The 144,179-nt window shown below is 40.8% G+C and overlaps 1 protein-coding gene, 1 long non-coding RNA gene, 4 other non-coding genes and 1 pseudogene across 19 annotated transcripts; 2 read left to right on the forward strand and 5 right to left on the reverse strand.

The window, feature by feature from the left end:
- The first annotated feature begins 1,110 nt into the window (after positions 1–1,110).
- LOC100610114 (rab11 family-interacting protein 1-like) lies at positions 1,111–2,688 on the forward strand (annotated as a pseudogene).
- A 13,691-nt stretch (positions 2,689–16,379) lies between these two features.
- MIR421 (microRNA mir-421) lies at positions 16,380–16,463 on the reverse strand. The gene has a single exon (NR_035793.1). It is a non-coding gene; the product is annotated as a microRNA mir-421 (primary transcript).
- Positions 16,464–16,549: 86 nt separating this feature from the next.
- Positions 16,550–16,620, reverse strand: MIR374B (microRNA mir-374b). The gene has a single exon (NR_035776.1). It is a non-coding gene; the product is annotated as a microRNA mir-374b (primary transcript).
- Positions 16,621–30,517: 13,897 nt separating this feature from the next.
- LOC134809341 (uncharacterized) lies at positions 30,518–91,577 on the reverse strand. 14 transcript variants are annotated; one of them, XR_010154824.1, is made up of 6 exons: positions 90,161–90,359; positions 79,690–79,836; positions 78,921–79,075; positions 78,384–78,484; positions 72,345–72,413; positions 30,518–30,533 (listed from the first exon to the last, which is right to left on the reverse strand). It is a non-coding gene; the product is annotated as an uncharacterized LOC134809341 (long non-coding RNA). The 14 variants fall into 14 exon arrangements; XR_010154825.1 differs by lacking the exons at positions 30,518–30,533; positions 90,161–90,359 and adding exons at positions 43,014–45,348; positions 91,344–91,562; XR_010154821.1 differs by lacking the exons at positions 30,518–30,533; positions 90,161–90,359 and adding exons at positions 43,014–45,846; positions 91,344–91,562.
- MIR545 (microRNA mir-545) lies at positions 85,094–85,198 on the reverse strand. The gene has a single exon (NR_035877.1). It is a non-coding gene; the product is annotated as a microRNA mir-545 (primary transcript).
- On the reverse strand, positions 85,276–85,346 carry MIR374A (microRNA mir-374a). Its single transcript, NR_035775.1, has one exon. It is a non-coding gene; the product is annotated as a microRNA mir-374a (primary transcript).
- A 10,597-nt stretch (positions 91,578–102,174) lies between the features above and the next one.
- ZCCHC13 (zinc finger CCHC-type containing 13) lies at positions 102,175–103,037 on the forward strand. The gene has a single exon (XM_529043.8). It carries the CDS (start codon positions 102,273–102,275, stop codon positions 102,783–102,785), a length of 513 nt encoding a protein of 170 aa, XP_529043.4. The 5' UTR covers positions 102,175–102,272; the 3' UTR covers positions 102,786–103,037.
- The last annotated feature ends 41,142 nt before the right edge of the window (positions 103,038–144,179 follow it).

A 144,179-nucleotide genomic window follows, 5' to 3' on the forward strand; every position in this document is an offset into this window, starting at 1 on the left:
AACAGAATTACAATATGATGCAGCAATTCCACTCCTAGATATATACCCAAGAAAAATAAAAACTTGTGTCCACTAAAACCTTGTACACAAATGTTCACAGCAATATTATTGATAATAGCTAAAAAAAAAGTAGAAACAACCAATCAATGGATAAATGGATAAACAAAATGTGGTATACTCATACAATGAAATATTTTTCTCCATGAAAATGAATGAAGGCTGACTATGGTGGCTCACGCCTGTAATCCCAGCACGTTGGGAGGCTGAGGCAGGCGGATCACCTGAGGTCAGGAGTTTGAGACCAGCCTGGCCAACATGGTGAAACCCTGTCTCTACTAAAAATACAAAAAAATTAGCTGGGCATGGTGCCAGGCGCCTGTAATCCTGGCTACTTGGGAAGCCAAGACAGGAGAATCGCTTGAACCTAGAAGGCAGAGGTTGAAGTGAGCCGAGACTGCACCACTGCACTCCAGCCTGGGCAAGAAGAATGAAACTCCATCTCAAAAAAAAAAAAAAAAAAATGAAGTCCTGATACATGCTATATGGATTACCCTACAAAACATCCTAAGTGAAAGAAACCCATGATAAAAGGCATCTATTGTATTATTCCATTTACGTGAATTATCCGGAACAGGGGAATCCATAGAGACAGAACATAAATCAGTGGTTGACAGGGATGGAGGAAAATAGGGGTGACTGCTTAATGAATGCAAGATTTATTTTGGGGGTGATGGCAATGTTCTGGAACTAGGTAGTGGTAACGCCTGCACAACATTATGAATTTTCTGTTGGTAGGACAGCAGTAGAGGCCATGGGTCATGACAATCTTCTCACGTCAGTCAGCCGAGGCATCACCATCCTGTCCTTAATGGCCTTAGCAGGTCCGGGGGCTATGTGGTTCCCAATCCACTTGCAGGTGACAGTGTTGCAGGCATAGGGCCAAGGGCCAAGAACCAAGAGCCTGAGGGTACAAGCAACATGTACTCGGTGATTCAGGTGGGTAAGGAGAAGTATGCCACCTCAGTGTCAGAGGAGGAGGCCACCTTTGAGCTGCTGCTGCTACTGTACTTGGGCTTCGCCGAGGTGTACCTGCAGGACCTGCACCCAGACTAGGGGAGCAGGAAGATGCAGTGGTATACCTTGAAATCCAAACCAGGAGAGAAGGATAAAGAGGAGAAATTGAGGTTGACATCCAGCTTATGAGAAACAACATGACTGCCAGTATGTTTGACCTTTTCATCAAAGACAAGCCTCGGAATCCATTTGGAAAACTTTAAGACAAGATCAAGGGGAAGAATATGGATAGTGCATCAGGTGCTGCCTCCAACATAGTCTCCAGCACTACACCTTCAGTCAAAAGTGATGATTAGTCTTCGTCCAAAGACAAGAAGGATCAAGATCTTGTTTTCCAAGTCTAATTTGCAGAAATTTCCTGATCCATGATTGCCCTGCAGACATCAAAGCTAAAATGCTGTCTCAACTGGGAGACTTTCAGTCCCGGTGGGACAATGACAACAATGAGAGGGACTCCTCTTCAGCTTCAGATGTCATGTCTCACAAGACAACAGCAAGTACATATCTTAAGCAGCTAAACGAAATCAATGTCACCCTTCCCAAAACGGAAGGACTTTCCTTTCTTGGGGGTCTTCGGTCTATGAACGAAGTCCTTTCCCACTCTAATGTCTGTATCAATGGGAACCATGTTTAACTGGAGCAGCCAGAAGCCAAGGGTGAGAACAAGTATAGCAGTCCTTCTTCCTACCTGAAGCCCCAGGGCTTCAGGAAGAAACATTTGTTCTCATCTACCAAAAACCTGGCTGCTCAGTCTTGGAAGTAACCTGGGGAAGGAAGTGGGATGTCTCATGACAGGTGGCTCTTTGAGTCTTCTACCAAGAACTCTCTGAAGTCCATGTCTCTGCCATCCTACCAACCACTGTTCTGTGGGGCCATTAGAGAAAACATGGCTCCAGCAAACTTGGAAGCTGCAAAAGAAACCAAAGAGAGCAAGAAGCAGAATAACGAGAGTCTTCTTTGCTTTCTCGGGTGATGGGGAAGAAGGACATGGCTAAGAACAGTGAAGGTGAAAACCCTCTTACCATCCTGGAGAAGAAGGAAGGCATGCTTATGGAGGTCAAGCTGGGTAGCATGCTTCAGGGCCTGTTAAAGACCTTACGAGAAGATTGGAGAAAGATATTGCAGCTATTGTCTCCAGAAGGGGTAACTCCCTGAACCCCTTTGAAGATGTGCAGATCACAGAACCAAAAACTGACCCAGAATCCAAGTCTGAACAGAATCACCAATTCTCTCTGTGATGGCTCCAAAAACCAGAGCTGTCAAACCTTGACTTCATCCTGTGAAGCCAATGAACACAATGGCCACCAAGATTGCTATCTCTAGCTTGGGAACTGCCACCATCATCAGTGAGAACTTGATCAACAAGACCACGATCAAGAAAACCCCTCAGATTCTGCTTTTGCCTATGCACAGCTAACCCAGAATGAGCTTATCCAGCTGCTCCTCAAACAGAAGAAAACAATAATAATAATAATAATAAGAGGGATTTCCAGGATCCTGAGCTGGAAGACTATACTGACAACCTGCCAATCAGTCATGGAAGAAACCCCCACGCTCCACATTCTGGCTCAGGTTAGCAAAAAATGCGGGAAAGATGTAAATCACCAGAATTAAACACGGGCATGTTTCCGTGAGTTTGTTTCCACCTGTTCTTGAGGTAAAGGACTCGCTATGCCTCATAACCAGCTAGCAGGTTCCGAATCACCATCTCCCTCGCATGTTATCTGGCAAGAGTCAATTCTACCAATTGAAGCCAGGTTAATAATTACAGTGAATCTTTTACCATGGGTCCCCAAGACTTTATTTTTAAATGCCACTGTGCCTTTAACTAGATTGTAAATATTTTATGGCCACCAGAGACGTGATCCTAAGTTCTGATCCTGAGCCAGAGGTTCAGATGTCACAGGAGGTATTAATGTATTTCAACACTGAAGTTTTCTTTCTTTCATATTGAGATTTTTTTCAATATGTATCCTCCAGCTATTAAAACTTACCTGAGAAAGCTTTAAATAAGAAAAGGACCATGCAATAGTTGCGGTGTTACATACATGTACTTTCTCAGCTTTTGAGTAGCACAGGTGTGGCTTTTGGCTGCAGATGCTAAATTTTTGATACCATGTAAATGTACTCAACTTCTCAGACTTGGGTCCTGTTTTTAATTTTTTTTTTTTTTTTTTATGGGAGCCAAAATGTTTAGAGAAAGCTTCTGGGTGTGCCTTTCAGATTTTGAACAAGCTGCCTTGTCTAAACATCAATTTCTACTACTCTCTAGCCTTAAAATGTGCTCTATTTAGATCCACAGGACCCTTCTACTGGTGATATGAAAAACAGAATACAGAAATTAAGAGAATCACTTTTTACTCAATTAGGGGAAGTAAGTCAAAGCCCTCCTCTTGCGACAGCAGATTTCCTGCGGGCCACCTGTTCAGCGCCTTGATAGGGGATAGGGTGATCAAAGCACTCACGAAAACAGTTCATTCAGGTATGGAATGTCAGAATTCCTTTGGCCATTTTCTCCTGACTCTTTGCTAGGTCCCCTGGTTTCCTTGGCAGCACTTCTTGGATGGAGGACAGGGTCCACCAACTTCTCAAGACATTGAGTCTTGAGACACAAGAAACCACAGACTTCAACCCTGAAGGGCCTAACTCTGTCCATATGTCTGTCCTTTGAATACTTCCTGTCCCTGCCTAAAAGGAAACCCAAATTGTTTCTAGGATACTGGTGAAGTTGTAGTGAGGGGCTTAATGCAGTTAATAATCTAAAAGCCAGCAGAAAACCAAAATGCCTCAGCCTTAAATGGTTGTTTCTTTTTTATTTTCCATAATGAATAGACTCACAGGCATTTTACCCCCTTATTATAAAATTGTGAAGAGAAAGAAGATGACACACTTTTGGACGCTGTATTTTATGTATTTATTTTTGAGACAGAGTCTTGCTCTCCTCGCCCAGGCTGGAGTGCAGTGGCACAATCACAGCTCACTGTAGCTTTGGCCTCCTGGGCTCAGGCAATCCTCCTACGTCAGCCCTCCAGGTACCTGGAACCACAGGTATATGCCACCATGCCCAGCTTTTTAAAATTATTTTTGTAGAGATGGGGGTCTCCCTATTTTGTTCAGGCTGGTCTTGAACTCCTGGGTTTAAGCAGTCCTCTCACCTCGGCCTCTCAAAATGCTGAGATTATAGGCATGAGCCACCACATGCAGCCAATTGCTATGTTTTTAAAACTAGATTTATAGACATATTTTTTAAAAGCTAGGGCACTTTTCCCCTTAACTAAAAGCACTAGTTCAGTTCTTCAGGTAATTTCATTGGAACTCACCTAAGACTGGAATTGGAATGTTTCCATGTTGCTCATTTTTTCTACAGGTTATGATAGAATCTCATTAAATCTTGACATCTCTCCCAGGGGAAGAATATCACAGGCCAGTGGTGTGAATGGGGTATGAGACGATAGCATTTACTAAATCAGTAATCTCTTTTATGTATGTTCTTGTTATATTGAGGTTAAGAGGCAAGATGATTGGCAGCAGAATTCTTCAGGATTTTGTTTGCTGTGGTATGGATTATATTGGAGCACCTTAATCTGAAGGATGAAACTGTGACTTGATTTATCTAATTAGCTTTTAATTACCTATAGCTATTTTATTTTATTCTCTCCTATAGTTTTGGGGACCACTGTAAACGTCTCTCAGATGACTTGTATTTTTGTAGTGCTATGAAATTTATTTACACACTTGAAAACTGTATATTCACTTGAACTCTAACAATGTACATGTATATGTATATATTTGCTCCACATTATGTTTTTTACTTTATATAAATGTATTTTTATTGTGATAACCCAAGTGTGCCATGAGGGCATGTGTACTCTTAATGGTTGGAGAGCTGGTGTGGAAAACTGGTGTGGAAACCCGCATTTTTCATTAGGGTGGTTGGCTTCGAGATATCTGCTGCTAGAAACTGGGGTGCGTGACTCAGTGTGAGAGGAATATCTGGGTGGAAGAGTGAATTCCTGTGCTCTGAAATGCCACTTGGGAACTCTGGAGAATGAAGGACAATTGACTTCAAGGTGTCTGGCTTCTGCCACTGCTGGAAAAAAATTCAGTTTATAGCATTTCTGCATTTCCCAAAGTAGATAACCTGGAGGTTATTCAATAAATAACTGTCCCCGAGGACTCAATTTTGGGGGAGGGATTATCTAGGAGAAGCTTTACCCTGCTCTGAGCCATCAGCAGAATTTGGTGAATTGGAGCACAGGAGAATCCTACAAATGGAGTATGTCTCAGGGCATACATCAGCTATACAAGAGAGCTGGGACTTGCCTCTAGCTTCTGCAGGCACTTACCTGATGGGCCCTGGGGGAGGGGGAGGGGTGGCCTAGAGGAGCCAGAACAACTCTTGGCCTCACCTCTCTGCTTCCAGAAAGAGTATTCAGGACTTGAGGGAAGCATCAGATTAAATACCAGTGAACAGTTCGAGGTTAACTTCGAGGTCAGCTTCCTGAAGTGTCAATCCTTTTCCCAATTGTTTCAATAACTCTTATTCCTTGCACTTTGGCAGATGTCCTGCCCTCCTCTTTCATTCCAGTATGTTAACCTCATCAAGGCAGCAAAGTGGAAGAGAAAGCAAGTCTGCCCTTTGCCATACTGAACAGCTATGGACCCTGAGGGGTAGTACACATGCCTGTAAGAATGAGATACAAGTGTGTGCTTTCCAGCTTTGCTAACAGTGGGAGTTCAAAGGCGCAGAGAGGGAGGAAGGTCCATGACACTCAGCCACATAGTGTAGGGAGGCAATTTAATATTAAGTGATGCACCATCCTCCCTCCCTAGGTGCCTTCTCCCAATCAAACTTTTTCCTTTTTTCAAGAATGACTAATTATCCCTCAAGAACAATTAATTATCCCTTAATTGCCTTAGGTGGAGAACTTAACTCCTAGAAGCCACATCAACCAACCTCAACTCTGGTTTGTCCATATCTACTGTGTGAGCTACTTAACTGACTCCTCCTCTCTCCAACTGAAGGATCACCCAGTGTTTTTTGGATTATAGAATTATTATTTCCTGCTTTGTTACTTTGGGAATTTTTTATTTCTTTTGTTTGTTTTTATTTGTATGTGTTTTTTTTTTCATTTTTTCTTTTTGGAGACAGGGTCTCCCTCTGCACCCAGGCTGGAGTGCAGTGGTGCAATCATGGCTCACTACAGCCTCAACCTCCCAGGCTCAAACAATCTACTCACCTCAGCCACCCCAATAGCTGGAGTCTTGCTGTGTTAGCCAGGCTGGTCTTGAACTCCCAAACTCAAGCAATCCTTCTGCCTCAGCCTCCCAAAGTGCTGGGATTATGGGTGTGAGCTGCCGCACCTGGCCATGTTTTAAGAAGTAACCTGGGCTCAGTGCAGTGGCTTGCGCCTGTAGACGCAGCACTTTGGGAGGCCTAGGTGGGTGGATCTCTTGAGCCCAGGAGTTTGACCAGCTTGGGCAACATGGCAAAACCCTGTCTCTACAAAAAGTAAAAAATTAGCCAGGCATGGTAGTGCATGCCTGTTGTCCCAACTACTCAGGAGGCTGAGGCAGGAGGATCACTTGAGCCAAGGAAGTTAAGGCTGCAGTGGGCCATGATCACACCACTGTACTCCACTCCCATCCAGGTTGGGTGACAGAGTGAGAGAAAAAGGAAAGGAAAAAGGAAAAAGGGGGAAAAAAAAAAGGAAAGGAAAAAGGGGAAAGAACCTACAACCTCACAGGTTTTTCTTTTTGTTATTGTTGTTTTTGAGGCAGAGTCTCACTCTATCGCTCAGACGAGAGTGCAGTGGTGCGATCTCGGCTCACTGGTACCTCTGCCACCGAGTTCAAGGGATCCTCCTGCCTCAGCCTCCCAAGTAGCTGGGATTACAGGCATGCACCACCACACCTGGCAAATTGTCATAATTTTTTGTGAAGATGCGGTTTCACCATGTTGGCCAGGCTGCCTAGGTTTTGTTTTTAAGAAGTAACCTGAAATTTCCTACAACACTGAATAAAGTGGTACTACTTCCCCCCACCACCCCTCCCCCAAAAAACAAACAAACAACAACAAAAAAAGCCATGAATTTTCTATGGGAATGAATATACCTTAATAAAGAAAATCAAGCAATACAATGGGCTACAATGACTGACTAAGAAAAACACATGATTATCTTAATGGATACAGAAAAAGTATTTAACAAAATTGAAATATCAACTCATGATCTTAAAACAATTCTGAACAATCTAGTAATCGTAGGAAATTTTCTTAAACTGATAAAGAATATCTACAAAAAACCTATAGCTAACATCATACTTAATGAAATACTAAACGCTTCCCCCCAGCCACACTAAGATCAGAGACTTGGCAAATACGTGTGCTCCAAACACTCCCCTTTAACTTCTTACTGCAAGTCTTAGCCAATGCAGTATTTCAAGAAGACATAAAAGGCAAGCAAATTGGAAAGGAAGAAATTAAACTATCCATATTCACATGTAAATAGTAAACTATACAGACACCACTGTATGTAGAAAATGCCAAGAAATATACATAAAAGTTCATATAATAAATGAGTTTAGCAAAGTTGCAGGATACAAGATCAACATACCAAAAGTGACTTTCAGATGCATATACCCCTATTTGGTGTTCAATCACATCAGTGTGTTCTCTCTATAAAAGATGATGCTATTAATATTCCCACTCTGCCCTTCCTACACACTTCCTCTTCTGTCCCCATATACTTTATATTATCAAGGTAAAAATTGTTACCTTTACCTTTACATTTACATCGTCCCAAATGTCAACATTTTTAATCATTGTGTTGTCTAAATGTGGTTTATTAAATTGAAAAACAATAAACGCCATTACATTTTTAAAAAGTGATTTTATTTCTATATACTAGGAATGAATGTTTGAAAATTTAAAAACCACTACCATTGACAACAGTAGAAAATATATAAAATATTTGGTATAAATATAAAATATGTCCAGGATCTGTATGCTGAAAGTGGAAAAAAAAGCAAGACCAAAATAAATATACAGCTATATCATGTTTGTGGCCTAAAGACAAAATATTGTGAGGATGTAAATTTTCTTCAAATTCATCTATAGTTCTAACTCAACAGATATACTAGCAGAATTTTTTATAGGAAGCAACAATTCTAAAATTTCTGGAAAAGCAAAGTAGTAATCAACACGATTTTTGAGATGGACGAAGTTGTACACACTATCTAATTTTAAGACTTCCTATAATTAGGAAAGTGTGGTATTTGTGAATGGATAACAATGGAACAGAATAGGCAGCCCAGAATTAGACCCAAACAAATATAATCAATTGACTTTTTGACAGAAGTGCAAAAGCAATGCAATAAAAAAGAAACAATCTTTTCAACAAATGGTACTAGAACAATTAGATAGCCATATTTTAAAAACTGAACCTTGACCCATAGCTAAACTTTATACAAACCTTTATTCAAAAAGTATCATAGATATAAATGTAAAACTTAAAACTATAAAATTCCTGGATGAAAATAATATATAATCTTCATGACATTGGGTTAGACAAGTGTTCTTACATTGCACATCAAAAGTAAAAAAATTGATAAAGTGAATTGTATCAAAATTAAAATTTTTGCTCTAAAAAAGTCAGTGTTCAAAGAATGAAAAGACAAGTCACAGACTAGGAAAATCTATTTCCAAATAATGTATCTGACAAAGGATTTGTATCAATATATTAAAAAACATATAAAAACAGTAAGAAAAGGAATAATCCAATAAAAAGGGGAGCAAAAGATCTGAACAGACACTTTGCAAGAATATATCATCTTTAACTGTAAGATCATCATAAGGTTTGAGGTGATATCCTGATTTGATCATTATACAATGTACACATGTACTGAAACATCACAATATATCCCATAAATAATTATGTGTCAATTATAAACAAATAAAAGATAATACCATATATCATTGGGGAATTACAAATTCTAACAATGATTAAAATTTAAATGAATATATATATATTTACATACATATATATGTATAATACAAAATTACTAAATACTGGTAAAGATACAAAGCTACTGGAACTCTCACATATTTGTAATTGGAATGCAAAATGCTAGGGAAACTTTAGAAAACAGTCTGGCACTCATTCCCACTCCAAAGCATTTACCCTATAAAAATGAGCATTTATCACACAAAACTTATACCTGAAAGTTTATAGCAAATTTGTTCATATTTACCAAAACTAGAAACATCTTACAAGTTCATCAGTTAGTGAATGGATGATAAAACTGTGGTACATCCACACAATGAAGTACTACTCAGTGATAAAAAGGAATGAAATAATTATCCACAAAACATGGGAGAATCTTGACTGCGTTTTACTAAGTGAAAGAAGCCAGACCAAAAGGGCTACATATTGCTTGATTCCACTTATATGACCTTCTGGAAAAGGCAAAACCATAGGGATGAAGAATAAATTGATGGTTTCCAGAGATTGAGTATGGGGTAAGGGGTTGAATACAAAAAGAGCCACCAAGAGAAATTATTAAAGTGACAGAACTTCTCTGTATGGTACTAGTGTAGAAGATACATGACTGTGCATTTGTCAAAACCCATAGAACCATATACTAAAAAGAGTGAATTTTACTGTGTGTAAATTAGAAATAAAAATTTTAAAGCAATAAAGGTATATTTTTACCTATTAAATTAGCAGAGATTTACAAAATTAGAAAGGCCATGTTTTGATGAATATATGGAGGGATATTCACATTTATACACTACTGGTGGGAATGTAATTTGCACAACTGTATTGAGGAAAATTCAGCATCACCTGTCAGATGCTCTAATAAATGCTCTCGTCATCCAAACTAAATAATTTTAATTCTGGAACCTTATTCTAAAGAAATAATTATAGATGTGCATAAAGGTTAATGTACAATGATGTTCATTACATTTAAATTTTATATGCAAACTTGATAATAATCAAAATGTCCAATAACATGACATCATCTAAATAAACTTTGTTAAATCCATAAGATATTATGGAGCACTTAATATTGTATTTTTCAAAGAACAATAACATGGAAATATGCTTGTGAATTTTCAAATGAAAAAATTAGATAATAAAATGATATATACAATATGATGTCAATTTTGTTATAAAACTGTGTTATATACATAATTTTTAAAAAGAATGAAAGGACATACACCTGAATATTACAAATTATTGTTTTCTGGCTTATAAAATTATACATATTATTTACTTTTTAATTCATACTTTACACTTTATTTTTTAACAATGATCACCTGTTATTTTTATCATGAAGGAAAACTTTTTTTTTATTTTTAAAAAACAAGCCCAGCCCAATCTAGCCAAGCCCATGACCTTTTCAGTTGCTATCTTCACTCAAAATGCCACACTGTTGTCCACTGGGTGCTTATTGTCCTTTTGCTCCTTTAGGGACTGCACTCACTGGTGATAAACACCCGCCAAAGTGAGAGTGCAGGTGGCAGCATCCCTCCAAGCTCATTAAATCTTTCAGTTAAACTGGCCTAGTAAGCCATAGGCTGATACTGGGATCAATCTTCATGACCCATATAGGGAACCAATGTTTTGAGAAGCTATAATGCCCACCTTATGTAATTGGGAGTTTCCCCTCTTCTAAATCTCTTCTATGAAATAATATTTTGCAATCCTTCTCCAAAGCAACTCTTTTTATTTTAGATATTCCATCATGCCATGGGGAATGACAAATAGTAGGTCCAAGGATAGACTTTCCATTGTACAATTTCCTTATCCCAGATGTGGTGTTTGGGGATGCCTAGAGCCATTCTGTCCACTGTTCCTGTCTCATCTCACCTATCCAATTTTTCAAGCTGGCTATTTAGTACTACTTGTACTATCTCCTGTGTACTTGATCCCTTTAAGGGGGTCACAGACCCCTTGTCACAGAATCAAAGAATTCCTCTAAGTTACAAATCTTGTTTTGGGTTGTTTCTAAATTGGGTCAAGAGAAACCTCCTCAAGGGCAGCTTGACATGAGAATAGTGGCTGGCAATGACTCTCACAGTAGCAACAGAGGTATTACAGCGCAACAACTTCTCTCCAATCCACATTAAAAAGGTATGGATTTATGAAGTAAGACTCACTGCCTGCTTCAAAGGATTACTTCAAATCCATTGAAGTAATAGATTTTATGGCATCTCTCATTTTCTCCCTTCCTTCCCTCCCTCCACTCCTAAGGGCAGTAAGTTCACTCCAATCTTCATTTACAAATATCACAGATCTCAGATTTGCCTCATTCATGTAAGCTTCTAAATCCAATATCCACTAAATTATGTCAAGCATCTGTAACTCCATTATGGAATTTCATAGCCTCCTTCTCTTTCCTCTCTATTTTTTAAAATCTTTAAAAATACTTATTTCAGTAACTTTTGGGGTAAAAGTGGTTTTTGGTTACATGGATGAATTGTATAGTGGTGAAGTCTGAGATTTTAGTGTACCCGTGGTACTGGTATAAAAGTAGACACATAGACCAATGGAACAGAATAGAGAACCCAGAAATACAGCCAACTATTTACAACCAACTGATCATTAACTAAGCACACAAAAATATAAACTGGGGAAACAACATCCTACTTAATAAATGGTGCTGGGAAAAGTAGATAGCCCACATGTAGAAGAATGAAACTGAATCCATCTCTCTTACCTTATACAAAAATCAACTCAAGATAGAACAATGACTTAAATCTAAGACCCGAAACCATGACATTTCTACAGTATAACCAGGAAAAACTTTTCTGGACATTGGCCTAGGCAAAGGATTCACGACTAAGACCCCAAAAGCAAATGCATCTGCCTCTCTTTTTATATCCAAGGGCAACATGAATGTAACTCGCAACACTCTCTAAGGTTTCATTCACTCATTCACAATAAAACTTTCAGATGGGGACTTGTTAGAGACAAATGGCTTAGGATGAGAGAAAGCAAAAAAGACCTACTGAAACTCATCAAGGTGGGGAAAGAAATGGAGGAAGGTCAGTGAGGGCAAGAAATTCCCTAGGATGACTCTAGAAAAGAAAAATGAGGCAAGAGCCAGGATAAGGTGACAGAAGATGTGAGCAAAGGTCTCCTGGGGATTCATTAGGAATGTATTTGACTCAGGCACAGTGGCTAACGCCTGTAATCCCAGCACTTTGGGAGGCCGAAGGCAGGCAGATCACTTGAGGTCAGGAGTTCAAGACCAGCCTGGCCAACATGGTGAAACCCCATCTCTACTAAAAATACAAAAATTAGCTGGGTGTGGTGCCATGTGCTTATAGTCCCAGCTACTCGAGAGACTGAGGCAGTAGAATCGCTTGAACTCAGGAGGCAGAGGCTGCAGTGAGCCAAGATGACAAGATGGCGCCACTACACTCCAGCTTGGGCGACAGAGCAAGACTCCATCTCCCCGCCACAAAGAAGGAATGTATTTGAAACACACAAGAATTTCCACTTCCCTTATAACCTATCCTGCCCATCCTCGAGAGACAAAAACTAACCAGGACTCCTGATATTGTTTCTGTTCATATCTGTATGTCCTAAAACAAGGACATATCTGATGACCAAATCAGAAGGGGGACCTGGGATGGGGAAAGCCCTCCTACCAGTATTTCATGATCAGTTGAGACATCAGGCATAAATCCTGGGGCTGGAGTTCACAGAGTTGCTGGCCTTGACTACATCTCCAATGGCTGATATGAGATCAGGTAAGGCGTGGGCATCAGAGTAATCAATTTGAGTATTTTTCAACTCCAGCCATAACTATGACAAATTCAACCTCAACCTTAGCATTCATGCCTCTCTGGGTCTTAAGTGATGGGATGAAAGTGCAAATGAAAGAAGAGGGTGGCTCCCAAAGGCATATACGTGGGAAAGAAAAGTGCCAGTGGAAGGAGAAAGTTATGGCTTTTGTTTGATCTCATCAGTGATATGTCTTACTTATAAGGCTTAAGGAAAAAGTAAACAAATATGAGCACAAGGATTGGGGTTACTTTCAAATCAGCTGACTACTCTCCTATGAAGCTGGGTCATTTATTGCTGAAATCCAAACCCATCTCTGGTGGCCTATATTCCAGCAGTGGGGATCCACAACATTATTGAAGGCCTAACAGAGCAAATACTCTACCATGTTTTAAGAATTTTTTTTCCCGTAAACATGGGGAGCTGTATGGGAAGTAACTATTCATATACACATATCGGTGAGTATAGTAACTTCTGAAATGCGACAAGAGAAAAGAGAGATCTAAGCATGCATTTGAAAATAGCAACCTGTGATCTGGAGAGGATCTTAATAGTGATCCATTTGTTGAATGATGCTTTGTGAAGCTGAGATGAAGAGAGGTTGTAGTCATCCCCCACTACTTCTTTCCTTTTCTTCTCCCTCACATTAAGTCTTCTACCAGCTCCTCCTGAGGAATAAATATAAAGCAGCCCCTACAAGAGGGGATGCGTTGTCTGAGGGCCTGATCACTTTAACACAGTAGTTCTTAAACTTCTTTTGGAATATTGAGTCATTTGGAGAATATAAAAGACATGGATCCTCTCCCCAGTAAAATGTACTCAAAAGAAAAATGTCTGCATGCCATGTCAGAGGTTTTATAGACTCTCTTCTCCTAAGCTTTACCTTCCTTGTCCTTAAGGCCATCTCTGTGCCTCAATTGCCAGCCCTCTTCCCTAACAGCACAGGGAAATTCTACAATATGGACCACTAAACTGGATGTATTCTGACCCTAGAGTGGCTTTTACAAAGTAGTTGTTACTCACCTATTGATGTGAGCTTTCTTTTGTCTACCCTTTATCCTAAAAAGCTGAATTAATAGGATTGTGTCTTGCTCTGGTTAATCAACATGTGTGTACTATGACTGGTTTTTTGTTTTTGTTGTTGTTTTTTAAGAGCAGCACTAGCTCACTCTTCAACTCAGAGGCTCAGAAGCCAAAGTACATTATGGAACATGGCCAACAAATGCTTGTAACACGTAACTAACTTAGGTCAAGATCAAGGAAAAATTTAGATCCTAAATAAATCTTTTTATGCCACTTCAAGCTGACCAGCCTGCAGCTCTTTGAAAGAGTTAGGAGACGGCCACAGGATTCCAGCAGTGCTAAAGGCCAACAGCTCCCCTAGCTGTTCTCACCAGGAATTCTTGCGCATTCTCCCACTCCTGAAGTGTGACAGACCCAAAAGAGGGAACAGATGGCATATAGCAAGGTGTCAGGCATACAGCAAATACTCAATAAAAGAAGGAATCACCTGGATCCCCCCACTCTTCTAAGGCTCATCTACTATCGCACTACAGCCTTTCTTCTCTAGTATTTGCAGTTAACATGTGCCAACCTCCAAGTCATTCCTCACAGTCACTGAAGCCTTTTGTACCTGGCCCAGTGTTCATTCTAAGCCTAGCTTCTACTATAATCCTGGGTTACTATAATAGTCATGTAAATGATCATCTGACATCCTAGCTTCACAGGTATCTTAACCACTCCAGTTTTGAAATCTAACACTCCAAAGTCTACTCTGATTACAGGTCCTATCACTCCAGTTTTCCAATTACTCAGCACTCACCTTGTTCACATTAAAGCCTCTTTTTGGCCCAGACTGAGGCCACTCCTGACCTTACTTCCTTCCATGTCCAGGTTGGATTTTTTTTTTTTAAATGAAGTCTCACTCTGTTACCCAGGCTGGAGTACAGTGGGTGGGATCTCGGCTCACTGCAACCTCCGCCTCTTGGGTTCAAGTGATTCTCCTGCCTCAGCCTCCTGAGTAGCTGGGATTACAGGCATGTGCCACCACACCTGGCTAATTTTTGCATTTTTAGTAGAGACAGGGTTTCACCATGTTGGTCAGGCTGGTCTCGAACTCCTGACCTCAGGTGACCTGCCCACCTTGGCCTTCCAAAGTGCTGTGATTACAGGTGTGGGCCACCACGCCCGGCCTTAGTTTGGATTCTTAAATCCATTTCTGTGTAACTCCTCTCTTGCTAGCTGTCCACCCCTCAATCAATCAAGGCAACCAAATACTGCTAGTGACAATGCCCCAAAACCACTTCATATTTTCCTGAGCTTCTAACCCAGTTTCAAACTCATTTCTTACTTTGATATACCATAAGCTCTCCTGTTAATGGTCTCACTCCAGCGTTTTGGCCTGAATATTCCTTAGGGACTCTGGTTCATATTTAGCCCTCTAGTATTTCTGTTCCAGCAGCTTTTGTCTCCATATTCCTGTTCCTGGTCAGCTTCCTCCCCATCATCCACCTCTACAATTACAAATCTTCACCACCCTTGCCAAGTCCTCTTCCTTACTCCTATCCCTATCTCTGTGCTCCAGCAAAGAGGTAGTTCCACTTACCTAAGGCTAACCCTCCACCTGCACGTGTTCTAGAGCCATAAATTTCACCCTTCCAGCTTCATCTGCATCATCTTTCAAGATCATCTTCCATCTATTATCATCTCTCTCTTTCTCACATCTACAATGACTCCCTTCTCAATTCCTTCTGCCCCATGGTCTGCAAACACACTCAATTTTTTTCTCATGTTAAATGATTCACTGTAAGGCGCTGGATAAGTGGTTTTAACTTGTATTCTGGTTGTCACATCTACAATCAGAAAAGCTTCTCACAAAATAATGATTAAGTACAATAAATAAGATAAATAAAATATGAACCTGGTGAGAGGTGAACAGGACGGTGGAGGATTACCTGTCAGTGCAGGTAAGGGGATAGCTGGAGTAAAGTTCAAAGGGGAAAACTTTAAATATCAGCCACAGGAGCAAACCTCAGACTGTGAGGATGAGGTTTCTGTTCAGACAATGAGCACTCTGGCCCAACCCGGGGAGCAATTAGCAGCAATTACAGTAGCAGCAACAGCCATGCAACATCAGCAAGTAGCTAAGACTAAAATGCAGGCATAGAAATGAAGTATTTCATAGAAAACAGAGTAGCAAATATGACATATGAGGCACTTGTGCTGCTACTCCCCCTTCTCCGACCCTCAGCAGACATCACTAAATAGTTATAAATGTCTTTCACACTGAGATAAGACCTGGTTTCAGAATCTTGTTATAAAACATAATCAGGGCAGGCATTATCAATCAATTGGAGATGGTACTTGAGATGAAGTGTATTTGCTATCATTGCACTACACAGAAAAGTCCTCAACAAAAGAATTAGAAGACAGGAATAAGCTTCAGGAGTAAGCATTCTGAAGAGAGCTTGGACGTTGTTGGCAACTGGCGGGGACAAGCTGAGCCCATGGAGATCACAGAGCAGGCGCCCAATTAATGTCTGTTGATGATTCATTTTTTCATTCAACAAACATTTAATGAGGCCTACAATGTGCACCGGATTAGGCACTGTGAATACAAAGATGAGTAAGGCACTGTCCTTGCCCTTAAGGAATTTAAAGTCTGGTAGACGAGAGCCATAGACACGGACAATGATAATACAACCTGCTAAGTGCTAGGACACTTAGCAGGTTGTATTATATCCATCCGAGTAGGATTTCTTCAGAGGAGCACCACTCCAGGTTGCTGCTGGATCCATGAAGTCCTCCCAGGCACCAGGGTCTGCTGTTGTTTTTGTCACGTGCTGGGTGTCCCAAGATCTAACAATAATAGCTGTAATTAATGTATAGAGTGCCTATGACAAACACTTTACAAATGTCTTCATGGAAACTCTGAAAATTAATAGTTATATTAGAGGAAGAAACTGAAGTTCAACGAGTTTAAGTCACACAGCCAGCAAGCAGTTGAATTAGTTTTCAAATCCAGTTTTGACAAAGTCTAATGCATTTTTCTGTTTTCAGGATAACCTTTATGCAGGTGTAATACAACAACTTTTCAACAGCTTTCTATTTGGAACTAAAAGCAAAGGCAATAGATTAGTCACTAGATCATGGAGTGATTAATTTGGTTTCCCACTCTACCTGGCAGAGAAATAAAAGGTGAAATGACCTCACACTTACATACCATTGAAAACCTTCAAGTCAGTTACTGTTTTTCTTTCTCAACCCTAACATCGTCACTGATCATTCAAAATATAAGTACCTCTAGTCAAATCTCTTCTTTTAATACTTGTCATAGTCAACACCATTATCAGCAACAATAGTTGACACAGCATTTAGCTGTATATTCCAGGCCTGTTCTAAGCAATTTACATAATTAGTCCCTTTAAGTACTTTTTACCCCCATCATTGAAAATAAATATTATTCCTATTTTACATAAGAGAAAACAGAGTCCTGGGGAAGTGAAGAATCATGCTCAAGACCACATTGGTAAGTGTGAGAGCAGATTTGAGCCCAGGCTACCTGGTCCCAAGACCCAAACTCTCACTTTACATAGCTCTGCTGCACTGCTCAGGGCCTCCTTTCCCAACTCTTGATGGCAAGTTACACAAGGCCCCCTGAAAAACCCAGTCCTACTTACATAAAATCTCCTCACTAACCATTCTGGTCATAGAAAGCCATTCTCTAAATCCCAAATATCAATACTCAGAGCCTTAATTGGAAAATTTCCCGAAGAACATTGAGTTTAGAATATACCTTTGAAAAAAGAGAAAATAAACACTCGATATGTTTAGGTTTTTAATTATTGAATTTTTTTTTACTTGCAGATATAGTCATAAACGTTTTAAGATCCATAAGCAAACTAAAGCAATTATGCCAATAATGACTAAGGCCATTGCTTCCTCAATTGAGTCTTTGATATAAAAGCCTTCACTTTTGGTTAATTACAAAAAAAAAAAAAAAAAAAAAAACCGTGGGAGATATGTGACAGTGAGAGTAGGCCTGCTACTGATGAGAAGGACCAGCAACTTAGCAACACCATAAAATGTCTGCTGCAATTCAGGTGTCTAGGTGTCTCCCTGAGAATCAACATTTCATATACAGCTGTTCCCAGAAAACAATCTTGCACAATCTGTACAGTCAAGTTATGATCTAAAAGGAGTTAATTGCAACATTCATCCAAAGAATATGACAGTATTTTTCATCAAGGTCTTTTTCTATAAGTTTTTCTATAACTTTTCCTATAAGTTCTATTATGTCTATACAGTCATGTGCTGCCTAACAATGTTTAGGTCAATGATGAACCTCATATATGACAGTTGTCCCACAGTTGTCCCACCGCAAAATCATATCATATTTTTACTGTAGCTTTTCTATGTTTATATATGTTTAGGTACACAAATACTTACCATTCTGTTATAATTGCCTACAGTATTCAGTACAGTCATATGCTGTACAGGTTTGTAGCCTAGGTGTGTAATAGGCTATACCATTTAGAGAGGTTTGTGTTAATATACTCTATGAAGTTCACATGACAAAATCGCCTAACAATACACTTCTCAGAACATATCCCCATTGCTAAGCAATGCATGACTAAATTTTTATAACTTCCTAAGAGGTTATCCCCTCTTCGCCACTCCCACTCCTTTCAGCCCTACATCATTTCTCATCTTAGCCACCACAGTATCCTTCTAACTCATCTCCCTGTCCAGATTTGAAAACATTCCTGAACACACCCCACACTACTGCCAGTGATCATCTAAAAGCATCCCTTTCTGAAAACACTTATAATGAAATCCAAATCCCATGGCATACCATATAAAGTTCTATTCCTGGCCTACATTTCCAACCTAATTTAGAGAACTATTTGTAGTTCCCCAAACTCATCATACTACTTCCAATGTCCATGCTTTTGCTTGGAAAGCCTTTCCCTGTTTTTCACCTAGTCAAAAGGTGACTTTACTTCTTTAAAGACTCAACTCATATACAGGTACTCTGAGCTCTGTCATCTCCAGACTCTGTAAAATGATTTCTCTTTGAACTCCAGAGTATCTTGTACATACCTCCATTGTAGAGCATACCATATTGTTGTAATTATATGTGTACATAGATGTTGATCTCTCTCACTAGACTGAGAACTCCTTGAGGATGGGGATGGTATCTAATTCATCTCCATATCCCCACTACCCAGCACAGTGCCTGGCAGCTCAAATGACAGTAGAGAGGAGAGATGCTGAATATGCAGGAGTGAGAATAAAGCAATGTTCTTGAGTAGTGGTACAATACAAATATGCTGAATGAATTGAAGCTATAGAAAAACATTTTGGGGCTCAATGTTGTAAAGAGGTCTCAAAAGAAGGGACAAGCTAACTCAAGGAGGAGTCCCCAGTTACCAAGTAAACTTACTCAGAAGTTAAAAGACCATTTGTTGGGTATGTTATCCAGGGACTTGAACTGGGGTTAGTTTAAAATAATCTATTTGGGATAGGAGACTTTTAAGGTCCTCCCATACTGGAGCTTCTAAATCTATGATCAGTGCCACAGTCAAGAGAGCCATCATTCTGAGAGCCTATGTCACAGAGTGAATGGTGACTCCCACAGTTGTGGACAAAGGCTAAAAACAGATCACAAACTTATAACTCATTTGGTTGGGTGTGGCGGTTGACACCTATAATCCCAGCACTTTGGGTGGCTGAGGTGGGCAGATCACTTGAGCCCAGGAGTTTAAGACCAGCCTGGACAACATGGCAAAACCCCATCTCTACGAAAAATACAAAAATTAGCCAGGCATGGTGACATGTGCCTGTAGTCCCAGCTACCCAGGAGGCAGAGGTGGAAGGATCATCTGAGCTCAGGGAGGCGGAGGCTGCAGTGAGCTGGGATTGTACCACCGCACTCCAGCCTGAGCAACAGAGTGAGACCTTGTCTTAAAATGATACAAAAACAAACAAAAACCCTCATCCTCTGTTGATCCTGTTCCCAATTGACCCTTGAACCTGGTGCAGGAAGTGTTTTTAAGGCCAACAAGAAGGACATCATGACCCTAAATATATCCTCTACAAGCTGCTACCTAATGTTTTAAATTCCCCCTTAAACCTTTGGTGCCTTTCATTCATGTTTGCTAAAATGCCACTTAATCTAATATGTTGAGCTAGTATCAATTAACTTTACACTACACAGTAGATACAAGGAACACACCATCCATTCCCATACCCTGTGAGATCATCTAATCCAACCCTCTTGCATTAACACAAATCTAGGAACATCCACCAAATGTCCAGATTTTTAACTCTGGTACTCAGTTTCTTGAAGTGCAAAATACAGAAGTTGTATTGAATAATTCCCCACATCCCTTCTTCTCATGATATTCTAAAGAGCTTCTGAGCCTGTTTTCCGCCTATAAATTAGACACATTGGTGAATCTGTTCTTATTCCTAACCAAACTGTTATAAGGGTCAAATAAAACCATGTTTGTAAAAAGCTTCTAGAAACAATAAAGTACAAAAATAAATTAATTAACTAAAAATAAAAATAAAAAGGTTGGGCTCGGTGGCTCACCCCTACAATCCCAGGACTTTAGGAGGCTTAGGTGGAATGACTGCTTGAGCCCAGGAGTTCAAGACCAACCTGGCCAACACAGCCAGATGCAGAAAGAAAGTAAGTAAGTAAGGAAGGAAGGAAGGAAGGAAGGAAGGAAGGGCTATACAAATGTAGGAGAATTAAGCTATATGTGTGGGGGAGTGTGCTCTGCCATTAATTAGACATTACTTAGAAAACCTACTCTACCTCTCTAACATGCCTCAGAGGGTTGGTGTGATGATTAAATGGGAACATGTAAAGTAGCACACTCATTTGCCAATCGAGACCTTCACAGAATCTCAGGAATAAAAGTGACCTTCGAGTGCATGTAATCCAACTCATTCCACCCAAGGAGATTCTGAAGTTCAATTCCCAGTGTTCATACAAGCCTCTAGGTGTCACTTCCAAGAATCATCTTTGGAGAGTCCTTAAAACTGCTTCTCTATTAATTAGAACTGCCTTCAAAAGCAGCAAAAGACAACTGTCCCTGACCCAATAAGAGATCTGAAAACAGACAGAAGACAACAAAGCAAAGACAAATTCTTCTTTTTGGAGTTCTCCTACAATATAAACAGCTCTACTTCCTATGATGCTTCTCATAACATCTACATTCAGATCCCTCTCCGTATCATGGATGTTCTCCTCCAGCTTCCTCTCAAAGAGTTGCTCTTAGAATTAAAATAAACTACCAAATGGAACAGAATTCTTATCTTCTTTGGTTCCAAATACTTTTTTCTTTTCTTTTCTTTTTTTACCTTTCTTTTTTTTTTTTTTTTTTTGTGAAATGGAGTCTCACTCAGGCTGGAGTGGCACGATCTTGGCCCACTGCAATCTCCGCCTCCGAGGTTCCAGCCTCCCCAGTAGTTGGGATTACAAGTGGCACTACCACGCCCAGCTAATTCTTGTATTTTTAGTAGTGACAGGGTTTCACCATGTTGGCCAGGCTGGTCTCAAACTCCTGACCTCAAGTGATTCACCCACCTCAGCCTCCAAGTGCTGGGATTACAGGCCAGCTGGCCCCAAATACCTACCTACCTACCTACCTTCCTTCTTTCCTTCTTTTTTTTTTTTTTGACAGAGTCTCTCTCTGTCTCCCAGGCTGGAGTGCAGTGGCGTAATCTCGGCTCACTGCAACCTCCACCTCCCAGGTTCAAGCGATTCTCCTGCCTCAGCCTCCTGAGTAGCTGGGACTACAGGCGCGCACCACCCCGACTGGCTAATTTTTGTACTTTTGGTAGAGACAGTGTTTCACCATGTTAGCCAGGCTGATCTCGAACTCCTGACCTCAAGTGATCCACTTGCCTCGGCCTCCCAAGGTGCTGGGATTGCAGGCATGAGCCACTGCGCCTGGCCCTAAATACTTTTCTAGTAAGAACATAACCAGTTACACTGAAGGCTTTGAAAGTCTTCAACTGGTACGAATCCTAAAAAAAAAAAGAGCACCAAGTCTACAGGAGCTTTCAGGATGGAGAAAGCCCTTCCAAATGGGAAAGGAGGTCAAACGGATGCTGCCATTACTGAAAACAAATGCCTTACTATGTCATTTTCCTAATACCAGCTCTCACCTCTGGACTTACCTAAACCAGGAATACAGAACATTATAAAGAATGCAGGCTGCTAGGAACATTTGAAAGAAATGGTAAGATCAAACACAAAACACATTTTGAATGACATTCCCTACTGATTGGCCCTAGTCTATGCAGATGACATCTACACTTTTCCCACCAGAATTGCAGTTCCAAAGACATCTTTTTTTTCCAGAAAATGGGGGAGATTAAAAGTAATAAGTAGAATATACATACACAGATACCAAAGACCCGAATAAAAGGACAAAAATATTACATTAATGTATGGGAAGATTGTAAAAATGACAGCTCTCCCAAAATTAATCTACAAATTCAGGGCCATTCCAATTTAAATTCCAGTGATATTTGTGAACACTCGACAAGCTGTTTCTATAGTTCACATAAAATAACTACATGATAATGAGATAAAATTTTGGAAAAAAGAAGAATGAGGGATGTGTCCTGCAAGATAAGGTTGTTATTAAAAACTAGGCATGTAGGAAATGACAGCACCCACATTGTCTCATTACAATGAAATAAAAACATGATTTTTTTGAGGAAAAAGAAAGCCAGAAATCCTCAACATGAAGCATCACACTAAATAACTATTGAGTAAAAGAATAAATATAAGTTATAATCAAGCATATTTAGCAAACAACAAAACAAGAACATTACTTAGGAAATTCAGCCAATGCTATCATAAGTTCTCTTATTATAAAATAATGAAAAAGAATTACTCTTAGTAAACATAACAAACGTAATGAGAGGAGAGAAAAGGGGCAGAAAAAATATGTGAATGAATAATGGCTCCCAAATCCCAAATCTGATCAAAAATATTAATCAATATGTGCAAGACCAATAAATGCCAGAAAGGATAAACTGGCAGGCTGAGGTGAGCAGATTACTTGAGCCCAAGAGTTCAAGACCAGCCTGGGCAACATGGCAAAACCCTGTCTATACCAAAAAAAAAAAAAGAACAAAAATTAGCTGGGCGTGGTGGCATACACCTATAGTCCCAGCTACTCGGAAGGCTGATGTGGGAGGATCGCTTGAGCCTGGGAGGTGGAGGACGCAGTGAGCTGCGATTGTGCCACTGCACTCCGGCCTGGGCAACAGAGCCAAACCCTGTCTTAAAAATAAACTCAAAGACATTCAAATTTACACATAGTAGTAACATCATCAAAGCCAGACGTCAGAAAGAAATCTTGAAAACAGCAAGAGAAAAAAAAAAAAATCACATTTAACTGATCTTCAATAAGATAATCAGCTGACTTCTTATCATAAATCAGAGACCAGAAAACAATGGGAAATAATTTTTTTTCTTTTTCCTTTTTCTTTTCTTTTTTTTTTTTTTTTTTTTTTTTCGGGGATGGAGTCTCACTCAGCCGCCCAGGCTGGAGTGCAGCGGCGCTATCTCGGCTCACCACAGCCATCATCTCCCGGGTTCAAGCGATTCTCCCATCTCAGCCTCCTGAGTAGCTGGGATTAGAGGCACCTGCCATCATGCCCAGCTAATTTTTATATTTTAGTAGAAACAGGGTTTCACCATATTGGCCAGGCTGGTCTTGAACTCCTGACCTCAGATGACCCGCCTGCCTCGGCCTCCCAAAGTGCTAGGATTACAGGTGTTGGCCTGTGCCCGGCCAACAATGGGAAATATTTTCAAACTGCTAAAGTAAAAAGAATGCCAACTGCAAATTCTGTATCTAGCAAAACTATCCTTCACAAACAAAAGAGAAATTATGGCATTTGCAGATTCACAAAAATTAAAAGAATTCAATGCTAGCAGACCTGCCCTACAAGCAATACTAAAGGGAGTGATTCAGAGAGAAATGAATGAATACTAGACAGTAACTCAAATGCATGAAAAATAAACAGCATCACCAAAGGTAATTAAATAATTATAAAAAACAGAATAGATCTATTTGTGTAATACTTTTCTTCACAGATCTATATTAAAAGACAACTGGATAAGGAAATAATTACAAAATGTGTTGATATGCCTATATTGTGTAGAGATCTAATTGGTATAGTAATAATAGCACAAAGGACGGGGAGAAAATGGAAATATAGTGAAGCAAATTTCCTATGCTATTGAAACTAAGTTGATATTAATCTGAAGCCAACTATTTCAAGGTAAAATGTTAATTTTAATATCAGGGCAAACAATAAAAACAAAAGTAAACACAAAAAAACATTAAAAAATGAGTGGGAGAGGGAATTAGAATGGTACCCAAGAAAATAGTTGTTTAATAAAAAAGTCAGTAATGAAGACATAAGACATGGGGAAACAAATAGCAAAACAGCAGACATTAGTCCCCCCCTCATCAGTAATTACAAACATAAATGAAAGAATACTCCAATCAAAAGACAGAGCTTGGCAGAATAAATATTTTTAAAATATGATCCAGCTACATATTATCTACGAAACACATACTTTAGATTAACAGGCACAAAAAAGGCTGACAGTTAAAAAATGGAAAAAAGATATACCAGGCAAGCAGAAATCAAGGGAATTCTGGAGTAGCTTTAATTATGTGACAAAATAAAAGGAAAAATAAAATTTGCCAGGCATAGTGGCTCATGCCTGCAATCCCAGCACCTTGGGAGGCAGAGGCCGGGAATCGAGATCACTTGAGTCCAGGAATTTGAGACCAGCTTGGGCAACACGGTGAAACTCTGTCTCTACAGAAAAATACAAAAAAATTGCTGGGCGTAGTGGCGTATGCCTGTAGTCCCAACTGCTCAGGAGGCTAAGGCACTGAGTTGGAGACCTCAGTATGCTTTCAAAAATAAAACTGGGCAGAAAAAGAAGAAAATAGAAGACTTAAACAACACTATAAAACCATATCACCTAAACATACATAGAAAATCCACCCAACAACCACAGTATACATATTATTCTCAAGTGTACATGGAGCCTTCTTCAACACAGACCATATGCTAAGTCATAAAACAAGTCTCAATTTTAAAACATTGAAACCATACAAAGTATGTTCCCCATAACAATGAAATGAAATTAGAAATCAATTTAAAAAAAGCAATTTGGGGAATTCACAAATATGCAAGTCAGGTGCTGTGGTTCATGCCTATATTCCCAACACTTTGGGAGGCCAAAGTAGGAGAATTCCTGGAGCCCAGGAGTTCAAGATCAGTGTGGGAAACATGGAGAGACCCCGTCTCAACCAAAAAAAAAAAAAAAAAAAATTCTAAGTGTGGTGGCACATGCCTGTAGTCCCAGCTACTCAGGAGGCTGAGGCAGGAGGATCACTTGAGCCCAGGAGGTCAAGGCTGCAATGAGCCATGATTGTACCACTGCACTCCAGCCTGGGCAACAGAGTGGTACTCTGTCTCAAAATAAACAAACAAATATGTGTAAATTAAACAACAAACTCCTAAACAACCAATGGATTAAAAATGAAATCCCAAAAATGATTAGAAAATACTTTGAGATGAGTGAAAATGTAACAAAACATAAAATTTATGGAATGCAGCAAAAACAGTGCTTATAGGGAAAAGTAAAACTGTGACCATCTACATTAAAAATGAAGATCTCAAATAAATAAGCTAACTTTCCAATTTGAGATATTAGGAAAAGATCAAACTAAAATTGATTAGGGGCCAGGCACAGTGGCTCACACCTGTAATCCTAGCACTTTGGGAAGCTGAGGCAGGTGAACTGACTGAGCTCAGGAGTTCAAGACCAGCCTGGGCAACACAGCGAAACCCCGTCTCTACTAAAATACAAAACATTAGCCAGGCATGGCAGCATGTGCCTGTAGTCCCAGCTACTCAGTAGGCTGAGGCAGGAGAATTGCTTGAACCCAGGAGGCAGCGGTCGCAGTGAGCCAAGATCACGCCACTGCACTCCAGCCTGGGTGACAGCGTGAGACTTGGTCTCAAAAAAAAAAAAAAAATTGATTAGGACAAAGAAAATAATAAAAAAAAAAGAGTAAAAATAAATTTAAAAAACAGAGAAACAGAAAATTAAGGAAAGCAAATGTGGTTCTCGAAATAATTTTAAAAATGAACAGATCTGTAGCTAGACCAAAGATGAAAAACAGAGAAAACACATATAAAATCAGAATAAAAAAGACATTATCACCAATGTTATAGGAAAATAAAAGAATTAGAAAGGAATACCATCAAAAGCAGTATGCCAATTAGATACCTTATACAAAATGTTTGTTTTTAGGAAGACACAAACAACCAAATCTGACACAAGAAAAAAACCCTGAATACTTACAAAAACAGAATTGAAGGCCGAGCACGGTGCCTCGAGCCTGTAATCCCAGCACTTTGGGAGGCTGAGGCGGGCAGATTACCTGAGGTCAGGAGGTCGAGACCAGCCTGACCAACATGGGGAAACCCCTGTCTCTGCTAAAAAATACAAAATTAGCTGGGAGTGATGGCGCATGCCTGTAATCCCAGCTACTCGGGAGGCAGAAGCAGGAGAATAGCTTGGACCCGGGAAGCGGAGGTTGCAGTGAGCCGAGATCGCGCCATTGCACTCCAGCTTGGGTAACAAGAGTGAAACTCCGTCTCAAAAAAAAAACACAGATTGAATGGTTAATCTACAAAATTCCCATAAAGAAACATTCATGAACAGATGACTTCACTGATGATTCTGCAAACGTTTAAATAATAAACATCAGTTATTTACATAACTTTTCAAAAAATATTACAGGAGGAAACACTTCCCCAATTAATTTAATACATGATATTTACATATGCATGGTATTTATAGAACAAAGATAAAACCTCATGATTGTGTCAATAGACATAAAAAAGCCATTTGACAAAATTCATTTATAATTTTAAAATCCTCAACAAACTAGGAACAAAGGGATCTATCTACATTTGACAAAGGGTATCTACAAATACTGTATAGCTAGCTCTGTGAACCTGGGCAAGAAAAAGAAAAAAAAAACCATACAGCTAACATCATTTAATAGTCAAAATCTAATTGTATTACCCCTAGTCAGAAACAAGTCAAGGATGACTGCTCTTGCTACTTCTGTGCCGGTTTTCGCCATGGTGATTAGGCAGGAAAAAGAAATAAAAAAAATCAATGCAATTGGAAAGAGAGTACAACTATCTATATTTATAGGTGACATAAACATAAAAACCCAGAGGAATCCACAAAAAAATGCTAATAGTGAAACTATTAGAAAAGCTTTTCCAATAAGTTCAGAAACATTGGAGGATACAAGATCAACAGAAAACTAATTGTATTTTAATACACTAGCAATGAACAATCCAAAATTAAAGTTAGGAAAATAATTCCATTTTCAATATTATGAAAAATAAAATGAATAGAAAGGTATCTATTGTTAATGGATTGGGAATATTAATATTTCTAACATGGCAATACTCCACAAATTGATCTACAGATTAAATGCTTTCCTTAGCAAAATTCTGGCATTTTCTAGAAATTTACAAGCTGATCCTAAAATTCATATGGAAATTCAAAGCCTTCAGAATAATCAAGGCCAAAGCAAAGAACAAAGCTGGAGAACTCATACTTCCAGATTTTGAAATTTACTCCAAAGCTACAATAATCAATACTGTGTAGTACAGGCATAAGGATAGATATAGAGATAAATAAAATAAAATTGAGAGTCCAAAATAAACTCTTATATTTAGAATCAACTGATGTTCAACAAGTGTACCAAGACAATTCAATGATGAAGTAGTCTTTTCAACAAATGGTGCTGAGAAAACTGGATATCCATATGCAAAGGGACTAAGTTGGACTTCTTCCTTAAACTATATACAAAAGTAAATTCCAAATGAATCACACACCTAAATGTAAGAGCTACAACTTAGGTCAGGTAATGGTTTCTTTGTTATGACACTAAAATCACAACTAACAAAAAAAAATAGATAAATTAGATTTCATCAATATTAAAAACTTCCGTGCTATAAACAATGTCATCAAAAAGGTGAAAAGGCAATACAAAGAATGGAAGAAAATAATTGTAAATCATGTATCCAATAAGAGTCTATTATCCAGATTATATAAAGAACTCTGATAACAACAAAACCACACATAACCCAATTCTAATGAGCAAAGGATTAGAACAGACATTTCTCCAAAGATACACAAATGACCACTAAGCACATGAAAAGTTGCTCAATGCAGAAATACAAGTCAACAGCACAATAAGATATTTCATATCCACTAGGTGGCCATAATTTTAAAAGGCAGAAAATAACAAGTGAGAATATGAATAAATGTAATTCCTCATATTGCAGATGAAAATGTAAAATGGTGCAGGCACCTTATTAAAATTTGTTAATTACCCACAACATTAAACCTAGACATGCCATGACAAAGCAATTATACTCCTTAATGTATACTCAAGAAAAATGAAAACATGCCCACATAAAATGTTGTACATGAATGTTTTTAGCACCATTACTGACAAAAGACAACATCTGTAAATGCAAACATCCGTCAAATGATGGATAAACAAAATGAAATATATCCATACAGTGAAATATTATTCATCAATAAAGAACAGTAATATATACTATAATCTAGATGAATCTCAAAAAAACATGGTAATTAAAAGAAGCCAGTAACAAGGGTAAGAAATTGCATGATTTATATGACTGCCCAGAATAGACAAATCCATAGGGACAAAAAGCTAAATTAGTAGTTGTCAGGGTTGGCAAAAGGGAAATAGGGAATAAGTGCTAATGAGGTGGTGATGAAAATGTTGTAAACTATAATAGTGGCAATGGTCGCACAACTCTATGAATATACTAAAAGTCACTAAACTTTAAAATGGTGAACTTTATATTATATGAATTATATCACGAGTTCTTTTTTACAAAGGAAGGTAATTACCTTATCCAGAGTATAGTGCTTAGCAGGATTGCTGAGATAGGCATTCCTACTCCAAAGCATTTACTCTTACTACAAATTTCAAATACCATTTGTTAACTGTAAAACCTTTGGCAAGTTGGCCCCAGGTAATGTTTACAGTTGATTGACCATGAGTGAAGGTAGAAGATTTGTACAAGCACCTAACTACTCAATACATGTAGATACACAATAAAAACAAACAAGCAAATGTTAGGGAAAGTAAAGGAATACCACATGGCGATTAGTACTATAAGTGAAACACTTTCATCCAACAGAACATTTAAGTTTTCCAGTGACGCCATGAAGTCAAATGATCCCATAATACTGTTGGGCTAAATAATAATCTAATAGAGGAGTAGCAGATGTAAGACTGCAAAAATGAGTCACTAAAGAAACTCAAAACTAGATAAAGGTACCACCCTACATTCAACCACCGGTGGTGAAAAACCATAGCAGAACCGCATCTACAATACATAGGGCATGCTGACCTAACTAGATATTTTTCAGTGAAAGATTTAAAAGTACAATAATATCTAACTACCAGTATAAAGCAGTGGAAAATAAATTTTCTTGCAGGCAGATAAACCCCAAAGCCTACCAAAATATAGTCTTCTTGGTGACTATGGTGTAAATTAATACTATTTAATAAAGGACAGCAAGATAGAAGCAATGACTGCACACCACGATAAAATTCTGGAATACGTTTCTTGTTAAAGTAGTTAAGTCAATCTTTGCAGTATGACAAATCATGGGCTGTGCTTTCATAATATGGCAAGTTAAAGTACCTCAGGAACCATTCAACCTATGGTTAGCAACTCTTAATAACTAACATTTTACCAACAGACAAAATTCCAGACAGCCAATTGGAGTGGCAATGGGTTAAGTGGTTAATACTATTGGAATGCACCCTTTCTAAATAGCAACGTTGAATTAAAGGTAAACAATGAAGTTACACGTGTAAAGCACTATAACGTGCTGAACCACCAGGTGACAACACTAAAGCACACTACCTAAACAAATTTTGCCATGAAAAAAAATTATTTTTGAAACCAGAAGTGAGATGAGAATGAAAATACTGTGAAGTATATAATAGGGGCTGCTAGAGAACACCAGCAAAACTAAACCATCACTCATTACTGCATCATATTTATGGACCCTAGATGACTGTTTAAAAAAAAAAAAAAAACCTGGGAAGACAGAGGACAACTATAGGAAAAGCACATTGATACATACCATGTTTTTTATTACACAACAGGACTTACCACAGGGCATGTGCTTACTGGGGTACATTTAACAAAAGTCAACTGAACTTACTGCAACAAAACTACAACATGTAGGCCAGGTGTGGTAATTCCAGCACTTTGGGAGGCCAAGGTGGGAGGACCACTTGAGCCCATGACTTTGAGACCACCCTGGGTCACATACCGAGATGCTGTCTCAGATAAAATAATAAGATAAAATAAAATACTTGGGCTGGTAGTGCACACCTGTAGTCCCAGCTACTCAGGAGGCTGAGGCGGGAGGATGGCTTGAGCCCAGGAGTTCAAAGCTGCCATCAGCTATAATTGCTCCACCATGTTCCAGTCTGGGTGACAGAGAGACCTTGTCTTAAAAAAAAAAAAAAAGTACAACAGTACTTTTAAAAGCATGTGAAATACCAATACTTGTAAGTTTTGAAACAGTAGTACATTAAGCCTTTAACACTAAAATATAGTCCACAGATGTGATGAATTCCCATGAGGTCAACTTACTTAGGAGAAACACATGAACACTGGTGCCTGATGAAGATAATCAGTATATATTTAGTTTAATGGCAACGATAAAGCAGAACCATGTAGCTAATAATAGTACTGAATTAAACAAGAAATTGTACATCAACACACTTTACTAGACAATATTAAATACCTATGCAGTCTATAAGCCAGGAATTGTAATTAGAAAAATGCGTAAAATACATCATGCACCCTTGGAAATCCTCAACATAGCACAGTGATTAGGTTACCATATTAGTTTTCACTCTAGAATTTCACACCAAATTAGTTATGCAAGCTATGCAACTATTCAGAAGGACGCACTGTGGACTAAGGTGGTACTACAGTATTTCCACAAATTAGGTAGCGACACTGGGCACACTTCCAACAATGCAAAGGATGTCAAAACCTATAAACCAGAACTTGTAACAAGCCAAAAAAAAAAAAAGACGGAAACATCCATGAACATTTTCAAACATATTTTTGGCTCACTAACACATTGACTAGGGTACTGTATTAATATCCCTATGAGAACCAAATCCATGATAACAAGCATCCAACATAATTTCAGAAGGACATGCTGTGGACTAATGGTAGTACTTTCTTTTCCACCAAAAATTACTTTGTATACACAAGGAGGCCATACTGAACATACTTTCTGACAATAAGGGAAACAAAATAAAACAGAAATGGGGGGAAAGAAGCCTAACGTTACAGTATTCTCCCCTTATCCATGGTTTTCCTTTACAAAGTTTCTATTACCTGGGGTCAAACGTGGTTCAAAAACATTATATGGAAAATTCCAAGAATAAACAATTCATAAATTCCAAATTGTCTGCCGTTGAGAGTAATGTAATGAAATCTCAAACTGTCCAGCAAAAAGAATCACCCCTTTTTCCAGTGTATACCCCACATTATATGCTACCATCCATTAGTCACTTAGCACCCTTCTCAGTTCAGATTGACTGCTGCAGTAACACAGTGCTTAACAATGACCCCAATATAAGAGCTGTGATGCCATCAATACAGACGTGCCAAAGAGAAGCCACAAAGTGCTTCCTTTAGTAGAAAGGCGAACATTTTCAACAGAATAAGGAAAAAAAAATTGTATACTGAGGTTGCCAAGAGCTATAGTAACAAATCTTCTAAGTGCACTTTGGGAGGCCAAGGTGGGAGGACCATTTGAACTCAGGAGTTTGAGAAATTGTGCAGGAAAAAGAAATTCGTGCTAGTTTTGCTGTCACACCTCAAACTTTGCCACAAGTATGTATGTGTAGATAAAAACATATAGGGTTCGGTACTATCCAGTTTAAGGGATCCACCAGGAGAATTAGAACCTATCGCCCATAGATAAGTGGTGGAGGAAATTACTGTACAGGAAATTAGCCACTTTAATATAATTACACTGACCGATTTTAAGATGTCACCTTCGTGTGGAAATAAAATGACATTATATGTAAACAGCTTTTAACTGAATATATTTTTTGCCTCTATAGTAAGGAGATCAGATTATATTGTTATGATCTTCCTATAATCAAATTTCTGATGGGAATGGTGAACTAACATTTCTAAAAGGTCTTTTGGGTGAACTGAGTACTGCAAGGTTTCCATAACAATGCTTCTTTCTAGTCTTTTTATTCCAATAGAGTACGCAAATCTGGACAGCTCCTTGGAGTTTCAAGGTTCAAGGATGAAAAATCTAGTTTATGTGTTGTATACAGCTAATGTCAAGCCTACTACTTCACATACCATGTAACAAAAACTGAGCTATAAACAAGGAAATCATACAAGCAAAACTACATATCAGAACCTACTACAATAGCTAAAAATCACAATGCCCTCAAGAAAGCTACATTAATGTTGGTTTACTAATAGAACAGCAAAGTAGATAGCTACTGGAGTAATAATCTCTGAAGGGCAATATTACCAATGCCACTATCACAAACTATAAATAATCAATTACTAGTGAATTTCCATTATCATTGCTTAGTGCAACAGAAGTCACAAAATTTAGAGGTGCATGATAAACAGAATGGGAAGGCACTACAGGTATCAGTAAATAGCCCTCCTAATACCTCAAACAGTGGAAATACACTATTGGCCCTCAAAATCCTACCAGAGCATTCTTTTAATTTAAATATATGAATAAAGGACACTTAACAATTATACAATACACTAGTGATTATGAGAGGTAGTGTTGGATAGTAATACTAGAAAAAAATTAGGGAACCATTTCAGGTACGTGCAGTTCTGCCAAGGGCACAACCATGTGGACAAAATTCATACTACACATCTATCATATCAAGTTACTTCACAAGACAGCACCAAATCTAATAATTCATATGGAAAATAGAGTTGACCATCACTTCTACAGGGCCCTTAATTTTAGAGGACTTTAAAAGGGCGTAACTGTAATGAGACAACAGGGAACCAAAGAATTACAGTACCAGTGTACAATAAAAAATTACATTTTAAAACTTTGAAGGTCTCTACCAATTTCAATATATTTCTGGGCAAATAGCACTGAGCCATTAAACTGTAGTGCTAATGGAACTGATTTCCTAAACTCACATGAACCTCCAACCATCTATATCAGCAAAATGCAACACTGCATGGTACAAATTATGTACCACAGAACTTGTGATTAGACATCAACTGTCCAGAATTCCACAACAAATCTGGAAAGGCCCAATATATTACAACCTATGAAAACTGAACACTATTATCCTGGAGTTACTGGGATTGAACAAATGGCCATATGAGAACCAAGAGAATCTGGCAAATATTTTTGACTAAATTCACCTATACTGTATATACTTTGTCAAAAGTCCTTATAAAAACTATTTTTGTCTGTAGGACGAGAATGATATTTCTATTAATTAGGAGCAGATACAGATTCTTAACTTTGGACTCTATGCCACCAGCTAAAGAGCACTGCTGTGTAGACAAATTTAGTACAAAACTTCCAGTTGATTCATTACCAAGTCCCTGAAGAAGCATCAAATTAAAAATTTTAAGATTACAAATGTGCTAGATAAATACATGCTACCATTACAGGGGAGGGAGTTCTAAAATTACTTGCAAATGACAATGGTAAGAAATCAAATTTGGTTATGAAACATTCAGGCTAAAGGATCAAAGCATATATACCTCTACACTTAAAGCAAAAATGTTGGTTGCTTCATCAAATGTCTTTATTATTGAATAATTGATTTCCAATGTTGCTGAAGTGCTATATTAAGAGGAATTTTCTTCTTTCATAAATTTATCAGTTTATAAAGGGCAACATTGTGAGGGCAAATAAAGCACTACTTAAGATTCAGAGTAATGAGTTATTTGTGCAAAATACATCACAAAATTTGGCATTTAGACATGCGAAAAATATGGGCAATAAGATACTACTTAACATTGCCAAAAATTCATGACTCCCCTCGCCAACTCCCCACTCCCAAGAAAAAGTACATAGGTACTAAACTTATGGAAATACATTGCATTGAATAGTTCCTTTAAAACCTTTATAATTGGCTGGAAAGAACGGAGGAATTCTAATTGAACTAGAAAATACACAAGAAATGTGCATGTAATGTACTCTCTAAAGGGACAACAGAGTGGACAGTCAAGGAACTTCACATATTCATAGTGTTATTTGCAAGTTTCTAAGCAGTATCCACAAATAAAAAGTAGGTGGCTGAAGTTATAGGCTGATGTTACACATTAGTAACACAATGTGATCACACAAATTTGGCAAAACATAAGTATTCAAGTTTGAGGTGAATCAATTTGACAAAGCATACGTCAAACAGATGTCAGATAGCAAAAGGCTACATTAGGGACTACAGATTTGCACATTAGTTGTTCACCATCTCAAAAACAAGTACCAAACCTTTAATTTTATTGAGTACATTCACTGTACCAAATATCAATTGGCACAGAATGGAAATATCCCTACTAGGTAACATGAGTTGGCAAATGTAATTAGACATTGCACCAAAACCAACCCAAAACAAAACCCTAAACACAATTCACCTATCACTGTGTATATGAGAAAGCATGAATACTATCTCCAAGAAGTCCTTAAGATCCTGTATTTTCCTCAGCTGCAAAATCTTACTAAAATTTTACTGTCTCAACATTAGAAGACAGCACTGTACCTGTTATTTCCAAAAGACAAGGCCATGCAAATACATATGAAAGATTTCCATTGTTTCCCATTTTGTCCAGAGAAGCCAAAATTGGAATTTCAATTATACACAGATCAAAATATCCCATTTGCTGAGTTTAGCTGCTAATTGGATGTTAAATCCAATTTGAAAAACCAGGGCAGGTGCCGTGGCTGACCCCTGTAATGTAGTCTTAGCACTCTGAGGAGCCCAGGTGGTAAGATAGCTTGCGCACAGGAGTTTGAGACCATCCCGGGCAACATAGCAAGAAAACCTTGTCTCCACATAAAATTTAAAAAGTAACCAGTGAAGCTAGAAGATAGAGTAGCACTACTTAAAATGTTTATCCTACTTCAGGACAGCAATAATCTGGGAATGGATGTTGACAATGCAACTGCAAAGCAGCATATATCAACATGTATAACAGGAGCAGATGGACAATTTATTATTTTTTAAGACAGAGTCTCGCTGTGTCGCCCAGGCTGGAGTGCAGTGGCGTGATCTCGGCTCACTGCAACCTCTGCCTCCCGGGTTCAAGCGATTCTCCTGCCTCAGCCTCCCAAGTAACTGGGAGTACAGGCACTCGCCACCGCACCCGGGTAATTTTTTTTTTGTATTTAGTGAAGACGGGGTTTCACTATGCTGGCCAGGCTGGTCTTGAACTGCTGACCCTGTGATCCGCCGACCTCAGCATCCCAAAGTGTTGGGATTACAGGTGTGAGCCACCATGCCCAGCTGCAGATGGACGATTTTAAAAGGGTTATGGCATTAGCTCCTCTTCAAGAAGCCAAAGTACTACTAAGGCATTCATAAAAAGCTCCTGAGAGAACTTAGTTATACTACTAATGTTGGGATTCAGTCTGTTAAACCTTAATTTTATGAAACGATGTCCTAGGCAGAATGCTTGAAAATAATTAAGTGGCTACTAATATCATTAGGTCACTTAACCCAGTAGTGGTTAACTGGGAATATATAACCCAGTCTATCAGGTAAATGGTTCAGAACCATAGCAGAAAAACCTCAGTTGACAAAAAAAAAAAAAAAAAAAAAAAAAATTAACAGCTTCATGCCCACTTGCAAGGTGACTGTCCTTACAGCTATCACCTTGCCAATGGGTGGAGAGTCTATTGTAAAGATATGGTTCCCATCCAGCAGGGATACTATGGTAGTGGACAAAATTTTATCAGCATCTTTCCAGAGAGCAAATAATTTGAAGATACGCACTAATACCATCAAGAACTCCACCTTTTTAGGATTCAGGGACTGTTGTGTGTTTATTGCTTGTGATGGTAAACTCTCATCTAAAATTTTCCTGCTTAGTTCAATCTAGGTGATACTTTATTAATGCCATAATTAAGCAATTCTGATTTCTTATTATCAGTTGATATAGGAGATATTTCACAATATGCTGACAGGTTCTAGAAAGCCCCTTTCTATGCATAGAGATTATGACAAGCTATATAGAGACCTAAGTGTTTCTAGATTAAATGCTTTAGTCCAGTGTAGGGAGGAATCAATGAAGGTGAACTAACCTTAACTTCCAACGTGAAAAATCTTCTGTGCTGCAACATGAGGCTCCTTCACATCACTGAAATGGTGAACCAGAGAAATGTATCCACGAATCCCACCCACACTCCAAGGACACAGAAAAAAGTATTTATTCCCTCCCTTGTGGAAAGTGTGCAGTTTGTAGTTCCCTCATGCATAAAATCCAAAGTATTTAGCTTTAAAATGTTATTTTGTGTGCTGGATCTAAATTTTAAGATGTGTAAGCTAGTTATATATTTATATTATTATATAAATTTTATTGTATATATATTCATAAGCTCTGTCAGTATGTTATGCTTAAAGCTTAAAATAAGCCAAATCATTCTTTTCCTGACTGCTTTTAACATGTAGTTGATGTTGGGATTTGAACCAGTAAGTGCAAAGAAAGCTTTCAGGGCCCTAAAAACTAAGTACAATAAGCACCGTATACAGTCAAAGGACAGATACTTCAATATAGAGTACTGAATACAAGGTGCACTGGCCAATCCAGCTGGCAGTGACCAAAGATTACCTTTCTCAATGTTTGTTGGCATCACAGAGCTCTTTTGGCTACATGTACCACAAGCAAAAGGCACTACTACCATCAGGCTCATTCCTCCTCCCAGTGAAAGCACAGGTATTCTTTGTTGTCTTCACTGAAAACCTTTTGCAGACATTCTTGAGGATGATACCCAAAAGCATCCTTCTGGGTCAAAACCACATCACAACATCCTTTACTACAAGCTCTGGTCCTAATGTAAGTTATGGAATTTCTTAAATCATTTATTTTGGAGTCCCATCCAAGATCTCCTAACTCTGAATAGCACATGTAGTTAAAAAATAGTATGCAGTGAGTCCCTGAGATGAACATGAAGAATTCAGCATAGCAGTATCTGTCTCGGCAGTCTTCTGATCCTGTCAAGCAGAAACTAGTGAAAACCACAGCTAACCCAAAGCTAACCCTTTTAGCTCCCAACCTAAGGGAACCCATGGAATTTCACAAATACATGTATTAGGTGACCAAGGGCTGTGCCTGCATGTTGCAGTATTCCCTTGGAAACAAATGTACAGTGCTGGTCCCTATCATCTTGTCAAGGCATTTTCATCACCTTTGAAGAAGACTGGTTTCCTGTATCAGGTGAATATAGTTTCAGGATCAAAGAAACTTCTCAGTAAGTTAACTTTTCTTAACTGTACCCTCAAGTGTAAAACATGGAATATAGGAAGTGCTTAAAGTCTTGCTGAAGCAGATGACTTCTAATGTCTGTAGTTGTGTTTGTTGCTTAAATGTCTTGTACTTACCAAACACTAAGATTATTTGGAACATGTGAAAACCACAAGAAAACTTTAGGAATATACACAGCCCAATCCCCATTTTAGTCCCTCTGCCCCTCTCCCATCAATCAAAAAATTGAACACAATAATAAGTATTCAGAAAACACTGACAGGACGCAGGCTGGCCCATCAACCCCAACACGGCACTAGAAGCCAAGGAAGGGGCAAAGAGAAAGCCTGCATATAATAATGGAGGCATTACAAGTTGTGACTTTTATATAAAGATAGTCCATAAACTTCATTTTCAACATACTGAGCAGGTTGAAAGTGAAATAGTAAAGTTGCAAAGGAGAAACTTTTAAAAGTCACTGCTAATAACCAAAATGGCTGCTTGTCAGGGCTTGGTAATAGAACTGCAGCCATTCCTGACTTTCAGGGCACATGATAGGTTATGAAACCCTGTCCCCTGATTCTTACAGGATATGCACCCTTCCCTCCATGCTTCCCCAAACACCTTCTCTGATGCTCCCCATCACACAGACACCACAGCCCCATATCACAAGAAACCATCCCTTCCATATAGTTCCCGTGTCCTAAACCCAAGTGGTCCCTCACACAGTGTTTGAACTCACCCAGCGCATGGACAATTGCTGACCCTCAAAATACATGAAACCAGCAAAAGGGGGTAAAAGTAGGGCTATGACTTGCCAGCAAGATAGGGGAACAGGCTTGGGGGTGATGTGAAGATGGCTGCTGGCATCACATTTCTTCTTGGACTGATGCTCAATTTCTTCAAAGCACTATGCAGTTTTTCCTTCTTTGTAACAGATTCCAGATAGATCCTCCATCCCTTCCCTTCCCTCCTGTCCCAAACCCTCAGGGCCCTACCCTTAACTATCTCCCCTTCCCAAAAACTTTCAAATAAAATTCCCAATAACATCAACACTTGTATTACAGGAGATGTTTACCAGCTATACACTATCCCACTCCTACTTTTTATTTCCCTTTTGTTATATAATAAATGAGAAGCCAAGACTCTAAAACTTCTTAAACTCCAAAAACAAAAGTAATAGAAGGGTACATGCAGTTTGTTTGAGTTTTCAATCTAGCCTGGGGAAGCCCACACAAGCCACCCTACACCCAACCCCAGATCTCAATGTTCACACCTAAAAATTGATGGGTATAATCAAGGTAATGAAGTAATCATCTATTAAGCTCTAGTATTGTATAGATTATGGACTTGTATTCCACTTCTCAAACCACATGTCCCTTACCTTGAGGCTCTGGAGAGGTACTGCCAAACTCAAAACAACTCTGACAGTAGCAGTGGCCCCAAAGGACTTGGATCAATATTCTGAAGATGAAGAAGGTCTTCCAAATAAGCACCATGAAAAAGTCTAATGCCAAATGAGTTTTTCTTCTATTGTCCTACCCTCGGGACACAAGGGCACTACCAGATTCTGCCTAAAAGCTACCTTTAAGGTTTGATATAAGGGAACATGAGGCATCCAATGCCCAGGTAAAAGTAAGGGAATATAATCCCTGATATTTGGGAATGCACTGGGACCAGGGTCAAACGAAGTGACTTCTTGGGCAGACTAACTTAATTCTATAGGCAGTATGAAAATAAGAGGTCATTGGTGATGTGGTAAAAGGCTAAAGGTAAATAGGGGAAACCAACAAAGGGCTCCCTCAATCACTCGTGATCACTCTCTTGGTAAGTCATATACTAAGTATATACTTCTGCTAGGCAACTATTGGGAAATTTATCCATACTTCTCTTCCTGTAATATATGTTAGTATATCCTAAATAATTCAAAGCTTTCTTTGAACTATATAAAATGCCATGAATTAAGCCTTCGAATTCAAATTGAACTGGAAGGCATTCTGATCTTGTTAAAATTATTCTCTCCAATTCACACTTATCTGTACAATGTACATTAATAACTAATTTGTTAGATGATTAATACCAATAATTAACTTGCTAGAGGACCCAGGAAACAGAATATCTGCAAGGCCCAGAGTAGATCATAAATAAATAGGAATGCAGACATAAGATGTTCAGTTTTGGAACAGTAAAGCTATAATGAGTTTTCTTTAAAATCAAACAATTGTACAATGCATTATAGTCTATAACTTATTCTGTAGTTCAAATAAATAAAACTTTCCCCTGTTACAGAAAGACAGCCCTCCTCCCAGCAACATTTCAGACTGGATGGATTGATTCCTCACCTGACATAACTCTAAAATCCTCACTGAAGAAGCCAGGAAGTCAAATTGAAGCTGAAGACCTGAAAGTACAGGGGACTAAACCCAGAAAGCAGTATCTGTAGCAAAATAGTTGACCTGATGGCTGGTTGGCTCCCAAGAATCTCTCTGTCCTGGTAGCCAGATAAAGTAATCAAAGGGTAATCCTATACTTGGTAAGCCAGTGGAGTACTTAGGAACAAGTCTCATGTTAAAGGGCTTCTTCCATGGAGTGTGGTTAATGTGCAAAAACATGTCTATAAATAAGGCTGTTAGGACAGACTCACCATAACAGGAAATACCAGAGAGATCAAGGGTATCCAGGAAAGTCCAAAGATGACAATGTAATACAAATAGAGCAATTAAGAGGTTACATTCTTGCATTGTAAGACATGGGGGTTCAAAGAGAAAGTCTAGAATTTACTGGCTAGCCATTCTTGCCAAGTTCTGAACTTTTATTGATTTGATGACCTCTTTGAAATGTAATAAAAACAATAGTAACATTAGTGTTGGTGAGATGAGTATATCAATTAGAACAATCTGTAGGTTTGGTTATCCCTAAAACAAGCCAACCTTAGAAGAAATGTCCTTTAAAAAGAAAAAAAAAAAGGCATTTCTCCCTAAGGTTGGCTCTTAAAAAAAAAAAAAAAAAGAGAGAGAGCGAGATTGATTCTTGCTATGTTGCCCAGGCTGAAGTGTAATGGCTATTCACAGGCATGATCTCACTACTGATCATCATGGGAGTTTTGACCCGCTCCATTCCCGACCTGGGCTGGTTCACCCCTCCTCAGGCAACCTGGTGATCCCCCGTGCCCGGGAGGTCACCATATTGATGCCGAATTTAGTGCAGGAATCCAATCGGCATAGCTCACTACAGCTCAGAATTCCTGGGATCAAGCAATCCTCCCTCCTCACCCTCCTGAGTAGCTAGGGCTACAAGTGCATGCCTGCAAGCCCGCAAAAATAGCCTTTTTAGAAGTCATTTCTGAATGTGGTTATTGTTCCTGCCAGGTTTGAAAAACATGTGGACACAAGAGTCACATCCAGGTGTGTACTAGAGAGGCACTGCACTTAATCCTACCTACCTAAGCTATAAACTTTTCGGACTGTGTATCCTTGGCTGATCTTCCTAGGAGCACAGTCACCACTGCATATTGAAAAGGACCTAATTTTTACCTCCAACTGACACATCATTGATAAAGATAATGAGTCTTCACTATGTGCTATCGGGTTCAATGTTACTGAGAGTAGCTGCCCTCAATTACTCCATCAGAAAAAAATAAGGAATATTATTAGAATTTACTTCCTAAGTTAAAAACTGAGCTATGCATACATAGAACAGTGTGTGACACTTACCATTTAATGTATGCTCAGTTAATGTTAACTCTTGGGAGGTTTTTGTTTGCTTGTTTTTTGTTTTTTTTTTTTGAGACAGACTCTCTTAGTCTGTCACCCAGTCTGGAGTGCAGTGGCGCAATCTTGGCTCACTGCAACCTCCACCTCCTGGGTTCAAGCAATTCTCATGCCTCAGCTTCCAGAGTAGCTGGGATGACATGCATGCACCACTACACCCAGCTAATTTTTTTTTTTTTTAAGTAGAGACGGGGTTTCACCATGTTGGCCCAGGCTGGTCTCGAACTCTCAACCTCAGGTGATCCGCCTGCCTCAGCCTCCCAAAGTGCTGGAATTACAGGCATGAGCCACCATGCCTGGCCTCTTAACTATTGTTATCAAAAGACTGCTATAAAAAAAAAAGAATGCACTGCTTAGAATGGAAAAACAGGTAAAAGATGATTAAGAGATATTTAAATGAGGCCGGGCATAGTGGCTTATGCCTGTAATCCCCCAGCACTTTGGGAGGCTGAGGCAGGCAGATCACTTGAGGTCAGGAGTTGGAGACCAGCCTGGTCAACATGGTGAAACCCCGTCCCTACTGAAAATACAAAAATTAGCCAGGAGTGGTGGTGTCCACCTGTAGTCCCAGCTACTCGGGAAGCTGGGGCAGGAGAATTGCTTGAACCCAGGAGACAGAGGCTGCAGTGAGCCAAGATCACGACACTGCACTCCAGCCTGGGTGACAGCGCGAAACCCTGTCTCAAAAATAAATAAATAAATATTTAAATGAGAAGTAACACAGTTGTTTTTGATGGAAAAGTACTGCAAAAGCAGATTACAAGCGTAGAATAACCTTACAGTCATTAAAATCATCTAGTGAAAGAGAAACGAACACAGCCATGTCCTAGCATAGGGATGAAACTAGAAAACAAAGAATAGAAATGCAAAACACGCGCGCATGCACACACACACACACACACACACACACAAAATCAGGTCACTAACAAGTTTGGTTTGTAATAAGAGAAATTGTCAGAGAAATATGCCCACAAAAATGTATCCGTAAGAATGTTAAATATATTATGTTCAAATTTAATAAAAAACTAAGTCCTAATATTTAAAAGGAAAAAAATTTAATCAAAAAATAAAGGAAATGTTTTAAAACGATCCTGGTCCAAATGAAAGAATTCTATGCATTCACATCTAAAGAGAGGAAAATGTTCTTGTTAAGAGCCACCTAAAAATGTCATCAATATCCGTACACACTAGAAAGAAAGAAATATAGCAATAATCCAAGTTGGTTCTGCATATGCTTTAATTGTGCCATGCCTTTTTTTTTCAAATATTTGAAAATGAATACCTATGGCCTTTTATAATTTTTTTAATACAAAGTATACTGGAGGCAAAGAAAATATTCTTTGTAACCCTAAGTCATAGATACATATTTGAACTTATTATTTCCTTTAAAAAAATTGACTGAAGGCCCTCAGAGAATATGGAGGAAATACCAAGGAATAAAAGAGAAAGCATCACATGTTCAGGTAGTGGACATCAATTTACATAACACACTGACCTACATTAAAAATAACAGCTTAAAAAAAGAATAATTTTTAAATCATAAAACTATTTTAATGTAATTGTTTCACTTTAATCAAGGAGGAAAAGAATGAACAGTGATGCCAAAGATATCACATCTAGAATAGAAAATATTTGTGTTAATTTTTGGAAAACCTGTGGTAATATCGCTATGGCTGCCTCATAATCCCAGTACATTGAAGTTGCATCTTACTACTTCAGAGTCAACATCAAGATTTTTATTGCAAAAGTTAAACGATTCTTGATTTTATATGTTACCATGACCAAGCTCATTAGCTTAATAAAATGTATAAGCAATTAACAAAAGCATCACATGAATGTTCCAGAGCAGCATAATCCATTAGATAGCAGAAAAACAAAATGTGGTATATAAGCAAATTGTATATCTAAACAAATACATACTAATAGATGTATATAAACAAAACATGGTACATAAACAAAATGAATGATAAACAAAATGTGGCATATACACACAATGAAATATTATTCAGCTATAAAAAAGAATAAAGTTCTGACATATGCTATAACATGGATGAACCTTGAAGGCATTGTGCTAAGTGAAATACGCCAGAAGCAAAAGGACAAATATTGTATGATTCCACTTATACAAAATATTTGGAATAGGCAAATTCAGAGACTGAAAGTAGATTAGAGGTTACCAAGGGCAAAAAGGAGAAGGAGACAAATGTACCATACTAATTCAAGATATTAACAATAGGGAAAACTGGTCGGGCTCGGTGGCTCAGGCCTGTAATCCCAGCACTTTGGGAGGCCGAAGCGGGCGGATCACGAGGTCAGGAGATCGAGACCATCCTGGCTAACACAGTGAAACCTCGTCTCTAATAAAAATACAAAAAATTAGCCGGGCACGGTGGCGGGCACCTGTAGTCCCAGCTACTCCAGAGGCTGAGGCAGGAGAATGGCGTGCACCCGGGAGGCGGAGCTTGCAGTGAGCCGAAATTGCGCCACTGCACTCCAGCCTGGGCAACAGAGCGAGACTCCATCTCAAAAAAAAAAAAACAATAGGGAAAACTGGGTGTGGAGCATTTGGGAACTCTCTGTACTATGTTTGTAACTTTTCTGTAAATAAAAAACATTCTGAAACAAAACATTTATTAAAAAAAAAAAACAGGATGGCATCCACCCTCATAAAAATTTACCCTATAAACAGATTAACACATATTTTGAATTTTCTATGTGCTAAAATATACTTACTACAAATTCAGTAAGTCAAACTGAACCAAGTTTATAATATCCTTGTAAAATCCCAGGTGTGCAAGGACAATTTTGGAAAACCTGTTTTGTGCTATAGCGGTAAAATAAGGTTAAATAGCCTGGACTCGTGTGTATTTGAAGAAAATTACTTAAGCAAGTGTAAAATGGTTAACATTGCAGTATAAACTAAAATGTTTTGGAAGAGCAATTTGAGAAGAACTTTAATAAATAAGAACTATTCTTATTTTTACCAACTTTTTCAAGGATGCCATCATATAGAAATCATAGAACTACTCACAAAAAGACACAAGGATTAAGTTTTAACCACACCATTTTTTTGTGAAAGGGACAATCTAAAGTCTTATTAATAAAGAAATGTTAAATTATGTTACATAAATTATGATATCCATGAATTTTCATTTCACACTAACAGTCAAGTATTCTGATGCATAGTCCAGAGACACATGTTAAACACTAAAATTGATGCTATTAAAAACATAAAATTGAATGACTTGTGTATGAAAAGGGGTCCTGTTTAAGCCATGCAAAGACCATGGGGCAAGGCAGACAACTCTCTATGAATATGACAGTCATGACACACCCCATAAAAATTACTTATGACTCAACCAAGAACACAAGCAGTATGAAGCAATGGGCATGCAACAAACTATAGATCATGAAATATTATCAGAACTGTTTCTGATATAGCTCTGCTACTGTTACTATGTTACATGCACTCTTATTAAGAAGCCCCCTACATTAATTCTAGTAAGTAAATTTTCTGTTACAAAAGTCCATATAGGCATTTATACCATGTGACACCTGGCAGAAATATATATAATAGTAGCAAGGAAAAACAAAAAACCTGGGTAGAATTAACACAAAATAGATTAATAAAAACATTCAAGATGGAGACTAGTAAACTGTTGAAGTAGGGAAGTCAAGAGTCATGAAAAGTCATTGACTCAAACATTATTAAAATAGAACCAAAAAATTTAGAGTATACAGAATGGCATCACATAAATGAGTCTAAATATAGACAGGCAGCAAGAGGCACAATAAATAGCAACATTTATAGTACTTCCACAATCAAAATAATTCTATGCTATCACAGGAAAAGACAGTCAATGACACCAACCAGTGAGTCCAGAAGTCAAATAGATGAGAATTTAGTATTTGATGTGTAGAACTTTAAATAAGTGAGCAGGCACAGGGGTACTTGCCTGCAGTCACAGATACTCAGGAGGCTGGGTCGAGAGGATCACTTGAGCCCAGGAGTTCAAATCTAGCCTGGGCAACATGGCAAAACCCTGTCTCTTAAAAAAAAAAAAAAAGAGTGAGCAAAATGTAGATTTTTCAGTAAATAGTATTGGGACAACAGCTAGCCATTTAAAATAAAATGTGAAATCATTATATGGCTATCAACCTCAAAATAAAATCCAAAATGATCAATAACTTAAAAATAACTAAATCATGAAAGTACTTTGAGATACTGATTTCCTCTGACCTACTAAAAGCTATATTCAAAGATTTCCTAAAATTGAACCATTTTTGCATGGTTGGTATGAACACCACTTGCCCAATTGTGTATTGATCATAAATTTGCTCCTGGATTCTTGTTGCCAAATTTTTATTTATGTTGTTTCCTTATATATCACTATTAAAAATAGGCTACAGATTTTTCAGTTTTTATCAAGCTATAAATATGCCGACTTCATAATAAGACCATTGTCTTTCATATACAGAGACCATCTCTGGAAGGTTGAAGGTTGCTTGTATCTTGTAAGGAGGAAGGAAGATTGAGAACTGGGAATCTAAAAGCAGAAAGAAGACTTTTAACTAAAACAACTTTAGTACAAATTGAATTTTGTACTATTTACCATTTGCACATATTACTTTTTTAAAACAACTTATAATCTCATCTCTACAAAAAATTAAAAAATTAGTGGAGAATGGTGTCCTGCGCCTATAGTCCCAGCTACTCAGGAGGCTGTGGTGGGAGGATCACTTGAGGCCAGGAGGTGGAGGTTGCAGCCAGCCAAGATGGTGCCACTTCACTCCAACCTGGGTGACAAAAGGAAACCCTGTCTCAAAAAAATAAAATTAGCCAGGCGTGGTGGCACGGGCTACTCAGGAGGCTGAGGTGGAAGGAGTGGAAGGATTGCTTGAGCCCAGGAGGTCGAGATTACAGTGAGCCATGATCTTGCCACTGCACTCCAGCCTGGGCAACACAGTGAGACTGTCTCAAAAAAAAGAAAAAGGAAAAAAAAGAAATGCCACTGGACTGCAACTTATAAATGATTAAAATGGTAAATTTTATGCTATATATATTTTACCACACACAAAAGGAAAAACAAATCACCTGGATCTTCCAAACATTGTATACAGAAAATTTTTGTTCTCACTCTGGATACACCTGCCCCATTCTCCTAGCACCTAGAGGTAACTGCTTTCATATCTCAGTGCTATATGTTTAAAAAATATAAGTAAACATATGTTTCACCCATTGTCTTCCACAGAAGAAAACTCATTATATGTATTATCTTTATATGCCTTTGTTCACTTAATATAGCCTTCAAATTTTCTATTACTGCATAGACTGCCACCTCATTCATTTCTAAAGCATTCTAGTATTCCATTGTGAGAATCTACCAGTTTATCCAGTCCCTTATTGATGAGCCCCTGGATAGTTTCCAACCTTTTGCTATTATAAAATATTCTTCAATGTTACATATACAACTTGTTTCACTTTTTCAGCTATGTAGGATAATTCTTAGAAGAGGATTCACTAGATCAAATAAAGGCGACTTTAATTTTTTTTTCTCCCTTCCCTCCAGGAAGGCCGCCTCTACTCAGCCAGCAGCAGGAAACAGCCTGCTTTGGAGGTCAAATGGAGGGCTGGGTGGGGCCAGCTCAAACCTTCTATCCCCAGCTCTTTTGAAATTCCAGATCCCTGGCTTTGTCTTAAGCAAAAGTACTGTGGAAGCTGCAGCATTTCCTCCTCCTTTCCAGAAACTGAGCGAGAAAAGCCACCCTGGAAGGTGTACGAATGCTGCCTCATGCCCAACAAGCCACAGGGCCTGGACGCACTAACTGCAGCCCCACAGCCACCATCCACCAGAGCCCAGGGAGATTCCCCAGGGCAACTATTACTTTGATAAATATCTCCAAAGTATCCTTCATAAGTATTATATTATTTTGCATTCCAGCATTCTGTAAGTGCAAGTTTTCCCACAGTCCTGCCAACAAAGTTCTCAAATATTAACTTTCTGTAGTTTTTCACATTTCTCCTATAAATGACTTAAGCATGCTTTTATATATTAAAGTGCCATTGGTTTTCCTGGGAACTATCTGTTCATGACCATTGCTCATTTTTAACTAGGGTCTTTTAATTTTCCTTATTTTTTTAGAAGCTTTTTATATATTAATGGAGATTAGCACTTAATATGTGTTGCAAATATTTTTTCCAGTTTCTTGTTTCTCTTTTGACTTCATTTAGAGCATTTTGACACAAAATATTTTATTTTTAAAAAATTAATATTAATATTTAAATATTTAAAAATATTTTTTATGTAGCTGCATTTATGAATCTTATTTTATGGCTTCTATGTTTGAAGAAAGAAAGATAAAGATGTGTTTACAATGCAGTGAGCAAAGGATAGTTTCATTAACAAATGGAATATGTAATTAACTAGGATAAAGAGTAAACCCTTTTCACTTAAATATCAGGTTAATTAAGAATTAAAAGACTTTGGAAGTATATGAAAAAATATACACAAATATACTGATTTGGTCTCAGAGTTCAGAATTCCTTTCCGAAAATAAATCTGTTAGGGACAAACTGCCCCAAGAAACTTCTTGGTGCTGCCTGCCCCTCCCCACTCTGCAACTCCTCTCCATGCTGCCCCAAGCCTTTTTACATTTCTAAGCCCTTATCTAGGCGCCGCAGTGAAGCCAGCAGACTTTACCTATCAGGCCTCGCTGCTATAAAGCAAACCCTAATTACAAACCATCGGGACCGCACAGAGGGAGGTCGTGGGAAGCATAAACAAACTTTACCTACAATCTCTGGTACCATAAACGTCACAAGGTGATAATGTGGCAGAATTAACCAGCAAACAACCCCGGGATGCGGCCATACCAAAGAACTCCCTCAAACTCCCTCCCCAATATAAACCCCTCATTCTGTAAGCTGGCTGCTGCTGCCTCCTTTGTCTGTGATAAAGCAGGCGGCGGGTTTAATAAAAGCTTGCCTGAACTTGGGTCTTGCTCTCTTGTCCTTTCTCCCGGCTGATCTTACAAAATCAAAAGTCAAATATTTACTTAAATATGTTAAACTCAATTAAATTTCATGTCATGACACTTATCAATCTTTTATCTCAGGAATTCTTCTTTTGGTATTAGGAATAAGAAAAGGATTGACATGCTTAATATCCTTAATATTTTAAGCACTCTTTTCCATTTTTTTTCTTTTTTCTTTTTCTGGTTCAGGTTTGAGCATTGATAAACACTCTTTAAAGAGAAACATTTTAATGTTTTGGAAGTGCTTTCCATAGTAATAAGCCTGTCCTCCCTTGACTCCTCAGCCGAGCTGACTAGCCTAGCTAGGAAAGAGCCAGTCAGGCTGACAGTTAATAAGAACTCAAGCTCATGCCTGTATTCACAGTGCTTTAGGAGGCTGAGGTGGGAGGATCACTTGAGGCCCTTAGGTCAAGACCAACCTGGGCAACATAGCCAGACCCCATTCTCTAACAACAACAACAACAACAAAAATTAGCAGGGGGTGGTGGTAGGCTGAGGCAGGAGGATCACTTGAACCCAGGAGTTCAAGGTTGCAGTGAGCTATGATCACACCACCGCAATACAGCCTGTGCAACAGCCTGTACAACCCTGTCTCCAAAAAAAGAACCCAAGTTTTCAATATGCATAGCCACATATAAACTAGAACTTAAGCTCTAAGGAGTCCTGTGAAAGCAGAAACTCTAAGTAGAAGCCCTAGGGTAGAGAAGGGCATAGAAAGTCAAACAAGAGAGCAAAACAACCTGAGGCAAGAGGATGACAAAGCAAAAATGCAGCGCAAACATGAACACGTTGGCGGGCACACACACATAGTTTCTCCAGATGCCTCGATTTCCTAATAGCTTTCTAGTTCCCCTTACTGAGAGGCACAGCTACATACCAGTTCCTTTGGTGGATTTCCAGTAAAATCCCTATCTCCCTTACTGCTCACAATCCCTTGCAGCCTTGCTAATTACAGCCCCCTCATTTGATCTGTCATTTGTGTTCTTCACAACAAAAACTTTACTAAAACCAGAGGCAAAATATAAAAATGTATCTGTCATATAATGAAGAATAAATCTAGTCTTTGTCTCCTGTTCCTGGTACAGAGCTTAGAGAGGCTTGGAATTTCCTGATTAATGGAAGTGTCTTTGTTATTCATAAGAAGCCCCTTTGGACTATATCTGAGTTTATACTTGGGGGTGACTCAAGGTAGGCCCTCACATAGTTTGAAAGGACGAGCTGGCCATGCCAGACAGACCAAGCATATGGTTAGAGGGTTGGAACTTTTAGCCACACCCCCAGATGTTCAGAGATTAAAGAGGAGCTGGAGAAGGAAGTTAATCATGTGGCCAATAAAACTCTGGAAACTCAAAGCTCAAGGAGCTTCCTGGTGGGTGAACACTTTGTGTGCCTGGTAGTTTGTGTTAACTCTGGGTAGTTAGTGTCAGAATTGAAATGAATTGCAGGATACCCAGTTGGTGTCAGACAATTGGTGTCAGAACAGTCTCTATCACTCATTATTCACCTACCAACTAATGAAATTATTAACTTTTTTCCACCAAAGTAGTACATTTTCATTAAGGAAAAAAAAAGGATAACCAACATGAATGTTTTGGTGGCTATACTTCAACATTTTTAACTCTACTAGGAAAATGCATCAAAGAGGTTATAAAACTTACCTCAATTTTCGATATGGAGGAAAATACTATTATCTATATCAAATTATGCCCAGATACCACAGCCAATCTGTGTTTTTAAATCTCGTCAAATGAAAAGGCCTATTATTTTAAACAAATTTCCTATATTCTAATTACACTGATGTGAAACCACACAATAAAAATCTAATATTCCCTTGTACTTCTTTCTTAAAGAATGGTGCCAGGCCGGGCACGGTGGCTCACGCCTGTAATCCCAGCACTTTGGGAGGCCGAGGCAGGTGGATCACAAGGTCAGGAGATCGAGACCATCCTGGCTAACATGGTGAAACCCCATCTCTACTAAAAATACAAAAAAATTAGCTGAGCATTGTGGCACGTGCCTGTAATACCAGGTACTCGGGAGGCTGAGGCAGGAGAATGGCGTGAACCCAGGAGGCGGAGCCTGCAGTGAGCCTAGATCGCGCCACTGCACTCCAGCCTGGGCGACAGAGTGAGACTCCGTCTCAAAAAAAAAAAAGAATGGCTCCTTCCAAATATTTGAACACCAATTTCCAAGTAAACTGTGGGGAAGGAATGACATCCAAATTTTTAAATTAACACAATTATTTCAGGTAACTCTATGCATAGTATGAGAGCAAAAGGAAGCAAACAAAAACAGCCAATATATCAAAGATTTTGTTTAAAATCCTGTAAGCTTAGGTTATTGTCTTTAACTTAACCTAAAGGACTCCCAATATTTTTTAGCATGCCCCAGATACAACAGGAATCATGTATTTAAACTCATTCTTATTAAACTGGCCCACTTCTGCCCTTAAGCAGTTTGCATGTGATCAGTTACAGAAGGGTCCAGTATTTAACCATTTTACACATTCAGCTTATGTGCACAGACTGAGACTAGTATCCTTAGGAAGACCTGCTGCCAAGGTTGGCCTTTTACTAGATTGTTTGTGCAAATAAAAGTGGGTCATGTTGAATACCTGCTTTCCTTCTGGGAATGTGGAATTTTGGTACATGCTAAGCAGAAAGTGCCTACAGGACCAACCTACAATAGAAACTTCGGGTGCCGAGTCTCTAATGGGCTTCTCGAGCAGAAACATGGCACACGTGTTGCCAAATTTTTATTGCTACAAGAATGCGCTCTGTATGACCACTCATGGGAGGGAGAGAGCATAAGGAGACCTGCAGGCTGGTTCCTCCAGACTCTACCTTCTCTTTTTCCCTTATGCTAACCTTAGAAAGGCTATATATGCTTATTATGTTGCTGTAACAAGTCTTAGCTGTATGACTTTATGTTGAGTCCCATGATCTATGACCCGCAACACACTGTCTACTTTTCGGTATTAAGCTGCCAAACCATAGAGGCAACCTTTCTTTTTTTCCAACTTTCAAAATGCATTTTCACAATTACAGTTAAACAGTACATGTATGTATAATATAACAGTTAGATGTTTCTGGTTATAATTCTCCTGTTGCACTTTCATTACTAGGTTAGAACTGTCAATAAATGAGATTATACATACAGAACACAAAACCGCAGCTCAGTAATTACTTCTGACTTAGAATAAAATGTTACACTGGTTTTTAGGCAAAACGGTGCATTTATCTAGCAAAGCAAGACTTTTTTTTTTTGGACAGGGTACCTTTCTCCACAAAAAAGGAACAATGGTATTTCCCAAATTTGTTTCCTAATCTCATTCCCAGCAAGACACTTTTCTTCTTTAGTGATGCAGAAGATCCTTTTACATATTAAACTAAAATATATAGTTTATGTCCTACTTTCAGTTAATGTCATTACTATCAAGTTCCAGGCTAATAAAAACAGGAACTTGGGGGACCTCCTCTTTCAGCTTTGGTGCCCCCCTCCCTCTGTCTCTGTAAGGGGGAGCTTCTTCCATCTGTCTTCTCTCTTCCTTCTTGCCTATTAAACTCTCCACTCCTTAAAACCACTCCACGTGTGTCCATGTTGTTTTATCTAAACCGGCCTGAGGAACAAGAACCCTGGTGTTCCTCCACTCATCAGAGCCATATCATTTTGGTGCATGGGCGGGAAAAGGAAAATTCAATCATCAGACTGGTGAGTATGGAGCGGATCTCAACTTCAAATCTGTCCTTTAATCTCAAGGCTCTCTTCCAGCTACCCTGTCACCAAACTTTCTATTGGTGGTCTCTTACCCTCTCTCTGGGTGTTTAATGTGCAGGAATCTTTACAGTTCAGGGAAAACAGGTCTGTCAGAAAAGATCGTGAATCACGGCAGGCAGTAACTCAATAAATGTTTCTCTCTCTGTTTTCCCTGGCAAGCACATGGTATTTCTAAGCCGCCTAGTAGAAATCAGGCTCTAGGCCTCTTTTGGGAACGGGAAATTTTTGCTTTTAACAGTTAGGAGTAAGATGTCTTCCCTAGCCGAATTTTAGTCTCGATATTGTCCCCACTGGCAGGAAAACGGCCATTAGGCTCCTACGTTCCTTTAAGGCATTGATTTTGTCTCCCATTAAGACAGTACTGAATTAGTAAGGGGATTTTTGAGTCCGGAAGTTGACCAGAACCATTCTTCCACGAGTAAATGCTTTAGCATGGGCTATAATAGCAGAATACACAGTTCAATCTAGCACTCCCCCTCCCTTAAAGGGGCCTTGCCCAATTACATGGTTTTTCTTGAAATCCGTGTTTTGGAAGGCACACAGGCCACGCAAGTCTAGAAGGTCAAAGGGAAATAAAAGGCAGAGTACTGATTGCTTGGGGACAGCGTGACCAAGGAACTCAGTTCCTCTGGTGCCACGGCTTGGAGGGTCACACCTGCAGTCATGGGTGGCACATTTAAGCAGGTGCCGGGAATCCCGGAGCAACAGAGAGAAAATAGTTGGGGGGACGCCCTCTATTGTTTTCATCTCCACCCTGGATCACATACTGAAAGGAAGGAGACTAAAAGGACGCTTTTATTCTCACTTCTTTTTCTAGATGGGTAACAGATCGTCTTCAATGTGCACTCCCATGGAGTGTATGTTGAAGCACTGGGACTCCTTCGACCTTGAAACTTTGAAGAAAAAGTGGCTTATTTTCTTTTGCACAAGGGTATGGTCTTTTTACTAGACCTTTGCAAATGTTGCAAGATCAACCCAGCTCTTTTAGCAACCATATCGGGCAGGTCCAGGGAAACTAGTTCCCCAAAATTAAAAAAGTAACTTTCAAGGAAATCATCTGATGGTCCCTCTTATTTTGGGCCCCTTTAATGACCTTAGGCAAGTAAAGGCAAACTGAGGCTGATTTTCTGACGACCCTGATACGTATATAGAAGCTTTCCAAAATTTAACTCACGTATTTGACCTCATATGGAGGGATGTTTTGTTGCTGCTAAGTCAAACCCTCACTGCTGCTAAAACAGGCAGCTCTGCAAGCAGAAGAAAATTTTGGAGATGAGCAATATGTCTCCTATAGTGGGCCAGAAGGGAAAAGAGAAAAATAGGGAAGGCAAAGAAATAGGGGAAACACCATTCCCAATAGGAAGAGAGGTATTACTTCTTAACAACCCTAATTGAAACTCCTTTCTAAGGTGTTTTTCCTTCTTTTGTGGTTTAAAATGGCTTCTATCTCTTTTATAATGTTCTTCCAACCTAGGAAAAGTTAATTTGCCAAATCTTAAAATGCTTGGCATAGAGTTGAGCTAGGGGAAAGTGGACCCAGAAGCCTGATGTGCCGGCAAAAGGGTAAACATTTCTTACCAGTTGGGCTTTTGGCTTCTCTCTCCTTGTGCAAACCGGTAAAAGGGATAATAAGGATCACTGTTGATGTTCTCTGTAAATGTATAATTAATGAAAAAGGATTTGTAAGGCTGGCCTTAAGCTGTAGACAATCTTGTGTGCTTTGCATGTCTTTCTGTATGGTTCTGTCAAAGAAAGGGAATCTTAGGTTAGGATGCAGGCCCAGGACCCCATAAGCCTGCTGTTCAAGCCAGTCCAGCAAAGCGGTCAGTGGCAAAGTCGGCTACAGGTCTCCATCTTGTTTCATGTCTTTGGGAATGTCATCTGTAACTGCATGGCAATACTTTGTTTTAGTCTCCACCATTTTACAATGGTGGCTGTCTTTTTGTGCTAAATCAGATAAGCCAGTTTGTCAATCTGGGTGGTGCCAGCTGATCTATCAAGGGCAGGGTTTACAAAATATCTTAAGTACTGATCTTGAGAGCAGTTTAGGGAGGGTCAAAATCTTGTGGCCTCCAGCTCCTGGGCCATGGTTTCTAATCCTGTGGTTAGTTTCTTGGACTGGTCCCCAGGCAAGAGGGAAATATATCTTGGGAAGCCGCTGTTATCGTCTTTGTTTTAGACTATAGACTGTAAACCAGGCTCCTCCCAAAGTTGGTTTAGCCTACACCCAGAGATGGGCAAGGACAGCTTGAGGGCTGGAAACCTGGAAACAAAATGGAGTTGTTTGGGTGGGATCTCTTTGACTGTCTCAGTGACAGTTTTGCAATGACAGTTTCAAAAGCTGTCTATCACTCCTTTAAAAATACCTTGTACACTCGTAATTAAATCATAACCTAATTAAGGCTCGTTGGTTTCACCTATAAGGGTACTTTCTGTAAAGTTCAAAAGCCGAAAATCTTAACTGCTTGGTGTGGCTAAAGTCAAGTAACAAGGGATTTAAAAGGATTTTCTTAAAGAGTGCTCAGCTTAATTAAAAGTAAATATTCAAGTTATAGGTATATTTAAAGGCCTTTATGCTTTTCTCTTCTTGAATCTTGCTTTTCTGGAAAAGGGCTCTTTTCTTCTCAGTTGACTGAATTATTTTCTCTGTTTTTTGTCTTACCCCTCTTAATGTATGCATAAAAAGCCCTAAAATAACTTCTGGTAGTATGGGACTCCTGGGGAAAAACAGAGGAGGCACCGCAAACCCTGTTTTCAGAAAAAGCCTGTTTTCCTCATGAAACCCCGGGAATTAAAAGGAGATAGATCCCTCTCAAAATCAAAGGCTTTATTCTGTTTTGCACTGTGTTATCTGACGGTTTTGAGTTTTGGGGGTTATCAGAAATTACTTTGCATTATGAGAGAGCTTTGGTGTGTAATAACTAGGTAGAAAATACACAGTAAGGGATGGCTAATAGCAGTTACAAAACAGAGAAGCATGCTCTTGGCCACCTGGAAGATAAGGAAACATCCCCATCCCCCACTGGGAGATGAGACGCCCATCAGGGATGGGCTGATTACAAAATAAGCCAACTGGCTTTGGGTTGCCTTGCAATGAAATGCATGGTAGAAGCACTACACCATCTTCTCCCATAGCATCTATACGGTCTTTTCATGAATTAAGCATTAAAATAGAAGCACAGCAAGGAGGTCTTAAGACACTAATCTGCCCTTTAGTAAAAGGGTTACAAAAGGTTTGTAAAGATTTCACCTCATGGTCAAATTGGTTAGGATTAGACGGGATAATCTATAAGGGTTCATGGAAACGAACTGGAATTAACATTAATAAACTAATGCAAGGGGAAAATTTTGCTTTGAACAAAATTTTCATATCATAGTAAAGGCTGATGAAAGGCTTTTGCCCTTTGAGTTATTTTTACAAAATAATTTATGGCAATCTGGAAATTGTCATTACTGCTGCCTGGCTTTCTGGATGGTTCAGAGGGCCCCTGAAATATCCAGAAAAGAGGTAAACAAGATCACTTGACATGTTTAGTCACATGAGATTGCCAAAATGATGTCCAATCTTCTTTATTGCTATAAAGTTATATTGTTGTAAGTTATATTTTGGTGAATAAATACTAATATGTTCCAAAATTGTATGAGATTTCTAAAATTCTAATGTCTAAGTATATGCTATCAATCATAATTAAGGGTAAAGTTATTGTAAACCACGAAGATAAGTAAACTTCTTTCTTAGCCATATATTTAACTGTAACTATCCTGGAAATTTGTCATTCGCAGACAATTGTTGTCTTCCTTTGTTCCTTCTCAAAAGACAGTTTATAATAAAGCTATATTAGGGACTTTAACAGGTGTTGTTAAATGCAGGTTTTTAATAGCCTTAAAGATTGTAACATTGAAATAAAGAATGTACGGGACTCAAAGAATTGACATGTTGACAAATACCAAGCAAAACAAAAGTTAACTAAGTGGACTACACTCAGAAAGTTAAAGCAACCTTTTTGACTGTTGCTTGGAATATTGCTAATCCTTGTTTTGATTTTCAGAGTCAAGGGAAGTTATTTTAAACTATTTATGGCCTTTAATGATTGAGTAAGGTATACCCCTGTGAACAAAATTTGGAGCATGTTTACTTTTCTCTGCCTGGTTCCCCTAGAATTTGGAAACTATCTGTGAGTACTCTTAACTTATGGCAATATAGTTGTTTGCATCAGTGCAATACGAATCCATTTTTCTTTGTCAACAGGACACAATTGGAAAAACTGGTTATTTTACCAAGGCTTTGACTGAAAGGGTGTGTTTCCCTTTAAGGAATCAAGCTTGACGTGCAAAGCCAATAAAAGCCCCTTGTGGAGAACTGGCCTCATACCTTGTCTGCACAGTCCCCACACAGGGTTCCTAACCTGTGGTCAGTAAAGAATGTCACTTTCTAACAGGTATAGAAGCTCAGAGTTTATCTTGGGAACTCAAAAGGAGAGGATCACCCAACTCACAGGTATTAAAGGATACAACCCATGGCTGGGCTCGGCTTTAAGTCTTATCTGAAATTCCTTGTGGAACAGAGTTTCATCAAAGCCAATCCAAAAGGCCTATGTAAAAATAACCATTCTTGCTGCACTTTATGCAAATAATCAGGCCAAGTATAAGACTAAAGTTTATTCATAGTTTTTACCAAAAATGAGGACTGGAGAGAAAAATTTTGCCCCAAAGCTTATCATAATTTGTCATTAAAGCCTACTCTCATTAATTGTTTTTAAGCTTTTTGCCTATGTTTTAGACTAACCCTGCTTATTCCTGTGAATCACGTGGTGATCTTCTGCAGCTTGGAATAAAATAGGGATGGGTAAGGTAAAAATGTGAATCAATATGCTAGTTCTGGGCAATTATCTTGCAAATTCTGCCAGATAATTAAAGTAAGTGCCCATAACCTGGAGGTTTCTGTTTGGGAAAATAAAACCAGGGAACTTCATAGACCCCCAAAGGGGAATTCTAATATCTTGACAAGTAAAATTTTAGATGGAAATTACCTGCCACACCACATTTGTGGGAACTGCTGTCCTCACCCTACTATTTGCAATAGCGTTACACATGGTACCACCTTCTAACTGAAATATTGGACAGAGAGTTTCCATTGCTGTAGTATTTTGCTTAATTATTATCCTTATAGCAGGGATAATAGTTGACAAAAAGGAAGCATGAAAGTTTTACTATCACTGAGTCTGCTAGGACTTTTTATTAGGTTTAGTAATGTAGTTTTAAATGAAACATGCTGCTTTTGGATTAACAACTCTAGTAAAGTAGAGGAAAATCTACGGGTACTTAGAAATCAAATCAAAATTATTGACAGGCTCAGGGAAAATGCCAGCTTCAGCCCGAGTGGCTACAATCCCTCTTTAATAAATTCCAGTCTTCTTTATGGAATTGGTTAACCCCTTTATTACGCACTCTCTTGCTTATATGTCTTGTATTGATATTTGGACCCTGTATACTCAATATTATAACTCAAATTGTTTCTTCTCCCCTAGAAGCAATCAAACGTCAAATGGTGCTGTAAACTGAACCACACGCCATTCTTCCGAGGATCCTTAGATCGACCCCAGAAGGAGCCTTAACTGCTGTTCCCCATTCGATGCCCCTTTTCAGCAGGAAGTAGCCAGAAAGAGTCATCGCCCCAAACCCCCTAACAGCAGTTAGTGTGGCATCTCCACAGGGAGGAATGTTGTAGGAAAAGGGGTCCTTGGGAAGTTTTTGTTTGTTAAAGCACCTCTGGAAAAGTTTCTTGCAAAGCCCTGGCTCTCAGAGCCAGGCCAGCAACCACTGATATGCAAATGCAGGCCATTAGAAACTGGGCCCACCCAAACATGGAGATTCCCCGGGCCTTCTTGCCCTTTCCCCACAGGTTCCTGGCAACATGGCCACCCCCACATATCCCCACGTGTGTAGACCATCGTGACACCCTGCATTTGCATATTAAAAGGCTAGAGTGGGAGGGCCAGCTTTTTCCATGGACCATGTGAATGAAATGCCTAATCAAACCAATCCCCTGAGCCCTATGCAAATCAAACACCGCCTCCTCCAGCCTCTGCATATATACCTGGCTGGTATGGTTAGCAGGTAGGGACCTCCTCTTTCGGCTTTGTATCCCCCCTCCCTCTGCCTCTGTATAGGGGGAGCTTCTTCCTTCTGTCTTCTCCCTTCCTTCTTGCCTATTAAACTCTCAGCTCCTTAAAACCAAAAACAACAACAACAACAACAAAAAAAACAGGAACTCATACTTTTCAATTACAAATAGTGCATGCAATCCACCTACTTGGATGACTACAAGAAGTTTAGAATCTTTCCGTGGCCCATCGTAGCTAACTGCATAGACTTGACCTCCAGCAACCATGCCTCAGGACCAAGATAAAGCATATGCTGCTATCTCTAAAATGACAAAGTTGGCTGGGTGCGGTGGCTCAGACCTCTAACCCCAGCACTTTGGGAGGCTCAGGCGGGTGAACTGTTTTAGCCCAGGAGTTTGAGACCAGCCTAGTTTGAGACCAGCCTGTGATACATGGCGGAAACCCCGTCTCTACAAAAAAAAATCCAAAAAATTAGCCAGGCATGGTGGTACATGTCTGTAGTCCTGGCTACTCAGAAGACTGAGGTGGGAGAATTACTTGAGACTGAAAAGTTGAGGATAGTGAGCCATGATCATGCCACTGCACTCCAGCCTGAGTGATAAGAGAGAGACCCTATCTCAAAAAATTAAGAAATTAAAAAAAAAATAAACTGACAAAGTTCGTTATCTAGGTACAGTTAAAAAATGAGGGAGGTTCTCCTAACAAAACTATAGTAACTGATTATTATCATATTATCTTCTCTAACACCTCCAAATGCATATTCCTCCTCATGCCTGCTTTGGAACCATGCTATCGGTATTTTTGTTAGGCTTTTTTCCATGGGTATGAACCATATTTCAGAGTCCTGAGAGTATTCACTGCACCTTCTATGACTAAAATTACATTTGGTAAGGAAACAATTAGTCAACTGTGCAAAGATAAATTATAAGGACAATCATCACAGCTGACATAAGAAGGTGAATAATCTTCAATGTGCCAGTTTATTAATTTACTACAATATACCCATCAATGTAACCAGAATACTTGTTTCCATATAAAGCATACATTCTTTTCCTATAGCCAAATTATAATCATAAAATTGCTTAATTAAGCACAGAATCAAAACAGGTGTCATAATTAGATAAAATATATGCTCAATAATATCAAAGAAGTCTAGCATTTAAAAATCTATACAAAGGCCAGGTGCGGTGGCTCATGCCTGTAATCCTAGCACTTTGGGAGGCCGGGGCAGGCAGATCATTTGAGGCCAGGCATTTGAGACCAGCCTGGCCAACATGAAGAAACCCCATCTCTACTAAAAAATACAAAAATTAGCTGGGTGTGGTGGCACAAACCTGTTAAGCCCAGCTACTCAGGAGGCTGAGGCATGAGAATAGCTTGAACCTGAGAGGCAGGGTTTGTAGTGAGCCGAGATCTTGCCACTGCACTCCAGCCTGGGTGACAGACTGAGACTGTCTCAAAAAAATAAAAGTAATAAAAGTCTATACACCAAAAGTTTCATAGTTTTAGTTGAGTGACAAGATTATAGCTTATCTTAACTATATTTATTTCTTTATGTGTTATCTGAATTATTTATTAGTATCTCTTTACTTTTTTTTTTTTTTTTGAGACAGGGTCTTGCTCTATCACCCAAGTTGGGGTGCAGTGACGCGATCATAGCTCATTGCAGTCTTCAACTCCTGGGCTCAGCAATACTCCTGCCTCCGCCTCCTGGGCTTGTGAAAGTGGCAGGTAAATTTCTAAAACGGTCTCATGACATTACTTCAGACTATAGCATCTGGCTGACATTCTCTCTAACACTGCTGCTTCAGTAAGAGTTGGAACAGTATAAACAGAAGCATCTTCAGAAATGTATATGTAAGATGAAGGGCACATGTGCTTAGCGGCCAAGATGTAGAAATGCAATATGAACACATCTGAATCAAGTGGTGGCCACACTCACATTCCCATCTAAGGTAAACTGTTCCACCTATAGTTTTGGAGAACATAGTTCTGGGAAGCAGTCCTAGACAGCAATGATTTTTAGAATACGATCTGCCTTGTAGTCCAAAGCAGAAAGTATCAGGTGTGGGGGACACTTTCCAAGTGCCATTATATATCATTAAAAGATTCAAAAAGTGACTCCCAAGCAGGGCAGAGTTATGCCACTGAAATTCTTACACTAAGGAATAAAGTCTATGAAATGCAAAATAAATAGAATCTGTGAAATGCAAGAAAGTTGGAAAACATGAAATAAATACCTTTGGGCACTATCTCATACACTGCGGCAACAAGCAACATTTAATTATGAATAGCTGAAAATTGAAGGGGAAGCAGAATGCAGACTAAGCTAGGAGGTAAAGTAAAGGTTGAGTCAACAATGAGGAAGGCACTGAACAAACACACAGAGGAATTAAAAAATGTTAAAGGTGGTATACTAGGATGGATGACACAAACTCTTGCGCTGACATTCCCAGATCTGTCTTGGAACTAATTTCCAAACTCAGGAAACTGAATTAAAAATTTTCTTTAAATTTTAATTGTCTTTACTCAAATTCCTTACTTGAATTCTTATGAGATCCCTGTCCATCTTAGAGGCTGACCAAGCCCAGCCATGGGTGGTCCAAATTGCTTAGGTGGTCCCAACTGCTTGGCTGGCCCAAGAGATGTCTGGTTCCTAACAATACAAGAGCCTATAGAAATTGCTAAAGGGATTTCAGCCACAACTGAAGCTCACCAAGAATGAGTTTTCTGGAAGTGGTTAAAGTGTCACAGTAAGGAGTAAGGAAATAAGAATCCCCACCAAACATAAGAGAACAGAATGATAATAGTACCTACTAGTCCATGACAAGGCTGCCAATTAGGCATTTAAAGCTGTCAAAGATGATGCTGTGAGGGACCTGGCAACTTTTGTAATAGTCTGACTTTAAATGTTTTATTAATGGCCAAGCAGCAAATATTTTAGGATTTGTAGGCTATATGGTCTCTGTCCCAATTACTCCATTCTGCTACTGTAGCATAAAAGCAGCGATACATGACACACATAAGAATGAGTATGAGGCCGGGTGCGGTGGCTCACGCCTGTAATCCCAGCACTTTGGAAGGCCAAGGCAGGTGGATCACCTGAGGTCAGGAGTTGGAGACCAGCCTGACCGACATGGAGAAACCCTGTCTCTACTAAAAACACAAAATTAGCCGGGCGTGGTGGCGCATGCCTGTAATCCCAGCTACTTGGGAGGCTGAGGCAGGAGAATCACTTGAACCCGGGAGGCGGAGGTTGCGGTGAGCCAAGATCACACCATTGCACTCCAGCATGGCCAAAAAGAGCAAAACTCCGTCTCAAAAAAAAAAAAAAATGAATGAATGTGACTGTGTTCCAATAAAACGTTATTTATGGACACTGACACTTGAATTTCTTGTAATTTTGATGTAATTAAGTTTTATAATTCTGATTTTTTTTCAACAATTAAAAAATGTAAACAACAATCTTTGCTCACAGACTGTATAAAAACAAGCGGTTGGCCAGATTTGGCTCTTGGGCCAGTTTGCTGGACCCTGATATAGAGAACTGGGAGGCTGCATCAAAGATAGTCCTTTAACTTACTTTTGTTTGAAGATGCTGTATTTTAATATTCTCAAGGATATTCTGATGTCCCCAAGGATATTCAGTGTAAACTGCCTACTTAGTGAAATATTGTTGCTCTATTTTTCTTACCATTTTATCCACTTTAAGTATATACAGTTCAGTAGTATTAAGTATATTCACATTTTTATACAACCAATCTCCAGAACTTTTTCATCTTGCAAAACTGAAACTCTATTCCCATTAAACAATGACCCTTTTCCCCCTCCCCCGGCCCCTGGCAACAACCCTGACACCCCCTGGCAACTACTTTCTGTTTCTATTAATTTGGCTCATGCTTCAGGCTACCCCATACCATCATTCTGGGACACAAGAACTAGACAGCAATTTGTGTTACTATCTAGACTGGCAGGGGTGAATACATTAGAGATTCCATACATGAAAATTGTAATATGTTAAGGGGCTCTAGTTTAAAAATATGTAAATAGCCAGGCGTGGTGGCTCACGCCTGTAATCCCAGCACTTTGGGAGGCCAAGGCAGGCGGATCACTTGAGGTCAGGAGTTCAAGACCAGCCTGGCCAACATGGTGAAACCTCCCATCTATACAAAAATACAAAAATTAGCCAGGCATGATGTCGGGTGCCTATAATCCCAGCTACTCAGGAGGCTGAAGCAGGAGAATCGCTTGAACCCAGGAGGCAGAGGTTGTAGTGAGCCGAGATCGTGCCACTGCACTCCAGCTTGGGCGACAGAGCAAGACTCTGTCTCAAAAAAAAAAAAATTATGTAAATAATATTAAATTTAAGTAATATATAAATATGAAGAAATGCCTGTCTGCCTGGCGGCCGCATAATAAAATACACCTGTCACATCAGTCATGGTGTCTGACAACACACCCTCAGCCTTCTAAGAAAAACAGAATTGCACAAAATTCTTAATACATAGCCATAGAAAATAATGTTTTATTTCATATGGCACCAAATCAAAGGACAACCATAGGTTAAGCCATAATCTTATGACAGAATCTGAAGTGAGAAGCTCTAGTCAAAAAACAGTAATCTGAACCAAGGAGACTGTTTGGCTCCCAGAAATTTGAATTGCAGAACAAAGAATCACATAAATATCAGCAAAAACTGAAGCTGAAAGATTTCCCAAAATAAAAAATAAAGGCATGAGGGATGCATAAGCATGTTCAGTTGTCATAATAATTGGATTGGGGTCACCACTGACACTTAGTGGAAAGCAGTCAGGGATATAAGATATTCTGCAATGTAGCAGCTAGTCCCTCAAAGCAAAAAATTGAAATATACCATCAGACTCATTACAAATTCAAATTAGTACTTTGGTACATAAGAATGAAAACTTTAACATGAAGTGATACAAAAGCTCAGTAATTCAGGATGTTGTTAGGAAAATGAAGTTCAAAACAGAATAGGTGGCAAGGCACAGTGGCTCACGCCTGTAATCCCAGCACTTTGGGAGGCTGAGGCAGGCGGATCACTTGAGGTCAGGAGTTGGAGACCAGCCTGGCCAACATGGTGAAACCCCATCTCTACTAAAAATACAAAAATTAGCTGGGCATGGTGGTGTGTGCCTGTAATCCTAGCTATTCGGGAGGCTGAGGCAAGAGAATCGCTTGAACCCGGGAGGCAGAGGTTGCAGTGAGCCAAGATTGTGCCACTCCATTCCAGCTGCATGCAGCTAGACTCCATCTCAAAACAAACAAACAAGAAGCCCAGAATAGGTGCATGGGCTTAAGATTTCATTACTGTGCCAAATTACAAATCTAGTTGAAAAATTGAGTCTAATACCAGTTACTGCTTACTGTTAAGCTGACAAATTTAGTTACAAATAAGAGACACTTGTTCAGGGAAGGTAGAAAACTGATGAGGTTCTTAAAAGCTTCCTTGACTCCCTTACTATGCTGAGGGGATTGGCCACCCAAATTCTCTAATTAGATTCTTGTGAAATACAAGATTGCCAATTGTCTTATGTATAGCTTCACAACCTCTTCCTCGTACGTGATTCTTTTTTTTTTTTTTTTTTTTTTTTTGGAGACAGGGTCTCGCTCTGTTGCTCAGGCTTCAGTGCAGTGGCACTATCATGGTTCACTGCAACCTCCACCTCCCAGGCTCGAGCTATCCTCCTACGTCAGCCTGGGACTACAGGTACCAGCCACCATGCCCAGCTAATGCTTTTTAAACTTTTTAGTACAGGCGGGGTCTTACTAGGTTGCCCAGGCTGGTCTCAAATTCTTGGGCTCAAGTGATCCACCCACCTTGACCTCCTGAAGTGCTGGGATTATAGGTAGGAGCCACCACACCTGGCCTGATTGTTTTCTTTTTTTTTTTTTTTTTTTCATTTTTTTTATAAATAGAGACAGGGTCTCACTATGATGCCCAGGCTGGTCTTGAACTGCTGAGCTCAAACGATCCTCCCGCCTTGGCACCCAAAGTGCTAGGATTACAGGCATGAACCACCGCCATACCCAGCTAATTTTTTTTTTTTTTTAATTTTTAGTAGAGACGAGGTCTTGCTATGTGGCCCTGGCTGGTCTCGAACTCCAGAGCTCAAATGATCCACCCACCTTGGCCTCCCAAAGTGCTGGGATTACAGGCATGAGCCACCACACCTGGCCTGATTGTTTTTAAATGGCAGCAAGAACAGGGTTGGACAGCAAGGGCAAATCACACAGTATGTGGCATATTCAGAATTGGTTGTGAGTTTCCAGTAGAAAGCACTGGGAATATCCACAGGGCAAAATGGAATACTAATAATCCTCATTTGCCTTTGCCTTTGTACTGGAAACCAGACCTTACTTAAGCCCACCAAAGGCAAGGTTTGGGCCTGCCACAGCGGATTTCAAAAAGACAAAGCAATGCAAGCCACGTGTTCAAAATGCCCTAAGTGGCTATTCAGGTAATATATAAAAGTAAGACCAGGCTAATTAGTATACAATGGGGTAAACCAGAGAGCAGAAAGCCCTTCTTTAAAATGAGCCTACCACTGCTTGGCCTCAGTGTGAATTTAGACCCCATCTTCTGATATTTCAGGAGAAAGTAAAAATCTAGATTTTTATCTAAAATCTTTTTAATTTTTAAACAGTCACCTGATTTTAACGAAATACTATGTGTGCACAATGGAACTGTCTACGGGAATGATCTAGTCCAGAGGATACCAGGTTCCTCACAATGTCTTATAAAGTTGTTTAACCCATAGTAAGAAATATTATACAATTATACCGGACCAAAAACATACATACATACAAATATGTAGCTGGGACAAAAATTTCACAGAACAATACAGTCATCCCTCAGTATCCATGGAAGACTGGTTCCAGGAATCCCTACAGATTCTAAAATCCATGGATATACACGTTCCTTATATAAAATGGTATATTTACATATAACCTACATATATCTTCCCGTCCCTTTAAATCATCTCTAGATTACTTATAATAACGAATACAATGTAAACCACATAAATATATTGTATTTTTTAAAATTTGTATTATTTTGCATTGTTGTATTTTTTTCCAAATATTTTTTATCAGTGGTGGTGGAACCCACAGATAGGGAACCTGTGGATACAGAGCACCTCCTGGTGATGCCTGATGATGCCCTTTGCCAGATGAAGGCTGGTATTTTCTTTGCCAGATGAAGGCTGATATTTTCTTATTTTCTTATCTGTATTCTATCTTAATCTATTCTTTCCTAATCTATTTCATTTTAATATCCACAATTGCATTCAAAACTGTGGCCCAGTTTTAAACACTGCACAAGGGAAACTGCCAAGCCACTGGCTGAGTTGAAGAGGTAATGGTACATACCCATGTTTCGTACCACATGAGAAAAAGGAAACATTACAAATAAGCCAAAACTATAAAGAAACAGAAGCTATGAGGTTATAAAAGCATTTATAAGCATATTCTGTTGGCCTGAAACATTTTAAAACAATTGAAGCTGCCCTCCCAACCCCATTGGTTCCAGGATCCACCACAGATATTCATGACCTTTATAGAAAATGTTCTAGTAATTGCATACAACCTATACACATCCTATCATATACGTTAAATCATATCTAAATTAAAAAAAAAAAAACCTGAAGCCAATCAGGCTTTTTGTAGACAACTGGTAATCTTAGGCAGACATTTCCACTAGGCAACAATCAGCAGAAGTACTAAAGTCTTCCCTTTTGGAGGAAATATGTATGTCCCAATTACACACAATGTCAAACACTCCCTACTGTCCTCCTAGTAGCGTCAGTTGCCCTTTACCATCCCATTTGCACCCTTGTTTGTATTTTAAAGAAATCGCTCTTCTAATGTCTCTATCAAAAATGACTGAACAAAAGATCACCCCCCTCACACACACAAGACAGTGTTTCAAGAAAAGAAGAAAACACCAGAACCATCTTATACATTTATGGCATCTGGATCCTACAGGCATTTGCAATTGCAGTCCTTGAAACAAAGAGAGAGAACACCAGAACCATCTTATACATTTATGGCATCTGGATCCTACAGGCATTTGCAATTGCAGTCCTTGAAACAAAGAGAGAGAAGTCCAACAGTCAGTTGTTAATGGATACTTTATAAGCTAAGCTATAAGAAACAAGCAAAGTAAAAGCAGCAAAACAGGGTAATCATCATATTAATGGCAGAAAACAAAAGTGAAGATCCACAAACTGTTGCTGTGGGTATATAAATATCTTAACTAAACTGGGATACAACAGGCCTAGTAAATTTGTCTTCTCAGGAATTGGAATCGAGCTATTAAAAGTAATCACAGTTCGCAAAGGAAACTGAAGCTGAAAGGATACACAGCAAGCCAACACAATGCAGAGGTGAGGTCAAGAGGGTCATAAGCAAGCAAAACTTATGAGGAAGATGAAGCCATAAGTAAGCAGAACCTATAAATAGGCTAAAAATATGAGATGGAGGGCTAGGCGCAATGGCTCATGCTTGTAATCTCAGCATTTTGGGAGGCCGAGGCGGGAGGATGACCTGATGTCAGGAGTTCGAGACCAGGCTGGCCAATTTGGTGAAACCCCATCTCTACTAAAAATATAAAAATTAGCCAGGCATGGTGGCTGGTGCCTGTAATCCCAGGTATTCAAGGTTGAGGCAGGAGAATCACTTGAACCCAGGAGGCAGAGGTTGCAGTGAGCTGAGATCTTACCACTGCACTCTAGCCTGGGTAACAGAGCGAGACTCCGTCTCAAAAAAAAAAAAAAGAGAGATGGAGAAAAAACAAAGTGGATGGGCAAGCCAATATTTAAAAAGCAGAAATTATAAGACACCAAAGATAAGCAGAGAGGCCGGGTACAGTGGCTCACACCTATAATCCCAGTACTTTGGGAGGCTGAGGCAGGCGGATCACCTGAGGTCAGGAGTTCAAGACAGGGAGAAACCCCGTCTCTACTAAAAATACAAAATTAGCCAGGCGTGGTGGCGGGTGCCCGTAATCCCAGCTGCTTGAGAGGCTGAAGCAGGAGAATCGCTTGAACCCAGGAGGCAGAGGTTGTGGTGAGGCGAGATTGTGCCATTGCACTCCAGCCTGGGCAACAAGAGCGAAACTCCATCTCAAAGAAAAAAAAAAGATACGCAGAGAGACAAAGTAGCTCAGTTAAATAAATGGCACAATGCTAATGGAAAGATGTACAAGCTCTGGCTGCTGAGTTTTCTAGAGCTTCTCTGAATCCAGTTCCCATCCCTAACAGGCATAATCACATTAAGGTCCCCCTAAACAGGTGTCCCTTGGTATCCACAGAGGAACTGGTTCCAGAATCCCCCGCAGATATTCAAATCTTTTACATAAAATATTCTAGTAAATGCATACAGCCTATACACATCCTCTCATATACTTTAAATCATCTCTAGATTACTTATAATACCTAATACGATATAAATGCTATGTAAATAGTGGTTATACTCTATTGTTTGGGGAATAACAACTAAAAAAAGTCTGTATATGTTCAGTACAGACACAACCATCCATATTTTTTAGCCAAATATTTTTGATCCACAGATGGCTGAATCCACAGATGTGAAACACACAGATACAAAAGATCACCTGTATGTGAAACTGCATGTGATCCAAGTCACCACTATTTCCCCACAGGTGGCCTGCAAATAACCTGTCATTATGTGAGCTCAATAGAGAATCTGTTTCTAGCAATCTCAAGTGCCTAACCAATAGTAAGAAGCAGAACAGCCCCCTAAGAGGAATGCAGTTTAGGAAGCTGGCTACGAACCTGAAGAGAATCCTCTTTGTTTTGACGATGTTGTGCAAACCAGCTTGTGATATCATGGAACTTTTAGAACTTTTACCCAGGGGAAGGTGAGTCTTTAAGAGACTTGGTAGATGCTGCGATCAAGCAGCTTTAAAGAGCTAAACCAGATAGAGTGAATGTGTCATAGTGTTACCCACACCCAAAATCTTTCTAAAGAAAAACTTTCTTAGCCAGGCAAACAAGCCTGCTAAGAAAGCATTCTTATGACCAACTACCCCTCCTCCAAATCCAAAGTTGATCAGACCAAGGGAAAGTAAGGCTCAGACTCAAAAGCATATGTCTACACGCTGATCAACAGCCTATGACTTGTGACATGAAAGCCCTCCCCAAACAAGGATGACGTGAGAAAATTAGATTAAATTTGCAATTGGGAAAAACAGAAGAACAGAAACTCAGCTGAAGTGAACGGATACATGGTAAAAGAACATACCACAGCTACGTAAGAAGCATGAAAGATTTAAATAAGATCAACTTGTGAGGAATAGGCACAGGAGTCAGAAGCTATAAATAAGCAAAAACTGGCCAGGCATGGTGGCTCATGCCTGTAATCTTAGCACTTTGGGAGGTTAAGGCAGGAAGATCACTTGAGGCCAGGAGTTCAATAATAACCTGGGCAACACAGCGAGACCCTGTCTCTATTAGTTAAAAAATAAATAAATAAATAAATAAGCAGAAACTATCCATTAGCAATGGGATAAAGAATAGAAATGAGGAAGTGAGTATGTAGCAAGAAGGGAGTTCATAGCAGTAATGTAAACTACTACATTCCTAGTAATTTACCAAATTAATTAAATAAAGACATTCCTAATAAACTGAGCTAAGTTGTCAAGTCAGAATACTATATTATGGGCCAGGCATGGTGGCTCATGCCTATAGTCCCAGCACTTTGGGAGGCTGAGGCAGGCAGATCGCTTTGAGCTCAGGAGTTTGAGAACAGCCTGGGTAACATAGTGAAACCCTATCTCTACAAAAAATACAAAAATGAGCTGGGCATGGTAGCACACGCCTGTATTCCCAGCTACTTGGGAGGCTGAGGTGAGAGAATCACTTGAGCCGGGAGGCGGAGGTTGCAGTGAGCCAAGATTGCACCACGGCACTCCAGCCTGGGCAACAGAGCAAGACCCTGTTTCCAAAAAAAAAAAAAAAAAAGAGAGAGAGAATACTATATTATGATCTGGTGTAAGGGAAAAGGGAAAGAATACTGAGTGATGAGAACCAATAATGCCTATAACCAGTAACAAACAAAAAGTATCTGTGACCTCACAAAGGGTTACTTAGAAAATTATAATCTCCAAACTATAGATCAGAATGTAGATCTGATACAACCTAACAGGCATATAAAATAGCATCAGGATATAAGGAGAGTAAGGTTGCAGAGTTAACTGTGAAACTGTCAAGTTCCAAAGATGGTTCAGGTACTTCTGGATGCTACATGACTGGGTTGCATTCTAGTTTTAGAGCTTGATTCTGGATACACTTATAGTAGCTGGATTGTGTTGGGCTAAAGCAATTTTGTATTATAAATAGGGAAAGAGATACATTTGCACATAGTAATCAGTAGGGGGAAATGTCCTAGACCTGCCAAATAGCAACTACTATCCCTGCGGTCTCAGGAAACTTAACCCACAGGGAATCAGATTCTCAGTTTAATGACAACTTGGCAACATGAAGAGTAGCAAGAGCTAAAGTCGATAGTCTGTAGAGAGAAAGATAATGTAGAAGGAAGGTCACACCTATAGTAGTTGCAAAAGCTCAAGTTATGAATGAGAAAAAAAATCTAAGTATTCAGTAACCAGGAGGTTAGAGGAAGACAGAGTATGAGGAAACCAAACTGTAGTAGGACCAACATGATGTGCATAAGGAGAGAAGAGCTTAATTACATTAATGATACCACACTAGAGTTGAATTCCATAAACTTCCTTAAAATGATCCAAATCACCCCATTTCTTGCAAATGAAATCTGGATTGCAAGGAAGAGACCCTCAAAAGGAATGCAGCTATTTGGAATTGGTTATATTGAAGCAACAGGGTAGACAGCCAAGCAAAGTACATAATAGTGGTAACATGCAAAGCATCTTAATTTAGCTATCGCCTGTGCTCTCGGAAACTTAAAATTGTGAAATATGGAAACAGGTAATCAGTAGCAAAGACGAGAGGTGAAAAAGGTATTCTAAGAAGTTACAAGGGAAAATCAGAGGCATAACTATGAGAAAGCCCACTATGACGAAGCAGAAACTAGGTGAGCAGAAGTTGTAAGAGTACAGTATCATAAAGCAGGTATTGGCAAACTACCGCCAATAAACCAAATCCAGCCCACTACCTTTTTCTGTAACTAGTTTTGTTGGAACACAGCCATACTCATTCATTTATGTATTGTCTATGACTGCTTTCATGCTACAAGAGCAGAAACCATATGGCCCATAAAACCTAAAATATTTACCATTGGGCTTTTTATAGAAAAAGTTTGCTAACTCCCCTCATAGAAGATAGCATAAGCCAATGGCAGGAAAACTGAAACAGGCTGAGAGAATATTTAAGTCATGTTAAAAGCAGAGCACAGGAGAAAAGATTTTTAAAGTCCTGCTGTTGAGAGCTCCACAAGTACCCTTACTACAACCCCCCAAACCCTGAATGTGCTGAACATTTAGAAAAATCAGTTACATACCACACACCAAAAAGGTTCCCAATGGGAAAGATTTGTATTTAAAAAAATAATAAAAAGTATAAAGGAATTATGAACTATAAAAAATATATTTATCTTCCTATTATAAAATGCAAGTGGAGAATAAACCATAAAGAAAAAGATATCTGAGCTACATACAAATTAATAATTTATAGGCCAAACTGGGGGAAATATCTGCAACATATGATAGACTAAAACTAAGTGTGAAAAATAAACTCAAAAATAAGACCCAAGATTTTTATCTGTTCTATCTTGTTAGGAATCAAAGAAATACAAATTAAAATATCAAAGGCCATTTTTTACCTTTACAATTGGCAAATTCTTCTGAAACCTTAACATAGTGTACTGGTGAAAAAGTTAAAAAAAAAAAACGGGCATTCTTATACACTAATAGAAGGACCATATATTTTATCCAACCTCAGGAAATAAAACACACATATGTACAAAAATTTATCTATAGAGTTATTCACTGTAGCACTATTTACACACAATTAAAAGAGCAGTAATTAAAACAAGGTTCCAAATATCAGATACAAGTTAAATTTTTACATTCATGCAGTGGTGTATTATGTGCCAATTTTTAAAAGATGTTATTAAAGTATATTTAATGGCATGGGATATATTTGAGATTGGTTCAGTTTAAAACAATAGGCAACAAAAGATTTCATTAACGACCCTAACATCAACAATTGAAAAAGACTGCCATCCCCCGCAAAACAACTCACTTTTGAACACAGAAAAAGGCCGGGCATGGTAGCTCACCCTGTAATCCCAACACTTTGGAAGGCTAAGGTGGGCAAATAGCTTGAGCCCAGGAGTTTGAGACCAGCCTAGGCAACATGGAGAAACCCCGTCTCTACGAAAAATACAAAAATTATCTGGGTGTGGTGGTGCACACCTATGGTCCCAGCTACTCAGGAGGCTGAGAGGTAGGAGGATCCCTTGAGCCTGGGAGGTCAAGGCTGCAGTGAGCCATGATAGCACCACCACACTCCAGCCTGGACAACAGAGTGAGACCCTGTCTCAAAAAAAATAAATAAATAAAGGAAAAAAATAATAAATAAAATAGAAAATAAAATTTGAAATATCAAATTTAGCAAATATAATTCAAAATTCTTGAAAACTATGAATGTGGCCGGGCGTGGTGGCTCATGCCTGTAATCCCAACACTTTGGGAGGCTGAGGTGGGCAGATCACGAGGTCAGGAGTTCGAGACTAGCCTGGCCAGCATGGTGAAACCCCGTCTCTACTAAAAAAAATACAAAAAATTAGCTGGGCATGGTGATGCACACCTGTAATCCCAGCCACTCGGGAGGCTGAGGCTGGAGAATTGCTTGAACCCAGGAGGCAGAGGCTGCAGTGACCTGAGATTGCACCACTACACTCCAGCCTGGGCGACAGAGCGAGACTACATCTCAAAAAAAAAAAAAGAAGACTCCGTCTCAAAAAAGTACGAATCTTCTTCTAGAAATGCAAAGTTGGTTCATTATTAGGAAAGCTATTAAACATAACAAATACAACAAACGATCAAAGAAGAATATTTACTTTCATATTCAACAATTGCTTACCTGAGATACCTGTTCCTTTGTCCAGATCACCTTTTGAGATATCAGTGGAAGAATTAATACTTCATAATCCTGAAAGCCAAATTTAGGGTTTGAAATAGCACAGCCCACTATCTTGCCTGTTAAGATAATGATTATATCCAAAATAACCTCTGTATTAGATTCACTTATGAGGTAAGTAGGGTAGAAGACACGTTGGTGAAAAAGGTAAGCACACCAGAGCTGATAATGTAAAGTTAAGAACAAATAACACAATATAAAGACAACATCACTTCTAAGCCATACAAAGAAAGACCCATGACAAGGAAGAGATTCCTCTAAGGGATGGTAATAACATGGCCTGTGAAGAATATTCATGGTATTTGTATGAATATTCTGCAATTCATGCACGTAAGACACAGATCACAAGAGACTTTTCAGTGCTGACTCAAATACAGCTGTATTATTTTTATTATATTATACACACTGTGAATCAAATAACTCTGAATGGTTGTTTTATTGTATACATCTTTGTTTGAAAGTCTTTGTGTATGTATACTGTAGAGCAGGGGTCAGCATGCTATGGCCCCTGGGCCAAATCCAACCTACTACCTGTTTTTGTAAATCAAGTTTTATCAGAACATAATCATGCTCATTTGTATCCATATTGTCTATGGATGTTTTCATGCTACAACAGCAGAGTTGAATAGAGAGACTACCTAGCCCTTTACAGAAAAAGTTTGTCAACCCGTGCCATAGAGTGTCCCTTAATGGAACAGCTGGCAAAACCTAGGCCTAGCAAAATGAATGAAATGTTCATTCATAGTAATTTACCAAATTAATTAAGGCTATTCATAATAAACTGAGCTAAGTTGCCAAGTCAGAATACTGTATTATGATCTGGTGTAAGGGAAAGAACACTGAGTGATCAGAACCAATGATGAAGCAGTAACAACAAAAAGTATGTGTGACCCCCCACCTCAGCCTCCCAAGTAGCTGGGACTACATGAGACTACAGCCATGCACCACCACACTCAGCTAATTTTTATTTTTTGGCAGAGATGAGGTCTCACTACGTTGCCCAGACTGATCTCAAACTCCTGTGCTCAAGCTCAAGCGATCCTCCCACCTCAGCCTCTCAAAGTGTTGGGATTACAGGCACGAGCCACCACATCCGACCTCCATCTCCACTCTTTGAGTCCATGTGACTTTATTCATTGTATGAGTCAGGCAGCTACTCTGAATGGAAGGAAAAGAATTATTATTTCACAGGAAAGAACAAATATGGTTACCCTTATATACAAAGGATCAGAGCATAGAGGTATTGAGAGCAGATGAAAAAACAAAGACATTTCAGAGCACAAAAGATAATCGACCAAATGACAGGCCATTGCTGTACATACTTACTTAGCTGTGAGCACCAGAGTAGAGTGAATCAGAGGAAAGTAAAGAAGGGGTACCCATTCAGTACTGATTCTTGGGTCTAGCTAGTTTTAATGGTGCTAATGTATACAGTGAATGCTAATAAACTTGGTTCTGAAATCAGAAATTTCTCTAAAGAAAATAATCAAAGAAGTACACTAAAATTAACATTTAAAATGAATATTTAGATAATAATAGATTTTAAAACCTGTAGGGAGGGCACAGTGGCTCATGCTTGTAATCCCACCACTTTGGGAGGCCAAGGTGGGCGAATCATGAGGTCAGGAGTTCGAGACCAGCCCAGTGAACACGGTGAAACCCCGTCTCTACTAAAAATACAAAAAATTAGCTGAGTGTAATGGCGGTCGCCTGCAGTCCCAGCTACTCAGGAGGCTGAGGCAGGAGAATCGCTTGAACCCAGGAGGCGGAGGTTGCAGTGAGCCGAGATCGCACCACTGCACTCCAGCTCAGGCAACAGAGTGAGACTCCATCTCAAAAAAAAAAAAAAAAAAGTTTGTGTAAAGAGAAAAATGGCTGAATAAAATAAGACTAAAAATAGCATATGACTGCGTTCTGGGATTATGAGTAATTTTTATTTCCCTTTTAATACTACCTTTTGGTGGTTTCCAATTTTTAAACTTTTTGTTGTTGTTGATTTTGAAACAGAGTTTCCCTCTGTCACCCAGACTGGAGTGTAATGGCACAATCTCAGCTCCCAGGCTCAAGTGATTCTCCTACTTCAGCCTCCTGAGTAGCTGCAATTACAGGCATGAGCCACCCTGTTCCACTAATTTTTGTATTTTTAGTAGAGACAGGGTTTCATCACGTTGGCCAGGCTGCTCTAGAACTCCTGACCTCCCGCCTCAGCCTCCCAAAGTGCTGGGATTAGAGGCGTGAGCCATCAGGCCTGGCCAACAACAAACTCTTTACATGCATAAACATAATAAATATGTTAAAAAAGAGAGGAGAGAAACCTACTGTGTGTACCCCATGCTCTAGATAAATGCCATACAGCTACAACAAAAAGACTTTAAATTGGGGATAACCCAGCTGCCTGGGTTATCAAAAGATTTTAAGTTGGGGAGTGTAATGCAGTCTCGAAGGCTAACCTACCAAAGAAAAGAGAAAGGGAATTAGAAACAGGACATGCCTATGACAAAGAGGAAGATGGACAAAGTGATCATGGAAGGAGAACAGAAAGAAGAGTAAGAGGAGGGTTCAGATAAAAAAAATCTTCCTTATTCAACAGGATTAAGAAAGGAGACCAGAGCTGGGCATGGTAGCTTACACCTGTAATCCCAGCACTTTGGGAGGCGAAGGCAGGTGGATTGCTTGAGTCCAGAAGTTTGAGACCAGCCTGGGCAACATGGGAAAACCCCGTCTCTACAAAAAAATACAAAAAATTAGCTGGGCATGGTGGCGCTTGCTTGCAGTCCCAAATACTCGGGAAGTTGAGGTGAGAGGATCACCTGAGCACGGGAAGTTGAGGCTGCAATGAGCAGTGACCTAATCACTGTACTCCAGCCTGAGTCACTGTCTCACAAAAAAAAAGAGAGAGAGACCAAAGATTGTTCCATAAAATGAAATGCTTTCTAGGGACTATATAAGGCACTTGGTTTTGGCCTTCCTCATCTTGGTGAATGTCTCTTTCCAGTTACCAAGACTTCCAGTGCCTAGTTTAGGAATGCTTTGCCATGGATCAGGAGAGAAATTAAAACCCCATCATCCTTGGCCTGTCCCGAGAAGAAAACTGACCTTTGTACTCAGAATGGAGGCTCTGGGAGCTTAGGGTGGGGCTGACACACTACGCATAACCATTTTTCACTTTACTTGTGAACCATTTCAATGCTCCACATAGCCCCATAAGAGGCAAGGCTGTTAAAGGGGAGTGCAATCAAGAAGGCCTTCTACTCTTTGAAATTCTCCAAGTGCCATACATTTGGCTGTCTTAAAACAATGAGCCATCCTTGCTTTTACAGGGTCCTTTTATGGCTCATTTCTCTGTGGGAGGCCATTGTGTCTGTCATATTATAAGACCCTGCTATAGAAACAATGGGCACGGTGGTGCATCCTGTAGTCCTAGCTACTTGGGAGGCTGAGGAGGGAGGATTACTTGAGTCTGGGAGGTTGAGGCTGCAGTGAGCTGTGATCGCACCATTGCACTCCAGCCTGGGAGATAGAGCAAGACCCTGTCTCAAAAACAAGAAACAAAAAAACACAAAAAAACCCCAACTCCTTCTTCTCAGCAATTTATCCTTATCTGAGGCCAGCCACATACCCACTTTCTAAGAACTTTCTTGCTGTCTTAATCTTTTCAAGGCAGGTGACAGCTTTACATAGTAAATAGGTCTTCATACTCAAAGAGACTAGGTCAGGAGCCACCTTTTTTTTTTTTTTTTGCTTCTTTTAATAGCTAGTGATTTTGAGATGATGGGGTTTCTGGGAGGCATTGGGAACCTTTAAGAATTCTGTTAACTTTTAGAACTTTAATACCAGATGGGATCAGATAAATAAATAGTTGTAGGTAGAAGAATTCCCAGAGTAGGTGTATTAGTGTCAGGTGCAGGATAAACTATGGTGCCCTTCCAGTAACAGGACATCTGGATGTGATCGTTTCTTTTTTTTTTTTGAGACGGAGTGTCACTCTGTCACCAGGCTGGAGTGCAGTGGCGTGATCTCAGCTCACTGCAACCTCCGTCTCCCAGGTTCATCTGATTCTCCTGCCTCAGCCTCCCATAGCTGGAACTACAGGCGCCTGCTATCACGCCCGGCTAATTTTTGTATTTTTAGTACAGACGGGGTTTCACCATGTTGGCCAGGATGGTCTCGATCTCTTGACCTCGTGATCCACCCGTCTCGGCCTCCCCAAGTGCTGGGATTACAGGCGTGAGCACCACCGTGCCCAGTTAATTTTTTATTTTTTTGTGGAGACAGGGTCTTGCTATGTTACCCAGGCTGGTCTCAAACTCCTGGGCTCACACAATCCTCCCACCTCGGCCTCCCAAGGTGCTGGGATAATGTAGGAGCCACCACACCTGCCCAGAGAAGAAGGGTTTTAAGCCAGAAGAGTATTATCAATCCACTTCTAAACTGTCAGGTGGGATTACAGAAGGGATGATCATTGCTATGTACATCAACCATGATATGCCAGGGCAGAGTGAAGAAGGATATATAGGGATAGGTGATCAGAACTGGTTTCTGATTCCTGATTCCAGTGAGCATTTCACTTTGTACCCACCAATTAAGTCTTTCCTAAAGAATTCAAGGACTTTTTTCCCCAGCTCAGGTATTATACTTTGCTATTCTATGCTTACTAAAGGCCAAATTCCGAGATTTAAAAAGGAAAAAAAAAAACTTCAAGATCACTTAAATAGAAAATGCAAGGGGCAGGCATGAGGGCTCATGCCTATAATCCTAACACTTTGGGAGGCGGAGGTGGAAGAATTGCTTGAGCCCAAGAGTTCAAGACCAGTCTGGGCAACATAGTGAGTGAGATGCTATCTCTTTAAAAAAAAAAAAAAAAGAGAGAGAGAGAGAAAGAAAGAAAAGAAAATGCAGTCATGAATTATGTTCTTAAGTCCCAGTTCTGCCACTGATTACAATGTGACCTAAAGTTACTTAAGCTTTCCAAGACTCATCTTTGAGATGGAGGTAGTAATAACACAAAACTAACTCTTTCAGTTTTTTGTAAAAATTCAATGAGACAGGGTACATAAAGCACACAGTAGGTACTCAATGAATGGCATCAAATTATTAAAAAGCTAAATGTCATGTATTTCCTCAATAGAGAACTACAGAAAATTAATCTTCTAAGGGGGCTTACTCCCCAGAAAGGTCAAGACATCTGCAGAAATATGAAAAAAAGCCAGAGAGGGGAAGTATACTAAAATAAGGATGAAGTCTTAATTAGAAAACATAAGTTGTAACTTTTTGGATACTCATGAATGGCTCAAGTTTAAAAGTTACCCCTGAAAAGAAGGAAAAAATGGGGGAACCATACATATAGGATAAATGAGTTGACTACAGTGAGGCATATAAAACATAGCTCCTTCTGTATATGTAGCCCAATTTGTGAATGTGCTTTCTGAGTGAGCTTAATTTGAGTGGGAAGAAATTCAGAAGCAAGCTGATTACTATGAGATTCCATACATTCTAGGATCAACTGTAAATGCAAGTCCCATTGAAAGGAAAATGGGGAGAGGAGGATTTGTGGATATAGTACATTTATTTAACCTATGCCAGGAATTGGCAAACTTTCTGTGAAGGGCCAGACAGTAATATTTCAAACTCTATGGTCCATATGGTTTCTCTCCCAACTACTCAACTCTGCTGTAGCATGAAAGCTGCCATCGACAATAATGGATGAACACAACTGTGTTTCAACAAAACATTTACAAAAGCAGGAGCTTATGTCACCTATATTTCAGTTCTTCTGATCTTCTGCAGGAGTGATCCCAGACTGGGTGAGCATATAATCTACATGAATTGTTTTAAGAAGGATATATTATAGAATAAGTTGCAGGCTTTGAAAGTGCTGGCCTGTCACTTATGCTCTGGAAATGGCATCTCTAAGAGCCTCCCTGACAAGAATCAGGGCAAAGTAAGCCTCTCTTTCCCTACTTACCTTAATCACTATGTTACCTTAATCACTGAGAGGACCCTCCTTCTTTTGCTGCATGGTCACTCACATGGATGATCTGGTGGACTCTAAAATACTTTTCAAATATCCTTCACAATCCAGCCTAGTGAGAAGTTACAAAAAGAGAAAAGAGTGTTTGCATCATCTATGACCTTCCTGACACTCAGCTTGGTCAGCCTCCATTGCATTGAGCAACTGTGGCAGGTATTAAAAGGGAGAATGGGAAAAAGGGAGAAAAACACAAGATGTTGCTTAGTTTAACCTAACCATTTTTAAGTGCAATTTTTTACATTATAATGGGAAAAAACAATTGATATAACACTTATGATACATTATACATTTACTGGTTACTTATCCCTTTGTCTAACTTCACAAGAATGAAAGTTCCATGGTAAGACTTTGTTAATATCTGCAACAGTCTCTGGCACTTAGTAAGTACTTAATAAGCTAGAAAGCTAGAAAGGGCCAGATCATGACCAGTTTCCCTTCTCTTTTCTACCACCAACTGGGGAACCCCACCAAAGCCACTGACAACTTACCAAGGCTTCCCAACTGCCTCACAAGGACATTCATGGCAACCGTAATTCATCCTCGCCCTCTGATGAACTTGCTGGGCAGGAAGCATCAGTATGAGTAACAGGCAGATCTTAATGTTGCTCTTGACCAATGACAAGTTTTCTGGCCATCCAGGAATCTGCATGTTTAACAAGCACCCCAGGTGATTTTATGCATAACAAAACTTCACACTATGGAAATTTCCAACATCAGAGGAGTAAAATCTCAGGAGCTATTACAGAATCTTTTAGTGTGAAATGAGTCCAAGGTGTGTGGATCACTTGAGCCCAGGTGTTCAAGAACAGCCTGGGCAACATAGTAAGACCCCCATCTCTAATTAAAAAAAAAGAAAAAGAAAAAAAAATCTTTTACTGTGAAATAAAAACATTTCTGTCTCACATGGCTTCCTTGGATTTGATAGAACCTAGATGAAGCACTGAGTAGAAGACACAGTACTGGCTTGGACTCAAATCCATTTTCTATGCCAACTAGCTATAATCTTGGGCAATTTGTGCCATCTACTGTGGTCTCATATAATCTTGGGCAATTTCTAATTCCCCCATCTATAAAAATGGGAGAATAGGGAAAAAAGAGGTTAGACTCTTTATTCTGTAGTACAGCCTGAATATTTTAAGACTTTTTTTTCATATCATAATGTGAAAATATCCAGTAATTGCTTAGTGCCTATTAAGCACTCTTACCCTACCCCATCCCACTAACTGGGCAAGCCCACCAAAGCCACTGGCCACTTACCAAGAATTCACAATGGTTTGATAACTAGGTGCAGGATGCTGATTTGAGCCTCTCCCAATTCTCTAATAACCTCACTGGAGGTTAACCAGGCAGGGCTCAATATACCTCTTCAGCAGTAGCATAGTTTCTGATTGAGTGTGGCATCACCTATAGGACAGGGAGAAGAAAAGAAACAAACGTAAGATGGAACAGTCAAGGTTTGAGATCCAGCTTTAATTTTATTTTTACACCTTAGTCAAGTTATCCAGCCAGCCACACCATGGATCTCAGATTTTACTCTTGCTAAGCATTCACACTTAGCATCACAATTATATTTTCTGGCAAAGGCAGTTGCAAGGTCTACAATTGTTAGTAAGGATTCCTGCCCTTATTTTAAACGAGAGAACCTGGGTACAGAGGTACCAATGACTACACCAAAGTGTTAGTACCCAGATGTGAACTCCAATGCTTATCTTCATAGTTTCCTTCAAGTTCTTCCCCTCTTTAGACTTCAATATCGCTTTGAATAAGTGGGCAAACTTGACCCCTTAGTGGCCCTTCTGTGTCTGGTAGTTAATGAACCTACATTCTTTAGTCCTGATCAAAACAGCCTGCAAAAGGTGAATGAAACCTTCATCTAGTCATCAGATGGCATCTGGTTTTCACACTGATAGGAAAAGGTTACAAAACTCTGGGCTCTTGGACCAAGACCCTATCATTTACAATCTCAACTCCCACCACGACTCACCTTACCTTAAGTGAAAAGGAATTGAACATTATCTGCTCCCTCACCCAGCTGTCTGGGTTATCAATAGGACCACAAAAAGCTAGGCAGACCAGTGGCTATGCCCCTAACTCCAAGAATCAACCACTGGAGTAACAGGCTCGAGTCATGAGACACAAGCCAAAGACCATCAAGGAGTCCTTTCTTTCTTTTTTTGAGACAGTGTCTTGCTCTGTCGCCCAGGCTAGAGTGCAGTGGTGTGAGAGTAGCTGGGATTACAGGCACCTGCCACCGCGCCCGGCTAATTTTTGTATTTTTAGCAGATGGGGTTTCACCATCTTGGCCAGGCTGGTCTCAAACTCCTGACCTCAGGTGATCCACCCACCTCAGCCTCCCAAAGTGCTGGGATTACAGGTGTGAGCCACGCTGCCCGGCCAAAGGGTCCTTTCTTTCTAAGGAAGCAGCCTATTGCCTGTAAGTTTCTCAGTCCCTAGCTGCTTAGCATGAAAAGTAACCCAGAAATCTGGCAATTCAGCAATGGCCCAAAGCCCAGGTTACTGTTATTATTATATGCTGGCAGCACAAGCCAATACTGCTAAGTGTCCTGTTACTCAGTGAGATGCGGGCAACCCTCAACTCAAACCCCTGGAAGTCCCAAGGAGCAGTTACCCAGGACTCATTTTTAACTGTTTTACCTACCACCAGCAAGAAAGTATCTGTCCTCTAATCTACTAGTGACCATGAGACCCAGGCAGAAAGTTCTCCCACCATAGATAGGGAAGATTGGTGCTGCCTAGCTGAGAGGAGAGGGGAAGCAGGAGCCTTGATAGGTTTGAGCCATCTCTTTATTGGAGCAACTAAGGCCACCATTTACTAGAGCAAGACTTGCATATTCATAAGCAGCTGCTGCCACTAGCAATTATTGTAGCTTTAAAGCCCAGAGGGACAAGGGCAGAAAAGGAATGTGTAGAGGGCCTAACTGTGAAATAAATGAGAAGTGTAAACACTGATCCAGAAAATGCTTGCACTAAGGAGCCAGGAATAGAGGGGTAGGTGGTAGTTAGTGCCTTCCTCTGAAGGCAGTGATCTTATTTCCACCATTCCCTTCCCCCCACCCCACCCAGCTCTTTTCCAAACTAAATTTCTCCAGTTTCCAGAACCCCTCACCACCCCCATTTATTCCACTTCTGTTCAGGTCAACAATTTCAAAATGGAAATAGTTTCAATGTGTCTCTAACTTTGATAGTCATAGATGAACACTGCAAAAAAAAAAAACAAAATTCCAGAACTATATTAGGCAAAGAATGTAAAAATCAGCCAGAGGCCAGGCGCAGTGGCTCAGGCCTGTAATTCCAGCACTTTGGGAGGCCGAAGCGGCCGGATCACAAGGTCAGGAGATCGAGACCATCCTGGCCAACATGGTGAAACCCCATCTCTAATAAAAATACAAAAATTAGCTGGGCGTGGTGGCGCATGCCTGTAATCCCACTCGGGCGGCTGAGGCAAGAGAATTGCTTGAACCAGGGAGTCGGAGGTTGCAGTGAGCCGAGATCACGCCACTGCACTCCAGCCTGGCGACAGAGCAAGACTCCGTCTCAAAAAAAAAAATCAGCCAGAATCCCAGAAAAGTTTAACACTTGGGGTATGTTCATCCAACAACTTCCATGTACATACACAAACATGAATTCTTATTTTACAATGATTAGATGAAACTATACTATTGCTCTTTAGCCCTTTTTCAATTAATATACTGTATACATCTTTCCAAGTCAAATATTTATCTTCAAGACTATTTTTATTTTTAATGGCTATGTTGTCCCATTACATGAATACACCAAAATGTATTTAACCAAGTTCCTATTCATGACTAGGTTAAGTTTTTCCATTATTTACTGTTATGAACACCGTGAATATGCCCATATCTAAATCTTTTTTTAAATAATGTTAAACATATATTTGGGGGTATATCCCTATAAATGAATACAAACCTTACAGTGTAAGAGATTTGCAAAGATCAGTAAAACACATCTCTACCCTTGAGTTTAAATCAAAGGAGAGAGACACAAACAGGTAACATTTACCATTATCGTGTCCATGGATAAAGATAAACAAAATTTCATGGTGCTTCCTAATTGAAACTGCAGCTGTTGCTAACAGAAAAGGCTCAAAGAATACTATTAGACAGTAGCCCAAATTAAAATTCCATTTGCTAGAATTCCAAAGTTATTCTAATGCTAAATATTGCCTCATTGGCATTTCAATATGACATTGTTGTTTCTCCTTTAGCAAGCCTTAAAGGAGAGAACCAAGCAGAAGCTGCTCAGAAAACCACCTACCCTAAAGGCAGAGAAGTGAGTAAGGTGCAGGGCAGTATATGACACTGGACCTGGACTTCCATCTTTCCTTCCCCCTACTATTTCCAGTAAACAACAGTGAGCTATAGCCATTTTCTTTCAGAAACAACGTGGATTCTCTCCCTGGGACTCTCATTCCTGCACAGATCTGCTTACACATAGTTGGGCTGTGCTGGTATTCATGCTGACTTAGAAGACACAAATAAGAATGAAAAGAAGCTTTTTCAGCACCATGATGGGTCAGATACAGATGACATTAACACAGAAGACAGACAGATTTTTAAAACCTATTCAACAAAGATGAGTTACTGTGATAACACAAACAGTCCTGAATCTTATAGTAACATTTCAGTCACAGGCGCCTATACAATGGTGGTCCCATAAGATAATAACACCACGTTTTTACTGTACCTTTTCTATGTTAGATATGTTTGGATATACAAATACTTACCACTGTATTCCAAATGCCTACAGTATTCAATACAGCAACATGCTGTACAGGTTTGTAGCCTAGGAGGAATAGGCTATACCATATAGCCTAGGTGTGTAGTAAGCTATACCATCTACGTTTGTATAAGTACACTCCCCTAAGATGTTCACACAACAACAAAATGACTTAATGATCCATTACTCAGAACATATCCTGTCTTTAAGCAACACATGACTGTATAGTTAAATGTTAATTATAAAATCTAGGTGTTGGGTACATGGCTTTTCACCGTACAATTCTTTCAACTTTTCTGTATGTATGTTTGACAACTTTCACAATACAATTTTGGGAAAAATCCAGCAAGCAGCTTTAAAAATATGGCTGTAAGACCTTTCCTTCTATTATATTTTATTCCTAGGATGATCCTATCCAACGAGATGAACCTATTCAGTGTTTCCTCCATTTTGTTTTAGATTTAGCTTTCTCAAATATGACTTTGAGCTCTCCGACTTTTTAATGAAGTGAAATGAATCAACATGTATTCATAGGCAGGTTACCAAGATAGTACATGTAAAGTTAGGGAGGCACAAGGGGAGGGGCTCTAAGCTCTTGGAAGTCTAGGCTCACTATCTGTATACGTCTAAATAAATGAGTATTTCAGACACCCCACTTCTTCATTTAAAAATTAGTGTTAGGGACCCTCTAAACATTTGCCTCAGCTTACCTTTCTGCCTTATCTCACATTAAGTCCTTATTTCCCATATTCTCATTGCAAAGAAGTGTGTAGGAAGGAGGGGGGCAAGGACGAAGGCACCAAAGCATGCTATGTCCACATGCTTCAAGTTTGAATATAATAAAAGGTATTTCTAGAGTAGAGGTTCAAAGCTTGATGTTGAAGGGCAGGGTATAACTGACTGACTGCAGGACCCTGGGGGAGGTCTTATAATCTTCTACTTTAAAACATGTCTTAGCTGGCTTATCTGTAAAAGAGGAAAAAGACTTGTCACAAGCAATGACAAATGAAGTAAATAAATATGAATTTCTGGTCTGGTGAATGGAATGAGAAATGAAACCATCACTGTCGAGTGATGATCCAGAGTAGGCACAGATCTTTTTCTACAAAGGCTTTGTGGGCTACAATGTCTCCAATATATTTAATGGCAAAAACAGCAACTACTTTTGCACCAACCTAATAGCTACTTAATTGTGCCACTGGGCCGCAAAAGCGGCCCCAGGTAAAACATCGATGAATGAACATGGCTGTGTTCCAATATAGAATGGTATTTACAAAAACAGGTAGCCCATGGGCAATAAAGTTTGCCCACCCTTGGTTTAGAATATGGAGTCTGGTTGGGTGCAGTGGCTCACACCTGTAATCCCAGCACTCTGGGAGGCTGAGGGAGGTAGATCGCTTGAGTCCAGGAGTTCAAGAACAGCCTGGGCACCATAACGAGACCCCTTCTCTATGAAAAATACAAACATTAGCCAGGGGTGGTGGCACACACCTATAGTCCTAACTCAGAATGCTGAGGTGGAAGATCACCTGAGCCTAGGAGTTCGAGGCTGCAGTGACTCGTGTTCACACCATTGCACTCCAGCCTGGGCAACAGAGTGAGAACCTGTCCCTTAAAAAAAAAAAAAAAGAAAGAAAGAAAAATGCAAAGTCCTATCTAAGAATACTATTTGGATGATTACCTGGGCCCTGAGGATGAGGCCCCAATCTAACAGTTATCACTCAAGTCCCAACAAGAAAGCAAGTGTCAGCAATAGCAACAGTTGCAACATCTGTAAATATCAAGGACTGAAATCCAAACACAAAAATGGCATTGTCTCATGAGAAACTCTTAGGAAGATATATACAGAAATATCAAGTTTCTGACCACGTGCTTTTTGAAGAAACAGCTGACAATCCAGAGCCTGTGGAGCTCACTTTAGCAGGCACACAATAAATGTTTGCTGATGAGTCATTCATTTATTCATCTAATAAACATTTACTGAGGCCTACTAATGTGCCGGGCTGGGCTCTGGAGATGAAGACACCTTCCTTGCCCTCAAGGAGCTCACAGTCTAACTGATAACAGGAAGAGAGACAGGCATATACACAGACAATTACAATACAATCTGATAAGTGCTATAACACTTATCAGGTTGTATTATAATGGCCGATGTAAAATTTCTTCCCAGGGGGTGCTGCTCCAGGCTGCTGCTGGCTGTAACATCAAGAGAGGGGAGGAACAAATTATAGAAATCAAAGGTTAAATGCTTTTCGGTTATTTCAAATATTCAGGCTTTCCCTAACCCGTGGCCATAGACGGAATTGGGAACTAGACACTGGCATGATGTAAAATGGGACTTCCGTGCACAGACTTCCAATAAAGGAACTTCTCAATCCCCTCCTCTAAAATATGAGCTTTTTTTTTTCCTTTTTGCTTATACTCCTCTTAACCTCCCCACCCTACTACCCACATGAGCCTGGTTTAATATCTACAGCTAGCAAAATGCTGAAAAATGGGAGCTTACAACTAACTGGATTAACCCAGTGTAACTGGATAGCAAAAAGCAGTAAGTAACAGCTCATTTGGCACTTCTAAATCCAATAATCCTCATCCTTCACTGGAAAAAAAAAAGTTAGAATGTTATTAAATACAAAATAGATAATATACAGATCAGAGTAGGAATAAGTTAGAAAAGTTTATTTAATAAACATAATTAAACAGATTCTCTAAACTAGAAACAACATTCAGTTTCAGGAAACCAGAATTAGACCCCTCCAAGACCTTTGAGAATATCTAATTCACCTATGTATTATAAACAAGAAAAATGAAACAGAGAGATAACACACTCTGCCCACTCCCTTTTCAAAATCATGTGAGTGATAGTAACAGACTCCTTGAGGCAAGATTATTACTGTAATAGTTATTTGGTTCAGATGGTTTTATACAAAGATAAGATGGCATTTTTCTGTGCCTCATACCTTTCTTAATAATACCTAGGTTTTTACTGGCTTTTTTGTCTCTGACCAGCAAATAGGGCTGATAACATCAGCAAGTTGTTGACAGTTATACTGAGATCACTGTTTTGGGACCCAATGTCTCTATGAGGCTGTTATTTAATAAGCTTAACATACTATTTTCCCCTAAAGTTATTTCACTGCTCTTGCCTATACACTGTTCCTTTCTGCCAATTAGCCCACTCCTGGTGCCTTCTCACATGCTAGCGTGTTCCTATTAGCATTTCACATCCCCAAACCATTTAACAGTATGTATAAATGTGGACACTTCACTATTGCCCATATCCTCCCTCAGACCACTCAGAAATATTTAAAATAAGACCAGTCCCTGAATGGATGGGGGAGAAGGGACCGCTGTTTTGTTTCTTGTCTAAATTAGTTTCTCATTAGGGACAAAATGTTGCCCTGTCTTCTCCCCATGCCCAGAGCCAGGAAGCACCACTGTTGTACAGTACTCAAAAGTGCTTTCCTTTTAGATAAAAAGAAATGGATTTCTGTTTAAAGGTCAGGCAAGGCCGGGTAAGGTGGCTTATGCCTGTAATCCCAGCACTTTGGGAGGCGGAGGCAGAAGGATTGCTTGAGCCCAGGAGTTCGAGACCAGCCTGGGCAAGACCTCCACTCTAAAAATAAAAACAAAAATAAGATAGAGGTCAGACAAATGTTATCTCAAAATGGCTACCAAGAACCAGACATGTATCCACACAGCAGTTATATTTGGAATTGCAAACATTTCTTCAGACTCAATGGCAACAAATATTACTGGGAGCATATCTGCAACAAACGACATTTGCAACTTACAAATAACATTCAGGCACAAATTGAATAATTCACAAAAGGAAATAAGAGCTAGTAATTAAGATCTAAAAGTCCAGCCTCACTAATAATCAGAGAACTGTATCACAAAACAAAGATATCGGCCAGGTATGGTGGCTCACCCCTGTAATCCCAGCATTTTGGGAAGCCGGGGTGGGAAAATCACTTGAGCCCAGGAGTTCAAGACAAGCCTGAGCAACATGGCAAAACTCCATCTCTACAAAAAAATTTAAAAATTAGCTGGACATGGTGGCACACACCTGTACTCCCGCTACTCAGGAGGCTGAGGTAGGAGGATCTCTGGAGCCCTGGAAGTCGAGGCTTCAGTGAGCCATGATCACGCCACTGTACTCCAGCCTGGGCGACAGGGGGAGAGCCTGTCTCAGAAAAAAACAAAAACAAAAAAACCCCACAGAGATATCATTCATTCATTTACATATGGAGTCAGCAAAAAAAAAAAAAAGCAAAAACATTTTTTATAAGTACCTAAATGACTGGGTACAAAAACTGACATTAATTTTTTGAAAAGTAAATATGCCAATTCTTTATAATGTTCAAATCTTTTGACAAATAACTAATTCTAGAAGTCTCTTTGATAAACAACCCAAAATAAATAATAAAAACCAAATGAAAAGATATTCATTACATAATTTAAAATACTGAAAATCTGTAAAATACTTCCATACAACAGAACATCATGAAACAATGACAATTACAAAGAATGTTTAACATGGACATACGCATGTTATAATGTTAAAAACAAAACACAATATAAAATAGTACACATATATTATCAACTGCATAGAAAAATGCAGAGAATGAAGTGAATAAATGTATTAACAATAGTTATCTCTGGGTGGTAAAATCATGGATGTTTTTTCTCCCATGCTTGATAGTTACCCTCAGGCAAAGTTACAATATTTACCAAATTTCTAGACTGAGGGAGCTATTCAAATTTAAACAATAGAATAAAAATCACAAAATAGAAGATAAATTTGTCAAATAATTTCAAATCTCTACTAACCAAAAATTTAAAGACAAAAATTAAGAGGCAAACAATAACATGGAGTAGGTATTTATAACATTACAAAAGTCTGAGTACTAATCTTTATTTACAGAACACACTCAAACAGATAATAATAAACAGTAAACTAAAACTTCAACGCATAAATCAACATAAGATATGAACTATCATTACATGAAAGAAAACTGCTGAGATATATATGGAGGAAGAAAATCCAAACTAATAGGCAAACGAAAAATTAATACTGGTTTTTATCCATTAAAAATTAAAAAACAACAACATTCAGCGCTTGTATGAGTAAAAATTGATACAACCTTTTTAGGAAGAAATTTGGCAATAGATACTGAGAGTTTAAAATGTTCATACCCTTTGATGTACTAACTCCACTTCCACGAATGTATCCTAAGCAAATAATAAAAATAAAACAAATGTATTTTCAGTCTTTTATTACAAGAAAAAAGACAATAACCTTTCCATCACTATTGTATATTTAGATCAACACGAAATACTAATAATGGGTTTAAAAAAAAACTACTGCAGCAAATGACTGGTTAGATGTCTCAAAGCATTAGATCAGACAGAAAATCAGGCAAAACAAGAAGGGTGTGTCCAGCCTGCCGCAGTCGGCCATTTTAGACCCTCTGCAGAACAAAAAGCACAGAAAACAAGGGTAGTTAAGGATAGCCACCCCACTAGGCACCAAATCAACAATTCTTTATCTTTTGTCTCCTAGGTATGTAACCCTGTAGTCTGCACAGTCAGAAACAGAAAACAGGTCTTCTTTCTCAAATGGTTTTGGTTAGTTACAAACAAATTTTGAAATCATAAAAGAAGGTTCCTTTAAATTCGCCTCCTCTTTTTAGGGAATAAAGCATAATGCTTAAAAGCACATGCTTCTGGAGCCATCCCACCTGGATAAAAACCCAGTCTCAGCCATTCAACTGGCTGTAAAGCCTTGAACAAATTAGTCTCGTGTCCCTCAAATTTCTCATTTGTATAAACTTAATAACAGTACTGTGTTTCGTAAGATTGTCGAGAGTACCAAATGAGTTACGGCCTATGTAAAAGCACGCAGACCAGAACCTCGAACGTAGTAAGTGCTATTGACGTTTAATCATTATTACAGATAGAGAAATAGGCCCAGCAGCCGGGCGTGGTGGCTCACGCTTGTAATCCCAGCACTTTGGGAGGCCAAGGCGGGCGGATCACATGAGGCCGGGAGTTCGAGACCAGCCTGGCCAACATGGCAAAACCCCGTCTCTACTAAAAACACAAAAATTAGCCGGGCGTGCGCGCACCTGTAACCCCAGCTACTACTTGGGAGGCTGAGATATCAGAATCGCTTGAACCCAGGAGGCGGAGGTTGTAGTGAGCTGAGATCGCGCCACCGCACTCCAGCCTGGGCGACGGAGCAAGACTCTGTCTAAAAGTAAGTAAATAAATGAGCGAGAGAGAGAAATAGGCCCAGAGAAGGAAAAGGACCACCATGAAATCATAGCTAGGATTATTGGGAAAAGTTGTTTTTTTTCAGTTTTTAATCCTGTGCTCCTTTCTAACTATGTCTGTATCTAAGTGCTAACTTACTAGTTTTAGCGATCAGCAAGTCTTCAGAGTCATGACAGTACATCTGCCTTTAAAATAGAAACTCTAATCTTCTCCCTTGACAAAACCGTGCTGAAAGTTCTACAGAAGAAAAAATAAAGGAAAGGGTGAAAGCCCAGGTTACCTTCATACCACCACTGCCATTAACTACTTTTCAATCTTTCTCCACGACAGTATGAGTCCCAGGCAGCCATAGGTCCAAATTCCAGGTTTACGGCAAAGAGTAACAAGCATTTGGAAACACATCCAAATCGTCACGCCTATGTTCTCAGGGGAGAAAATCAAGAGCTTTCGGCCAACATTAACATTGGATTCTCACACTACAACCACAGTGTTTTGCTACTCTGATGGGGTGACTGTATTCAGAGCCAAGTACAGCGACCCAAGATCGGAAAGCCAGAGAGCCCTCCGAATGCGTACTGCCCAAATGTGGCCTGTCTCCAAGTGCTCCCTTTTTACGCATTTCCTACGCACCGCCAGCTGCCGCAACCTTTTGCAGAGTCATCATCGCCTCCTCATTTTTGTACCCACTTACCGATAGGCCACTGAGAGGCTAAGATTCTGGGTTAATTTCTAGTGGATCTGGCCACAGCATAGGAGAACTCCAACTCAGGTTGATCCCTTCACTCAGCTAAAAAGGTAGTTCTCTGCAAGGCCTGCTAGCCCAAGATGGCCAAGCAAAGACAGCTTACCTCCCCCCTCGCCATTTTGCAACCTTAATTACCCGAACGCTGAGCGCCTCCCCTCCCCGGCACTCCGTCTGAAATACGCATGCGCGCCGCTTCCTCCTTACCGTTCTCCCCAACCATCCAGATGTTGTCTCAAATATGCATGAGCGCCACCTCTACCTCCCAAACGCTGGTACCAACTCCTAGCAACTTTGCGTTGGTAAATATGCCTGCGAGTCCTTCACTTCCCGACCTTCCAACCCTCCAACCCCGACGCCATTCAAGCCTTGCGCATGCGTGCCTCCCTCTCCCCACCCCCGCCCCACTGGAGCCCGTCCCCTTAACTCAGGTCTTCTCAAATACTGTAAGCTTGAGCGCCGCCCCTCGGCGCCGCGCCTCCTCATCCAGCCTCTCAAATACCCTGCGCACCGCGATAGTCCTCTCTCTTCTTGCTCCCATTTGTATACAGTATGCATGCCTGATGCTATCTGGACGTGTTTCTCGCCACAATTCTGCCCCAGTGCCCAAGGAGAGCCATTACCAGCCTTCCCTAATGCGGGTAGATGCGATAAACTAGGGAAGTTGAATCGGGGAAAGAAGGCGTTGCAGGTGATCAGAGTGAATCCCAGATCTAGATGGAATCGGTCCCAACTCCAAGGGAGGGGGCTAGAGTACCCCAGGATTCACATAAGACCGGTCAACCTGAAGAAAGGCAAGGAAAACTTTCACAAACCATCGGATGAACATAATCCTAAGGCCTCGCCCTTTAAATACATCTGCTACAAATGACGAACCACAAATGTTTTAAACAGGGAACATTATGGAAAACACCGATGCTCAGGTGCCTTGACTCTAGTTAGAGGAAAGGAATCCGCATTCCTTTCACAATGGGAAGCAAATGCTCAACATCCTTTTGGAAAACTGGGGCCTGTAACGTATTCCATTTTTTCCTCCCGTGAACTGGAAAAATGCACAAATTAAGGATCTTCCTGGCCCAAGTTCCCTCCGCCGCCCTCCATGTTCTGTTCTTCCCCTACATCGTTCCTTTACCTCCTGGTTGAATTCAGTGTCGTAGCAGGAATTCTTAGAGCTGGCCGTCCCAAGATGGGGTGGAGAGAGCGGCATGAAAGAGAGAGAGAGAGACACGCCTGAATGGCAGCAGCAGGCCTTAGCGGCAATGGACAGCAGGCACAGGACCAGCTTTGCCTTGAGCCGCAACGCTGATGCCAGAAAAGGACAACCTCTCCAGAATCGCCGCAGTGTGCTTCCAGCGCATGCGCTGCTAACGCCCCTTAACCCCCCCCTCCGCGCCCCCCCTCCCCCACGCGCCGCTCTCCAGCCTCTAGGAGTCTAACCCTTAGCGGTCCACCGACCTCCTTCACTTCTTTCCCAGGACGCTATCCCACTCTGCTTCTTCCACCTTTCCCCTCCCCTCGGTCACACTGGCCTCCACCATCATCCCTCCCTCAGCCCATACTTCTTTCGTCAATCCCTCTGCCATTATTCTTAGCCCACCATCTACCTTTATTTCCTCTGCTATCGTTAGTGGTCTACCCTCCAATTCTTCACTTTCCCTGCCAGTCTGCAGCCCTCTTGGGCCTCTTACTCCTCTCCTCCTATGCCTGATGTTGAAATTTGTAAAAATTACCGCAAAAATTTTTTTTAAAATAATTGTAGCCCGGGCGCGGTGGCTCACACCTGTAATCCCAGCACTTTAGGAGGCCGAGGTGGACGGAACCCTTGAGTTCAGGAGTTCGAGACCAGCTCGGGTGACATGGCGAAACCCCGTCTCTACAAATAAATACAAAAATTAGCTGGGTGTGGTGGTGCGCACCTGTACTCCCAGCTATTCAGAAGGCTGAGGTGGAAGAATCACTCGAGCCCAGGAAGTCGAGGCTACAGTGAGCTATGATTGTGCCAGCTATGATGTTGCCAGCCTGGGCAACAGAGTGAGACCCCATCTCAAAAAAAGAAAAAAAATATTTCCACACATCCTCTCCAAAGCAGCTCTCAGGGTGAGCCCAACCAGCCTGTCTTGGGCAAAGAGAACACCTTTTTGATGATGACCCACAGGGAAGATCCAGAGACAGGGAACCAGAACAAAAACTGCAAAAGTGTTCAATCAATTTGGGGGTAAGAGGCAGTAGACCACCAACATGGGAAGCTCTTTTCTTTCTATTCACAACCCTGGTATTGTCTGGACATTAAAAATGAGATTCAATGTCCTTCACTGCTTACTACAAGGCCTGTTCTTGTCTTCTGTAAGAACTCAAATATTAATTTTGAGGGAAATGGCATTATTTACTTAAGAGGCTCTGAAATAGATCCCTCTTTGGGTGTGAACTAGAAAGAATACAAAATAATATTTTGTTTCTCTTTATTATGTTTTACTTTGGTGTCTGGTTCTTATTGCTTTCTAAAAGAGCCAGTTTGGAAATACCAAAAACTGAGACCCACAAATTCATAAATCCTAAAACCCATAAACTTATACATCACCATCCTCTCAAATTAACTTAAGAATGTTATATCAACATTATTCAGAGAAAAAGGGGTTTGCGTTTGTTATATAATACGCCCAAAAAGATTATACAACAATGTGCATATGAAGAAGAAAAAAGAGAAATAGGCATGCATTAAATAAAAAAGAAATGCCGAAATCTCAGTGGTACAAAGAACCTCTTCTAAATTAAAATAATCATTTATTATTACACAAAAGTTAAAATATAAGAAATTTTACCCCAAATTCTACAACACTATTTTAACAAATGCTTTTATCTCTGTTATTTTTCTGTTTTAATGGTTTTATTAATATATAATTTACATATCATACAGTTAACCAACTTAAAGTGTACAATGCAATGGATTTTAGTATATTCACAGAATTATGCAGCCACCACTACAATCAATTTTAGAATATTTTCATCACCCCAAAAAGAAACTTCATACCCATTAGTATTGTCTTAGTCCATTATGTACCACTGTAACAAAATACTGCAGACTCGGCAATTTATAAAGAACAGAAATTTATTTCCTCACAGTTCTGGAGAATGGGAAGTCCAAGACTGAGGGGCTGGCATCTGACAGTGGCTTTCCTGCTACATCATCCCATGGTGGAAGGGCAAAGAGATAGAGAAAGAGAGAGTGCGCGCAAGAGGGGGCCAGAACTCATCCTTTAATAAGGAACCCACTACTGAAGTAACAAACCCACTCCCTCAATAATAGCATTAAGCTATTCATAAGAGTGGTGCCCCCATGACTCAAACACCTCCCTTTAAGCCTCACCTCCCAACACCACCACATGGGGCATCAAATTTCCAACATATGAACTTTGAGAGACATATTCAAACCATAGCAAGCATCTTTGTGTTCTCTTATGATTTTTGTTCAAATATATAATGTTTTGGCTGGGCATGGTGGCTCATGCCTGTAATCCCAGCACTTTGGGAGGCCAATGCAGGAAGATTGCCTGAGACCACAAGTTCGAAACCAGCCTTGGCAACATAGCAATACCCTGTCTCTATTTAAAAAAAAAAAAAAAAAAAGAGGTGGGGGCCGAGCACAGTGGCTCGCACCTGTAATCCCAGTACTTTGGGAAGCCAAGGCAGGCAGATCAGTTAAGGTCAGGAGTTCAAGACCAGCCTGGCCAACATGGTGAAACCCCGTCTCTACTAAAAAATGCAAAAATTAGCTGGGCGTGGTGGCGGGCACCTGTAATCCCAGCTACTTGGGAGGCTGAGGCAGCTGACTCGCTTGAACCTGGGAGGCAGAGGTTATAGTAAGCCGAGATCATGCCACTGCCCTCCAGCCTGGGTGATAGAGTGAAACTCCATCTCAAAAAAAAAAAAAAAAAAAAAGTAAAGAAAGAAAAAGAAAAAATGTATATATAATGTTTTAACATTAACTTTTTTTTTTTTTGAGACAGTCTTGCTCTGTGGACCAGGCTGGAGTGCAATGGCACGATCTCGGCTCACTGCAATCTCTGCCTCCCAGGTTCAAGCGATTCTCCTGTCTTAGCCTCCTGAGTAGCTGGAATTACAGGCGCCCGCCACCACGCCCGGCTAATTTTTGTATTCTTAGTAGAGATGGGGTTTCACCATGTTCGTCAGGCTGGTCTCGAACTCCTGACCTCGTGATCCGCCCGCCTCGGCCTCCCAAAGTGCTGGGATTACAGGTGGGAGCCCTTGCACCTGGCCTAACATTAACATTTTTTATGACACTATATTTGTGTTTGAGGCTGTGTTTTTACCATGCACAGATGAATATTCATCAGCAAACAGATTTAGTTCTGTTTCTTTCAAGGAACTTCTACTTCTACCTTCAACTCAGGCAAGGAGCTTGGTCCTAGGCTCAGCCATATGGAAATCACTACACATTACCCCAAAGGTTCAATGCATAAGAGACTCAACTTTTCCCCCACCAACACTATTTACCAATGGCACAGACAAACATCAACATTTTATAGATACAATATTGTGATGTTTTCACTGCTTTTCCATGCCCCTAATTATTAATTATCTTCACTATTTTTAATAAATGTACAACATTGCATTTTTTGAAAGTATTATAAAATTGAAATCAGCACATAATTCTTACAGATTGAGTTACTTACTCTTTCCACGTCTCTTTATTTTGAAAAACTTCCATAATGTACCATGGCCCCTTAAGAAGAGAAATTCAGGAAAAAGGCACGGGCTGGGTGCGGTGGCTCACGCCTGTAATCCCAGCACTTTGGGAGGCCGAGACAGGCAGATCACGAGGTCAGGAGTTTGAGACCAGCCTGGCAACACAGTGAAACCTCGTCTCTACTAAAAATACAAAAATTAGCCGGGTATGGTGGCAGGCGCCTGTAATCCCAGCTATGCGGGAGGCTGAGGCAGGAGAATTGCTTGAACTCAGGAGGCAGAGGTTGCAGTGAGCCAAGATCGAGCCACTGCACTCCAGCCTGGGTGACAGAGCAAGACTCCGTCTTGAAGAAAAAAAGAAAAAGAGACACAGCTTGTAAATCTTGAACCCTGTAAAATACTTAGAGTCCTAGGCCTACCTATTTGTCTAAACTTCCCAGTTCACAAGCCGTTCCTAAGGAGTGGTAAGGAAGAAATTTGGGAACCTCTGTTGTATCCACTCATTTTAAGCTAACATCTGAGACTTTATTTTTCTCTTTTCCCCCATCCTATACATTTCTTAGGAGACTGGGCTTCTTCTAGAGGATGTGATGATTAATTTTATATGTCAACTTGGCTGGGCCACGATGCCCAGATATTTGGTGAAACATAATTCTAGATGTTTCTGTGAGGGGTGCTTTTGGATGAAATTAACATTTAAATTAATGGATTTCGAATAAAGCATTGCCCTCCATAATGTGGGTCGGCCTCATCAATCAGTTGAAGACTTGAATAGAACAAAAGACTGACCTATTCCGGGTAAGAAGGAATTCTGCCAACAGATGGCCTTTGAACTGCAACATTGGCTCTTCTCTAGGTTCCCAGACTGATGGCCTTTGGGCTTGAACTACGGTATCAGCTCTTTCCTGGAGCTCCAGGCTGCCAGCCCACCTTGCAGGTTTTGGACTTGCCAACCTCTATAGTCATGTGAACTAATTCTTTAAAATCTCTCTCTCTCTTTCTGTTTACGCACATGCATGCATGTGTGTGTGTGCATGCACACACATGCACACACACACACACACACGGTGTTCTCTTTCTCTGAAGAACCATGACTAATACAGATTTCCTGAAACCTATGAATACCCTCAATTGAGGTTGTGGCACAGGAAGGAAAGGTAGTCAAGAAGACTCTCTCAGTCCCTTGAATTCAGCTTTACCTTGCCAAATTGTATGTTGACTAAATCTGACATGGGACTGGCCTTAACTTTCCAAAAGCTACCATTACAAAAATGTAAAACAACTTGGAAAACAAGAAGTACCTTTTGTCTTCCTAGAGTCCATTAATTTTTCATGATAGTACTAATCTCCTCTGGCACAAGAAGAACTGGTGTGTTCTTTGTGACTTTGAAAAAAAAGGTTACCTGGGCATGGTGGCTCACGCCTATAATCCCAGCACTCTGGGAGGCCAAGGCAGGAGGATCACTTGAGGCCAGGAGTTCAAGACCAGCGTAGCCAACATGGCAAAACCTTATCTCTACAAAAAATACAAAAAGTAGGCTGGGCGAGGTGGTTCATGCCTCTAATCCCAGCACTTTGGGAGGTCCAGGCGGGCAGATCACCTAAGGTTAAGAGTTCAAGACCAGCCTGGCCAACATGGTGAAATCCTATCTCTACTAAAAATACAAAAAATTAGCTGGGTGTGGCGGTGCACATCTTTAATCCCAGCTACTCGGGATGCTGAGGCAGGAGAATCACTTGAACCCGGGAGGCGGAGGTTGCAGTGAGCCAAGATTGAGCCACTGCACTCCAGCCTGGGTGACAGAGCAAGACTCTGTCTAAAAAAAAAAAAAGTAGCCAGGCACGGTGGCACATGCCTGTAGTCTCAGCTACTTGGGAGGCTGAGGTGGGAGGATCACTTGAGCCCGAGAGGTCAAGACTGCAGTGAACCCTGATTGCACCACTGCACTCCAGCCTGGGTGACACAGTGAGACCTTGTCTCAAAAAGCAAAGCAAAACAAAATGAAAAAGAAGGTAACGGGAAGTGAAGAAGCTGGCAAGATGGTACAATAACAAACTTATATTAACAAAGGCCTTGATTTCATTGCTAAAGGTTAATTAGTTTGAATATGTGAATAAGATGGCTAAGAGACCAAGAAAGAGAATTGATCTTGTTACTAACTCCCTGATAAATTCTGCAGAAATTTACCTCTTACAACAAAATTCAGTTGGGAAAAAAAAAAGAGATATACTAGGGCTAAGAATATATCTACTCTTCTGTATAAACAATAAAAATATCTGGTTATAAAATAAACAGTGTTATTTAAGAGAACTGGTATGTTGTTAAGGAAGTTATTATAATTTTGGAGATGTTTGAATTAATCAGGGTTCAGTGCAAGGAGCAAAAAACCCTTCTGGATTTTAGATGAAGGAACTTAATATAAGAAATTGGGTGCTTACAAGTTACTTGTAAGGAAAGGAAGAACACATTCTAGGGAGAGTCTCAAGGAATGACTCCCAGAAGAATATAAAGCTGACCAACCAGAGTTATTAGGACCTTTGAGGCTACAACCAGATTCATGAATTCAGGAACTCAGAGAGCTGTGATCTGGGGAATTGAAAGACAAAAGGAAAAACAAAAAAAAAATGAACAAAAAACACTGCTGCTGCTGCCACTATAACTGATTATTGGCATAGGAAGCTGGAGAATTAATGCTAAAATGCTATTACATTTGAGTGGTAAGTCTGCACAACTCACTTGCCAGCAAAAACAGGCAAAATGTGGCTTGAAGATGGCTTTCACTTCATATATGCCTTTCAAATGCTGAGAAGTTGATTCTAATTGATGTAACCTAGTTTACCTCTAGGCCCATAGCTGCAAGCGTATGTGAAAAGTGAACACTTTGAATTTACAACTTCTTAAACATGAAGGGGAATTAAATAAAGGTTCAGTGGGCTAATCAAGAGTACCCAGCTCCATAGTAGATACGATATAGTAAAGGGAATATTCAACTGGGAGTTGGTAAGCCTGGGATCTAGTCCTTGTTCACAGTCTTAATTTGATCTTGGGAAAGTTTCATCTTCTCTCAGGCCTAACAGAGTTAATCTAGTTATTATTGGGAATACAGATTTTAAACATGAGAGTGGTGTGATCATCTTTACATTTTAGAAGAAACACTTAGCCAAGAGGTGATGGTGTCCTGCTTAGTATAGTGAGATGGAGAGAAATGTGACACCTCTGAGAAATATTTAACAAGTTAAAGCATTTTATGATAATAACAGGATCAATTCATCCAGAAACTATAATGATCATAAATATATATGCACCTAAAAACAAAGTCCCAAAATACATGGGAAAAACTTTCAAAATTGAATAGACAAATGGGTAATTCAACAATAAGAGTTGGGTACTTGAATAATTCACTCTCAATAATGGATACTACAAGTAGATGGAAAATCAGCAATGATTGACCTCTATAGAATGATCCAACCAATAGCAGCATAATAAACATTCTTCTCAAGCACTCATGAAACATTTTCCAGGACAGACTGCATGCTAGCCTCAACAAATGTAAAGTGATTGGAATTATATGTTCTGCAATGCCAACAGAATGAAATTACAAATAAATATGAGAAGAAAATTTTGAAAAGTCACATATATGTGGAAATTAAACATTATATTCCTAAATAACCAAAGGGTCAAAGAAGCAATCATAAAAATAATTAGAAAATACTTTGAGATAAATGAAAAAGAAAATATATCATACCAAAATTTATGGAATGCAGCTACAGCAATGCTTAGAGGGAAATTTATAGTTATAATCAGCTGCATTATAAACAAAGATCTCAAAGTAATAATCTCACCATCCACCTTAAGAAACTGAAAAAAGAAAAGCAAATTAAGCTTAAAGCAAGCAGAAAAAAGAAAGTAATAAAAATTAAAGTGAAAATAAATGAAATATAGAATAGAAATAATAGAGAATAACAAAAAAGTAAAAGTTCGTTTTTCGAAAAACCCTTTAGCTAGACCAACCAAGAAAAAAGAGAGAAGACTCAAATTTCTAAAATCAGGAATGAAAGAGTGTTCATCATTACAAAAATAAAAGCAGTATAAAGGAATACTATGAACAATGCTATGCCAATAAATTAGAAAAAATGATGAAACAGCAAATTCCCAGAAAAATGCAAACTGCCAAAACTGACTCAAGAAGAACTAGAAAATCTGAATAGACTTATAACAAGTAAAGAAACTGACTTAGTGATCTTTAAATTTCCCACAAGAAAAGCCCAGGCGAAGATGGCATCGTTAATGAAATGTTCCAAACATTTAAAGGAGAAATAATACCAATTCTTTGCAAACTATTCCAAAAAAAGAAGAGATGGGAAGACCTCCAAAATTATTCTATGAGGTCAGTATTACCTTGAAACAAAAAACAGACAAAAATGTCACAAGAAAAAAATCCCTATTGGTCAATATTCCTCATCAATATGGACATAAAAATCCTCAACAAAATACTAGCAAATCAAATCCAACAACATATAAAAAGGATTACTTTACATACCTTTACCAAGTGGAATTTATCTCAGAAATGTAAGGTTAGATGAACCTATGAAAAATAATCAATGTAATACACCATATTAACAGAATAGAGGAGAGAAAACTAACATGATCATCTCAGTGGACACACTTTGATAAAATTCAACACACTTTCATGATAAAAACACCTAGTAAACTAGGAATAGGAGGGAGCTTTCTCAATCTGGTAAAGGGCATCTACTAAAAGCCCACAGCTAACATGATACTTAGGTGGTAAGACTGAAAGCTTTCCTCTTTAGATCAGAAAGAAGACAATAATGTTTACTCTCACAATTGCTATTCAACAATGTACTACTGTTGGTTATAGCCAATGCAAAAGGCAAGGCAAACTCAAGGATACAGAAAAATCATTTGATAAATTCAATACCCCTTCATAATAAGAGCACTCAACACATTAGGGATAGAAGAGAGCTTCTTTAACCCAATAAAAAAGTATGTAGTTTTTTTTTAAATTAAAAAACCATGGTTAACATCATACTTAATGGTCAAAGACTGAGAGCTTTCCTCCTGAGATAAAGAACGAGACAGGAATGTCTGCTTTCACCATTTCTATTCAGCATTGTGCTGGAAGTTCTAGCTGGGGCAATTAGGCAAGAGCATGAAATAAAAGGCATCCAGATTAGAAAGGAAGAATATAAACCATCTTTACTTATAGATGACATAATCTTGTCTATAGAAAATCCTAAGGAATCCACTAAAAAACTACTGGAACTATTAAATCAGTTCAGCAAGGTTGCAAGATACAAGATCAACATACAGAAATAATTGTATTTCTATACAATAACAATAAACAATTGAAAAATGATAAGAAGAAAATAATTCTATTTAAGATAGCATCAAAAATGATGAAATACTTTAAAAATTTAACAAAAGATGTGCAAGACTTGTATACTGAAAACTACAAAATATCAGAGAATGAAAATAAAAGCCTAAATAAGTGAAACAATAACTTGTGCTCACGTATTTAATTATTCAATTTTTTTTTTTTTTTTTTTTTGAGACAGAGTCTTTCTCTGTCACCCAGGCTGGAGTGCAGTGGCGCGATCTTGGCTCACTGCAACCTCCACCTCCCAGGTTCAAGCCATTCTCCTGCCTCAGCCTCTTGAGTAGCTGGGATTACAGGCATGCGCCACCATGCCTGGCTAATTTTTGTATTTTTAATAGTGGCAGGGTTTCACCATGTTGGTCAGGCTGGTCTTGAACTCCTGACTTCATGATCCGCCCACCTCGGCCTCCCAAAGTGCTGGGATTACAGGCGTGAGCCACCACGCCCGGCCAGACTCAATATTTTTAAGATAACAATGGTCTCCAAAATGATCTACAGATTCCATAATCCATATCAAACACCCGTTTGCCTTTTTTTGCAGAAATTGACAAGCTGATCCTAAAATTCATATGAAAATGCAAGGAACTCAGAATAGTCACATCAAAAGAGTAAAGTTGGAGGCCTTACTCCTCCCAATTTCAAAGTATAATGCAAAGCTACAGTAATCAAGATTATGTGGTACTGGTATAAAGATAAACACATAGATAGAGCTATTAAATAGTATTTAGGTAAATATATGAGAAACTAAAGAAATAAAGAATGACAATAACTAACTCCAGAGAACATAAAAACCATGCAGGTAATGAAGTGATCAGAGTACTCTCCAAATGGCTCAGGCATGAGTATCATTTACATACTTATAATTATAAAAACATTGAATATTGTCCCAACCAATATTAAGTGAAGGGAGGCATAGTTGGAATGAGGAGTTTGGACTGTGCAAGTGCATAGGGTGGGTGGTAAAAGAAGACTAAATGTTCATCCTCCAAAATGGAAAGACACAGATAATGTCTAAAATCGAAACATCAAAAAGTCATAGTAGCCAGCATATGACTGTGGTTCCCGCTACTCAGGAGGCTGATTGCTCAAGCCCAAGAGTTTGAGACCTGTCTGGGCAAGATAGCAAGACTCCTCCTGTCTAAAATAAATAAATAAATAAATAACTCGTAATATAAAGATATTTTTACACATATGCCTCTAAATAGTATGTTTCAAACTATGAGTTCCAATTATTTAGTGAATTAAGAAACCCAGGGGACAGAGCAAGATCATGGGATAGAAGTCAACACAATTTGTCCCCCTCACCTCCACTGGAACACCAAATTTTTTTTTTTTTTTTTTTTTTTTTTTTTTTGAGACAGAGTTTCCCTCTGTCGCCCAGGCTGGAATGCAATGGCGCGATCTTGGCTCACTGCAACCTCTGCCTCCCTGGTTCAACTGCCTCAGCTGGGATTACAGGAGCCCGCCACCATGCCCGGCTAATTTTTGTATTTTTAGTAAAGACGGGGTTTCAACATGTTGGCCAGGATGGTCTCAATCTCTTGACCTCGTGATCCTCACGCCTTGGCCTTCCCGAAGAGCTGGGATTACAGGCGTGAGCCACCGCACCCGGCCGACTAAGTCTTAAATTATGAAAACTTCTACAAGTCTAATTTTCTAAATAGGAAAGGATTCAAACTCAATGATTCAAGTGTTGAAACAAACAAAAACGGAAAACAACACTACTCAGTTAACAGATTATTTTGCTTTTGGCTTCTTGAGTAGGAGGAAAGTCGGGCGGGAAGGGCGTCAGGAATGTCCGTGACACGTGAATGGGGCCGTGTGCAAACCTTGTATGACATCACTGAGACCCCTAGCGGAAAACAGCTAATTCTTTCTAAGCCGCCCAAAGCGAGGTTGCGCCGGGGCCTCTGGGGCCGAGGTGGGCCTGCTCATTGGAAGATCGCATCGCAGCCATGAGCAGTAAGGATTTCTTCGCGTGTGGACACTCTGGCCATTGGGCTCGGGGATGCCCTAGAGGAGGAGCTGGAGGGCGAAGAGGTGGAGGCCATGGCAGAGGTTCTCAAGGTGGTTCCACCACCCTATCTTACACCTGTTACTGCTGTGGTGAGTCCGGTCGTAATGCTAAGAACCGTGTCCTTCTCGGAAACATCTGCTACAACTGTGGGAGAAGCGGCCACATCGCCAAAGACTGTAAGGAACCTAAACGAGAGAGACGCCAACACTGTTATACCTGCGGCAGACTAGGACATCTGGCTCGTGACTGTGATCGTCAGAAAGAGCAGAAATGCTACTCTTGCGGCAAACTTGGGCACATTCAGAAAGACTGCGCCCAGGTCAAGTGTTACCGATGCGGCGAGATTGGCCACGTGGCCATCAATTGCAGCAAGACGAGGCCAGGTCAATGCTACCGCTGCGGCAAATCTGGACATCTAGCCAAGGAATGTCCCAGTGAGGTTACCGCTTAAATCTTCTCCCCCCCCCCACCCTTTTGCTGATTGATAATTGTATTATTTTCTCCGAAAACTTCACTCACCGAAAGGTCGATAGATTGAGGCTACTCTCAGGCAAGTGAGCTTTAATTACCATGTTAAAGGAGGAAAGAGCTAGAAAAAAAAACCTCAAAAAAGTTAATCATTGGTAGATGCCCCACAATTAACGTGTTGCTTCTGCCCCACGGGCAAATCTAGTTATTAAATAGTCATTCTGAGCACCAATCACTTAAGGGGTTCTTTTGTTGTATTTTGATTTAACACATTTAATTAAGAGGCACTATTGGAAGAGCTGGATCTAAAGGGTGAACAAATTAGAACAAATTTAGAAACACAGGCCTAGAATCTATTAACAAGAAAAATAGTGTGTCAGATGAAGGTAAATTGCCATAGAGAGAAAGAACAGGAGGTAAAAGGATAAAAAGAGAATGTGTATGTGGGGGAAAGAGGGAAAGAATGTGGTTCTGTTTTAGATACACAAGGGCACCCTGAGGAGGTTATATTTCCTCAGAGATCCATAGGGCAAATAAAGCTGATTCTGAAAATCCATGACCTTGCCAAAGTAACTTAAATTTTATCATATTGATGGCTTTGAATTATCTGGCCTCATTAGGTTTTAAACAACATTGAACGAGACATCTCTGTCTGGCCCTGCATAGAGTGTGTAGTTTAATGAAAATAAACCAGAAACAAAATGTATAATGTATATGAGCTGCTTTGAGAGAGAGAGCAATCAGAAAAAAACAGAAACAAAAAATCTTAACAGGCAGAGCGCAGTGGCTTACACCTGTAATCCCAGCACTTTGGGAGGCCAGACCAGAAGGATCACTTGAGCCCAGGAGTTTGAGAGCAGCCTGGGCAACACAGTGAGCTTTTCTCTACAAAAAATACAAAATTAGCCGGGTGTGGTGGCGCATGCCTGTAGTCCCAGCTACTCTAGAGGCTTAGGCGGGATGATTGCTTGAGCGCGAGAGGTCAAGGCTGCAGTGAGCCATGATCAATCACACCATTGCCCTACAGCCTGGGAGACAGAGTGATAGATACCTCGTCTTTAAAAACACAAAACAAAAAACCTTAACAGCAAATCATGGACATATAGATATTGATGGCAAAGTTTGGACGTATATATACATATATAGTTCGTTTGAGATGGAGTCTCACTCTGTTGCCCAGGATAGACTTCAGTGGCACAATCTCAGCTCACTGCAATCTCTACCTCCCAGGTTCAAGTGATTCTCCTGCCTCAGCCTCCTGAGTAGCTGGGATTACAGGTGCCTGCCACCACACTTAGCTAATTTTTCTATTTTTAGTAGAGATAGGGTTTTGCCATATTGGCCTGGTGTCCAACTCTTGGCCTCAAGTGATCTGCCTGCCTTGGCCTCCCAAAGTGCTGGGATTACAGGTGTGAGCCACTGCACCCAGCCTGGACTTACATATTTTTTAAATATATAAGTATATAAGAAAACAAGTATAAACATTAAGATTAAGCAGAGTTTGGGGATTCAGTAATTTGAAAAATACTCTTCACAGAAATGAAAATCATATTTATATTTAGGAGTTTCTGAAAATATATTTTCTTTTTTTTTTTTTTTTTTTTTGAGACAGTCTCACTCTGTCGCCCAGAGTACAGTGGCGCGATCTTGGCTCACTGCAACCTCCGCCTCCCGGATTCAAGCAATTCTCCTGCCTCAGCCTCCTGGGTAGCTGGAATTACAGGCATGTACGACCATGCCCAGCTAATTTTTGTATTGTTAGTAGGGATGGGGTTTCACCATGTTGGCCAGGCTGGTCTCGAACTCCTGATGTCAGGGGATCCGCCTGCCTCAGCCTCCCAAAGTGCTGGGATTACAGGCATGAGCCACCGTGCCCGGCTCAAAATGTATTTTCTCAGATATAAAAATATTGAGTTTCATATGCTGGAATCCATTTTTAAAATTCAGATTTGAAAAACAACCAAACTTTTATAAAATAGAAAAAGCACTTTTAAACTCTAAATAAAACTGAGGGTGGGAGAGGTAACTGTTGTGTCAAGAGAAAATTGAAGTTGTAATGGAAACTGGTTTATAAAATAATAATGTCAAACGTAGGATATGATACCGTTTATAGCAGAAAGTCTAGTACAGGGGTACAGTTTTTGACACATAAACTCAAAGGGTTAAAAAATGTAACTTATTTGTAACTGAAGCCACATTATTTATTTCTTTATTTTTGAGACAGAGTCTCACTCTGTCACCCAGGCTGGAGTGCAATGGTGCAATCTGGGCTCACTGCAGCCTCAACCTCCTGGGCTCAAACAATTCTTCTGCCTCAACCTCCTGAGTAGCTGGGACTACAGGTGAGCACCACCACACTCAGCTAATTTTTGTATTTTTTTTGTAGAAGCAGGGTCTCACTATGTTGCTCAGGCTGCTTTTGAACTCCTGAGCTCAATTGATCCATCAGCCTCGGCTTCCCAGATTGCTGGGATTACAGGCATGAGCCACTGTGCCTGGCCATATTATTTTTTCAAATCTTTTTGTAGATTTGTTTGCTGTCTTTACGTGTCCTTGTATAGTGTCTGTTTACATATTTTGCCCATTTTTCATTAAGTTATCTTATCGTCAAGTTCTAAGAGTTCTTTTTGTTTTCTACATAAGTCTTTTGTTAGACCTAAGTTTTGCATATGCATTCTCTCAGTCTGTGGCTTGCCTTTTCGTTTTCATAATAGTGTTTCTTTTTAAAAAAAAAAATTAGATTCAGGGGGTATATGTGCAGGTTTGTTACATGGATAATGCATAATGCTGGGGTTTGGGCTTCTATTCAACCCATCACCCAAATAGTGAACATAGTACACAATAGGTAGTTTTTCAACACTTCCCTTCCCACCCTCCCCGTTTGTAGTCCCCAGTGTCTACTGTTTCTGTCTTTATGTCCATTGTTTAGTTCCCATTTATAAGTGAGAAAATGCAGTATTTGGTTTTCCATTTCTGTATTAATTCACTTAGGATAATGGCCTCCAGCTGCATCCATGTTGCTGCAAAGGACATGATTTTGTTATCTTATATGGCTGTGTAGTATTCCATGGTGTATATGTAACACTTTTTTTTTTTTTTTTAAGAGACGGAGTCTGGCCGGGCATGGTGGCTCACGCCTGTAATCCCAGCACTTTGGGAGGCCGAGGCGGGTGGATCACGAGGTCAGGAGATCGAGACCATCCTGGCTAACACGGTGAAACCCTGTCTCTACTAAAAATACAAAAAATTAGCCAGGCGTGGTGGCGGGTGCCTGTAGTCCCAGCTACTCGGGAGGCTGAGGCAGGAGAATGGCGTGAACCTGGGAGGCGGAACTTGGAGTGAGCCGAGATCGCGCCACTGCACTCCAGCCTGGGCGACAGAGTGAGACTCCGTCTCAAAAAAAAAAAAAAGAAAAAGAAAAAAAGAGACGGAGTCTCGCTCTGTCACCCAGGCTGGAGTGCAGTGGTGTGATCTCGGCTCACTGCAAGCTCTGCCTCCCGGGTTCACGCCATTCTTCTGCCCCAGCCTCCCGAGTAGCTGGGACTACAGGTGTGCCCACCACCATGCCCGGCTAATTTTTGTATTTTTAGTAGAGACGGGGTTTCACCGTGTTAGCCAGGATGGTCTCGAACTCCTGACCTCGTGATCCACCCGCCTCGGCCTCCCAAAGTGCTGGGATTACAGGCGTGAGCCACCGTGCCCGGCCTTGTAACACATTTTCTTTGACCAGTCCACTGTTGAAGGGAAGTTAGGTTGATTCCATGCCTTTGCTATTGTGAATAGTGCTGTGATAATCATGAGTGCAGGTGTCTTTTTCATAGAATGAGTACTTTTCCTGTGGGTAGATACCCAGTAGTGGGATTGCTGGGTTGAATGGTAGTTCTATTTTTAGTTCTTTGAGAAATCTCCATACTGTTTTCAATAGAGTTTGAACTAATTTACTTGCCCACCAACAGTGTATAAGAGTTCCCTTATCTCCACATCCTCACCAACATCAGTTATTTTTTAACTTTTTAATAATAGCCATTCTGACTACTGTGAGATAGTATCTCATTGAAGCCACACTCTTTTATGAACACCGTAAGTGTAATCTTTCATTCCCAGCTAAAAGATCCCTTCCATTCGGCTGAGTTCCTTTCCACTTCTGTGACCCTCTTGGGCTCCTAGAGATTAATTCTGTCATTCTCTGTGACTCTCAGCCCCTAAGTGGGGCCATCTCAGTCCAATCTGCCAAGACACAACTTGAAACTCCTGCATCACACTGAGCAAACAAAAATTATTGGGTCTCATCACTGTGCTGGACTCTATTTAGGAAAGGAGGAACACAGGATTCTGTGTTTGAATTCCTCCAAATCTGGAGTTTCATTTCCCATACCCTCAGGAGTTTGGCCCACAGTTGGAGGAGGAAGAGTCTGTGTCCTTTTATTAAGGATACACTCAGCCTTTTAAGCCCTCTACATTTCCTGTCTCTAGGAAATCTTTTCTAGTCTCAGGGGAAGGAAAGCCTTATTTTGACTTATCAATATCTTTATGTCAGTAAACATGAAATGGTAGCCCTCTTACTGAATCAGGTTAACAAATGTGTTTAGTTTGACCCACAGATTGTTTAACAGTATTTGTGAATTACATGTCAACATTTAAAAATTGGAACATTTCTCATAAAAATACTTATTTTTGGCTGAGCACAGTGGCTCACACCTGTAATCCCAGCACTTTGGGAGGCCGAGGCGGGTGGATCACCTGAGGTCAGGAGTTGGAGACCAGCCTGACCAACATGGAGAAACCCCGTCTCTACTAAAAATACAAAATCAGCCAGGCATGGTGGCGCATGCCTGTAATCCCAGCTATTCAGGAGGCTGAGGCAGGAGAGTTGCTTGAACCCGGGAGGCGGAGGTTGCAGTGAGCCAAGATTGCGCCATTGCACTCAAGCCTGGGCAACAAGTGCGAAACTCCATCTCAAAAAAAAAAAAAAAAAAAAAACTTATTTTTAGTCTCTCTGGAGCAAAAGCAAGGATCAGGAAGCAAAAAACACACATTCCTGTGGAAGACTTTCAGGTGCACTACTCCCTGTAGTCTTGCAAAAGTCACAGCCAGTATTCTGTACTTGAGTCCATAACCCATGCTGTATGCCTTGGGACATGGGTAGACAACTATATAACATCCACCACACAAGTTTTAGGTAAAACTGCTTATATAAGCCCTGTATCAATAGATACAAACAGGAAAACACACCAATAGAGACTAAAAAAGCATTTTAAAAAATTGAAGCGTCTTCCTGATTTACAAACAAAATATCTGTTAAAAAATAAGATAGGGCTAACAGGGTTTCTGCTTCCAAGAAGATAAAATACATGTACTATTCTTCTGGCTAAATGCAAACAAATACCTCTGAACATTGTATGTAAAATACACATAAGAAAACTGGGCTGGGCACGGTGGCTCACGCCTGTAATCCCAGCACTTTGGGAGGCTGAGGCGGGTGGATCACGAGGTCAGGAGTTCGAGACCAGTCTGACCAACATAGTGAAACCCCATCTCTACTAAAAATACAAAAAAAAAATTAGCCGGGCATGGTGGTGTGCGCCTGTAATCCCAGCTACTTGGGAGGTTGAGGCAGGAGAATCGCGTGAACCCAGGAGGCAGAGGTTACAGTGAGCTGAGATCGCACCACTGCACTCCAGTCTGGGCGACAGAACGAGACTCCGTCTGAAAAAAAAGGAAAACTGAAAGGTGGTGGGAAGAAGTCAAACAGGCTAGGGACCTCTGAACCAAGGAACTACACAGTAGTGAGTTCCTTGGTTTTTTGTTTAACCTCATATATCCAGACTTGAAGCAGAAGAAGCCAGCAACCCAGAAACTTCAATAGGCACAGACATAAAAAGCCCCAAGAAAAGCTTGCTCTTATCAGCCAAAGGGCCAGAAAAGACACAGCCTAGAAAGATAGAAAACTTTTAGACAATAACTGCTCTCCTTCAGGCAAACATCGTGAAAAAAAATTATGGTCTCGGCCGGGCACGGCAGCTCATGCCTGTAATCCCAGCACTTTGGGAGGCCAAGGTGGGTGGATCACGAGGTCAGGAGTTCAAGACCAGCCTGACCAACATGGCGAAACCCCGTATCTACTAAAATTACAAATATTAGCTGGGTGTGGTGGCACGCGCCTGTAATCCCAGCTACTCAGGAGCCTGAGACAGGAAAATTGCTAGAACCTGGGAGGCGGAGGTTGCAGTGAGCCGAGATGACGCCACTGCATTCCAGCTCTGGGCGACAGAGCAAGACTCCGTCTCAAAAAATATATATATATATTATGGTCTCACCACCAGCAAAGGCCTAGTGGGGAGCCCAGACTTATACCCTCATGAATATTCAAAAATCAATAAATGTAAGCCACCAAGTTAATATGCTGAAGAGGAAAATCACATAGTTGTATGAATTGATGCAGCAAAAGCGGTTGACAAAATCCAACTTTCATTCATGATAAAAACTCAGAAAAATAGAATAAAAAGGAACTTCCTCTATGCAATAAATAACATCTACAAAAAACCTGCAGTTAACATTATACCTAATGGTGAAAGACAGAATGCCTTTCACTGGAGATTAGAAAAAAGGCAAGGATGGCTGGGCATGGTGGCTCATGCCTGTAATCCTAGCACTTTGGCAGGCCAAGGCGGGTGGATCACCTGAGGTCGGGAATTCAAGACCAGCCTGACCAACATGGAGGAACCTCGTCTCTACTAAAAATACAAAATTAGCCAGGCATGGTGGTGCATGCCTGTAATCCCAGCTACTCAGGAGGCTGAGGCAGGAGAATCGCTTGAACCCCAGATGCAGAGGTTGCAGTGAGCTGAGATTGCGCCATTGCACTCCAGTCTAGGTGACAGAGCAAGACTCTGTCTCAAAAAAACAAAAAGAAAGAAAAAAGAAAAAAAAGAAAAAAGGCAAGGATGTAGGATTTTACACTCACAATGTTTTTCAACATAGTGACGGAAGTTCAAGTTAGTGTAATAAGGCAGTAACAGAAAATAAAAGGCATATGTATCAGAGGGGAAAGACCAAAACTGTTCCTATTTGCAGATGACATGATTGTCTACATAGAAAATCCCAAGTAATTACTAGGAAAAAACACACACAAAAAAACCTCCTGGAACTGATAATTATAGCAGGGTTGCAAGAAACAAGGAAAACATACAAAAATCAATTGTATTTCTATATATTAGTAATGAATACATGGATGCTAAAATTAAAATATGATATCAGTTAATAGTCACTCAAAAATGAAATAACTAAGTGTAAATTAATGAAACATGTACAGTAACTGTATGCTGAAAAGTAAAAAATACTGATGAAGGAAATCAAAGATCTAAATACATGGAGAATCATATGTTCATGGATTGGCTCAACAAATAAAATATATCTATTCTCCTCAAATTGATATACAGGTTTGACGGAATTTCCGTTACAATCCCAGCAAGATTTTTTGTAGATATAGATTATTCTAAAATTGATAGAGAAAGAATAGCTGAAGCAATTTTGAAAAACAAGGATAAAATGGGAAGAATCAGTCTACTTTATTTTAAAATATATAGTTATAATAAACAAGATAGAATGATATAGGTAGAGATATAGGCATGTAGATCAATGTCGCAGAATAAAAAAAGAAGTAAACACATACAAATATGCCCAACTGAGTGGTGACCATTATGCTTCTGGAATCATACTCCAAGGGCATGACTCTCTCATTCATGCACAAAAAAGGAAAAAGGCTGAGTACTTGGGAAGTCCAAGGGTAGAAGGTGAAAGCAGAGAGCCTTTAAGGACCTTAAAAGCATCATTGGATAGGGAATCCCAGACTACTGGGTCTGGGGAGACTCCCTAGTCATAGAATAGAGGAATGAGGCAATCATGGAGAAATTAGGTGTCCACACCCTACCATTTCCTCTTGGTTGTCATTTTGTTTCAGGGAAAGTAAAATGTTAAATAGTAGAGGCTCAGAGACAGTTTTGCTCATGGCTGAGAAATCATGACCCAGGTATCACACACACAATGATCATCATTGAGTTTTAGCTCTAGCCACCTTATGGCCCTTTCTAAGGCCTTAAGATGGTATTCAGTGTCCAAAAGGGAGTTGTCATAAATGTCAGAACATAGGAGGAGGTCATCTACATATTGGACTAAAGTGGTGTCTCCTAGGAATTTTAAGTCCCTCAACTGGACATTTAATGTATGCAAGAAAGAGGTAGGGGTCTCGGTAAATTTTGGGGGCATAATGGTCTAGGTATATTGTGGGTTTTCGCAGGTGAAGGCAAGCATGTATTGAGATTTCTTATGAAGGGGATTACTGCAAAAAGACAAAACATAAATTGATGTCGATGAAATATTGGGTGTTAGAAAGGGTAGCAAACAGGATAGTGTTAGGATCAGGCACCAAAAGAAATCTGTGTTTGACAATTTTATTGATAGATCTCAGATCTTAAACTAACCAATATCATTTCCTTTTTTTTTTTTTCTTTTTAGAAACAGGGTCTCGCTGTATTTCCCAGGCTGGAGTATGATGGCTATTCACAGGCATGATCATAGTGCACTGCAGCCTCAAACTCCTGGGCTCATTCAATCCTTTTGCTTTAGCGTCCCAAGTAACTGGGACTACAGATGTGCACCTGGCTCCATTTTGTTTTTTAGTGGCCAAGATGGTTGTATTGCATGGATTAGAAGTTGTGACAAGAAGTTTTTTTATCAAATAAACTTTGGATTATTGAGCAGGGTCACTCTTGTTCTTCTTGTTTTAAATGATATTTGGGAATCTTGGGGAGGAGCACAGAAGAATTTATTTCTACCTTAGGGAGCTCTGCATCCCATATGCACCCAATCTCGGTGGAGTTTTTTTGCCCCTAATGAAGGAATTCTGTCTAATACTTTATTTAAATCTTCAGTTAAATAAGTTCTAGGTTGAAGGGGGCAAAGTAACTCAGATCAGAAAAAAAGTTAGGAGACATAATCATGAAGGAGAGGAGTCAGGGACCTGTAGAAGTCCTTCAGGGGTACAATAAATTTTAAAACCCCAATTTATAAGAAGATCCTTTCCTAAGAGTTTTACTGGGGTAATAGAATGAGAAGGAAGTTGTGTTGAGTTTTGATGGGTCTCATAGAAATGTTAAAAGGTTGAGAAAGCAGCAAATTGTGAGGCAAATTATCAAAACCCACCACTGGTAGTTGGGTGAGTCCAAGGAAGGAGGGCAAAAAATGAAGTGGTGCTAAAGGTATAAGGCATTGCCTTGGTATCAGTGAAAACTTTGGTGGTGCCCTTCAACTTGTAGGGTAATTTTCCCTTGTGAATTTAATGGCAGTTGAGAGCATTGGAGGACAGTCAACAATTTTCTGATGAGGTAACCAGAAGGCCCCCTAAGGAGGGGGGCTCCAGTTTTTGTCCTTCCTCTTGAGGTCCAGGAAAACCTGGACACCATGCCCTTCTTCCTTACAATTTTGGTGGGTGTCCCAGTGAATGGGAACCTGTGATTTTGGAGTTTGCCATAGATTAAATTTTTCAGGTTTTTCTAACTATTTTAATGTCAATGCCATAAGCTTGTATTCTGCATTTTCCAATTTTTAAAAAATACTCTTTTCATAATGCTGGGGTAATGTCTGGAGTTCAGACATGTTTGGATTTTGTCAACTAATATAAGTTTTCTGGAAAATGTCATGGAATTCCGGTCTGAGACTATTTTCAAAGTTTGTGGCCAGAGCAGAGGCTGTTTGGCAAGCCAATTTCAGGCCCAAACGCTCTTTTCATGTTGTCTCGATGGCAACAATTGAGGGTGATAATTAGCTACGGTTTCATCCTTTTGTTGTTTACAATTTTGAATATATGACAAATCTAGTCTCTGTGATAGATCTGAGGGATGGATCCTCTCCTAATAATTTTTCTTTTACTTCTTTCATTTTCTGATGAGAATTGGGGGTAGTCTGAGATCCTTGAAAGTCTTCTGGAATGGTGGTCCATTTGGCTTTTTTAAACTAAAGGACCAACCAATAGGTGGATAACTTGATATAAATTGGGGAACCCAGAGAGTATACCCCTAGGACAGTTCTAAATTGTTCAACACACCTTTACCTTTTCTTTTGGGGGTCAGGAAAGTCTTTGTTGATGGCATGTAATTCAGACCAATACCTAGGTTTAAATGTTATCTCTTCTGTTGGACTCACTTGGGATCAGGTACCGGCCATACACTTGGCTTCATCTGCAGGAGGTGGAGGCCTTGTGAACCATACAGCTATAAGATTGATCGGCTGGGGGTGCAACTGGTAGAGGACATTCTGGGAGAGAAGGATACAAAGGTGAGCTGAGAGGGGAATATGGGGATGCTGTTAAGGACTCTAGGGGCTTACTGGACCAGAAAAACTTTTCTGAAGTCATTAAGAGCTTGAATAGTTTGAGTGAGGTATGAATTATTTGGCCATTTTTCAACTTCTTCATACCAGGTGAAACAAGTGGACAATTGTGTTCTTTTTTTTTTTTTTTTGAGACGGAGTTTCACTTTTGTTGCCCAGGCTGGAGTGCAATGGCGCAATCTCGACTCATGGCAACTTCTGCCTCCCAGGTTCAAGAGATTCTCTGGCCTCAGCCTCCCAAGTAGCTAGGATTACCAGCATGTGCCACCACACCTGGCTAATTTTGTATTTTTAGTAGAGACGGGTTTTCTCTATGTTGGTCAGGCTGGTCTCAAACTCCCGACCTCAGGTGATCCATCCGCCTCGACCTCCCAAAGTGCTGGGATTATAGGCGTGAGCCACCGCGCCCGGCCGACAATTGTGTTTTCAAGATTTTTGTTCCTTTTTGTTCTAGGGCTCTTCTTAGATAAACAAACTCAGGGATATTCCAGGAGCTCCAGAGGGGCCATGTAGGTCAAGAGAGTTTTAGTAAAGTTTTCCCAGTAAGAAAGTAAACAATGCTATAGTGGCAAAGCATGTGGTCAGCAGGAGTTTCAGAGGAGGGGATTTCAGCCGGGCACAGTGGCTCACACCTGTAATCCCAGCACTTTGGGAGGCCAAGGTGGGCTCCAGACCACTTAAGCCCAGGAGCTGGGGACCAGCCTGTGCAACATGGTCATACCCTGTCTCTACAAAAAATACAAAAATTACCTGGGTGTGGTGGCATGCGCCTGTAGTCCCAGCTACTCCAGAGGCTGAGGCGGGAGGATCACTTCAGCCCAGGAGGCAGACGTTAAAGTGAGCTATGATCATGCCGCGGCACTCCAGCCTGGGCCATAGAGCGAGATCCTGTCTCAAAAAAAAAAGGGATGGGGGTGGGGATTTCAGTTGATTAAGAAGTGCTCATGTCCTTGACTAATGGTACCCCTACATTTATGAACAGAGAAAACTGGGATTCTAATCCAGCCTGTTTCTTAGAGACACTAAACTCTTACAGAGAACCCCAGGACTCTAACCCAGTGTCTATTTACCTGGAACTCTAATCCAGCTTCTAGAGTATATGCAGAATCTTAAGAATCAAAATCTAGCCCAACATGCTTAAACTGACATTTATCCAAAGCACTAGATTTTGGAGTTGGTCTAAAAACAAGATGCCCAAATGAGCAAGCTGACTGGAGACAAAGTAGCAGTGCTTGCTGGGAGACCTGCTTGTCGTGTCCAAGAGTCTGACAGTGTGGTTTCCATTTAGGTCCCAGTCACAGCACCAAGAAACTGTCAAAACAGAACCAGAGCCAGACACTAGTTAAGCCAGTGTGCTCTGAGAGACCAAAATAAACTCCTCTTTTTCAACTAAGACAGACCCTAAGGTTAAGGAAGCAAAGTTACCTATGGGTCCAGGGTTCAGGGCCTGGCTGGCATGGCAAATTTCCAAATTCCTACAAGAAAAAGCACACTCTTACTTAACAATAGAAATTATCAGGAAAATTATGATAACTGTAATTAACAACTCAGACCACTATAACTCTGATTGGACAGAGGACCAGCCTTAAAAACATTCTTTTCTGACGAGCTGTTGAAGACCTTTTGCCAGTTTCAGCCACTTTATAGAGGATGGGCACAAACTGTCTTGTGTCCTATAATTTAAATTTTGACATAAAAAGCCAAATTCTACCTCATTTTAATGCCGAAACCTCATCCCAAAGTGAACATGGGATGTATGTTACATACATGTTTAGCCAACCTGCATGTGCTTGGCTCCCCTCATAAATAGTATAGCTTTCCCCGCAAAACCTACTGAATATGTGAGATACCAGCCCTGTGAGGTATAAGACCCAATCCGTCCTTCCCTTCTTTGAAGAGAGAGTGCCTTTGGTCTCTCTCTGTGCTAGAGACTTTCTCTTCCCAGCTTGCAGACCAGTATTGCTAATAAAGCTCTCCTTTCTACTATTTAGCCATCCTGGTGGCTTTTTGGATGACATCAGTAAAAAAAGATTTTATTCAGAAACTATTGCAAGAGAAGGTGGGGAGTGGTGGCTCACAACTGTAATCCCAGCACTTTGGGAGGCTAAGGTGGGCAGATCAGTTGAGGCCCAGGGGTCGAGACCAGCCAGGCCAACATGGCAAAACTCCATCTCTACTAAAAGTACAAAAATTAGCCAGGTGTGGTGGCACATGCTTGTAATCCCAGCTACTCAGGTGGCTGAGGTATGATAATTGCTTGAACCTGAAAGGTGGAGATTGCAGTGAACTGAGATCGGGCCACTGCACTCCAGCCTTGGTGACAGAACAAAACTCTATCTCAAAAAAGAAGAAGAAGAAGAAGGGCCATGCACGGTGGCTCATATCTATAATCCCAGCACTTTGGGAGGCCGAGGCAGCGGATCATCTGAGGTCGGGAGTTCGAGATCAGCCTGACCAACATGGAGAAATCCCATCTCTACTAAAAATACAAAATTAGCCGGGCATGGTGGCGCATGCCTGTAATCCCAGCTACTCGGGAGGCTGAGGCAGGAGCATCGCCTGAACCTGGGAGGCAGAGGTTGCGGTGAGCCAAGATCGTGCCATTGCACTCTAGCCTGGGCAACAAGAGCAAAACTCAGTCAAGAAGGAAAGGAAAGGAAAGGAAAGGAGAGGAGAGGGGAGGGGAGGGGAGAGGAGGGGAGCCGGGCGCGGTGGCACACGCCTCTAATCCCAGCACTTTGGGAGGCCGAGGCGGGCAGATCACCTGAGGTCAGGAGTTCAAGACCAGCCTGGCCAACATGGTGAAACCCCATCTCTACTAAAATACAAAAATTAGCCGGGCATGGTAGCGGGCGCCTGTAATCCCAGCTACTCGAGAGGCTGAGGCAGGAGAATTGCTTGAACCCAGGACGCGGAGGTTGCAGTGAGCCGAGATTGCGCCATTGCACTCCAGCCTGGGGGACAAGAACGAGAGTTTGTCTCAAAAAAAAAAAAAAAAAAGAAAGAAAGAAAAGAAAAGAAAGAAGAAACTATTGCAAGAGAGGAAAACCTCAATATGGAACTGGGCTCAATTCTGAATAGTGAGGAGGAGCTGAATACTGAATTCTGAGGGAATGGGAATTTCTAGTCAAGGAGCAGAGTACTGGCAGGTGCAGCCAGGGGGTACAATTGATGGATGGAAAATTACTAAGAGACATCAAGGATAAGGGAGGATTCTTGCTAGATCAACCAAACAGGATTCTTTCTGAGAGCAGACTAGGGTGATCAGATATTAAGAATGAGGGGATTCTTTTTAAACTGACGTTGCCAGACACAGTGGCTCACACCTGTAATCCCAGCACTTTGGGAGGCCAAGGTGGGTGGATCACTTGAGGTCAGCAGTTCCAGACCAGACTGGCCAACATGGTAAAACCCCACCTCTATGTTTTTTTTTTTTTTTTTTTTTTTGAGACGGAGTCTTGCTCTGTCACCAGCCTGGAGTGCAGTGGCGCAATCTTGGCTCACTGCAACCTTCACCTCCCAGGCTCAAGCAATTCTCCTGCCTCAGCCTCCCGAGTAGCTGGGACTACAGGCGCGCACCACCATGCCCAGTTAATTTTTGTTTTTTGTTTTTTTTCAGTAGAGACACGGTTTCACCATGTTGGCCAGTATGGTCTCGATCTCTTGACCTTGTGATCTGCCCGCCTCAGCCTCCCAGAGTGCTGGGGTTATAGGCATGAGCCACTGTGCCCAACCTCTGGCTCTAATAAAATACAAAAATTTTGGCCAGCTGCAGTGATTCACGCCTGTAATCCCAGCACTTTGAGAAGCCAAGATAGGCAGATCACGAGGTCAGGAGTTGGAGACCAGCCTGGCCAACATAGTGAAATCCTTGTCTCCACTAAAAATACAAAAATTAGCCAGGCACAGTGACACACGCCTGTAGTCCCAGTTACTCAGGAGGCTGAGGCAGGAGAATTGCTTGAACCTGGGAGGTGGAGGTTGTGATGAGCCAAGATCACGCCATTGCACTCCAGCCTGGGAAACAGAGCAAGACTCTGTCTCAAAAAAAAAAAAACCCACAAAAATTAGCTGGGTGGGGTGGCACGCACCTGTAGTCGCAGCTACTTGGGAGGCTGAGGAAGGAGAATTGCTTCAACCTGGAAGGTGGAGGTTGCAGTGAGCCGAGATCACGCCACTGCACTCCAGCCTGGGCAACAGAGCAAGACTCCGTCTCAAAAAAAAAAAATTAGCTGGGTGTAGTGGCATGCACCTGTCGTCTGAGCTACTGGGGAGACTGAGGCAGGAGAATCACTTGAACCCAGGAGGTGGAAGTTGCAGTGAGCCGAGATCATGTCACTGCACTCCAGCCTGGGCTATAAGAGTGAAACTCTATCTCAAATAAATAAATAAATAAACTGACTTAACAAGATTATTGCAAATCGGGGCTATGCAGGTCTGGCAAGGATGAGGCCAAGGTCCAGGTGCAGTCAGGAAGAGGACTTAGAAGAGCCTGACTAAAATTTGATGCAAGACAGATTCGTTGCCAATGCTACCATGCCTGTGCCTTCTCCCTCATCCAAAGTCTGATGGGGTGGGGCTTGGCCGGGGAAAGAGAAGGGAGGTGGAACCCTCACCCCCAAAGGACTGGAGACCCACTGTTTTCCATGGGCACTGGCCTCTTGCCTGGGCTAGCAGCCAAGAGCAAAAACCCCCAGGTGGATGAAAAGTCAGTGGGGGAGGGGGTTATGCTGGGGACCAGAGGGCCCATCTACTTTTTTTTTTTTTCTTTTTGAGACGGAGTCTCACACTGATGCCCAGGCTGGAGTGCAGTGGCACGATCTCCACTCACTGCAACCTCTGCCTCCCGGGTTTGAGCGATTCTCCTGCCTCTGCTTCCCGAGTAGCTGGGATTACAGGTGCCCACCACCATGCCTGGCTAATTTTTTGTATTTTTGGTAGAGACAGGGTTTCACTGTGTTGGCCAGGCTGGTCTTGAACTTCTGACCTTGTGATCTCCCCAGCCTCGGCCTCTGAAAGTGCTGAGATTACAGGCATGAGCCACTGCACCTGGCCCCATCTGCTCTTTTGAGAAAACATACAGCTCCTCAATAGCTCAGGATTTACAAACCAGCCTTTAAAACAGGAAGACCCAGAAACCTGAACAATGGAACTGACCAGGCAGCTAAAATAAGGAATTTCCTTAGTATTTCCTTGAAAGTGTACTCAACCAATGGGTTCTTCCTGCCCATTGCACAGACAAAACCAATTCACTGAGATCATGTTATTATAGTAGAGAAAGAAGCTTTATTAATACAAGGTCAGCCATGCAGAAGACAGAGTTATTACTCAAATCAGTCTTCCCAAAGGCTCAGAGGTTAGGGTTTTCAGGGATACTTTGGTGGACAGGGGACTAGGGAATGCATGCTACTGACTGATTTGGAATGCAATCATAGAGGTGTGGAAAACTATGATCATGTGCTGAGACTGCCTCTGGTTGAGGGGTGTGCATGGGATCGGTTGGGTCATGAGTCTTGAGTCCGCCTCTGGGTGGGGTCAGTTGTTGGTTGTCAGAATGCAAAAGTCTGAAAAATATCTCAGAAGACCAATCTTAGGTTCTACAATAGTGATGTTATCCACAGGAGTAATTGAAGAAGTTACAAATCTTGTGACCTCCAGAACAATGGCTGGTTATTGTCTAACTATACCCTACATCTTAGCAGAATTCAGGCTCCTCTCATAATCCTAACCTGTGACCTTTCATTAGTCTTACAAAGGCTGCTTAGTTTTGGAAAAGGCTATTATCATCCTTGCTTTAAGGTTAAACCATAAACTAAATTCCTCCCAAAGTTAGCTTGGCCTATGCCCAGAAGTGACCATGGACTACTTGGAGGTTAGAAGCAAGATGGACTCAACTATGTCAGATTTCTCTTACTGTCATCATTTTTGCAAAGGTGGTTTCAAAAAGTCCACTTAAACTTCTCTGCATGTCACTGAACACATTAAATGTAGAATCTACAGGACATTTTCTCATTCGTTCCCCCTTCCATCCAGTGTCATCCCCCACCACCACCCCCATACATAGGAGAAGACCAGCAAGGATGTACAAAAGGGGCAGCCTTGCTCAGGGACCTTTATGTTCATTGTCAAGGTCAATGGAAGCTAAATCACAGACACTGGTTTGAAGAAGGTAACATTTTGGCCCTCTGCATCAGCAAGGAAGAGAAGAAAACTTTTTGCAGAACAATTGATTAAAATTGTGCCATTATCTGAGGCCCAACAGCCCACACTTTACATCCCCACAGACAGCAAGAGAAGGGGCACCCAGTTTCAATATGCAATTTCTGCTTGGAAAAAACACCAAAGCATCAACCATGACCTTTGGGGTACCAACTCCAAAACCTTGAGAACCAAAAATAAAAATCTTTGAGAACCCCTAGCCTAAAGGATAGCCTCAGCTCTCCACCAAGCCCCAGAAGCTGCCCAATTCTCGCTGAGATGACAAAAAGTGCCTGAAGGTCATCCACATCCTCAACCTTCCTTGTCTGTCCTGAAGAGGGAGACCAATTTCTCCCTAAGGCTACCTTCTCCAAGAAACCAGAACTGACCCCTCCAGAAATGGACACAGCCAGTGATACGGAAGGTAAGTGCTGGAAAGGGAAGATCGTAGTCCCTTTAAATGATACAGAAGAGGGTAAGGGCAGGGTCTCTGGCTAGGACTCCATCCCCGGGCCTGTGCCCACAGATCTATGTGAGGACAGGCATTTTTGTTTTCCTGCCCAAAGGTTGAATTTCCCAACACCTCCCCTGGCCTGCTACGCCCCCATCCTGTGCCTTTAAGAACCCCCAGATCCTAGCACACACACATACAAGCTGCTGGACGTCCAGAGAAGCAAATCGCAGAAGACACAGGCGGCTGGACGAGGAGCACATCAGCGGAGGAACACATGGGCGGCTGGACGTCGAGAGGAACACACGGGCAGCTGGACGTCAAGAGGAACACACGGGCGGCTGGACGTCGAGAGGAACGCACCAACAGGCACCGGCGCCGCAAGCCCAGACCAGCAGAGCAACGCGCGGAGTTTGGCCGGGACACTCAGAGGAGAGCCCAGGCCACTGAGCGGCCCGACTCCAGGGGAAAACCCTCCCACTCCATCCCCTTCTGGCTTCCCTCATCTGCTGAGAGCCACCTCCACTCAATAAACTTTGCACTCATTCTCCAAACCCAGGTGTGATTCGATTCTTCCAATACACCAAGGCAAGAACCCAGGATACAGAGAGTCCTCTGTCCTTGTGACAAGGTAGAGGATCTAATTGAGCTTCACCAGGACACAGCCTGCAGCACAGGACCATTCCTGAGCCCATGAGATGGGCTGTTCTGGGTTCCCACAGTCCCCTGGCTTACTTTAGCCTGGGGTAGCTCCCTGGATTGGAATCCTCTCTTGAGCATCTGCCCCCTGCCTAGCTGGGCTGCAAGTTCCTGAGAGACAGGGTTGGGACCATGTCCCTCTTGTTTACTGTTTGATGCCCAGTAACTCAGTCACTATTTGTTGAATACATGAAGCTGCTGGGAGACTCGTGGCCCCTGGGTGGGGTGGTCAAGTTAGAGTCCCATCTCAGGTACCTGGTAGTCAGATATGCTTCTAATCTCTTCTCTTTGGGGTGTGTTCGTGTGTGTGTGTGTTTTTGTGTGTGTTTTCTGTCTTCCCCGAGGAGGACCCAGGAGCTCCCTGAGGATGTCTTTAATAAACTGGTTTTAGTTCATGCCCCAACTCTGCTCCTTAGGTGACTGGCTCTCCTCTTCACCATCCCCACCCCTGCTCAGGAAAGATCCCTCCTGAGGGGTCCCAGTTGTTCCCTTCCCTAGCTCTGTGTTTCCTGGGGAAAGTTCCTGCTTCCTTATCTGGAAGATCGGGGAGTTGGGCTCCTTGAAGAGCAAGGAGCCTGTCGGTTCCATGATCTCTCTTCTACCTGTGGCCTAAACACTGCCCCCTCCTGAACACCTTGGAGATTGGGAGCAGGGACTTGGCGGGGGTCTAGACCCCACTCTCCCACCATGGTGGCTTGAGTTGTGGTGATGAAAATGCCTGTTGCCTGCCCAGGCACTTCTGGGACAATAAACATGCTTATCTAGACAAGGGCCTCGGCCAGAGGAAACAAGGCTCAGAGACAGAAGCAAAAAGGCAGGAACACCTTCCTGACAGTAAAGGTAATTAAGATCAGAAACCATTTACCAAGGAATGTATGGGTCTCCTTTTCCTGGAGATTATAGAAACCTGGAAGCTAATGGGCCCCCAGAGAGCAGCTGGTCCAGCCCCTTCATTGTATAGATAAGAAAACTGAGTCCCACAAAAGAAGGCCCCTGCCCAGGGTCACAGAGCTGCATAATGTAAGAGCAGAGACCAAGACCTGATGCTAGGACTCTCTGGCCAGATCAGTTTCCATTACTCCAAGCTGAGAGGCCTCCTTCAACCACAGGACAGCCTGGCTGATTTTCTCGAGTATCTTTGCTGTACAGATGAGAACTTCTTGTCCCCAGAGGGTAAAAGGCCTATGGGAGGGAGAGGTGAGGCCAAAGCCCCTGTCCTCAGGATGCTCAGGCCCAGGATGTTGCCTGGACACTCCCTTGCCCCTGCTGAGGACAAGAGGGACACTGTCACTCTGGCATTGCTGATGGCTGGCTCCCTGGCTGGGATCTGTGATCTCTCCCCAAAGACTTCCCTGTACTTGCAGTGCACCCTCCCCTGCCACACACGCACACACAGAAGGCCCCTCACTCAGGCAGTCAGCACCTCTTTGGGGAGCTGCTTCCAAAAGTTCTGGATGAGGCTCACCTGGGGTGTGGGGCACAGATATTTAGGAATAAAAGTTTCTTCTGGGTGAGGGGGAGACTGAGGTACATGCACCCAAGGGCAGTCACCTGGGAGGAGAGAAATGGGCCAGGGAGATCACAGAAGGTGGGCTTGCACTGGTTTTGACAGATCCTGGGTAGGACCTGGACTAGTACAAGGGTGGGGGCAGGAGTGGTGGAGGCCTTTACTGCCCCCTTCCTAAAGGCTTCCCTCACCTTTCTGGAGGTAGGGCAGGTAAGGGTGTCAAAGTGTGGTCATCATGGCACACACAGGAGTTTGGACTCCTGATATGAGTTAACAACCTGACCCAGTCCCTCAGTAGCTGGGTGACACTGAGTTCTTCATTTCACTGTCTTGAATCTCAGTCTCATCTCAAAATTTGGGAACTAGCAATACCTTCTGTAACTCTAAGTGGAGCTCACAGGGGTCTCAGGAAGAGTCTGCAGGTCCATGGTTTCCAGGACAATCCTAGTTCCTTGTAATTTCATGATATTCCTGAGGAGGAACTCATAGATTAATGTGTGGACTTTATTTACATCCTGACTACAAAAAGTGGAAAAAACACCATAACATAAACCCTCCATAACATTGATGAGACATGAGACATTTAAAGTTTGGACATTCCCTGGGTATTTGACGATATTATGGAATGATTACTAATTACTTTAAGTGTTATAATAACACTGTAGTTATGCTAAAAGGGGTTCTTATCTTTCAGAGCTCCATATTGAAATACTTATGCATCCAATGATGTGTGACTGGCCAGGTGCTGATAATCGCTGAAGCTGGATGCTATGTACAGGAGGGGTCACTATGCCCTTCCACTTGTGTATAGACTTGAAATTTTCCATAACGACAAGTTTTAAATATGAAATAGTGAAGTGTGGAGCAGTTTACCTAACTGTGGCATATCTGTCCTTTGGAAGACTTTTCAAATAGACATAACGCTGGCAAATGTAAGAAAAGCCTTGTATGCAATGTGTGAGCACCAGTGGTATTGCCGATGGGTGCTTGTGACTGGAGACAGCAACTGCACCCTCTCATTTCAGCCCCTCATTGAACAGCGTCTGTGCTGCTCCTCTCAGCCTATGGCAGCTGGTTTGGTTGCCAGGCAATGGAAGGCAGAGACCAGAAGACCTTTTCTTGGGAGGAAGAAAGGGGAGAGGGAGAGGAGAAGCAAGAAAGAAGCTCACAGCCCGAAGGCTTGCTCCCTCCTGAGAGTCTGGCCCAGGGCTGGGGGAATGGGAATGGGGGTAAAGTCCTCACAACCCCTACTTTCCGTGGTTTACTCCTGGTGGACAGCCCCACTTTCAGAGCTTGAAGCCCCAGAGAGACGGAGAGGGAATGCACGCACCTGCACCTCCTGTGAAGGTCAGAGAAATCTGTGACTAAGGAAGATGCCAATTAGCACCAGTCCACAGAGTTAGAGCTCTGGACAGACCTCTCCTGGGTACTTCTAAACTCTTGTTATTTCAACAATTCTAGGAAAGCAGCTCGTCAAATGGAAAAATCTGCATTGGCGATCACCCTGAGCTCGGGCCATCCCAGAAGGCAAGATGGCTGGGGTCTTCTTAGGCAGTGGAGAAATGTGTTCTTGGTGTCCTTTGCGGAGGGGAAGCAGAAGCCTCTGGCGCTGCACAGTGGGCTGGCAGTCTCATGGATGCTGACTATGTTGGGGAGCCCCACGTTCTGGCATTGCTTCAGAATCAGCTGTCACCGAAGGGCTGTGTGGGCCCGAGCCAGTCCTGACTCTCAGTTTCCTGATCTCTAGGAGGGAATGATATGGTCTCTTGCCTCTCTTCACTCTCAAATGTACTGGATTATGACACACTCCCCCACCTACATCCTGGGCAGGAATCGCTCTCACCCATGGTTATAGGAGCCTGTGTGGCACACCCTACTCTCACCCACCAGGCCAGACTGAAGAAACCAACATAGCTGGTTACCTCTCTCCCTCTTAAGTGGGGGCACTTCCCAGAGCCACCATGTTGTGATCATGAGCTGCCTCCTGGTGGCCTGGGAGGTGGGATTCAGAGGGGCTCCAGGCAGGCAGGTTGGGGGTGAGGTCAGCAGCTGCCCCAGAGATCAGCTTTTCAAGAACAGGCATCTGAGACAGAGTGTCTGTGCTGGATGAGGAAAACATTGGGAAGGCCAGCTGTCTATAGCTGAGCAAGAGCAGGGTCCAGACAGCCCCCTCTTTCTGCAGCATCTTTGTGGCTCCTGGTTGCTAGGAGCAGGTGCTTCTGTTACTAAGCAACAGGAGCCTGTTGGATGAAAACCAATTTCCTGAGCTCTCTAAAAGGGGGAGGGAGAGGAGGTGGAATACAGATGGTCTAGGGAATATCAGGTTTGCCCTCAAGCTTAACTGGAGGTTGGGGGTGGAGGGTGAATATGCACCAGGTACTTAGTATAAAGACTGAGAGACAGACTGGCAATTAAGATGCTGATTAGAGCAGTAATGAATGCTAATGCTGCTCCTTTGCAAAACCCCAGGAAAGGCCTCTGGTCCCTGGGGGTGTTTCTGAACTCTTATTATGTCAAAAATCCTAGGAATCACCTGACTTGGCTAGACAAAACTGGGCAGAGTTCCTTCTCCAAATACAGAGGATCAATGCATTTTAGGGTCAATGGGCCCCCAAGTGTCCTGGAGTTTAACCACTTGCTGAATGACAAAGGACCCTCCGTCTCTGCTTAGATATTCTCTTTGATGACCGGGTGCTTACTTCCTCCTGAGGCAGGCCTTTCTGTATCTCCGCCCCGCACCCCTCCCCCCCCAAACCCCCCCCTACCCCGGCCCCTGAGCAGGCGGAGTCTCGCTCTTGTCACCCAGACTGGAGTGCAGTGGCGTGATCTTGGCTCACTGCAACCTCCGCCTCCCGGGTTCAAGCAATTCTCCTGCCTCAGCCTCCCAAGTAGCTGGGATTACAGGCACGAACCCAGCTAATTTTTGTATTTTTAGTAGAAATGGGGTTTCACCATGTTGGCCAGGCTGGTCTCGAGCTTCTTACCTCGTGATCCGCCCGCCTTGGCCTCCCAAAGTGATGGGTTACAGGCGTGAGCCACTGCGCCCAGCCCCTTTCTGTTTCTTATCAGTAGAAAGTACTTTTTTCTGTGGAATCCAAGTCAGTCTCCTTGTGGCTCCTTCCTGCAAGGGGCATAGGGAGGAAGGAGCGAGTAAGGGGAGGAGGGCAGCTACTCCAATCTGCTTTGCTATAGAGATCTGTAACCTCTACTTTCTGTGACCCCCTAACCCCCATCACTAGCCACCTCTCAGGGGACAGCCCTCACCACAGTTTGCAGGCCTCTGATCCCCTACTTTCCACTTGGTCTTTATGTGCATAGGGATATATTGTAATCTCCTTAAAGGGTGAACTGCTACTTTTGATGAATTTGCAGAGTCCAGGACACAATTCTTGTCTCAGACTTCTTTCACTGCCCTGCTCAGACAGGGACCTCCTGGCTCAAGACCATGTCAGTGGACAGGTGTTTCTCCTTCTAGTGGGGTTTCTGTTTTCAGCAGGACCGGCTGGGTCAGGAGGAGAAGGCAAGGGGTCCTCTCCATGCTAAGTATTGGTCTTTGATCCTGAAGGTCTTCAGGTCTTGGATCCTGATTTCTGAGCAGGACTCTTCCCTGCTCTTGTGCCTGTCTAGGCTTTGGCAAGCTCAGCCCAGGTGGCAGACCACTTTCCCTCTGCAGGTACCCCACAGTGATCAAGGATACATTCAGTTTGGCTGAACAAACATTTTATATTTTTCTATAACACTTTCTATGATTTAACATATGTTTTACCTTTTTGTTTTGGTTCTTTTCCTTCCAACTATGACACAATGTCCATGAGGGATGAGATTTTTCTGTGTTTTGTTAATTGCTGTATTTCAGTGTGTAGAACAAGTGTGGCGCCTAGTAGGCGCTCAAGAAATATATGTTGAATAATGAATATATGCTTACATATGTAAATAAGCTTTTTATATTGTTGGGACTCAGAAAAAAAATACCCCAAATGAAGGCCTCAGATGCTGGGAAAACTGGCTATCTATATGCAAAAGAATGAAACTGAACCTCTATCTCTCGCCATATACAAAAATCAAATCAAAATGGATTAAAGACTTAACTGTAAGACCTCAAACTATGAAACTACTTTAAAAAAAAAGCCACTGGGGCCGGGCATGATGGCTCACGCCTGTAATCCCAGCACTTTGGAGGCCAAGGCGGGTGGATCATCTGAGATCAGGAGTTCAAGACCAGCCTGGCCAATATGGTGCGATCACATCTCTACCAAAAATCCAAAAATTAGCTGGGTGTGTGTGGTGGCAGACACCTGTAATCCCAGCTACTCCGGAGGCTGAGGCAGGAGAATCACCTGAATCTGCGAGACGGAGATCTCAATGAGCAGAGATTGCACCATTGCACTCCAGCCTGGGCGACATGAGCGAGACTCCTTCTCAAAAACAAAACAAAACAAACACAAACAAACCAACAAAAAACCATTGGAGAACTCTCTGGAACATTGGACTGGGTAAAGATTTCTTTTCTGTTTTTGTTTGAAACGGAATCTCGCTCTGTCGCCCAGGCTGGAGTGCAGTGGCAGGATCTCGGCTCACTGCAACCTCCGCCTCCCGGGTTCAAGCGTTTCTCCTGCCTCAGCCTCCTGAGTAGCTGGGAGTTCAGGCGCATGCCACCACATCTGGCTAATTTTTTGTATTTTTAGTAGAGACGGGGTTTCACCTTATTAGCCAGGAAGGTCTAATATTTGATAGCACAACAGGGTGACTGTAGTCAACAATAATTTCATTGTACATTTTAAAACAACTAAAAGAGTATAATTGCATTGTTTCTAACACAAAGGATAATGCTTGACGTGATAGACACCACATTTATCCTGATATGATTATTATATATTGTATGCCTGTATCAAAATATCTCATGTACCTCATAAATATACACACCTACTATGTACCCACAAAAATTAAAAATTAAAAAAAAAAAACAAGCAAACAAAATGAAAGCCTCAGAAAGAGCCTCAGAAACAAAGTTTCTCTCTGACCTTCTCCTGCTTTCTTGTCTCTCACCTCTCATTCTCCCCCCACGGCTAGCCACAGAAACTAAAATCCCTGTTCCCCATGGGGGGTCATAGAAACCAGAACCCCTTTTCCCCAGTGCCAGCCATAAAACCTTTTCATCTATCTTGTTTTGTAAAGACTGGTCATAAAGAAATTATCTGACCTGTCTTTATTTATTTATTTATTTATTTTGAGACTGACTCTCACTCTGTTGCCCAGGCTGGCATGCAGTGGCATGATCTCGGCTCACTGCAACCTCTGCCTCCCAGGTTCAAGCGATTCTCATGCCTCAGTCTCCTGGGTAACTGGGACTACAGGCATAAGCCACCACGCCAAGCTAATTTTTTTTTTTTTTTTGAGACTGACTCTCACTGTGTTGCCCAGGCTGGAATGCAATGGCACGCACGATCTTGGCTCACTGCAACCTCCACCTCCGAGGTTGAAGCGATTCTCCTGCCTCAGCCTCCTGAGTAGCTGGGATTATAGGCAAGAGCCACTACGCCCGGCTAATTTTTTTGTATTTTAGTAGAGACAGGGTTTCACCATGTTGGTCAGGCTTGTCTCAAACTCCTGACCTCAAGTGATCCGACCGCCTCGCCCTTCCAAAGTGCGAGATTGCAGGCGTGAGCCACGTGCCCGGCCGCTAATTTTTTTTGTTTTGTTGTTGTTGGCCAGCTGGTCTTGAACTCCTGACCTCAGGTGATCCACCCACCTCAGCCTCCCAAAGTGTTGGGATTACAGATGTGAGCCACCATCTCTGGCCTGATCTACCTTTTTGAGTGTAGGTGACAAGACCCCCATTCCAGAGAGGGTCCTGTCCTATACCCATAAAGAAGGTATGCTGCATAAAGAGGCCAAGAATAAGCTGAATGGACAGGGCTTGCTTGGTGTCCCCTGCCTCTCCTCAGTCTATTACTATTAGCTCACATCATTTTGGCCAATCATATTTCTACATGGCTGTCCATGCTTCATTATACCTAAGGATAAAAATATACTGTTTACCCTGGGTCTTTGGATCTGCAAGCTGATGGCTCCTGTGTCACATAAAACTGTAATCAAATAAACTTGTTATGCTTTTCTCTTGTTAACCTGTCTTTTGTTATAGAAGTGTCTGCTGTGACCCTTACGATGGGGACTAAAGGTATCACACCCTTTCTGCTCCTGCAGTATACTTATATGGCATGATATCCAGGCCAAATTTCTGACTGAAAGAAACAAGGTACAAAACAGTATGTATTATATGGTACCTTTTGGGTGAGAGGACAAAAGAGAACTATATAAGAGAGAGATTTATTTTTGTAACTGCACAGGATATCATTGGGAAGATAAACCAGAAACTGATAATAATGGTTGACTCAACGAAGGAAAGTTAGATGGCTGAAGGACAGGCATAGAATACATACTTTTCATGATGTACCTTTTGTTGCCTTTTGAATTTTGTACCATTATCATGTATTACTTTTAAAAACATTTTTATTAAAAATGTAAGGCTTAGAAAGAACTGAAAAACTGCAGAAATAAAAGGCAACTCACTGTATCATCTCCAGAAACTCCAGGCACTACTATTTGTGAGTCTGCTTCTCAGACACTAGTCATATGGACCTATGTTATATGCCCCCTCAACTGCCATTCTTCTAGGCAGCCTATATTTAATTATCACTGATAACTTATAACTTGCCACTACTATCAAGTTGTTATGCTAAAACAGACAAGTTCACATTATATGCGAAACATGTCCAGCCACATTAGTTTCAATCAGCAAGACCTCATTCCATCATTCTTTCTTATAAAAAGCTTAATAACCTTTTCCCCGTCTGCAACACGATATGTCTATCTTCGTGTCTATCAACAAGATATGTCTATCTTTGGTGAGATAAGTCCTCTCATTCACTGCTCTCGGGAGTGTAAATTAGTAAAGTTTTTTCAGAAGATGGTGTATCAATATGTACTAAAGCTTAAAAATATTCATCTTCATGAGCATCCACTTCTAGATAGACTAAAGAAAATATTAGAAATGTGCATCATGTTTTGTGCATAAAGATATTTGTCATGGGCCGTGCATGGTGGCTCATGCCTGTAAACCCAGCACTTTGGGAGGCCGAGGCAGGTGGTTCACCTGAGGTCAAGAGTTTGAGACCAGCCTGATCAATATGATGAAACCCTGTCTCTACTAAAAATACAAAAATTAGCCAGGTGTGGTGGTGTGCGACTGTAGCCCCAGCTACTTGGGAGACTGAGACAGGAGAATTGCTTGAACCCAGGAGGCGGAAGTTGCAGTAAGCTGAGATGGCACCACTGCACTCCAGCCTGGGCGACAGAGCGAGATTCCATCTCAAAAAAAAAAAAAAAAGAAAGAAAGATATTTATCATGGTGTTGCTTATAATGGGAAAATATTTGAAATCATGTAAATGTCTAACAAGAGGAAAATAGTTTTAAAATAAATTGTGGCATGATATTCTATCATGGAGCCATTAGAAAAAAAATCAACTTTTGTGGGAAACTGGATTTAAGCTAACCTTACTGAGGAATGTTGAAGGATGTGGTTAACCATATGCACTATTAAAGAAAAGCAGAGCCAAACAGTAAAGTAGTAAAAACAGATTTTATTCAGAAGTTACTGCAGTAGGAAAATAAGACCTTGATATAGAACTGGGCTCAGTTCTGAATAAAGAAAAAGTAGGGTTTATAACCAACATGCAGGGTAGGGGGAGTCACTTGGTATTTGTAAATATTTTTTTTTTTTTTTGAAACGGAGTCTCGCTCTGTTGCCCAGGCTAGAGTGCAGTGGCATGATCTCACCTCACTGCAACCTCCACCTCCCAGGTTCAAGCTATTCTCCTGCCGCAGCCTCCTGAGTAGCTGGGACTACAGGTGCCTGCCACCATGCCCGGCTAACTTTTTGTATTTTTAGTAGAGATAGGGTTTCACCACATTGGCCAGGCTGTTCTCGAACTCCTGACCTTGTGATCCGCCCGCCTTGGCCTCCCAAAGTGCTGGGATTACAGGCGTGAGCCACCACGTTGGGCCTGTAAAATTACTAAGTGGAGACATCAAGGGTAGAGGGAATTCTTGCTAAACTAACCTAACACATTTCTTGTTGAAGGTAGGCCATGGCGATCAGATATCAAGGTGTATGTGTTGGGGGGATTCTCTTTAAATTGAATAAGCAGGATTCTTGCTAAAATTGGGCAATGCAGGCCCAAAAAGGATAGACACTGAAGTCCAAGGTCAAGGACTACTTGACAAGAGGGCTTAGAGGAGACCAACTAAAGTTTGGTCAAGGAGAGTTTCATTGTCATTCCCTCCTCTTGTTTAAATAAATAAGATACATTTTCTTTACTTTGAATAATATAAATCCATTTTGTTCATTCAGGACTAGCTGAACCATCTGCTCAGAACTGGTAGTAGAGGGTATTTGCTGGGTGGTCTAAATCATCATTCAAACAAGGGGGATTTCTCCGGGAAAAAGAAGGAAAACAGGGCAGGAGCAGTGGCTCACGCCTGTCATCCCATCACTTTGGGAGGCTGAGGCAGGCAGATCACCGAGGACAGGAGTTCGAAACCAGCCTTGACCAACGTGGTGAAACCCCGTCTCTACTAAAAATACAAAAATTAGTTGGGCGTCTGGCATCTGCCTGTAATCCCAGCTACTAGGGAGACTGAGGCAGGAGAATCGCTTGAACCCAGGAGGCGGAGGTTGCAGTGAGCTGAGATCTCACCATTGCACTCCAGCCTGGGCAACAACAGGAGAACTCCGTCTCAAAAAAAAAAAAAAAAAAAAAAAGAAGAAGAAGAAGGAAAACAAAGACTAATGGTTGGAACAGATACTAAACCCAGTTTCTGCGTCCAGAGGACAGCAAGTTAAGATTTCTAGATGTTGGTCTCAAAACATCTTTAGATTATGGAGTGAGGATAGCAGTGGCAATTTGATGAATTTCCTGGTTTGCAGTTTGAATGTCTTTGGTGATAGCATACATATCAGTGTCACAGTCATGGTTATTTCCTAGAATAGAGCATGGATGCATCCAGCTTTAGCTTGCAAGGCTTCTTTAAATAGTCTCAATGAAGATCTAGGCATTCAAGTTTTAGTTCTCAGTCATGCCAAATCAGGAGAATAGGGGAAAAAATGGACATGTTAATTTGGAGAATTGTAATCAGATGTTGATGAAAACTGGAATTGATAATTTGGTAACAACTAACAAAATGTGTGATAATGGTAGGATCCAGTCTAATTTATGGAAGATAAAAACGTAGAAAGTAAAATGGAGTTTAACAAGAGGTTAAAAAAAAAAACATAGCTCAAGGACAATGAACAGGACTATAATAACCCACAAGAGTGTGCTATAGTTTTCCATTGAAACATAAAATTTCCCTCTATAGTCACCCCACTTCTGTTTCTTGTTTACAAAATAAGTCTGATCTCATGAGATTTGGCCATATTATTCACATAAATGAAGCAAGAATTGTAACTCACCACATAGGTCTTTTTTGGTTTGTCTTGCTGAAACTTTTAATAAGAAATCTTGGAATGGACTTTTAAAAGCTTCTTAAGGCTATGAAGCCAAGCTAAGATCTTGCCATTAGACTTCACCTGCAATACCTATAGATTTGGGTAAATTCTTCCTTCTTGAGGTCTCCAAAATATCCTGAGGTTCCTAGACATGCCAGAAAGTGACTTTCCTTACTCACCTGAAAGTCTGGGAACCTTGTAAGCCAGGTAGCATGCTGATTTTTCCAAGAGGGCTTTGTAGGCATTGGTTTCATAGTCAACCTTAGTTCCTTAAAACAACTTGACCATAAGTTAATTCTATGCACATCATTCTCAAATATGAGATTCCAATAAAAGTTTTGGTAATATAACCAATGTTTCCAATTGTGTCTTGTTACAAGGAGAACAGATTCTTGCTGAATTTATGCGAATAACTATATTGCCATGAACATAAAAACATTCTCTAAGAGTTTCTGAATTCTGGGGGATCAGGTAGGGGAAGTAATTGTTTCATCTTTGTTCACAAAGGTATACTTTACCAAATTGCTGTAAGTTATAGATAGCTTAAAAGAAAAGACTTTCTTTAAATCTGGAAAACAAAACATTGAACTGGCAATGTTTCAAACAAAAAGTCATTAAAAATGATAATCATCGGCCAGGCGCTGTGGCTCACGCCTGTAATCCCAGCACTTTGGGAGGCCAAGGCGGGCGGATCACAAGGTCAAGAGATCAAGACCATCCTGGCCAACATGGTGAAACCCCGTCTCTACTAAAAATACAAAAATTAGCTGGGCATGGTGGCGCATGCCTGTAGTCTCAGCTACTTGGGAGGCTGAGGCAGGAGAATCGCTTGAAACCAGGAGGCGGAGGTTGCAGTGAGGTGAGATGGCACCACTGCACTCCAGCCTGGTGACAGAGTGAGACTCCATCTCAAAAAAAAAAAAAAAAAAAAGATAATCACCCTCATCAGCTAATTCAGTTTCATGTAATTAATTATTGTTCTGCTTAATCTTGGGTTAGCAGTTTTACAAATCCATCAAGTTCTTCATTCGTTCTGGAAATTCTTACTCAATGGAATGGCATGGTCTCAAATTATCAGAGGTTTATATTTCAGAGTACCTATCTTTCTCATGAGCTTCTTTGAAGATGAAGCATTTGTTCTATAATGCATTCACAGAAGAATCAAATTAAAGTAAAAACTATCTGTGATGACAAAAGACTTAAAATAGTCAAAGTTAAAGATCTGATGAGAGTTCACTTGATAAGCAAATTTAGTTATTTCTGTGGCATACAACATTTTAACATAAAAACTGGAATTGTGACTGATAACATAATTATGCTGGACATATAATAAAGAGCAAGGGTATTGACAAATTTCTATGAACTTCATACAATTTCTGAAACATTTATATTACTAACAGGTACCCATACAAATATAAAGAAGGTTAAACACCATTAAAAATTTTAAAAATATTATTATTTGACAATGCTTTCCATGTAATTTAACATATCAATAGCCTAATTAGTTTAATATTCTTTTTATTTTTATTTTTTGAGAATGACTTTTTATTTTTATTTATTTATTTATTTTTTGAGACCGAGCCTCGCTCTGTCGCCCAGGCTGGAGTACAGTGGTGCCATCTTGCCTCACTGCAAGCTCCGCCTCCTGCGTTCACGCCATTCTTCCGCCTTAGCCTCCCGAGTAGCTGGGACTGCAGGTGCCTGCCACCACGCCCGGCTAATTTTGTTTTTGTATTTTTAGTAGAGACGGGGTTTCACTGTGTTAGCCAGGATGGTCTCCATCTCCTGACCTCGTGATCCGCCCTCCTCAGCCTCCCAAAGTGCTGGGATTACAGACGTGAGCCACTGCGCCTGCCCTTATTTTTATTATTTTTGAGACAGGGTCTCACTATGTTGCTCAAGCTGGAGTGCAGTGGTATGATCATGGCTCACTGTAGCCTCCAACCTCCTGGGCTCAAGTGATCGTCCCACCTCAGTCTCCTGAGTAGCTGTGACTACAGGCATTCACCACCATACTTGGCTAATTTTTTAAATGTTTGTGGAGACACGGTCTCCCTATGTTACCCAGGCTGGTCTCAAACTCCTGGGCTCAAGAGATCCTCCTGCCTTGGCCACCCAAAGTGCTGGGGATTACAGGCATAAGCCACCGTGCCCAGCCAATATCTCTCTTTTTATAAGGAGAGAGAGTAAGTCTTCAGAGATTTTTCAGAGGCCCTCTGGAATATACCAAATTTAGTTGGAGGTCAAAAAGACTTCATTTAAAATTTGATTTTTGGAAGTTTGTCAAAAATATTAAAAGGTTTGAATGCTTGATTAAATAGGATCACAGATCACTATAAAACAATACCTAGTTATCTATTTAAGTGTCAAAAAATATTTTAAAGGGCCAGGCGCTGTGGCTCACGCCTGTAATTCCAGCACTTTGGGAGGCCGAGGTGGGTGGATCACCTGAGATCAGGAGCTCGAGACCAGCCTGGCCAACATGGTGAAACCCCGTCTCTACTAAAAATACAAAAACTAGCTGGGCGTGGTGGCACATGCCTATAATCCCAGCTACTCGGGAGGCTGAGGCAGGAGAATCACTTGAAACCGGGAGGCAGAGGTTGCATGAGTGGAGATCGTGCCATTGTACTCCAGCCTGGGCAACAAGAGCGAAACTCTGTCTCAAAAAAAAAAAAAAATCACACATGCATAATATACATATACCGATACACAAAAACATATATGTAGACACAGAGATCTCTATGATTTTCGTTTTAAAATTTTAGTCATAAATCAGTAAAGCATATTAATATAAATTCACTAGTTTATATAAAATAGCTAGTATTCATTTTTTTCTCCACTTTATATTTTTATCTGAATTATGTTTTTTTTGGCAAGTGGGACAAGTTAAGATTACCTGTTTACCAATATTTGTGGGGAAGATTTTTAAGATTTCCATCTTCCTCAATAAGTCATCTTATGGAGGCTGTGGACTAAATTTTAGGTGAGTGAATGAAGAGGCATCTAGCAGCTGTCAGGATGTTTCCAAAGTCCATCTGAATAGATAAAATTTCAAGTTTATTTCCAATTAAGGTTTTTTCTTTTTAGCTTTATGAAGTTGCTTTTTGAGGACCCTGGGTTGACTAAGAGCAGGGACAGGGCAGGGAGGTAAATTTCAGGTGACTGAGCAGCTAGGAGAAAGTTCTGGCAGAGGTAGACAGAGAACACGGTGAGATAGGAGTTTGAAGGGGGATATATTAAAAAACCGAAGGGAGCTGAATGGAAGTTCAAAGGTGGCAAAAGGAGGATGAAGAAGGAAAAGCAATAGGAAAGAAGAGGTCTTAAATGACTAGTTTGGAGAGATCCTAAGTTTTCCAAAAGGCCAATGAAGTTCCAAATTATCCTCAGTAAAATAAAACCCACAAGAAAAACAGGTGGACAGAGTTGGTGAAGCATACAGTCAGTAGGAGTTCAAGAAGGGGGTTTCAGCCAACTAAGAAGTTCCCATGGGAAGAATAGGATCAAATAGAACATAGAGAACTTAAAAAAAAACAGCTCCTAACAGGCTCAAAATGTAAGTTTCCAATTAGGCCAACTTCTGACCATACAAATCATTTTACTGTGAGTGTAAGGGCTACTTTTGGGCTCTCTATTCTACTCCGTTGGTCTATATGTCTGTCTTTATGCCAGTACCACACTGTTTTGATTACTGTAGCTTTGTAGTAAGTTTTGACATCAGAAAGTGTGAGTCCTCTAGCTTTGTTCTTTTTCAAGATTGTTTTGGCTATTTGAGGTCCCTTGAGATTCCATGTAAATTTTAGGATGGGTTTTTCTATTTCTGCAACAACTGTCTTTGCAATTTTGCTATAGATTGCATTGAATCTATAGATTTCTTTGGATTGTATTAAAATTGTAACAGTATTAAATCTTCTTATACGCTGGGCATGGTAGCTCAGGCCTGTAATCCCAGCACTTTGGGAGGCTGAGGCAGGAAGATCGCTTGAGTCCAGGAGTTTGTGACCAGCCTGGGCAACATAGGGAGATCTATCTCTACAAAACATACAAAAATTAGCCAGGCATAGTGGTGCGCTCCTGTAGTTCCAGCTACTCAAGAAGCTGAGGTGAGAGGATCACTTGAGCCTGGGAGGTCAAGGCTGCAGTAAACCATGATCATGCTCCTTTTGCTCTGGGAGAAGGAGCGAGACTCTGTCAAAAAAAAAAAAAAAAAAAAAGCCTATCTTCTAACCCATGAACATGGGATGCGTTTCCATTTGTTTATGTCTTTAATTTCTTCCAGCAATGTTTCATAGTTTTCATCATACAAGTCTTTTACCTCCTTACTTAATTTCTAAGTATTTCATTCTTTTTGGTGTTATTGTAAATGCAATTTTTTTTCTTTTTTTGAGACAGAGTCTCATTCTGTCTCGCCCAGGCTGGAGTGCAGTGGCATGATCTCAGCTTACTGCAGCCTCTGCCTCCCGGGTTCAAGCGATTTTCCTGTCTCAGCCTCCTGAGTAGCTGGGACTACAGGCATGTGCCACCACAGCTGGCTAATTTTGTGTTTTTAGTAGAGATGGGGCTTCACACCATTGTGTTTACATACCACATTATGTTTATCCATTCAGCTATTGATGGACACTTTGGTTGATTCCATATCTTGGCCACTGTGAATAAACAATCTTGGCTGCAATAAATATGGGAATACAGATATTTCTTTGATATTCCTTTCCTTTGGATATATACCCAATAATGGCATTACTGGATCATATGTTAGTTCTATTTTTAGTTCTTTGAGGAACCTCCAAACTGTTTTCCATAATGGTTGTGCTAATTTATATTCCCACCAACAATGTGTGAGTTCCCTTTTCTCTGCATCCTCATCGACATTTGTTATTCTTTTTTTCTTTTTGATAATAGCCATTCTAACTAGGGTGAGATGATAACTCATTGTAGTTTTGATCTCCATTTCCCTGTTGATTAGCGATGTTGAACATTTTTTCATGTACTTGTTGGCCATTTGCATGTCTTCTTTTGAGAAATGTCTATTCAGATTATTTGCCATTTTTAAAATCAGAGATTTATTTATTTATTTATTTTTTGCTGTTGAGTCACTTGAGTTCCTTGTATATTCTGGATATTAACCCCCTGTTAGCTGAATAGTTTACAAATATATCCTCTCATTCTGCAGGTTGTCTCTTCATGCTTTTGACTGTTTCCTTTGCTGTGTAGAAGAATCCGTTGAGCATTTCTTGCATAGTATGTCTTGCGATAATAAATGACCTCAGCTTTTGTTTACCTAGAAACATCTTAATTTCTCCCTCACTCCTTTTTTTTTTTTTTTTTTTTTAGACAGAGTCTCGCTCTGTCGCCCAGGCTGGAGTGCAGTGGCGTGATCTCAGCTCACTGCAACCTCTGCCTCCCGGGTTCAAGCAATTCTCCTGCCCCAGTCTCCCAAGTAGCTGGGATTACAGGCATGTGCCACCATGCCCAGCTAATTTTTGTATTTTTAGTAGAGACAGGGTTTCGCCATGTTGGTCAGGCTGGTCTTGAACTCCTGACCTCATGATCCTCCCGCCTCTGCCTCCCAAAGTGCTGGGATTACAGGCGTGAGCCACTACACCTGGCTGTCCCTCACTCTCGAAAGACTGTTTTTGCCAGATATAGGATTCCTGATTGACAGGGTTTTTTTTTTTTCTTTTAGCACTTAGAATATATCAGCTGACTGCCTTCTAGTCTCCAAGGTTTCTGATGAGAAATCCCTTGTTAATCTTATTGATGATTTCCTTGTATGTGATAAGTTGCTTTTCTCTTGATGCTTTTGAGATTCTCTTCTTATATTTGTCTTTTGAATATTTGATTATTATGTATCTCAGTGTAAATCTCTTTGGCTTGTTTTGGTTCACTTTTTTGAGACAGGGTCTCACTCTGTCACCCAGGCTGGAGTAAAGTGGTATGATCATAGCTCAACATAGCCTCCATCTCCCAGGTTCAAGTGATCCTCCTGCCTCAGCCTCCTAAGTAGCTGGGAGTACAGGCATGTGCCACCATACCCAACTAATTTTTAAATTATTTTTAGTAGAGATGAGGTCTCACTGTGTTACCCAGGCTGGTCCTGAACTCCTGAGCTCAAGCCATCCTTCCATCTCAGCCCCCTAAAGTATTCAGATTACAGGTATGAGCCATTGCATCCAGCCAGTGTAAATCTCTGAATTAATCTTACTTGGATTTTTTTTTTGAGCTTCTTGGATGTTTATATTCATGTCTTTCATCAAATTTTGGAAGTTTACAGCCATTATTTCTTCAAATATTTTCTCTGTTCCTTTCTTTCTGTCTACTTCCTCTGAGACTCCCACAATGCATATTTTAGTCTGTCTGATGGTGTTCCATAGGTCCCTAGGCTCTGTTCACTTTTTTCAACCTTTTTTCTTTCTGTTCTTCAGACTTGGTGATTTCCATTGTCATATCTTCAAGTTTGCTGATTCTTTTCTGCCTGCTCCAATCTGCCTCTAAACACCTCTAGAGAACTTTTCATTTCAATTATTATACATTTTGGCTCCAGAATTCTTTTTGGTTTCTTTTTAGTTTTTCTTTTTTTCTTTTTTTTTTTTTTGAGACAGGATTGCACTCTTGTTGCCCAGGCTGAAGTGCAATGGTGTGATCTCAGCTCACCGCAACCTCTGCCTCCCAGGTTCAAGCAATTCTCCTGCCTCAGCCTCCCGAGTAGCTGGGATTACAGGCATGTGCCACCACGCCTGGCTAATTTTTTTTTGTATTTTTAGTAGAGACGGGGTTTCTCCATGTTGGTCAGGCTGGCCTCGAACTCCTGACCTCAGGTGATCCGCCCACCTCAGCCTCCCAAAGTGCTGGGATTACAGGCATAAGCCACCATACCCAGCCTCTTTTTAGTTTTTCTATCTCTTTATTGATATTTCAATTATGTTCATACAGTTTTCTTGACTTTCTCCGTATCTTCTTTTAGTTCCTTAAGCATTTTTAAGACAGTTATTTTAAAGTCTTTTTCTAGTAGATGTGCTATCAGGTTTTATTCAGAGACAGTTTCTGTTTATTTTTCCTTTGAATGGGCCATACCTTCTTTTTTCTTTGTATGCCTTGTGTTTTTTTGTTGTTGTTGTTGCAAACTGGACATTTGAATCTAATATGTGGTAATACTGGATATCAGATATCCCCCTTCCCCCAGAGTTTACTTTTTTTGTTAGTGCTTATTGGTTTTGTTTTTGTTTCTTATTGTTGTAGGCTATCTTTGTACCAAGGAGCAGCCTGAGGTATAAACTTAAGGTCTTCATAGGTCTTTTCTGAGTCTGTAACTTTCCCTGGGTGTGCACAGTCACTTTCTACTTTTCCCTGTGTATGCAGTTGCTTTTGAATGTCCTAGTCCCCAAAAAGAGGAAAAAGAGAAAAATGAAGGGGAGAGAAAAGAGAACCAGACCTTAAAATGCCCTGGAAGTCACTTTAGCCAGAGTGGGAGGGACTTGAAACAATACTGGGAAGTAGAACAGCAATGGCCACCCACCTCTTTGTCTGCACTTCTGTGATTAAAAGCAGCAATTAGTGATTAGAGAGCATGAATCCCTGATATTTGGAGGACAGGGTCCATTGTTGCCTACCCTGGCTCCTACAAGCTGTGTGTAGGTTGCTCCAGAAATATATGCACACCTGCATGCCACGTGGCTGGGAGTAGGGGATGGGTAGTTGCTACTATGCTAAGAGCTGAAATTGATTGGAATTAACCACAATTTACTATCTAAGCCTTTCCAAGGAAGTTCCAAGCATTCAGAAGTCTCCAGACTTTGGAGTCTCCAGAGTTCCAAAGAGTTACATCAGACAGATTCTTCCAGTGTGATTATTGTCTATGTGGGGAGATAGGTTCCTGGGACTTTCTTTTTTTTTTTGAGACAGAGTCTTGCTCTGTCGCCTGGGCTTGACTGCAGTGGCCCAATCTTGGCTCACTGCAAGCTCCACTTTCCGGGTTCATGCCATTCTCCTGCCTCAGCCTCCTGAGTAGCTGGGACTACAGGTGCCCGCCACCACGCCTGGCTAATTTTTTTGTATTTTTAGTAGAGACGGGGTTTCACCGTGCTAGCCAGGATGGTCTCGATCTCCTGACCTTGTGATCTGCCCGCCTTGGCCTCCCAAAGTGCTGGGATTACAGACGTGAGCTACTGCACCCGGCCGGTTCCTGGGACTTTCTATTCTCCCATATTCCCAGAATCTCCTTATGAGGTTTTAGAGGCTTATCCTCTGCAAACATAAAATCAGCCCAAGAAGTAGAACTCATAGTTCTTGCACAAACTTTTAAATTAGCCACCAATCTTGAAGTAAATATCTATACTGATAGCAAATATGCATTTGGAGTCTATCATGCTATGAAACAAATATGGAAGAATAGAGGCTTTCTAACATCCATGTGAACTAAAATATCACATTGTAAACTAATTCTCAATCTATTAGAGTCGTCCCAGCTTCTCCAACAGATTTCTGTAATTCATTGTGGTGTGCATACCAGACACAGTAAAATGTCTAAAGAAATTTAATTTGCACACCAAGCTGTGAAAAAGGCTACTAAAGTTTTGACTGGAGAAATTTAATCACCATTACTTATATCCAGGGATTCCTATTCACAATTTCAGAAATGTGCAACTTCACAAGATTTAGAAAATTGGCAACCAAGGGTATCTAAGAACACCATAGGGCTTTGGGAATTATACAATAAAATTATTCCTGCACTTCAATTGTTGTACCTTGGATGCCTTTTTCATATTGTCAACAAGCTAATTTAAACAAAAGAAATATACTGAACACCTTGGAATCTTATCACACTTGGAATAAAGATCAAATAATTCAGGATATAATACAAAGGTATGTTGCTTGTCAGAAAAATTGTTTACAGGGGGCACATAAGGAAGCTAAGGAAGCCTACTGAAGGCATTATTACCTGGAATCTGGTAGCAAACGGATTTTATAGAGTTTCCGTCCTCAGAAGGTAAGAGATATTGATTAGAATAATTGTATATGATGTCTGAATTACCGGAAGTGCTCCTATCAGCTAAAGCAGATGCTCAAACAGTGATCAAGGCCTTACTGAATTTTATCATCTCAACCTTTGGAATTCTAAATATCTGGAATCTGTTGGGAAAAGCTATTTCATTTCTATGGTAACTTAAGAGCTCTGTAAAAAAAAAAAAATTGCCAGTAATTTACAATACTCCTTATTATTCCCAGTCTTATGGACAAGAAGAATGAATGAAGCATATTCTAAATAATTTTTTTAAACAAAAGTTTTCACATATTTATTAATGAACCAACCTACTAGTACAGAGCATAGAAATAAAGATAAACATAATTTTCCCCATAAACATGTCCAACTGTCCAGATAGTGATGTTTTCAGTTTTATACAGTAAGATAATTGTGACCTTGATACAGCATAAATATGTGTGCCATCTCATGTTCAATTCCTAATAAGGGAGGAGACCACCCCTCATATTGTCTTATGCCCAATTTCTGCCTCAAAGAAAAAGTAGGAGTTAAAGAAAAGACAGAAGTGAAATTAGTAGTCAGACAGCCTGGTGCTGCATTCCAGGCCTGGTAGTTAAACATCGACCTCTGACCTAACTGGTTATGTTATCTATAGATTCCAGACATTGTATGGAAAAGCATTGTGAAAATCCCTGTCCTGTTCTGTTCCATTCTGATTACCGGTGCATGCAGCCCCCAGTCCCGTACGCCCTGCTTGCTCAATCGATCACAACCCTCTCATGCGGACCCCCCTTAGAGTTATAAGCCCTTAAAAGGGACAGGAGTTGCTCACTCAGGGAGCTCAGTTTTTGAGCCGTGAGTCTGCTGACGCTCCCGGCCGAATAAAGCTCCTTCCTTCTTTAACCCGGCGTCTGAGGAGTTTTGTCTGCGGCTTGTCCTGCTACACTTATAGACTAAGCTTGGTTCTTAACCAATGCATCCTCCAGGAGTTTTACTTGATTTTATTACCAGTTTTCATCAAAATCCAGAATGGGATGATTTCATACTTGTTTCTTAGCTAGGAATCACTTGATCCTAAGTGTCTTGTGAGACGACAAGGAAAGGAATAGAGTTGACTGCATATACCGTGATGGAAGAGTAAGGCCATACTCTAAAGAATTTTTTGGCTAAATAATATCAAACCACTGGCTTATGATAGCCCAGAATCTTATCACACTTTACCATTGATTTTATTAAAAATAAGGTCACCTGTTTCAGCAAGTGTGTTATTTCTCCCTTTGAGTTTTTGTTTGGAAGATTTATAAACTCAGGGTTTAATTCTAACTCCTTATTAGATACAATGGAAAACACTTATGATATCAGATACAGTACTCAGAGGGTTTGCTGGTTCTTTGGCCTCATTACACCATCGCATGGCCAGATCTGAAACATTCCCTCTGAGGAGGTGTGTCATTGATATCCACCAGGAAACAATGTCTACAATCAAAGTGTTCCAATGACCAGGAAATAAAGTCTATATCAAAGTGTTTCAATTATAAACTGTATGGTTACTACTGTTATATAATTAAGCTAAAGATTGCCCCCATATTGTTACTTCTTCACAGCAGGCTAGTACCTTTAGCTCAAAAGCCTAAAATTTTTACACATCCAGTTGTTTTAAATATAAATCAACTAAGCAGATTCTGGCAGATTGGCCAGTTACAGCCAGCCTGCTTTACATACTCCACAAAACTATACCTAACATCTGCTAGACATTGATAAGACAAACCCTGTATCTATAAAAAACCAAGCTAATGCTGACCTTTGATGCTCTCTAACCCAGAAACTCCCTGATATGGTTTGGATCAGAGTCCCTGCCCAAATCTCATGTTCAATTGTAATCCCCAATGCTGGAGGTGGGGCCTGGTTGCAGGTGATTGGATCATGGAGGTGGTTTCCAGTGGTTTAGCACCATCCTCCTAGTGCTGTCTTGTTATAGAGTTTTCACAAGATCCAGTTGTTTAAAAGTGTGTGGCACTTCCCCAACCGCTCTTCCTCCTGCTCCAGCCATGCAAGACGTGCTTGCTTCCCCTTCTCTTTATGCCATAATTGAAAGTCTCCTGAGCCCTCCCCAGCCATGCTTCCTATGCAGCCTGCAGAACCATGAGTCAATTAAACCTCTTTACTTTATAAATTACCCAGTCTCAGGTATTTCTTTATAGCAGTGTGAGAATGGACTAATACACTCCCCATCTTGCTGCTGAGTAATATAACCTACACAAATAAACTCCATCTCTGATTCAGCCCTCAGCTCTCCCCTGGGAGTTCCCTTGCCCTTTCCCCTTCTGAGTAATGACCCGGTACAGTTGCCTCTGGATAGTCTCCTGCTGTGAAGGACTTCCCCTCTCAAGCAACCTGTCCAAGTGCCACCCAAACAAAGCTTGTTATGTGCTACTGCCACCTTGTGGTTATCTTTTTTGGCTCAGCCTCAAAATCCTACAAGTGAGTTCTATAGGATCCTGGTGATCAAGCAATTGGCAAGAGGTCTATTCCCATCGGTAGGACAATAAATAGGCAAATTGATCTTGGAAGGCCTTTAAGTGATTGGAATTCAATATTTGGAATACCTCTGCATCAGTTTGGCATGGCATCACTCTTTGCTGTACTTCATTCTATAGTTTTTGTGGTCTCCCTATATACCTCATTAGCCTGGCCAAGTTGTAGCACCAGTATTTTAGTGAACTCACATCATTAGAACTTTTATGGTCAGAAATGCTAAGCTGCCCAGGAAAGATCAGCCAGCCCACCTGGGTCCCTCGCTAGGCAGGTGCTAGAAGTTGTAAGATCCACGGTCCCAAACAGGAAAAGGAGAAGAGTTCATGCTTCTGGACCAAGAGTGGGCTGCCCCTGATCCCATAACAGCTACAGTGAAAGGAGCTCCCTTAGCTCAGCTAAGGATTTGAAGTACTCTGAGATGAGAGGACATCTTTGTCCTTGGGGACCACTATAGTAGGCAAAGGAGCTAATTAATAAGGCAGATGCGTCAGATTAGGGTAGGTCACCTAAATGCAGGTGGGAAAGATGCCTTTGCAAGCAGTTAGTATGCTTCTGCTGATGTGACACAATTATGTTGTTGAGAATGTTGTCACTCTATCCCTTCCTTGGAAGGATGTTGAGATCCCAATTCTTGGGCTGAGCTGGCTAAAGCATTTTCTTTTTTTTCTGGGGTTTTTTTTTTTTTTTTGTGACGGAGTCTTGCTCCGTCTCCCAGGCTGGAGTGCAGTGGCGCGATCTCGGCTCACTGCAAGCTCCGCCTCCCGGGTTCATGCCATTCTCCTGCCTCAGCCTCCCGAGTAGCTGGGATTACAGGCGCCCGCCACCACACTCAGCTAATTTTTTGTATTTTTGGTAGAGATGGGGTTTCACCGTGCTAGCCAGGATGGTCTCCATCTCCTGACCTCGTGATCCGCCTGCCTTGGCCTCCCAAAGCGCTGGGATTACAAGCGTGAGCCACTGCGCCCATCCTTTTTTTTTTTTTTTTTTTTTTTTTTGGTGACAGGGTCTTGTTCTGTTCCCCAGGTTGGAGTGCAGTGGTTCCATCTCAGCTCGCTGCAACCTCCACCTCCCGAATT

The sequence above is a fragment of the Pan troglodytes genome, chromosome X (assembly GCF_028858775.2).
Source record: "Pan troglodytes isolate AG18354 chromosome X, NHGRI_mPanTro3-v2.0_pri, whole genome shotgun sequence".
Lineage (NCBI taxonomy): Eukaryota > Metazoa > Chordata > Mammalia > Primates > Hominidae > Pan > Pan troglodytes.

Bases quoted from the DNA above. Each gene is read 5' to 3' on its own strand.
- ZCCHC13 (XM_529043.8), top strand. From the start codon at position 102,273: ATGAGCAGTAAGGATTTCTTCGCGTGTGGACACTCTGGCCATTGGGCT.